General features: G+C 38.3%; 1 protein-coding gene across 1 annotated transcript; it reads left to right on the top strand.

The window, feature by feature from the left end:
- The first annotated feature begins 28,989 nt into the window (after positions 1-28,989).
- Positions 28,990-133,435, top strand: LOC129361437 (immunoglobulin superfamily member 3-like). Its single transcript, XM_055032279.1, is given in 10 exon segments — positions 28,990-29,994; positions 55,561-55,941; positions 91,236-91,655; positions 97,205-97,591; positions 102,942-103,349; positions 107,116-107,535; positions 124,562-124,972; positions 128,910-129,356; positions 131,035-131,241; positions 131,244-133,435. Coding segments are annotated over 10 exon segments (3,162 nt in total). The 5' UTR covers positions 28,990-29,954; the 3' UTR covers positions 131,285-133,435.
- The last annotated feature ends 6,326 nt before the right edge of the window (positions 133,436-139,761 follow it).

Raw genomic sequence — 139,761 nt, 5'->3', positions numbered from 1 at the left:
AGAATCTGATGGGAAGGTGAAGAAACAGAAACTATCCTGTGCAGATGAATGTGGTGAAGCTGGGGAAGAAACACATCTGAGAATCTGAAGGAAGGTGACTATTAAAAATAGAAAAAACAGAGTGAACCGAACCAGAGCAAATTAATCTGCCAATCAAAGAAAAAAATAAAAATAAAACTAATAAGATCCAAAACCAAATACAGATCAGAACACAAGAAAGAACAAAAAACTCCACACAAGGAGATTTGGAAAGACCTAAATGGCACCAGGAGCAAACCAAATATCTCAGCACAGATACTCTAAAAATAGGTGAAAGTTCCTTCAAATGAGAAAATGACCTTGAATAGGCAGTCAATGCTACTGTTGATTTAAAAAAATATATATTTTATTTGATTTAACTAGTCATTGACTAATGGAACTAGACAACCATGCTTTCAATAATAAAAAAAATATTTTTTTTAAAATGACCCAGGTATAGTCAAGACTTAACTATCATTCACAATGTGAGGTAAGACATTGAGATTCCAAATTGTAGATTCTCTCTGTCAAATCTGAATGCATTCGAGTTATTTACATGGAAAACTGGGCACAAATCTGAGTGTCTTGAGGCTTACAGAGACATAAAGTCAAAATACTCGTAGCTTTAATTTCAGTGAAAGGAGATTGTGCAAATCACAGACACAATATGGCTAAATGCAAAGGAAGACCACAAATTTTAGATTTTTTTTTTGTGAAAATGCCAACATAATTCAAGTATTTTGAACTTAAACATATTCTCTCTCTTTTTTTTTGTTTACTTTTTGTGTACAACTAAGAACCAAAGCACATCATATTCACCTTCATGTACTTCTGTTATTCTAAGTTGAGCATGAGGCCACTACCATGCTGTAGACTCAGAAACGTTTCAAGAAAATCTGGATACGTCCTTTTTATAGGAACCTTTTTGATGTTTTATGCTTACTTTTCAAAATTGCATACATTTGGACACATGGGATCAAATATACACGTTATAACAAAAGCCTTATAATCTAGCATCTTCCTGTTCTAAGAGAAAATGCCATTTCAAACATTGGCATTTGGGAGAGAGAACTAAGCATGACTGACGGGTTTGTTCAAGCAAACACTCAAGAGTATTACTTCATTTGTCGAACTCCACCACAACACACAAGTTCATGAATTCACAGACTGCTCCATAAACTGTTCAGAGCCATCTGCTTTTCCTTGTCAAGGCCTGATTGTTATCCCCCAGGACTTCTGCTGCTGCTGCTGCTATGTGGCAAGAATGAGCTTGAGAGTCCAAAATAAAAACAGCCTTAAATGGTGCAATATGAAGTAATAGCCTGTTCTCCTCGCTGTCACAAGAGCTCTCAATAAAGTAAAATTTTTTGGTCTTCACAGACGCAACTACATGCATGGAAACTGAATGAATCTGCTTTGTCTGTGCTCCTCCTGTTACGATGACCCAATTGTGAGCACATTTTTTTACATTTATCTGTGCACATGCACATGCTGCCACTCAAATTTTTCATTAATTTGGCAATTATTGTCACACTTTCTCAGACAGAAAAACAAGAGTTCAAATATCAGTATCATGCTGTATGCACAGATTCATGTCATTGCATCTGTTTTCTTGCTGCCATCCTTTTTTCCGATTTTTTATTTTGTTGTTTTTGTCTTTGTTGTGTCGGTGGGTGGATGGAAAAAAAAAAAAAAAGCAACGATGCTAAACTGAGTCTTGATTGAGCATATTTCTCCTTCCATCTTGCCTGGTCTCCAGAGGCCACATAGCTTAACAAGACAGGAAAGACATTTCCATCCAGCTGACAAACACGAAACAGATTAGTCAGTTGGGGATTTCATGCAAGTCTCCAGAGTTGATAAAATGATAACAACCTGTCTGTGCTTCTTTTATAGAACTGCTGACGGTCTTAGTATGAAATCGACGCCTTCCTGTGTTGCTTGTTCTGATCGTTAACAGTTTTAATTCACAATAGCATCATGCAGGAATAATAACATACTAGAAGAGAAGGCATGACAGTGATGGTCACATGTGAAAAGTGTGAATGCCAACTGACTCATGATGGGAGTTACTTCCCATACATAAATACAGCACTACTATGGATAAAATAAAATCTGAATAAAGTTTGTTGTTTTGACAATATATGAAGAACTTCAACAGGCTCTGAAAGGATGTGCAGCTGCAGCAGAACTTTTTCAAAAATGAACCGTGACTTCTGACTGAAGCCGCTCATGTGAACTCTCCTGTGTGGGGAAATGAGAAAACACTAGTTAAGCCGACCCAACACTGTTTGTGCACAGTTTCATGTTATCTTGTTTTGATTCTGGCAGAGCTGCCACAAACGGGAGGCCTCTTAGCGAAAGGATCAAGAGCAGAGGAAAATGTCAGCGGCCTGCGAACCATTCAGTCTTTCTCTTGTATCAGAGCAGGACAACAAATGTTGGCCTTCAGGGGAAATCCATCTGCAGTGCAAGTGGCTGGTTGGCCAGTTCCTGGAGGTATTCTGACTTTCATCATGTTTTTTAATAAATGAGTAATGTTGCAGAGTAGTTAGTTTTGATTGCATGTGATAACAGAGGGACAGGACACAGAAAGAAAGAAAAATGTAAGAATATAAAAAAATAAAAATAAAATAAAGCTTTTCTTTGTGCTGATTTTCCAAAAGTACTGGTGCCCCTTCAGTCCATAAAGGCCCAGGCTAAATCCATTCAAGAATCTGTGGCAAAACCTCAAAATTGCTGTCTGGCAGAGCAAAAAAAAATCTTGCTGAGACAAATGGCCAGAAAATGGGTTGAGATGCACATCAGAAAACTTGTAGCAAAACGAGAGTTTACAGAGTTTTGACACAAATGTGAGGAACACAAATCTACACCTTACTCTTCAGATTTGTCAAACCATGTGAACTTTTCTACTTCACAATTCTGCCCTACTTTTTTGAGGTTGTAAGGGGCTTTTTCTCTTGTATGGCAGCATTTAATTATTTTAATAGATATTGTAGAGGAATATCTCAGGCTTTGCTATCCCAGCTTCTTTTTTTGGTCCTGCATCTGTCATTTTGCCCTAATAAAAAAGAAAGTCCAATGAAAGAATACTGAAAAATAAAAAGGAATACAAACTCTAGCCTGCCTTTGCTGCTTTAAGCCACAATTTTTTTTCCAGCTACTGTGGATTACTGTATTTACCGTCACAGCCAAAATATGCAGGGAAAGACTAAGATGACACAAATCAGCTCAAAGCTGAAATCACACAGATCCATCAAACAAACAGATCCAATCTGTGTTTGTGTTTGCTGCTTTCTTTAGTTCCGATCTGGACATTTGAATAGCGGTGCGATGCCATAAAGTCTTCTATGCCCCAAATAGGAGTGAGATAATTGTGTATTTATGTTTTTAATTTTTAATTTTTTTTTTTATTCCTCAGTGTTCTGGCTGAATCTCTCAGTTTCTCTGTTGTCTGAGCAATTTATTCACACCATAAAGCCGGTTTTGACAGGCAGCGAGCCTCTGAATGAGATAGCTGATGTCTTCATTAGCACTGGTTTAGATTATGCATCTCTCTTTCTCTCTCCCAAGCCACTAGCAGTGCCGACGCTCCGCTGCGCCCATCAGCCTCACTCTGTGTGTGAGGCGCCGTCCCAACTGCTGAAGCACTAACTCATGTTGCTAATTAGCTGACAAATACTCCACAGCTCCACTGAGAAGCTGGCAATTTAACCACAATAATATTTGTATACTTGGGCTGCCACTAACAAATATGCAAATATGCATTTGGATGCATGCATTCAGATTTAAGACATCGTATTTTTGTGCATTCATACGGCAATAGGAGGTGGTGTCCCTTAAACACTACATGAGATTTGCTTTTACATCAAGTTGATTCAATGAGAAGATCGAAAGGACATCAACAAAATTTGCTCCAGGGCCAAAATATTTTAACCAGACAGTGCTGGGGTCAACATCTGATTAGCCATGACCATGGCAATAATGCATCTCAATGTGTTTTTTTATGCAAGTTTTGCAGGAGCAAATAAACAGCAAGGACTATGCTAATTTAAATATATATTTACCATATATTATCTCCTTCTGATAATATAGTGACATAAATTCAATGAAAACAACAAAGATAATGCTTTCTGAGTAAATATTGATGCTCAGAACATAAAAGCATCACAGCTCACTGCTGACAAAGTTTGTTTTGACACAAACCCAAAATAATTAGATTTAGAATAGTCGACACAATTAAAGTGTACGCATACTCAATTTGGAAGACAACTTCACAGAAAACCTTACACAAGCTTGAAAGTGATTCTAACAGGACAGTTTTTTGCAGCTCAAACTTTGGTTTCTGGCATTTAAGGACTTTCTGTTGAGTCAACTGGGGTTAAGTGATCAGCAGTAGATGCATCTATTTCCTGCTGTGCATGTTCTCTGCTGGGATTTCTAAAATCTAAGTCTAAAACAATTGCTTAAATTGCTCCTCAGAATCCAAAAATTAAATTTGGAAAGTTAACAATCGCTCACAAACAAATTGTAAGATCAAAAATGACTGTCTTGTTCATAAATGTGCATCATTACTTTAGTATCTGCACTTTGATCGGCATTTATCTTTTTTACTTTTATTTTATCGGCTTTTACTTTATCAATAGTGCACATAGTGATGTGAAATCCTTAATAGTGACACCAGCAGTGATCACTATAGCAACATCACTTTTTAAGAGTGAAGTTCTGTGAAGTTATCACCTTTAACATTTAACTTTCCTGATGTAGAAGAATGTAATATTGAAAAATCAGAAGGTCTCAGAGTAGATTAAGGAATTTCAGTGATTTTAGCAATTTAACAATTTCTTCCAATAACAATTTTTTGTGTTTCTTGTTATTGTACTGAAAGTCTAGCTGGTCAACATCTACTAGCATTACACTGATTTCCAGGTTCATAAACATCCAATTTGTGTTATTTTGAATACCTACAACTAACTAAACAATTGTAACAATGATGATGACAGTGGTAGGAGTTTCTCCAGCAATCGTTGGGTTGCCTGTTTGATCCCCACCCTGTCCGCTTCTGTCAGTGTCTCCTTGGGCGAGACACTTCACTTGTCTCGCTTTGCTGGTGACGGTCAGAGGACCAGTTCAGACTGCCCCAGAGAGGCTGTGGCCGGCTATCCACTAACTGGTCATGGGTGAATGACTGAATGTTTCCATGTAGTGTGAAGCACTTTGGGGTGCTCTGGACTTGATAAAGTGCTACACAAGTATAGATCATTTGACTATTGGTTCTAGAACTATGAGTATTTCTTCACTCTCCTACAAGCTGTCAGTGATATGACAACTGTCGACAATGAGGAAGGAAACTATATCCATCATTATTGGAAGGTTTTGGGACAGTTGTAATTAAAAATAAAAATACAAGTGGGTGCAATAGATTGAGCCTCCTGCCCTGATTGTGCGACCTCCCAGGTTGCCATGGTAACCGGCTCCATGGGAAAGTTAAAAAGAAAATCTGTGAGAAAATACATTTTCAGAATGTAAATTCATCAGAACACTGACATTCACGGTACCGATCAAGACAGGTGAAAACAGCACATGTTGAAATGTCAGCGTTTCTGTCTCTTTCGTTCTCACTCAGGCAACCGTCCTGCTCTTTGTGAGCAGCTGGTTTGTGGGATGCCGTGGCAGGCAGGGCTGTCACATCACAAAGGCTTGGACACCGTAAGGGCCTTCAGGGCAGACCCAGAGTGCGGTCCAAGTCCGCATGTAGGTGGGTTTTTTTTTTTTCGTTTTACGTCTATAGGAGAGCAAAGTAGGAGTTATAATGAAGGCGAAAATAATCTGCGCAATACTGGATTTTTTTCCCCTCTGTTCATCATTCTGTTTCTGGTTGATTGCATTCACAACAGATGTAGGCATTGAAGAGACAGCTGTTTTAGCTACAAGTAAAATTAGCATTCCTCCATTTGGATCTAAAATTAAGCTATTTAGTGTTTAGTGTTTCTTTGTTCAATAAATTGAATGCAAGCTACATGGGAAGACTATAAACTGTAATTATTTGCCATAGCGAACACAATAAATCAATTTTGCTCTATTTGTCATAGTTTCTACTCAAAGGAAAATCCACTCCGATTTCAGCTGGGCAGAAAATTGCTGGTATGGTGAAAATTTGAATCATCTCAAGCCTCCAGTCACACTACACTCTGAGTTGTAAATGCATGTGTTTTTTTTTTTTTTGTTCTTTTTTGCAGCTAATTGAAATTAAAGCTGACTGGGTTATCACCAAGAGTGCAGATGTTTGACATTTTCACCCATCTTTCAACATCTCTAGATGTCCAGCCACAGACCTATGATTGAGAGTGTGACTCAACAACAGATGCCTTTGCTCCTTTCCTGCTTCCTCTCTGTTGATCCTGTTCATTTCCTTTTTTCCGCTCCACTGTCAGGGACTCAAGTCTGTCTTGTGTCTCTAAAGGAATTAGAGAATGAGACACTGAGAGTATTATTTAAAAGTACTGCAACAAGCAAGCCTTTGCGAAATTACTCAGAACAATTCAACTTTATCACATTTTCTCATGTTACAGCCACAAAATTAGTTAAGTAGTAGTATAATATCTGATGAAATGAGAAGACTCCCTTGCAGTTTGTCACAAAAAATGTAGGGGATGCAGACAGCATGTGGAGGAAGTTTCTCTGAACAAATGAGACCAAATTTGTAAGGAAACCAAAACGCTATGTTTGATGGAAAACTAATGCTACACACTATCCCAACAGTGAAACATGGTAGTGGCAGTATAATGTAATGGGAATGTTACTCCTCAGCAGAGACAGAGAAGCTGATCAAAATTGATGGGGAGACAGGCGGAGATAGATACTGGACAATCCCTGAAAGAAAATCTGCAAACCACTTGAAACTAGGACACTGGTTTTCCTTTCCAGCTACCCTAAATATGGGATAGAGGTGAACTGTTATGGCTTAGATTGAAATAAATTCACATAAGTTCCCTTCTCAGTACAATCTGAGTGAGTTTGACGTACTCTGAAGAAAATAATAGGCAGAAAATGTCAGTCCCTGGGTGTACAAAGCTCAGAGGAATGTACCCCAAAGAATCCATCTTTAGCTTTAAGAGAAGATGGTACAGACTTTGGCAAGTTGAATAACAATGCTTGATGCACATTTCAGATATGGATTTATATTAAAAACAAAATGAAACCATGCTATTAACGATCTATCACATCAAATCCTAATGAAATTTGTTGAAGTCAAGTCAATATTTATCCAAAAAGCACTTTTAAAAACAGCCAAAGCTGACAAAGTCAACAATGGTTGATGAATACCCAAATATACAACAAAATACAGAACAAAAAAGAGACAAAAGCACTGATATTTCTGGTCACAAAAGGTGTCTCTTTAGTCTTATGTTTTCTCTTTTTGCTGTAGATATAATAAGAAACAAGATTTTAATGTAAGTTTTTATTGATTAGCATTTTTAGAGAAGAAAACCTTAAAATATAAACAGAATGCTACTTGAAAATATGCTAAAATGAGGAAGAAAACCTTATTATTTGCCATTCACTTCTTCTGTCATGCCACACATTCTTCCATCTCTGCTTCATCTCTCCTACCTGTAAATGGCTGCTGCTCAGGATGTCCCTGCATCTTTAAAATGTCACACAGTCTCTGCTAGGGGCAACTCTGCATGCTTCCAAGCTGCAGCAGCTGATTGTGAATCCAGATCCTCTTCCCTGTCACATTGGTGGTAATTGGTTATTCAAGAAAGCATTAAAAAAATACATTTAAACAGATTTTTTTGAGTTTATTTTGTCCAGAAGCTGCAAAGATGATAGCAGTTCCATGACTTCCAATTGATTTGTTTTATTCATCAAGCTTCTAGCTTTTGATTATCATGGTCACAATTCAGGGGTGTTTTAGAATTTTCATTTGTGTTTTGATTCTTTCCTTGTTTTAATTATATTGCATGAGTCTTTCCAAATTCATCTAATTTTTCTCTGTTAGAAATGTGTTTCCATACTCACCCATCCGTGTGTGTTAATTTCTTTGTTTATTCTTGCATTTTGTTCCTAATAAATTTGAATTTATAATAGTTTCTTTGAGTCTTAGTTCATTTTCTTTAGTTAATTAGTTCCTCCTCCCCAGTTTCCCTGTTTCCCTCCTGTCACAGCTGTTCCTTATTGCCTCTGATGACTTAATCTGGTTCCTTTGTCGTTTTCCATCCTTCCATCAGTATTTAAGGTCCTCGTTTGATTTTTCCAGCAAAGTTTTGCAGTGTCCTTTCTAACCATAAACCTGACAGAAAAGTATCTACCAACATTAAATAGTTAATGTCCAGGAAGTCTTCAAGCCAACCTGCAGCTGTCAGTCAGTCAGGGGGGAGGGCTAATAACTGGTTGCATTTATCCACTTCACTAAATGATGAATATTCTTGTTTTAACCAAAAATTGTCACACTCTGGAAGTATTGTTTATTATTCAAGCATGCATATATTACCTCCTTTAAAGATTTGCTTCAAAGATTTTTTTAAAAATTGAGGATTTGAGTGTTTTTTATTTTAAGATATGGTTTATTTTTACACAATTTGTTAACAGCACCAGAATCTGCACATACTGTTATATTTTGTCTATTTGATTTTCAATTTACTATTTTTTTTATTCCACTTCTATAAAAAAATATATTGAAGTAGTGTTACTCTTAATTGAGTAAAATCTTTGGCTTTAGCTCTGCTCCCAGCTATTGTACTCTGGGAGAAAGCTCACCAGCAATATAGGACGTTAATTTAATTCCTTGTTTACGATCACTTAACGGCAGATGTTGGCTCATAGGGCAGTATTTCAGCTGAAAAAAGATCATGACATAATAAAAACCATTTTAAAGGCTGAATCACCATTAGATCCTGTAAAACCGCACTGTCTAAACAAGCCGTAGAAGAAGCTCTGATACAGGTTTCACAGTGAGCGAAATCGCAACAAGCCTTTCATCCCGTGCATCTCTCTCTCTGCCACAGCAGGCCCATTAGACGTCATGATGCAGTGTGCAGTAATTGGTATTTCTGTTGGTAAGCAGCTTCCTGCCAGAGCTGAGCTCCATGCTGTGCTGGAGACTGATATCAGAACTGCAAAGAACTCCTGACTGAGCCTTTACAGCAAGAGACTTATCACTCAGACAAACACCCCACCGATGAAAAAAAGAGAACAGAATTCAATTGTACATTCTGTTAGCTTGGATTTGGTTCAGTCTGTGTCTCACGTCCTGCAGTGGAAGCATCTCTGTGTGACGACGAAGCAACAATACCTCCCCTAAAAGGATAATAGTTGTTGCATACTTAATGTCATTAACCGAACGGGAGGTAATAAATTAACATTGTATTAAATGCTGTGTGTTATCAAAAGTGGCTCCTCAGTTTACATAGATGGCAGCAGGGCGCTTGCCCCTTTGATGTGGTAACAGGATGTTTTGGTGTCTGTGTGACTGGTGTGTTTCAACAGTGACAGGCATTCCCAACAGTTACTACTTCAAAATCAATTAAAACCCTTTTGCAAACAGCCACCGCCTGGTTTAAAAGAAGCCAAAGTAATTTCCTCTCCCTGAGACCTACGCTCAAGTCATTTGAAGAATATGGACCAGGAGGAGTGGAGATATGAAGTCCTGAGAGAAAAGTCCTGAATTCAGAAACTTTTGCTGCAAAATGAGCTTCGCTTCATGTGTGCCTCATTCGCTGTCGTAAAAGCATGTGCATATGTGAAGCACAGTCCAGCTGGGTCGATGTGAAAGCTTAGCTTTTGAAATTTGTTGCATTTTTTGTAGCACAATTTCAGTGACAATTACAAGCTTGTGGACTCTTGGATGTCTTCCTAATTACTCCAGAATTACTCCAGACATACCAGCCCAAAAAGCAGATAAAAAATATAGTTTGCTATTAATTTTTGATTGACAAAAATGCCATGCGATAGATATTTGGGGAACAAAAGTATGCAAATTATAAAAGTAAGCATTAGAGAAAGCAGGAAAATAAAGGCTGGTTACTCTAAAAGTCACCAGCTGAAAGACTTTTCAGTTGTAATTGCAGCTGTTTTAATTTTCAGACAAGTCTGACGTAAGTTGTTAGTATTAGCAAAAGTTAACAGTCAAAACAAAGATGTTGCAATAACAAAGAAACAGTATTTGCACAACAAGATTAAACTGGTATTTTAGCTAAGCGCCACCAGAATTATTAGTGGTTTTATGCGTACAGCAGAGACAGCCAAGACTTGTGAAGTATTGTATGTCAGAATCCACCGAACGAAGGCTCCTTTTTCACATGAGCTTACAGAAACATTGAAAATTGAGCTGTGTTTGCTCAGGCAAGCTGAACTTTGCAGCGCAGTCAACACACACTAGTACCTGCCTTCATGCGTTGCTGTCTGTATGTCTGCAGGGTGTTTGTTACATCTCCCCCTTCAGCCTATGTACACGCAACAAAGGTCTTACAGCCTCCAGGAACAAAGCTATAACCCCATGTACCTGTTTCTTGCCCCAGAGGAACACAAAAAGCAGAGGAGGCCGAAAGGTATGACAGAGAAAGTGTTTTGCCTGGGCGTGATACCATGAGACAGAGTTTGCGTCACACGCTTCTGTTGCTGATTGTAGACACACATGGTGTGCATTCAAACATGTGTGTGCGTATGTGTCTCTTTGTGTCTCCGCACCGATGAATATGTAAGCGTGTTTGTGTAAGAGAGTGGAGTGTGTGACTCAGCTAGAGGTAGGCAGGCAGCTCACGTTTCTTCTGGCAGGAAGCAAAGAAAAGATCGAACTGACCGGAGCATTTAGGAAGCCACGGACTCTGCCTCTGCCAGCAAACATGCAACCAACTCAGAACTTCAGTCTCACTGTACACATATGACTCATCAGATAGATAGATAGATAGATAGATAGATAGATAGATAGATAGATAGATAGATAGATAGATAGATAGATAGATAGATAGATAGATAGATAGATAGATAGATAGATAGATAGATAGATAGATAGATAGATAGATAGATAGATAGATAGATAGATAGATAGATAGATAGATAGATAGATAGATAGATAGATAGATAGATAGATAGATAGATAGGTAGATAGATAGATAGATAGATAGATTATCAAAGTAAAGGTGGGTAAATGTACAATTATGCTCTACATGAAATACTTCGAAGTTTGTTGATGTAATTCAAAAGAATGTGGGAAAAGTCAATGAGTAGAAATACTTCAAGACACAGTGGGTTGATTGATCTTCTATTTTGTTTCTGTGCTGATGCAGACACACAGCCAAAAGAATTAATCTCCAACCTATTAGTTCCTCCGGATGAAAGACTCTCGTAGCAGATTAGAAAATCCATTTCTCTTCTAACCGGGTCACAGGTTGACATCCAGGTGGAATGTGCTTTCTTTAATGACTGGATTCTGATTATGGCTAGAGCTTCATGTACAGTAGGGCAGCTTGTCATTTGACCCAACTAAATAAAGTAAGGGTGGCAGAGCAGGTCACAATGGGGTTGATTCAACCTCTTCAGGGCTAAAAGCTTCTTGCTCAGTGAATAAGTAGATTAGTGACTCAAAATTGCCGCTGGTTTGAGTGGTTGCCTGTGTTTATGTGTCAGCACTTTGATTGATGTGTTGTCTGTCCGGAGTGGACCCTGGCTCTCGCCCTATGTCATCTGGGATCAGCTTGATGGGTGGATGAATGAATGAAAGGACAAGAATATCAGCGACAAGCAGCACTACCTTTCAGGTGACAACAGACTGACAACTTTGAGGTGTATCCTCTTTGCTGTGAGGGGAAGATCAGAAAATAGATTGTTTTGTTGACATATAAGACCAAGAACAGGAAGGCAATTTGCATAACTTACTAGTCAATACAGAAGCATGCAGTAAGAGTAACTACTATTTTGTCCTGTTTGTTTAACAGAATTGAATCTACTGATTTTTTCTGCTGTATAATTACTAATTACTGGTTTTCAGACAGTTCCAGATATTTTCTTTTTAACCACAGTAGTCATACTTAAAAAAACTACCTGCTTGCTTTAAAGCATGTCTCTTCAAAATAAGTCAAAATTTAAAACATTTTGACATTGATACATTTTCAGACTTGCTTATAGAAATAATGTCAAAAGGCTAATTGTTTCACTCTGACTGAAGCTCTAGGTTACAAACTTATTTTAGCTAGCAGTGTTGTTTGCTCCTCAGCTATTGGCTGCTCCTGTTGTGTGAAAACATTAGGGCGGTCCACTAACCAGTTCTATATCAAGAAATGTTCACATGTCAGAGACTGAGCTGATGTTTTATCTATGGAAAAGTGAGTAATTTAATTTCAGGTAGTAAAAAAAATATTATCAGAAAAACACAATAGGACAACCTACTCCCTAACATCCACTCTTACCCCTTTAGCTGAAAATCGTCAGTATGTTGCTATTGCAGCGTCCAGCCCTCATATGAGTTTAGTCTTTATTTACCTTTATTTTCCAGGAAATAAATCCATTGATCTTTCTTTATAAGGATGATCAGGCCAAGATAAAACCAGACTTGTACAAGATTCCAACAAGTTCTTACATTTACAAAGGAGCACTAACAGAAACTCTATCAATATTAATAAATTATGTTATTTGTAATAGCTGCAAGGTGTTAACAATAAAGTATAAGACAAAACAACCCAGTGTGTATGATGCTGGAAATTTCACCCAGTCCAGGGTGCTCCTTTAATCTCCCTGGTATATAACTTTGTACATAGAAATGTTTTGATAAATATCTGTCTTGTGGTATTGCCAAGTATTAAGCAAATTTCTAGGTCAAATGGTATGTTTCTACTTACACCTCTGGGCAACTTCAACACATCCTGACATAGCATGCATGTTTTTGGGCTGTGGGAGGAATCCAGAGCACCCAGAGAAAACCTACGCAGGCGGCACAGGAAAAACATCCAAACCCAATACAGAAAGACACAAACCTAACTATTCTGCAATTCTAAAAAACCAATCCCCACATCACAGTAACCAGTTATAACCCAATTTGGTTTGAAATAATTACTACTTGATGTCCCCGCTATCAAATTAAAATCATATTTCGAGCCTGTAAACAACTTTCACATTCAGACTCCTTATTTGATAGCATATTATGGAACAACTTTGACCCATTTACCAAATAGAATCCAGTTAGTGGTTAACAGCATTACTTTCATGCCCACGATTGTTCCCTACAGATAACTATTAAATAACACAGTTATTCTAGACCTTGGCTTTTGCAAAACATATTCTCAGATTTACTGTAAGTTAATGAACGTTTTGGTTTTCTAGTTTTTATAACCGATTATTAAAACCAAAAAGAAAATCTTGGATTAATATTTTTTCTTCATTTTCTGAATTCATGTCAATTGAAAAGTAAAAGAAAAGAGAGTCAACATTTTGAAATCACCATGCAATTACGGCTGACATTCTTTGGAGGTATGTTTCTACTAGGATTCCCAATCTCTGAACATTTCAACTATTGACAGATTTCTTCAGTGGATTCAGGGTTAGGATTTCAGAGATAATGTGCTTTGTTTTTGTAGCTCTGGTTGTATGTTTAGGACTGAAAACCGAAAAAAACTGAACCCTGAAAATCGAAACCTTTAGAAAGCATGACCATAGTGTAAAATGAATGTATTTAAACCTTCAGTTGATAGATAGCATCTGCTTTTCTGATGTTGGGTAACAGCGGAAAGGAGCCCTCTACCTGTGAGGGATGATGATGACACGTGTTGTGTAACGTTGTTGTTGTTTGGGACACAAAGATGAACGATCCACGTAGCAAGTCATGAAAAACTCCCTGAGAATATTGTGCCAGTGTGTCAGAGAGAGAGAGCTGCGAATGAATAATGCATGATGCTCATCTGTGTTTGTATGTTGGGCAACACCCACTTAATCAAGAGAAGAAAGATTGACAAAGACAGAGTCAGCTAGAAGTGGAGAGATGATTGCAGTTCAAAAGCATGACACTTACTAAAATTAAGACATGACTAAACCAAAAATATACTATTCTCCTGCTCTGAAAAAAAAAGCTATGTAGTGGTCATTTATAAAAAGTTTCATTTTTATATTGAAGTGTGCAAACTAATTGTTTTATGGACTGTCAGGAAGTCAATATGAACACTTATACTATAATCATCAGTGAAGTGTTTTCATGTTTAATTGACAAACAAACAAGATCAAAACACTGATTTTGAATCTGACAAAAATGCATAGTTTTTGTAATTTAAAATTTTTGATTTAGATTTTAAGAAATAAAATGGAAAAAAAAGACGTTCTCGACAAGATTTAATTTTAACATTTGATTTTAGTTTCATCTGACTCAGAACATGTTTAGCATGTAGACAAAATATCTTCTAAGGAAGCTCAACATTTCATTAAATTGTTACCTTTGCAGTAATTCCTTATCTTAAAAATATATGTGGGATCAGGGGAGGAATAACAATTAAATTTAAACAAGATTAAATCACTTCCACAAGCACGATTAGCATGGATGACCATCTACCACTTAGATGACATGAAGGATTTACAGAAAAAAAACAAAAAAAACAAAAAACAAAGCCTACGACCCAAGAGTGTTTTTTATTGGGGAGAAAAACTGGCAGTAAAAAAGATCAATGGATCCTTTGATGGTTCCATATAGGAAAAAGATGGAGGTGAACACAGTAGGACTAAGCCCGGAGAACGTTCTAAAGGAAAGCAAAACTGAAAGTACTAACAGCAAATGTTAGCAGAAACTTCAAGAGAATCTTTCTAAGCAAAAGTACAGTAGATGTTTCTGGTGAACTGCCAAGAAGCCACTCCCCTCTTGTTGCTTCTTTGTGCTCTGCCTGCTACAGATGAGAACCAGGTGGAGTCAATCTCCTGGCAATTGGAAAAGTATTTTAGGTGTGGCTGACCTCTCACTCTTGTTTGAGAGAGTGCACAGTATGTGTGACAAAACAGTGCTGATCACATGCAAGAAACAAACTGTGCAAATCTTTAAAAAACTGTGAAGGACAGCCGGTAAGCTCCTAATACTGTTTTACATGGACTTTAACTTTTGATTGTTTTCATGAGAAAAAAAGGAAATGTATATATATTTATATGCACTTGGTGTTTATTAGTTAAAGCAGAACATATTGATAGAAAATGTTAATTTATTATACTGTAGAATTAAATGATTTAAATCAGTGGAAATTTATTTTGAGTTTTCACAGTGTATTTGTCCTGTTGAGTTCACGATGTAATTTAGATGTTTCTGTTTCTTTTGAGGGCTTTCACCTGTATGATTGGAGCATCAATAAAATAAATATAACTAAAATGAAGACTCCTTGAGTGAACCCCAGTTATATTTCACAAAAAGATCATCCTTTTCAAGTTGGGAATGCACAGTGAAATCAAACCAGGAGAAACTTGACAGTGAAAACCCGCAGTCTAAAGACTGGAGGGAAACTAAGAGTTGTTGGCTGGACCAAACGTGTCCTCAAAGAGACAAGTCAAGATTGTTGTTTGCCCTGCTGCTAAAATCAAAATGGCTGACTCAGTAGTGTTAGAGCAGTTGAATAGTGCTAGAACAACAGTGAAGCGTCAATTCTCCCGTTTAGCCAATAATGTGCTACGAAATGCATACAATGATGTCTGAGGGAAGAGCTCAGGGACAACTTTACAAAGCTCACAGTAGAAGCCAGTAAAGTTCTTGAAGCCAACGATGATGTTGCAGAACAATATGCTGCTGAAAGACCAGATCCAGAGGTGTTAAGTGAACAACAAAAGATTGATTTGGATAAAACAACCACAGAATGTGAGAAAAAAATGCAAGAGCTAAAAAATCTAATACAAAAGACATTATGGGAAAATTTTGGGGAATATGAACTGACACAAGCTATAACAACTGCAGAGTCACACGCAGATTATGTGAGCACTGTGAATCCAAGTAAAAGCACAGATGCATATGGGTTCATGATAGAGCATCTGCAAGAACTTGTAAAGACAGCAAAGGCAGCGCATAAACATTGGAAGTGCTGGGCTCCTCATGCAGAGCAACATCAGTTTCAGAGTCGTATCAGAGCTCTTGAGACCATATTACCAAAACTAACTTTAAGAAAAGCAGAATTTATTGAAAAACAAACCAAAGAAGGGACCAAAAGGTTAAGCACTTCTATGAGTTTTCCTGTGGCCCCAGCCATTAAACTAAAGCCTGCTGCTCTACCAAAATTCACTGGGGTGTGTAGAGGGTTTTATCAGTGGAAGAAAGATTGGGAAGCGCTCCAGATGCAGGGAGAACCTACTGGATCAAAAGAGGTTAAAAAGTATCATCTTCTCGATAGTGTGGATGAGAAAATAGTACGAGACCATCGTCTCACATCTTACACAACAGCTGATGAAATATTCCGGATTCTAGAGAATCGCTTTGGAAATAAAACAACTATTGCCCTGGAAATAGTGGAGGAGCTTCAAAAAGTTCCACCAGTTAAAGGCAACCAGCCCAGGAAGATTGTTGAGCTAATTCAAACTGTTGAAAAGGCTCTGACAGATCTTGAAGAGCTTGGTGCAACTGGTGCTATAAAGAACCCCCTTATAACAAAAGCAATAGAGAGTAAACTTCCAGACAGCCTGAAAAAGGAATGGCTTCTCCATATAGCCAGTAAAGGGACTGAGGCTGAACATGACAAAAGATTTGACTACCTCCTGAAATTTCTTCAAGGTCAAGAAGCAATTTATGAAAAGCTGGATCAATTGAAGGATGAGGAGTCAAAACCAAGGTCTGAATCATGGCAAGCCCGAACCAGAACTTCTATTCAGTCAACAAACATGTCTCAAGGATGTGTGGTTTGTGGAGACGGGAAACATAGAAAAAGACTGTATTTCTGTAAAAAGTTTCGTATGCTCAAGCTGCCAGAAAAGAAGGAAGCTGTCAAGAAACTGGGGGCCTGCAAAAAATGTCTGGAGATTCACAATGAGTATGAGAACTGTAAAACTGAATTTCTGTGCAGAAGATTAGACTGCAAAGAGCAACACACTGCAGAGCACCATTATTATCTCTGTCCAGGGCAGATGTGGCCCGAGAGCATTCTATCCAGAGGCGCAAAGACATTACAGTGGGAGGTGATGCAGCAGGCCGCTACACCCAAGCTCAAGAAGATTTCATTAAAGGCCTCCCACCTGAACAGGCAGAAAAGTGTCGTCATGTCTTTTGTAATGCAGTGGCTAAACATCTGTGTCCAATCAGCCCAACCTTCTAGCAAAGAATGGTTTGGTGGAGTGGCCTGTCATAATGCTATTGAGGTCACAGCTAATGCAGGACAAAAAATTGGGACTCTAATTGATCTAGCATCAGACACCAACTATATAACACATGATGCAGCCGATCAATTAAACCTGAGAAGTGAAGCCATAACCCTGGTTGTCCACGGTGTAGGAGGAATGAAAGTTCAAGTTACCACAAGACGGTACCTCCTAAAGATCCGGGTCAGAACAGAAAGGGGAAACTTCAAGTCCCACCAACTCCTCTGCTATGGTTTGGACAGCATTGCAGACATCCATCAACATGTAACTGAGAAGCACTTCAAAGTTCTTCCCAGACATCCCTCTTAGTGAACTCGTGAGACCAAGACAGATACAGCTGTTAATAAGTCACAAAGAGGTCGGCTGGTTCCACAGAAGATACGTGCTGTAGGAGATCTTGTATTATGGGATGGACCACTGGGAAAGACAGTCGCAGGGACACACCCTGAGCTGTTTTGAAGAGGCTACATTCACAGCACACCAATCCAGAACCCACTTTGCCCGGTCAATGAGAACCGCTGCAGTGATGTACAAAGAGCATGTGTGCTCCTCATCTACCATCAAACATTTTAGCTCTGCAGCTACCACTCGTGATTTCCTTGAATGGTGGAAGTGGGACAGCATTGGTGCTGCTTGCACCCCAAAATGTGGAGGGTGCCGCTGTGGCAACTGCCAGCCCGGTGGCAAAGAAATGACCTTGGCTGAAGAGAGAGAATTAGAAGTGGTAAAGAGTGGACTGACATATGCTGGTGCTGATGACCACAGCGATAATCCCCATTGGCATGCAAGCTATCCATGGCTTGAGGACCCCTCCACATTACCAAACAACAAAAAAGCAGTGGAGGCAACTTTTCTCAGAACGGAGAAACAACTAGCCAAGGAACCACTGTGGAAAAAGGCTTACAGTGCTCAAGTTCATGAAATGGTTGACCGACAGGCTGCAAAAAAGCTGACTGAAGAGGTTTTAAACACCTGGAAAGGACCTGTCTGGTATATAAGCCATCTCATCGCTCCCAATCCACATTCTGTTACAACCCCTGTGAGACTCGTATGGAACAGCAGTCAAAAGTATAAAGGCCAAAGTCTAAATGATCTGTTGTTTGAAAGGTCCTGATGTCCTCAATTCCATCCGAGCAGTCCTCCTCAAGTTCCGCCAGGGGTCTTATGCTGCTCTGGGAGACATCAGAAAAATGTACAATTCTGTCTGGCTTGAGGAGCGGGAAGTCCATCTGCATCGCTTCTTGTGGCGTGATTCAGAGGATGAAGAGTTGGAGGAGTATGCAATTACACGGGTAAACATTGGGGACAAACCAGCAGGTTGTATAGCACAACTCGCCATGAGAGAGACAGCTAACCTTCCTCAATTCAGCAGCATGAAAGATGAACATCAAGTATTGCATGAACACAGCTACGTTGATGACATATTAACATCCCACAACTGCCGCAAAAGACTTAAGGTCATCACAAAGAATGTAGAGTTGATTCTAAAAGCAGGAGGATTTGAGCTAAAACCATGGGTCTTCTCTGGCAAATAAGGAAGAGAAACTGGGGACATCACCACAGATGATTGTCCTGCCAAATCAACTGAAGGAGGAGAACAATAAGGCACTTGGCCTTGGTTACATCGCAAATGAAGACAAGTTGCACGTCATGGTGAGAATCAATTTCTCCAAGCGAAAGAAAAAAATGAGACTTGGCCAAGATTTGCTGCTAGAGGAAGTACGGATAAAGACACCACACCCATTGACACGGCGTGAACTGTTGAGTCAAGTAGCTGGGTTATATGACCCAATCGGCCTGACAACACCAGCAAAGCAAAAAGGGGCCATTTTGGTCCGAAGAGCATTCCAAGAGGCAAAACCAAATTGTAACATTGTCAGAGAGACATGGGACCTTCCCTTATCTGATGATCTCCAGAGAGATGCGGTTGATCTATTTGAGGAGTATGTACAGCTAAGTAAAATTGCATTTCCAAGAGCCCTTACTCCTCCAGATGTCACTACTCAACCCATTGCAATTACCTTTTCAGATGGCAGTGAAAACTCATATGGTGCTGTTCTCTACTTACGGTGGAACTGCTGCAAACAGATAACAGTTCGACTAGTGGAGTCAAAAGCAAAGTTGACACCTCTAGACCAGAAAGGGGCAGTCAAAGCAGAGCTTTGTGGTGCGGTCTTTGCAAGTCGTCTTAAAAAATATTTTGAGCAACATGCCCATATGAAGATCAGCCAGTGGTACCATTTATTGGACAGTCAAACAATTCTTGGAGCCATTCAACGTGAGAGCTATGGATTTCGAACCTTCTTCGCTAATAGAATTGGAGAAATTCAAAGCAGTACACAGTTACAAGACTGGTGGTGGATCCCTGGACAACTCAACATAGCCGACATTATCACTCGAGGAGCTGGACCAAGAGAACTCGATGTTAATTCAGAGTGGCAAGAAGGACCAAAATTCCTACACCTCCCTGAGTGTGAGTGGCCCATTATGTCTGCAAAAGAGGTCTCTACTGCAGCTCGAGAAAGCATTAATAATATGCAAAAGAAGACATTTGCAGCAGCAGTCACCAGAGCCCAAGCAAAGAGAGATCAAAGTTCTGGGCAAAGTTCTAAGCGGAGACCTCCTGCTGGAGCAGCTGTACAAAACTTGGTGGATGAAAGGCGGTTCAGTAGCCTAATGTCTCTGGTCAAGACTGTTTCTTTCATGTGGAGAGCTGCCAGAAAATTTATGTCTGGAAACAAGTCCATAAAGACACCAAAGTGGGAGGCTGTGCCAACAAGTGGGGTCATTACTGCTTCAGAGCGACAGGATGCCTTCAGAGACATCTGTCTTGCTGCTCAAGAGGGGTAACCTTTCCAGCTACCACTACAGACCGCCTGGTGGGTACCGAGAGGCAGAAACTGGATTATTAGTCTGTGGTGGAGAATCCATTGTTTCGGAGACGACGGCATGGCAGTCCCCCTTCTACCATCTGATGCATGGGTCTCTAATTTGTTGGCTCGAGAGGCACACAATGAGGGTCATGAAGGAGTGGCTGCAACCCTGCTGAAAATGAGAAGAAAAGGCTGGGTCATTCAAGGGAGGAGAATTGCAAAAAAAAAGTAGTGGAAAACTGTCTTATCTGCAAAAAGTATAAAGCAAGAAGATGCCAACAAATAATGGGGGATTTACCTCCTGAAAGAACCAAACCTGCAGCCCCGTTTGAGTACACAGCAGTTGACCTCTTTGGACCATACCTTGTCAAGGATGTTGTCAAGAAAAGAGTCTCCATAAAAGTGTGGGGTGTTGTTTTCAGCTGCATGGCCAGCAGGGCTGTCCATGTAGACCTGGTAGACACGATGTCAACAGAGAGCTTTTGATGACTTACCAACGATTCACTGCAATTAGAGGACATCCAAAGAAGATCTGGTCTGATCCAGGGACAAATTTCATTGGTGCCAAGTCTGTATTAAAAGAGTTGTATCAGTTCCTGGATTCCCAAGACAAAGATGCAATAGAGGAGATGTCTGCTCAAAAAGGCACCCAATGGGAGTGGATAATTAATCCAGCTGACTCGCCTCATCGCAATGGAGCTGCTGAAGCTGCCGTCCGCATCATTAAGAAGGCACTCCAGAGTTTGGGCACCAACATTGGCCTCAGTTACAATGAGCTTCAGACTACATTCCAACTTGCTGCTAATCTCGCCAACGAACGTCCTATTGATGCCCAGGTACAGAGCCGTGAAGATTGCATCTTGTATGTATCACCCAACTCACTCCTCTTAGGACGGGCCTCTCCAAATGGTGACATCAGAACATTTGACTTTGCAAGCTATCCTTATAAAAGACTCAGGGAGATGCAGCATCATGTCAATAGATTCTGGAGATCATGGAGCCAGCTTTCTGGTCCAAACTTATTTGTGAGAAGCAAATGGCACACATCACATCGAAATGTCACAGCTGGCGATATTGTTTGGCTATGTGACCAAAATGCAGTGCGGGGCCAATTCAAGTTAGGACGGGTTGTGAGCGTCAACTTGGATGCAAAGGGCATTGTACGGGATGTGAACGTCAAAGTCGTCCAAAGCTCCTGCGTTCCTGTGACAAGACTCATACCAAGCCAGCCTTTGTCTGGAGTCCTGAAAGAACCTGCACAAACTACAGTCCTGCATAGAGATGTTCGGCGCCTGGTGGTTCTATTGCCAGTGGAGGAACAAATATAACTGAAAAGCAGTTCACAGGAATTTATTCTGCGATCTCTCCATCGATTCCTTGGAAAGATTGAGTGGGAGGTGTTCTGGTGAACTGCCAAGAAGCCACTCCCCTCTTGTTGCTTCTTTGTGCTCTGCCTGCTACAGATGAGAACCAGGTGGAGTCAATCTCCTGGCAATTGGAAAAGTATTTTAGGTGTGGCTGACCTCTCACTCTTGTTTGAGAGAGTGGCACAGTATGTGTGACAAACAGTGCTGATCACATGCAAGAAACAAACTGTGCAAATCTTTAAAAAACTGTGAAGGACAGCCGGTAAGCTCCTAATACTGTTTTACATGGACTTTAACTTTTGATTGTTTTCATGAGAAAAAAAAGGAAATGTATATATATTTATATGCACTTGGTGTTTATTAGTTAAAGCAGAACATATTGATAGAAAATGTTAATTTATTATACTGTAGAATTAAATGATTTAAATCAGTGGAAATTTATTTTGAGTTTTCACAGTGTATTTGTCCTGTTGAGTTCACGATGTAATTTAGATGTTTCTGTTTCTTTTGAGGGCTTTCACCTGTATGATTGGAGCATCATATAAAAATAAATATAACTAAAATGAAGACTCCTTGAGTGAACCCCAGTTATATTTCACAAAAAAGATCATCCTTTTCAAGTTGGGAATGCACAGTGAAATCAAACCAGGAGAAACTTGACAGTAGACCATGTGTACTTGCTTTAGGAAAGACAAGAAAGTACTCAGAATTACTGATAAAAAAGCTCAATTTATGGCTCTAACCAGCTAAATGTCATGGCAAAACAAGAGCACTGAGCAAGGATGGCTCTCTAAATGAAAAGAAACAAAGAAATAACATGAAAAATCAATGAAAGTCATCAAAGCCAATAATGAACATAGAAGCACCAAGCCAGGCATACTTCTGATGAACAGAAAAACAAGGACAGTACATTTTATGACAGTGAAAGCTCCATCGCCAACGCTTCCCAAGGTCAAAAAACAAAATAAATAGTAGCACTAGGCTAGGTGTACTTTCCATGGTAAAGAATAAGGAGAAAACGAAAGTAATGACAGCAAAAGGCTCTTTTGGTCAGTTTGTCCAGAAAAAAATACACACACACACAACTTAAATGAACCAAGCCAAGAGCAGCCTCTTCTAGAAAACAAAAAGCAAAGTAAGTACACATAGTTGATAGCAGCCACTGCTGTCAGTCTACAGGAATGACATGCAACTAAGCAGAGACGCATAGAACCAGATGTACTTCTGTGAAAACGACACAAAGAGTGAAGTCATATAACTGCAAAAATAAAGAATACATAGAAAATTGCAGAAGAAAATAGGGTGAAGTAAACAGGGGCAGGCAGGGTGAAAGACCCTTTTGTTACTTCACTTTTCAAGCATTCTTCTTTTTCATTCTACAGCCCTTAATTACCACATTGAGTTAGTGTTGCATTTTACAGTTTACCAATGCTTATTTTTCATAAACACCTGTCTGTTAACCATCATAAAAAAAAAATTAAACATTAATGTTTAGTACTTGATTCTGTGGCAGCTTAGCTATAATTTGACAACAAAAGAGAAATTTAAATAAACACATGGTTCTTGAATTATGTGATGTTTTAACCACCTGCAAAGCTCGAAAGTGTCCCTGTAAGCCTCAAACACACACCCACATATTTCAGCGCGCATAATTATCAAGCAATCATTCTAATCAGAGCTCTCAGGTGTAAAGTAGCACAATAACATAAAGTGGCACAATCAGCTTTCTGCACAGAAAAAAGAAAAGGGATCGACATGTCCAATCAGAAAGCAGAGGGGGATACAGACACAAAAAAAAAAGTGACCCCAAAAATGATCAGCTTGATACTCGTTTCCTATTAATATTCCACATCAGGAGTGCTTATGATGAATAATTAATCTACTGGCAAAATGTGGTGATCTGTGTGCGCCAGCTAGGCTACGGGACATATGGGAATCTGACCATGAACGTTCACAGACAAACTTTGAAGTGTGTTTTTAAGCTTACGAAACTGAGTTTGACTTTCATCTGTTTAAAAAATGTTTTGTGCTTGACAGAAATTACCGTCTTTAGCTGAGAAGGTGTATGCTTTGTTTATGATGGCAGCTTATCTGACAAAGCACTGCTTCATCTTTCAAGCAGCTATGAGTGGAGGTGTTAGAAGTTAAATAGTAAGTCTTTTTCTGTGTGACTCAACTCACATCAGAGCCTTAACAAAAGAGAGCCAGGCACATCCAAGTGATTGAAAAATGTAGATTTGTCACCAGACCTGCAAAATCTTTTAAATTGGTAGATTTGCATAAGTCATTGAAGACTGATATTGTAAAAGACAATTGAAATCAGACTCTTGCGTATATTTAAAACATTTTTTTCAATGCTTCAAATGGAATCATAATAAATGTTTATTGTTATGTCAGTTTCCAAAATGTATTCTATGTTAACTGCCAGAATAATGATAGAATTATTTCAGGACTTCTTTATATTAGTTTCTTCAATTTCAAAAACGTGTATGGACAAGAACAGTGTTATCAGGCTTTCAAACAACTTGGAAAACCCCAGATGGTGATGCCATGGCTTGATAAGCAAACCTGCGATTTTTAATGCAACATGTCGAACAAACTGATTCCTTGTGTGACATTGTGGGGAATAGTTTTGGACTTCTACATGCATGATTAACCCTCCGGTACAATTCTCAAATGACTTTGCAGCATTCACACTGCTTAGGAAGGAGATGGGTCTGTGTCCTGGAATTGAGCATCTTTTAGTAAAACATGTATGTAACGCATCATGCTGTGTGGATAAGTTTGGGAAGATACTGAGTGGATCTGGCAGAAGAGTGCCATTGCAGGGTATGTTGATAGTCATCCATTAGGTCTTTGTACATGTGAGTGTAAAGGTTCTTTGGGGACCCAGAGGTGTCAATTGGTGTGGGACTATTTATTTTAGACTTAACATTTAATGCTGGAAGCACAGTCATTTCTTTGGGATTTGTCTCTGTTGTATCCCCCGCATATTAAAATAACAGTCATGTGAAGATGAGAAAAAAATCCCATAAATCATTCAAGTACTTTTGGGATGTTTGGATGATGAAATAAATGAACAAATATATTTTTTTCCTTCTTATCCATTAAATGTTAGTAGCTCAACAGAGAGTGCTACAGGACATTAAATTATTATATTTGCAGTCTTATTTATATAAAATATTTTACCCCAGACTTTGATAAGGGTTCCGTATTTTTTTTATTTTATTTTTTTTATTGTCAGAAGTTGTTTTCTTACCTTCTGAAGACACGGGTCATCACAAACTGAAAAAAAAAAAAAAAAAAAAACACATTATTTATGCCTGCCATTCTGTCCTTGTGAATAACATCTGGCATCAGGAAGGACAACTCAGGTCCTGGTGAGAGGGGATCTGTTCTATTGTTTTGCTGAGTAAGTGGCGCTAACATAGCTGGAGGGTAGATTTAGAGAGCATGTTAACACCGACATGTATGCACGTAAAATATAATCCCAGGTGGAATATCTAAAACAGAATGTCATATAAACTTTAAAAAAACACCCACAAATATTTACAAGGTCAAACTGTGGTGCTTGCTGCGACTGAGTTGGGAAGACAGAGCATTTAAATGAATTTGAACATGGCAGGTGGACTGGTATTCTGGAAACTTTTCATCTAATTGGATTTTAACACAATACTTCTCAGACTTAAAAGAAAGCCCCAGAGAAGAAAAAAAAAATCTAGTGAGCATCCATTTTGTAGATGAAAATGCTTTGTAGATGTCTGAAGAGGATGGGCAAACTGGTTTGTCACAACCATGACATTCCGATTCACATACACATGTAGAATTTAAAAGTAGAATTTAAGACTGAAGGATGTGAAGTCATACTGACGAACTGGAAAGCACTTATTGTGTGCATAATCTTAAAGTTATGTTCTTACAGTGTTCCTCATAATGCAGCAAAAACTACTTAGATTTAGGAGCAATTGAATACAGATAAAGTATCTGCACTGCCAGGTAGACTTATTTTCTCTCTGGAGTTTTCTCTAAAATATTGCCTCATTTTCTCACTTCCCTGCCTCTCATCTTTCAAGCCAAAGAGCAACTTCTGCATATTATGGCTAATACAGAGATCGTCTTGTGCTGTAACGTAATGGCCTCATTACAGATTCCATCTGTAATTTGTTTTTGTCACATTTAAATGTTTCAGACCATCAGCAAAATCTTTGGTACCAAAAAAGTCCTGCGTAAATACAAGAAGCTGTTTCCCAATTGAGTTTTTAGTAATAGGAGCAAAATAATTGCCATCATTTGTTATATTTATGAAATATCTGTAATGAATCCCATTTTAGGCTCATGGCATGAATACTGACTGACATGTACAATTAAGAAATTATTCTACAAGGTGAAAAACAAAGTAATTGACATCTCTTAGTCTGATTACCAAATAGTTATAAAATCTAAGACTTTAGGCCCCCAAATAAACTAACATCAGAGCCAAGAACCAGATATGTGGAAAATATTTTACCGGGAAGAACTTTGCCAAAAACATGGCATTTTAGAAAAAGAACATCATACTGACAAAGATGATGATGACCATGATGTGGCTTTGCCTCTTCAGGTGGTATAGTGACTTTTTTAAACTGGGAACCATAAATTATGCTTTCTCCAGGAGTCTGACATTCAGATGTATCCATTAAAATACAAAAACATTTAAGCCTGACAAAACCAAAAATACTTTTTTTTTTAACCGTGTTCCAAAAAAAAAAAAAAAAAAAAATCATTTTATTGTTGTGATTCCATGTGTTGGGTAAGTCTTTGGGCAGGACGAAAAGTCTCAGCACACACAAATGTGAGGTCAAGAAAACAAAATTAACATCAATCTAATGCAAATGTGTTAAAATCCAAAACTAACACTGCAGCTAAAATATTTTGTTTGCATCCGTATGTGAAAGTTTTGATTTAGAGCTGTGTCTATGGCTACAGCTCTTCCATGTGAACATACCCTGCAGGATCAACGTCACGGCAAAATATACTCAGGCATTGCTTTACATTTGTCAAAGTGTAAATTTATCTCAAGCAGCTGTGTGACATCTCACAAATGTTTCATCTTGAGGATGCATCCCATTATGAAATGTTTAACGCAATACTCTGTTTCCATGGAAACCTGTTTGGTCCGCTGCACATATTACACCATATGTGTCTTCTATGGAGACCACCTATATGTATCATTTTAAGCAATATATTGAGTATATTTATATTGTATACAAATATCGCATGGTTAAAATAGATCTTACATTATCAGCTAATATCAAATAGCAATAAAAAAGAAAACAAAACAAAACAAAAAAAAAACCTGCATTGCCTTTTCAGCTGCCTCCATGTGAAAACTGTGCCACTAATAGGCCAAGTTGCAATATGAGGTCTGTAGAGAACTGAGCTAATTTTAGGTGCAGCAATATGTAGACCAGGTGGACAAGCATGGCCTACCTAGCAGCTTTGTTTGGCTGTTTTGTATTTTAGCAAGACTGGACGTAAATAGACTAAGAACAGGATGAACTCAAGATTCTTCTTTGCAAGGTCAAACCCTTTTCTGATTTACATTTTGTTCCTTGTTAAAGCCTTGGTTTTCTTTCTATAAACATGCTATAAGCTTCCCCTTTTATGTCAATTGAGTTATTTTTCTTTGACCCCATCAATTTATTAAGTTAAGTTTTATATGGATAATTGGCAGATTAAATATAGATTTTTACTAAGTTGTTCATAGTTAGTGAACATTTATACATTTTGCCATGAAACAACAAGCTTTTAAGTACGTTATTGAGATTTAGAAACAAAGTAGTGTGTAATTTTGAAGTGTAAGAAAACTGATTGCATGTGAGACTTTTCAGAATTTTATTTGGAATATTGTGTGCTGATCAATAACAAAAATCCCCTGAAAATGCATTGAGCCGAGTGCAGAATAGTTTTATAAAACACTCTGTGCTTCTGGACTTGTATGTATTTATTCATTCATTTTTTTTTACTTTTAGTTGAGCTCAAAAATCTATGAGCAAAGCAAAGGGTAAATAATCATTTTCATTGTCTCCCAAAACCCCCCAACATCCATGTCTTTCTAAATCAGTGGTCGGGACTTGCAATTCCCAGCTGGTAATGAGAAAACAGGATGGGTCTACTGAAATTACTTTTGGTAGGCACATGCAGAGGCCTGCTTGCTCATTTATTTATGCATCACACAGAGAGAAACTTTCTGTGTCTGAGAGCTACAGCCTTTTGCATTTTCTATGTCTGTTATTTCCTGACAGCATCTTTCCTTTTGCAGCCTCACACCAATGAAGTATCATTTTGCTTTTCACAGTTACCCTGCAAACCACCCTCCTTTCAGCAGGTCTATTTTGAGATCTTGCTAATAATGCAGCAGAGTCACAAAAAGTCTTAGCAGCTCTGCTGATCATAAGTTTCCATGCACTCATCATAGACATGAATGTTACGTTACATGGCTCTTTTTGGGGAGTCGAACTGATAATTGAATGATGAAAACAAAACTTCGGTGCAGTTGTTTGAATTCAATTTGACCTTTCTGTTATCCCCACAGAGTGAAAATACTTTCATCTGGCTCAAGTATATAAAATAGTATTCAATGCATTTTAATTTTGAAAAGTTCATGTTTTTCACTGACTAAATTCACTAAGTGAAAAACAGTTTTAGTTTAATTATGACTTCAAGAAACTATTGTGTTAATTTTTTCCAAATTCAAATGAAAAATGTGCACATTTGAGTGAAAACATGATTTTTTTTGCAACTGTACAATCTATACATTATATACTTTTCTGTGATTCGGTACTTTAACTCACGAAAGAAAAAAAAATTGTTGGATGACTGTTACAACTGGTTCAAAGTCAAAACAAATATGGGAGACCATGCAGTGGTTAAGACGCAGAAAATGTATATTTTATTCACAAAAACTACAACAGATTGTAAAAGTCAGTGTCAGTGAAGTATATCTTTTTGGGGCTATGTGATAATAAAATCTAATGAGGTCCTCACTAGTTATAAATCATAACCTTTTCAAAGTTTTTGAAAAACATTCATATTAGTGAAATCTTTATGATATTTGTATGATATATGCCTGTACATAATCTTATTGTAGAATTCCATAATAGTTTTATTCTGTTATACTGCTTTAAATCATTCCTTTCTGATGGTACACTTGGAGCACTTGCGACTCAATTAGATGGTACTCGAACCAGTGACTTATTCAACCCTTAAACAGCGTGCTCCAGAATTGTAAATGAGAAATGCCTCTCGGACTTCTTCCATGCAGTGGCAGACCCCCCGCTGCCGGGGCGTGGTTTCTGCCAGTGGGTGGGAGCAAACGCCACGCTCGTAAGTTTTCAAACTGGCCAAAGTAAAAACAAGGAAATAACCTTGGAAGAGGGAAAAAAAAAAAAAAAAAAAACAGGATCGGAAGGACGTCTTCTGGGACAACAGGATGCAGCGATTTATTAGACATAACTGAACGAGTTTATTTGAACTGACGAGCATATTTTCTTGGAATCGTTGCCAGGAATTAGATGGATACATTAGGAGTCTGTGTCAGCTCGACTAGTTGGAGTGTTTTGAGTCCGTGTTACAATTTTATAAATCTGAAAGGTTACGGCAGAGCACAAAGCCGTGCATCTGCTTCATCAACAGCGCCCGCCCCATTGAGGCTTTCTGCGGAGCGATGGTGAGAGATTGATTATAGTCTCCGGGATTTACCGCGGAAAAAAAGCCGGAGGAAAGAGCTGCTCTCCGACCTGCGAAGAGGACTTATCCCAGACTCCATCGCACTCCCTGCATCCCGCAAGACGCTCTTACAGTCTTTTTTTATGTTTTGGATCAGGAATCCAAAATACGCACAAGTCACGCCGGACTTCTTTTTTATTTATAGCCTATATATTATTATTCTAAGGAAGCTGCAAGTGCGTGTGTAGGTGTGTGTGTAGGTGTGTGTGTGTGTGTGTGAGTGTGCGTATGAGGGGATCGCCTCCGCAGTCTCGGATGCGTAGTAAGCGGGAGAGTGGGTTGGGTCGCCTCGGAGCCAGGCACACGCACACGTCGTCAGCGATGAAAAGCGTATAGGTGAGAGTGAGGGCGAGGAGGATACGCGTCATCAGAAGCTTGTGTGTGTGTGTGTGTGTGTTGTTGGGAGGGAGAAAGTCGCACACAGGACTCGCCGGCTCTGGATTATAGACTCTGCCGTCCAGACAAACCCTCCCCTCGGCAGGTCCTTGTGGGATCCGTACATCTTTTCTTCATCTCTCTGATCCAGGATCAGCGATAGTGGCTACGCTGCCTCGACCGTTGCACACTCATCTAAAGAAGAAAAAAAAAAAGGGGGCCGATTTGGTGGTGATTCCGCGGACCAACACATACAATGGCAACCGGTGCGCTCCTGCTTGCCTGTGCACTGCTTGGTAAGTCCGATCGCTAAAGAAAAAAATAAATAAATAAAAAAAAAAAAAGAAGAAGAAGAAATGAGAGAAAGCTTTGATATTGTTTTCATTTTGTGATTGTTTTTGTATCCTTTTTACGACACCTGTATGAGACACGATAAAGGGTGACGGCAGTCATGATGAATCAGGTACCAACAGAGATCACATCTATGATCACCGCATTAATAACAGATGTCTCAGAACAGCTGTGTCTGTGTGTGAAGTAGGTTAATGTCATGTGGACTTTGGTCACACATTTAGCCGGTATATTCTTTGATCGCTCATTTTAAAGACCTGTCATTTAGAGAAAATACTGCTTTTTTTCTTCTTCTTCTAAGGTAGACACACAATTACATCATTGATACACCTGGATAAACGTCATGATCTGTTTGGTGAAATCTCTCTGTGGGTCTGACAAAATGTTTACAGGTGTAGAGCCTTGTGAAGGAAACTATATTTTATTGGGATTTTGAAAAAAAAAAAAAAAAAAAAAAAAAACTATCCCCTGTAAGCACAATCTTTATGCTGGAACATCATAGTGGCAGCATCTAGTCTTTCTTTACCAAAGACTTGAAAGCTGGTCATAGTTAGTTTGAGGATGAATGGGGCGAAATGCACAATCCTAAAGAAACTTGTTAGAGGCTGCAAGAGATTTCAGACTGGGACTGAGGCGACATGGGCAAGCAGCCATTGAAACATGGTAGTGGGAGAATCATGATAAGGTTATTAGAGGATTATTTTCTTCAGGGGGATGGTAAGATGGGAGTTGGTAAATACAGGATAGCCCTGGCTGAAAACCTCTTAGTCTTCAAAAGACTTAAGACAGTCAGAACATACAGTCAGAACCTCAAAGGACTAGTGGAGATGAAAGCAGTCCAGTCAAAGTCAAGTCCTAAATCTAATTTGAGATACTACTCAAAAGTTAAAAGGTGAGTTTGGCAGATCAGGTGTTCCCCGTCCAGTCCGACTTTGATTTTGCTATTTTGCAGATAAAATTGTAATGTGGTCTTTAGACGTGCAAAGCTAGTTGAGACATGCCCCAAAAGAATGGCGGCTGTTTTTGATGCGAAATGTAGTTTTGCAAAGTTGAGAGGCTGAATACAAATACAATTTACACTTCCAATTATTTTTTATAAAAAAATAAAAAATATAAAAACAATCAATACTTTAATTTAACTAAAACATTATGATCTTCTCTGTGGTGATCTATTGCATGAAATCCCCCCAAAAATTATGTTGAAGTTTGGGATTGTGAAGTCCAATCAATATTTTGCAAGGCATTGTATCCAGTTCCCATGTGTTCTGTTTCTAATTACCATTTTTCTGTAATTTATTGAATTTCATGGACAAATACAGGGTTGAAGCATGAGCATTCCGGTGACACACACCCAGAAGCAGTGACAGTCACATAGGCGTGACTCCCGACACACTCACACACTCACGGATGCACACACACAGCCTCCCTTCTTGCCGTACATCCTGTGTGTGAGCTGTCCCAAACAAACACCAGATGGCTTTTCTGTTCCTGGATGGGGTGGCCTGTCAGCGCTGCTGGGGGGGTGGACAGAGATTGGGGATGGGAGTGGAAGCTGGCCCTCTGGAGGCCCCCACTCAGCCAAGAGGATTACCAGTCTGTGCCTCGCCTCAAGTCTCCCTTTTAGCCTGTCAAGTCACTTTCACTGGGGTGGAGTGGAGAAGGGGGAGCGAGAGAAACTTGTTTTCTTTTGTTTAAATGTAAATATCTGTAGGTCCTAATAAAGATGCATCTCTCGTTCACATTAAACACTAAAGGACTGTGTCAGATGTTTAAAGTGAGGGTGTGTTAAAAGGTTATATGCAGTTTATGTCTCACCTGCAGTGGATAACTCACTTAGTGTTCTCATTTAGTGTGAATCCAGATTTGTTGGTCCCAAAGGCAGTAGGCTAACGACTACTCAGAGAGTGGCCAGGACCACAGCAGACCTCTCTTGTCTTAAAACAACTCCAGTCTCAAAAACGTCAAAGGGGTTTATCTGAACACTACTTTATGAACCTTTAAGCTGTCATCAACGGATTGAATGGCAGGAACACCATTCTTGGTAAACCGACCTCTGGTCATTTTGCCAACTTTGTTGTAACCTGCCTGGTTTTGGGTGTTTCCTGTCCAGCTTTTGTACCAAATTGAGTCGTAGAATATTTTCTAATAGACAATGCTTCAATTAGTACCCACAAAGTCCACATCTGCTTTGACAACCATTGATGTAAGAAATGTTCTATAGTCTACTCACAGCCTCCTGCCAGCAGAAAGTCACTTTGGTTTACACAGGGATCATGATCATGAAAATCAACTAGCCCAATACCCCAAATAAATTTATTTATAGTACTAAGTTTTTAGAGAATTATATACTTGTACACTTAATCAGAGAATTTGATCATTTCCATAATTACTCCTCTCCTGTAGAAAAGAAGCATTAATGCTACTTGCCTTATAGATTGTTGCTGGGTTTGAGACTGACTTGTGGGTCATAAAACACCAACCATGGGGTATTTAAATGATCTCCAGAAGTCAAAATGATTTCACTAATGATTGCTTATGGTATATTAAAATAGATGGAAAGAACTGGGATAAATAGCTTTAAAGTAGTTCCTGGGTTTGACTTATTGGCAAGATATGCATGTTCCAGCTAGAGATGATCAGGGACATTGTCTTGCTGAAGTCTGGCTATAGCACCTCTGCTTTTCCTCCTCTAAATATATAAGCAACTTTTTGCAATAAATTGCTATGTCATTTTTTTTTATTTTCCAAACACTGCATGCACACGATTCTAAGAGATATGTACCGAAGTCTTTATGTGTGTGATCAGCTGCCTGTTCTTCTGCCACCCGTCAGGCAGCCCAAATGTTTGCGCTTCAATTTTGTTTGTTCAAAATGAATAAAATAAAGGCTCCTGACGGCTGTGTTTGTCGAAAACAGTATCCATCATAGTTAGACCTGGAGGTGTCGCCTGCAATTTTTTGTTATTTTTCGCAGGTAAATCTTATTTTGCATTATTTGTGCTGCTGAGCTTGCAACCAGGTGCGAGCAAATGAGAGCGTGTGCGTGCGTTTCTGTTTGTTTGTGGCAGAGGGGCTTGTGGTATAAGGCACATAAAAAAGAGTCGCCTAAAGGAACGAATGGTTATTAGCTTTACAAACAGGATGTCTTCCCTTTCCCCCCACAGAGAGTGAGAGCGATGTCACGCTTTCTCTGTGCTGTAACTGTGTTTTTGTGTGAGAGTGGGGCTTGAAATGGGAAGCCAAACCCAAAGTCCCAGTTTATTTAACTAAATTGAAAGTTTAAGATGTGTGTGGCTGACTGCTTTAACTGTTGAAGGCATCAATGCTTTCCATTTACTTGGCTGACTCTAGGTTCTGGTAGAGCGCTGTTGGTTCTGAATATCAGCTGGTCTGAGAACAGCTTCACCTTCTACAGATTAACGATTTCGCTGATTATGTCTGACAACATGCACTTTTTTTCTGACTGGCACTGTAGCGGTGTGCCAGCCCACATATGTCCAGCTTCTTGGACAACATTTACTTACTGGTTTGGATTGAGTAGGTTGGTTGTGGATATATATAAGAGAATAAAAAATTTTTTCACACAGCTGGTGAAGGTGGTAATGTGCAAGAGAATCATAAGCACAGTATTTCTGTGCAGCAAAAAATCTTGCAGACAGCATCATATTTACATCTCAATTTTCAGGCAGTCAGGGAGATGGATTGTTTATAAAACATGGATATGGGGTCTGAAATTATTCAAGCCAGGATACATTTGAAGTGAAGTGCCTCTCCTGAACTTAGAGGGGGATGGAATAGCCTGTGAGCTATAGGTCTGTTTTATTTTGATCTTATCTTCATTAAGTACAGCTATTTGTTGACATGAATAAGGAGTATCTTATTTATGTCAATAAATAATCCAATGCCATGGCGGAAACCCAATGTATCTAGGATTGTAGATGTTGTGAAGATGACTTGCAGAAGTTCAAAGCGAGTATCACGAAATTAAAATAAAACAATAATGTTGCATATAAGTGTCTTTGAATGTGGGATTGTTTTTGGTACTAGACGGCCTGGTCTGAATTTTTCAGAAACTGCTTATCTATGAAGATTTTCCATCTTTCTGGTTTACACAACATGGCCAGAAAAATTGTCTCAGATGATTGTCACTTGTGTGGATAAATGTTATAAATGTCACCAGTCATAGAAGGATAGTCACAATGATTTGAGATATAGAAAAGCAACAGTACCTCATGTAACCCATTACAACCAGTGTATGTGGAATACCACCTCTGAACAGACCAACACTTGACTCATGTTAGGTATAGTAGTGATCCCGTACCAAACATGGCACCTAAGAGCTTGAAACAGAAGCCACAATTAACAGAAGCTCAACAAATTTAAACAACAATGGACTGGAAAAAAAAAGGTTTTCTGCTCTGGAGAGTTTCAAATTCAGGCTCTCCACATTCAAATAATGGGGTCAGAATTTGACCCCATTATTTCTCTGACCTGCCCAGCAATAACTGCAGCTTGGTAGTGGGAGCATGAAGATGTGTAACATATTTTCTTGACGTATTTGGAACACCTCTGTACCAATTGTCCATCCTTCAAACTCCACTGCTTACTTTAGTTTTTTTGCTGACTATACCCATCTCTTTATGACCACAGTGTCAGCAGGATAACGCACCATGTCACAAACCTGAAAGCACTTATTACTGGTTTCTTGAACATGATAATGAATTCACTGAACTTTCCGTTGTCACCAGATCTCATTCCAACAGAGCATCATTGAGACAAGATTGGAATGGGAGAATCACATCATGCATGTGCAGCTGAGAAATCTGCTGCAACTGCATAATGTTATGGAATGAGTATGGATGAAAAGAGGCAAAATCTGGTCCAAAGTGGAACTAGAAATGTCAACTTAAAAAAATGGCTGTTAGGATTAAGGCATAGTTGACACCACATTATGTAACATTTTTTTGATCCTTTTGTCTTTGCTTGCGTTTTCAAGTTTCTGTTCTTCACAAAACATCATCTAAGAAAATGTCGTCTCTCATAAGCTGTATTAGCACAAAGTTTTGATAATGTTACAATTATAAATTGTTTGTGGGTGCATGGGCTGAAAGAAACATAAAATAATCAAGATTGCTACAATATTGTTCAGATTCACTATATAAGCTCATGCTATGCTAGCCTGGTAGAAACCAGATGCTTGTTCTATGCCATTTGCTTCGTACACAGGGTCTGGGCTCTCAGCTGTTGAGAAACGATTGCTTACTGGAGACGTAGCTTTTCACCAGTTGCTGACATCTGCCAGTGAAGTACGCAATGTGCTATTTTGCTTTTTTGATGCTATGAAGCTCACTGAAAATTGCCTGCTTGTTTAAAGTAAATTCTTTTGACTTGGAAACGTGGTCTGAATGACTTTGTTCACGTCGTCTCCTGCCATTGCTAAAACTGCAATTCTGAAAGAACACAGAAAATCAATGTCATCCTTCACAACTTCCCATTCTGTTTGCTGATTGGCCCTGCAAAAAATCCAAGTCAAGGTGAGAAAGCCAGACTGTGCTAGAAGCGAGAGGAAGGCAAAGGCCAGGCTGCACACATCCTGAACACAATATGGAGAAACTGTATGCACAAATACTCATTTATAACATTTCGTCAGCTTGTGTCTTGCTACCCAATGCAGCAAGAAAGACACACTTTTAAACAATAGTATTGCTCAGTCAGATGAACGTTTTACATTTTAAGATTCACCCAAAAGTTCTCAGAAACTTCAACAAGACTTCCTGCATACCAAGATCACATTTAATTGTTTCACTTCTTCCACAAAACTGTTTGTTTCATGGTATCTACTGTCATGATTTCTGGCACCTGAGTAAAAGACCTTACAATAACCTTGGTTCCTGGAAAAGTGTTTCTGCAGTCAAAACACACCTATAGTGCTGGATCGTGTGCTAGCCAAGACAGTTGGGCAGATTAAGGCAAAATGTTGGCACATTCAGCTGCGCTGTGGCAGTGACTTGGGCTGTTTGGTAGGTGTTGCATTTGGTTGCAATGCTTTAGAGCAGCAAGGTTATTACTGGAGGGTATTTGATTCGTTATGCTGTTTCACCAAAAGTATATGTCTGATCCAATATTGGCAGAACTGGGATCAAGCTGCATTGTGTATATATAAGTAAAGCAATGTATCTCATAGAGAAACTGTTCTTAAATTATATTTCTCCTTCTAATACAACACCTCTGGGCACTATTACGAGGATTCTTTCTAAGCTGGATATACTGTAGAACATTCAATGTGGATTCAGTTTTATCAAACAAATGACATTTTCAAATAATACACAAGGACATGACATTGGAATTATCTATGTTTTAGTAGCAGGGATGACTAACCAAGTGAATCCTCAGTAAAATGTGAGTATTTTCCTCCTAAGCCTTCCCTATGGTTAGACAAACAACTTTCCATCCACGATAGAAAAACAAACTTTTGCATTGGAGACTGTACAGGTACTACTCTGATTGCCAGATTTTAAATAGTTTTAACTTTTAAGATGTGAATCACTGTGAGCTTTTGGTTGGCACATTTAAACACATTTAGACAGTTAGCTAAATTTATCCACATTAATGCTAACATGTCCTTGTCAGCAAGAAATTTTCTTGTTTATATTCTCTATGTCACAAGAACTAAAATGTAGAACTTTCAGACTGTCTTCATAGGACTTTCTCACTGCAGCACACCCACCTCATATTTCTTGGAGACCATGAGAAAATTCTGCCTGGAATAACAAGCTGCAAGAACTCCCAAACCAGAGCTGCAGGAAAAGAAGAATGTCTGCTGCCCTGAGATAGAGAGAACAATTTCTCTATTCTTGTGGAGTGTGTATTGGCTTTCATATTAGATCAGAGAGACCCAGCAGTCTGGCATATCTTTTCCACATATTTAACAACAAAAAAAGAAAAATCTGAATTGTGTATTTTGAAACAAAATTTGCCTCATGACTTTGGGTACTGTTTGAAAGCAAATTAGATTCAGACAAACTCCAGAAAAGCAATAGGATTCTTTCTTTTATTCAAAAACATTATGCATCTTTTTAGACTGAATTGATCAGGATGTGTGAGGGGCTTCTTTTGCTGTATTTAGTAGATGGTTTCAAGTCAGAGAAGTTGCTAAAACAGGAGCTTTATTACAAGGCTAGTGAGTGACTGTTATGATGGAAAGTTATGAGCAGTTCTAATGCCATCAAACTTTGAGCAAATCAGCAAGGTATAAATTGGCGCAATTAAAAAAATGGAGGTAGTTAAAAGCTAATTTTCAACTTAGGCTTAACATGCTGTTGTCTATTGCTCTGTTTGTGGGTACTCTTCCTAAACATTTTACTGTGTGGTAAGTTATGACACTCAAAGCCACTCAAGCATACATTTTTTTTTATGTCTCTCTCTGGCAAATGTCACAGATGTTTAAGAGGGCTTTTGTTTGAACAATAACATGTCTTCTTGTCAGAAAAACTCATTAAATTAGTACATTTCCTAATGTGAAGCAGGTTTATAATTAAAACTGAAAGTGAATAAAAACCAGTCGCATTTGGTTTAATTATCTGCTGCACAGAACTGGTACTGTGAGCGTTAGTTTTTGACAGAGAAAGACTGGATGGCAGGAGTTCTACGTTAAAAGAGATGGCATAAAAACAAGTTCTGACACGAACAGTTCTTTAAAAAAAAGAATTCAAACCCTGTGAACATTTCGCGTTTTGTCATGTTACAACCAGAATGTAATTTATATATAATGAACCAACCTAAAGTGGTGCATAATTGTGCATATTTCTACAGAATGACAACTTAAAGGTCTGACGGGCATCAGCCCCACTAAATCAATACTTTGCAGAACCACTTTAAGTGCAATTACAGTTGCTGGCTTTTGATGGAAAATCTGTCAGCTTTATAATTCCAAAGACTGAACTATTTTTTCAAAATTGCTCAGCTATATTCTCAAGTAAATTAGATTAAGTTCTTGCTTATCATTCTCTGTTTGAACATTACCATCCCCTTAGCATGTATTCCAGGTTTCTATATGGGAATTAGCAATTTAAGTTTTTTTTGCCACAGATTATAAGTTGAATGTTGGCCTAAATGTTCAAATATGATCTCTTTTGAGCATCTTCTAAATATTTCCTGTTTCCGTTTCCACTGCTTGTGGAAACTGAAAACAAGGCTTTTTTGCCCCATGGCTTTCGTTCAACATTGGCTTTCTTCTCTAATTGACGCCCTCCTTCCTCAGCTTGTCAGTTTAGTTGGATGACTAGGCCTGGGTCTTTGCCATGTTCTTTCCATTTTCAAACGGAATATGTACAGTATTTGAAAGTGGAAACAGTATAGCAGGTCGGTGCTCCAAAATATTTGAAAGTTGAGTTTTTGTTTTATGAGATAACCCTTCTACTTTACAAAGATTTCTTAGCACTTTATCCATTTCCTGCTGCTTTGTTCCTCTGTTTGTATGATGCCTTTTCACCACTAATGTTCTCTAACAAACATTAGTGGTGAGGACTTCATAGACCAGCTGTGTTTACTCTGAGATTAAATTACACATAGGTAAACTCTACTCTTATTTAGTAATAAGGTGACCCTTACGAAAAAAAATCCCATGAAAATCACATGGTTTCACATGTGATTCTCATCATGCACATGTGGAAAGTTGTGTGAAGCATATGTGTGGTTTTCATGTGGTACATATAATTTTCATGTGAAAGTCACATGTAATTTCATATGTGATTTTCATGTGATTTTTTTGTAAGGGGACTCATAAGGTTGTTTGTCACTCTTTTCAGATTGAAGAAAACTGAAAACTGAGACTAAACATAACATATAGTTTAGTCTCAGATTTTGTTCAGCCTTCTACTGGCCATTTGTTGGTAGTTGTTGAATTATTTAAACCTGCTTTTAAGGTTCAACATCCGAGGTGCCACTCCCTGATGCCACCCCCTGACGTTACTCTGTCCCAAATGAGAGGGACAGCTGGAGGCGTCCCACCCAAAAATTACACACATTTTTGTGTGTAATTGGCTGGACACTCTGGTCAAGCCAGTGTGTCCTCTTATTGGGTTGTCTTTCAAAACTCTTCCAAAGTGTTCCTTGTTTATTTGTTGTTGTTTTTTTTCAATTTTACTATGACAAGACACTCTGAAAGTGTGTTGTGACTTTCAGAGCTACAAGAACAAAATATCTCATTTGCATGAGATATTGCAGTCTAGACAATATCAGAACATAATAAGTCAGCGTCTAGGTGTTTGCGTCTGTTCTATGTCCTGTGCATGGCTCGGGAAATCTTTGGCGCGTGTTCGCTGAGATTTGCTTGATGTTGTCATGAGAATTCAAGGCAGTCCTTCTGGCTGTCAGGAAAATCATGGCCTCCTGTAGCTTGCTCTCTGATTATTGCTGTGTGTGCTTTCCTTGTTATTTTTCTGTCTTCTATATGTCGTAGTTGCACACATGCTGGTTTGCAAAGTGAACACCAGCGCCACGTCTTTGTATACCCTCATGACAACATCCCCTTTGTGCTATTGTTTTTTTTATCGTATCATAACACTGTTGACTCAAGTGACAAAGGACGAAACAATAGGAAAGTAGAAACAAGGCTGTCAGCTCATAAAAAAAGTTTTTAATAAACAGCTGTTAGAGTTGGTACATATGAAAAGCACGACTCTCCTTGTCAATATCTATCCATGCCGATCATGTACACATCGGTAGGACTTTATAAGTTGGGTTTGATTGCAGTAATGGGGGTTTCTTTTTGCTTCAGGTGCACCTGAAGCACACACTAGTTAGTGTCAAATAGCCACAGGGCGAGTAACTGGCCTGTACTACAGGCTTCACAGTCTGTTACCGAAACTCACACCGAGTTACTAGTTTTACTGCTACAGTGAATTCTCCAATCCAGATCCAACGTCTCACTGCCTCCTTTTCAGGCTAAAAGCCCAATAACCTGTTGTTCCACTGTCGCTTCAGAAGAGATGAAGCCATTTGTTCTTCTTTAGTTGGAACTGATTGAATGAAGTTAGCTATGAGTAATCATGGCGTCTTCTCAAGCATACAGTGTCTGCTTTTTAAATGATGATCCTCCCCTGTGACCCAGATTTGAAATGTGGTCTCTCTCTCTCTCTCTCCCCTCAAATAGAGAAGATGATTGACTGACGAGAAACAAAAGGCTGGTTTTAACCATGAGGCCTCCACTGTTTTTCCTTTAGGAACATATATTCCCAGAACCTTGTATTTTACCTTGGTTGTTTCTTGTGTGTGGCTTTATTGAGTGTCCGTAATAAAGCCACAAACTTAAATTGCAAAGATTTGGACCTAATTGTTCTGACATTTTGTCGTGACTTTTACACTTTATAGCTGTCATGAAATGACTACAATCTTCAAGGAAACTTGCTACAAATACACTTTAAAGGGTTTTTGCTGTGGTAAACTTATTGTCTCACTTGAAATTAGACAACAAGAGAAGCTGGTACTACAGCCTCATGATTTACAGTCATAACTTGTACATGTTTGACACGTTTACACTGTGAAACAGAATTGAAATCACCTCTAAAGACCTGTATGTGCTTCACAGGGACAGATAAATGTGTTGTCACTTTCAGAGCTACAAGAACAAAATGACAGCATTGTATTCTGGAAGTTCTAAAGGTCTAAAGGTAGACCATTTTCCTGTGTAGTATAACACAACTATTGCGTGACTGGACATGTGGGTGTTACAAACAAAACTTTCCAATAGGAACTTACAAGGACTTTCCAAATGTTCCACATTTGAGTTCTTGTGAAGAGTGATATTTACTGCTCCATGAAGAACTTTATATTCTTGGGAAATCAAATGAAGGAACAAATTTCTCACTCTCTCACTTTTTTTTTTTTTTTTTTTATTTATTTATTTATTTGCTGTGTTTGTCTTGAGTTGGCATAATAAGGTTATTACACTTACATCACACCTGTGAAAAAAAGGTGGCTGCTTAATTTAGTATGTGTGGATAAACATATCAAGTCAACAGGGAATGATCCCCTCATTTGGTTCATGCGGATACTATGAACATTATTTCACAATTAATCATCATATTTGTGGGGTGAGGTAAAATATTCAAAAGTCCCTTCCTTCATGAACTCCTGCCCAAGAGCTGATTGTAAATAAAAAGAACCACCTTTGCTTGAGGGGTGTTTTATTCTGATGGATGAAGTAGAAATACAGGCTGGCCTAAGTTTTGGAGGCGACATCCTGCCTGCTGCAGTTTAGTAGGAAGCTACTGCTGGACACAGAACAGGGGCAACTTCTGCTTTGTATCTCATTTGAATCTACTCCCTGACGTCTGTTTAACCGTCTGGTCTTTACACTTCTCCACAGATTCACAGATCTCGTCGCTGAGCCGGCTCATCTCTTCAGATTATATCTCGCGTGTTTCTGATAACAAACCCCAAAACAGCCTTCTAGCTATTAGTGAACTGGTTTGTTCTTTTTGGGCTGATTTTCATGGTTCTCTGCCTTGTGCACGTTAAAGGCACTCCAGCTGCCTCCTCTGCAGTGAATAACCCCTGACCTCCCTCCCCCACTGTTTTTTGAAACAATGCAGGGCCCATCCCACCCATTCTTCAAAGAGCACTAATTAGAAACTGATAGTAAGTGGGATGCAAACTAGATGGTTTATCCACCTTAAACGGGAGCTTTTGTTTTTAATCGTCATGTTTGTCTCCAACCTTCTCAAGATTTAAAGACTAAAACAAAGCCCCTCTCTTCTCCCTTGAGAATTTGTCTGCTCCTCCTCCTCTTTTTTTTTCCTACCTTTATGTGGTGGGAGCCGTGATGGTGGCTGGCTGGAGAGAGGACTCCGCTTCACTCCTCCACACCAACACACAAACACAGAGCTCTGTGAGCTACCGTCCCTGCATGCAGCTACACTCTCTGCTCCCTGCTTGATCCTACACCCAAGCAGATCCCACGCTGGTGGGATGCACACCAAACGCCGTAACTATGGCTACGGCTCCCAGCACACACACTGCCGATCCAGGAGCGGTGACAAACGCTCAGCCTGGCGTTTCCCATTCAGACTGTGCACCTAACTTTCTGTCAATTACAAAAATCTCTTGGCTCTCTTTGTGTTTTCCAAAACTATCCCTTTTTCTGCTTCACTCCTCCAACCTATAAAGGTGGATGCATCTGTATGTGCATCCTTATTTTGCATTCATGAATGCGTGTTTTCACCCAGCTAATGCCTTTGACAGCCGGGGAGGCAATTGACAGACAAAGGCAGAAAAAGTCTGTTTGAAGTAGACTAATTAATACTTAATTACTTTTGTCTTCCAATATGAAGCTTTATGTACAAACGCCATGGCTGAAAGCGGGTTGCCAATCATGCAAAAACTAGCAACTGTACATTAAGTAGATACAGCTGTCTGACATAATTGCACACAAGTCTGAGATGGATAATGACTAAACATAGCAGCATCTCAGCTTGGTCTTGCTTGGCTTTATTAGAATAATTTATTCACATGGATTAATTTTGGTGTTGTGATGTGGTTAATTCTTTGGCTTAAAACTTTTGTTTAGCATAGATTTGGAACTGTGTGAGTATTCAAGCAGACCAAATAGGGGGAAGTGTTCGAGGTCAGGATGATTATTGGGGGAAGGGATGGTTGGAGGTTAGTAGGGTAGCAGGTGTCCACAAAGAGTTAATGCACTGAGTGCTGGGAGTATAACCAGAGGCTGTTAATGTACATGAAGAGTGTGTGTGCCTGTGTGTATCAGTGTGTGTGTGTGTGTGTGTAAAAGGGCTGATATGAATGGATCAGCCCTTCAGAAAACCAAAACTGGTGTTGCCAGCCTACCTATTAGTGAGTCATTACAACTGTTTTATCTTACCAGGTCTAACAGTAGATATAACTAATCTCTGGTTAGTATTTGACGCTAACAAATGATAACATTGAGAAAAAGCATTGTGATATTAAAGCATTTACATTTAAATTTTAAAAAGGATGGTAAGTGCTTCCACTTAAAAATATATATATATGTACAGCTTGATTTTATTTAATTGAGTTAAACAAAAGTAGAAAATAATTCCTTGCTAAAGTTAGTATTTTTAAGAAAACCTGTTTATTTAATTAAACTGATATTAGACAGGTAATTAAATGAAGTTTGTTCTGAAGTAGCCCGACAGTCCTGCTGGGTGTAGCTTACCAACTGTAAAATGTTGCCTTGACAGGCATATGTCACCATTTTACAACTTTTTCTTTTCAACCGTGTCCAGGTGCTCTCTGAATGCAGTAGCTTAGAGACGCAACAAAAGAGCACCCCACGGAGGGATTCAAAAGCGCTCTGCAGTGAGCCCAGTCTGTATGCAATTTACTACCATGGCCAATGACTGCTTGTGACAAAAGCTGTAGTTTAAAACGCAAAAATTCTGATAGTAATTAAATAACATTGTTTGTTCTATGTCTCTTTCTTCCACTGTTAAGCTATCGCTCATGGACGTCAACCCTACCATTTTTTCCATATGCCAGAATACATACTGGAATCAGTATGGGTTTTACTCGTGGGGGTTTAACAGCCCTACAGCAGTGTAGCTGTCAAAATGGCACTCATCCGACACAGTCAGTCAGACCTCTCCAACTTTTTAAGGCTGTCCACAGTTTCATCACAGCAAGATGTTGTTCAGCCATAAAAAGTCACTTCACGCTTATGCTGCACACACAGTGGTTCTGAGGAAACTCAGACGACCAAATCAGGATGGGTAGTCAAATGTTTCCCACAGGTGTCTCAGCCTAATTTGGCTCAGATAGAGAGAAACATTGCTACATTTTCGGACCTGATCAAATGTATGCTAATAACTAACACCCAGAGTTGCCTGGATGTTCATGCATCAATATCATAATCCTAAGGCAAGACGATTTTCCCATGAAGAATCAGCCGTCCAAATAGAAAAAAATGTTTTCTGTTTGACAAACAGTGGTAAGAAAGACTGCGATTCATTGATGTTTACTTTCAAATATATTTTCATTTTTCACAACTGAAAACATTTCCAAACACCCACATTTGCCTTGATACATAAATGCAATTTTTGAACCAGTTGAAGAATTTGCTTGACCTTACTACCAGAAGTTGACCCTTGGCTCCTGACATAACTGATATTAACAAATCCATGTTGCATCAAGAGTCCTTCGGTTCATCACATCCTGTATTAAATGTACAACTCTCTTATGTTCTTGAGTACCAAGCTCCCAGAAAGCCTGTCTATTTTATCTAAGATTCACATTCATTGAATAAATTTCTGTTAGCGTCAGAGAGGTGCTCTTCTTAACTAGCAAGCTGCTGCTTCTCATAACCACTCACTCTTTTTTTAAATTATTCATTGACAATATGGTTAGTAAGGAGCTGACTTGACACATACTTTTTAGACTTTAATGAAATTTATATGACGAGATGTTTCTCTCGCTGTGCCACATTTGACTGTGGTGCAGCAGACGAGTTTCAGCTCTGCCCAGACTCTCCCTGTTGACTTTTGCTGCAGTGCTCCAAAGCTAAATGGCCCAGCCGTGCACAGTATTTCCAACTGCGTTCCAGAGTAAGCTTGCATACTTTGTAATATTTCCATGTTGAAGGGCAGATTAATAAAGCAACATGTGGCATTTGATAAATGGTTGCTTTGCAGGATGAGCAAGAGGAAAACTAATGAATGTTGATAGAGATTGTGCTCAGGATGTTATTTGAATGGATCAGAGGAATCATTGCGTGCTTATTAAATCTGATTCCAAAGGCTGCTGTTTTTCTGTGGTCAAACAGGAAGGCAAAACAGCTGAGGGTGTGGGAGGGAGGATAAAGAGACAACTGTTGAACAGAGGAGGATAGATGTGATCTGGCCTAAGCAATTAACACAATAGAAAAATGATAAAAAGCATAAGAATAAAAGTGGAGTGAATATGAATTGTCCCAAACTGGAAATAAAAAGGCATTATGGTAAGTGGCCTTTTATGGCAATAACTACTAATGGATAGTGTTTAGTAAAACCAAAACACATTCATATAACTTAGCACTGAAAACTCCCCCTTGCTTCCGTCCTGGGTGCACCAGCTGTTATGAGCAACAGTACAGGTGGGGTCATGACTGCTGTGACCCAGGGGAGCCATAAATCAGAACTTGTTAGCATAGTGAGAACAGAAGAGAGTATGACAGAGGTAGAAGTCACAGCGGGAGTTCAATTTCAGGCTAACTTTTGAGGCCTGGATTTGACTGACAGAATGTAAGCAATTGGCATAGACTGTTTGCAGTGATACTCTGCTTAGCAGAGAAATGTGCCTCCTGGTTTTTAATAATTTAAGGTCTTTAGATATCTCTCTGTCCATGGGCTTGAGCTGCATGGACATCACCAAGAGGTATGCCTCACAGTCACACTGATTTTCAGATATACAGTACTAAACTTCAGTCTAACAGAGAACTTTAATGGAATAGAAAAAAGGGATTTTTCACTAGGATATAACTGCAGCTTTGAATACTTATGATTCCATCGGAATAACATCTTAAAGTGGAGAAAAAAGTTAATCTGTCCACTTGATATTTTCTAAAAGTTGGACATCATCGGTTTTTCTCTACTCATGATTTCACTAGTAATGTATTCTTGGAGTCTTCCTTTGAGTTGAACTTATAATTTTACTCTCAATGCGCATAATTGGCACAGTCTCAAAAATCTAAGATGCACACAGACATTTGTAGAAAACTGCAGTGACACTAGGAAGTGGGTAAAAATAAATTATAGTGAATTTTATGTCTTTTAGCCTTTACAATAAGTCGACTGGAAGCCATGAAGTGGGCTTTCAAAAAACAGCTCTAGTTCATCTGTGTATTACATAAAGCTTTTAACCCTCTCAGGCTCAAATTACTTGCAAAGACTAGCAAAGTAGCATTTAGTTTTTGCAAATCTGCAACATCTGCCTTGAGATGGTTAAGAGACATATCTGTTAAACATGGGAGCAGCAAAGGTGGAGCTAGTTTTTGTAATGAGAAGGTCTGTAGCACCAGCTAATACCGAAGAAAGTCTGCTTTTAACAGTGAAAAAACACAGGTGACAGTGGTTAAGGGTCACCACAAATGTAAGAAAAAAACATTTAGATATTGGAAAAAACCTGCGATTGGTTCCTACACTGATTCAACTTTTTGGACCCTTCATTATTATTATTTATTATTTTTAGATACAAAAATTGAGCTAGTTGTCCTGGCATGTCAACCATGCATCAATTATTTCCCACCAGGGACATGTTTTGTGTCTGCTTTGACAAGTGATCTAAAGAAAATGAGATTCTCACACTGTTTTGTGAGAAATGTTGTACACTAGCTGGGGGTCACTCAGAGTTATTTTGATTAGGGATCCTAATCAGTCACATTTTATAAACCAACTGGTTGAAGAGGAAATGAGAACCTAGTCAATTTGAATAAATGTTATACAAAGTTTTTCAAAGCACTATACAACTAAGTGAAATTATGGTTTTATTTGATCCTTTGTATGAGGATTAATGTCCATAACTAAAAGGGGGGCAAAAAAAATTGAAAAACTGCTTTATGTGAACACAATGGAAGTAGGAAGTGGTAAAATGAGGGCACCAATTAAGGATGGAAGGCGTTTATCCACATCCTCTTGTGATTCATATAAATGAAATGTTGCAATTCTTGCTCCCTTCTCTGTGCTCTTAATGCACATCTTAGGGGAGGTCCTCAGTGTGAAAGCTTACAGTTATCTGAGGCGAGGGAACAAGGTCAGATAAGGTAAACAATGTCTGAAATAAAAGTTAGTTTGGCAAAATATTCTCCAGCAGTGAGCAACACAGGAAAAGAAAAGATAAACTGAACTTAACATGGAGGTTATGTTTGACATGTGGAGGAGTTTAAAAATCTAACATTGCTCCACTAACGCATCTTAGGCTTGGACCTTTAGTTGGACATTCTGCAGACTACTGTGAGCTTTCGAGGCCTTGTCGAAGGTTTTCTAATACCTTTACAGATGACAGCAAATGCAGAATAATGGGAAACCAGGCAGAAGTTTGCACAGCGTCACAACTCATACATTAGAACTAAAGAGCAGCTTCTCTTCTGATACTGCACCGCTCCTGAACTTGTCTCCACAAACAGCACACCAGACTTTGTCTTTATTCTTACATGGTATTGATGTATTCTTATATTTATTTCTGAGTGAAAAGGACTGGAGTATGCAGAAATTCAAATTGAGGACAGATTTTGGGTATTCAAATTGATCTCGTGTAGGATCTGTCTGACCGATATAGGATCACGTATGACAATTATTGCAGAGACAATTTTGTAGCATTTTTAATAGTTTGAGAAACAGGGATTTTTGTGTGCCAGACCTGTTGATTATGTGTGAGTGCAATATGTGAAGTTAAAGTGAAGACCCTTTTGAAGTGCAAAGTATAAGGAGAGGTAAAATCAAGCATATCTGTCTGAAATACATTCAAGGAGTATTAACTTTTCTCATGAAGTACTAAATCAATATTTTCTCCCTGAAGTCACTGGCTAGAAAAGATAAAGCTATTAGGCCCCAAAGATGGATATTTGTGTCCATATAAGGAGTCCTTCTGCACCAGATCTTTGTGTCAAATCAGAGATAAAGATGAGAGGTAGAAAGTATGCATGGCAGGCGCATTTAGAGTTTGCTTTCAGGTTTCTATTTTTTTTATATTCCAGCAGCTAGTCAGACTGGTATTTAATAATCAGAGTCCATGCTGTTTAAAATAGTTAATTATACTTGAGAATGAATTCTGAAGTCTTGCAGAGCAGAATGTTTCACACACACAAAAATGAATCAAAAACTCAGACAGAGAAGATATGCATTGCATTGAATTTTCTTTTCTTGTAATATTCTGTGTTGGTAACATTTTGATGACATTTTTTACTCTCTTGTTGAATTCTAGCACAGTTTTCTAACTACTAAGAACAGTGCACTTTAGGTATTCCTTTGTAAAAGGAATTATTAATGCACATAACTAAAAAAATAAGCCATATTCTTAAGAAAGACAAAAAATGGACATGATGGGTGGCAGGTTGGAGCACTGTTGTGTTGAGGTGATGAAGAGCGAGTGTCAAAAAAGATGATAAGTCAAATTTATTTTAGACTGTTTAGAGCATTTTTTATAATACCTGAAGGTGACATAGTTATTTGATTATAGAAATGTTAATAATACCCACTCCCAAAAGTTGTTTTTGGCTCAAATAACTATTGGAAAGATATTTTCTTATAAAATGGCCTAAATGATGATGCTCCAGGCAGGTAATACATAATTAGCCAGTATACATGACCATTTGCTGCAAAACTGCAGAAAGATAAAGAAAACAAAGGTCTGATTTTTGAAAAGAATGCTTCTGGTATTTACAACAAAAAACCTGTTAATTTCCCTCTATCTTGATATAAACAGAAAGTACATTAAAGCAGTCAAACATGTAGTGATTCATCTCATGCCTTCTGATGTTTTTGGCTTTCGAAAGCTTTGAAAAGTACAACGATGAATCATTCTGCTGGCAAAAAAACCCCAACAACAACAACAAAAAAACAAAAAATTGAAAATCCTCTTCATTGTTGCCGAAACATCCAATATTTATATGACAGACACGTGACCAGCCTTAGCTGTGTATGCTGCATTGATATGAAGACACAGTATTCTGACATACACATACTGTTGTACTTGCTGCCTGTACTTCTTGTGCTCAGTTGTTTTTGCTCCGATTAGTGCTGTGTGGGTGTAATGGGCAGTTGTTCTAAGTGTTTGTCAGCTGTTGAAGTGACCAGACGGCCTGTCTTACCGGCCGCTAATGGAAGTCAACTCTTAAGTCTCCCTTTGTACCAACTCTTCTTCAAGTTGCACTCACTGTCACACCTGTTTTTCAACTGACAGAGCTTTCAGTGACAAGTGTTTTCTGTTGGCTGCTAATATTTCAGTTTTTTTTCTCTCTCTCTCCTAAGAAAGATATTTGTCTGCAAAACGTGGATTTAAAAGATTCTATTTAATAAATTAGTCAGGCAGTAAGGGATTTGTTGAGGAGTCTGACGCCGGGAGCAGGGTCAGGGGTTGTTAATAACATGCCTGTTACAATGATTTTTACATTCTGACGCAGATGGTGATTATCACTGCAGGAAGGACAAGGGCTGGAAAAGGAGAGAGGGAGCGAGAGAGAGAAGGAGGATGCTGCCTGAATTGTAATGTTTGACGCTGTCCAGAGCCACTAAAGAGCCAAAACACTGTGAAAGAGAAATGCTGGGGATTCTCATCAAACCATTAGGATGACATGATTTCTCAGAGTTATCTACTGACTCATTTCTTCCTCAAAGACAATATGGGCATTCTCAGCCTCCAAGATCTCATTTCCTGTCACTTATATGTTGGCACAAGTACAAAATCACTTGTCATGTCGATAAGAAAGTACTTGAAAATGTGTCTCATATGACCTTAGTCAATCATTGAATGTTAACGTTCCCATTTTTTATGTCTCATCTTTTTTGGACGTTTTTTCCTTCTCTTTCTGGTAATGATGGTAATGGGGTCAAATGCTTTTGGTGGCCTGAGGGCAGAAAGATCAAGGGGTGGTACAAGAGAATTTTGAACCAGTCCTGGAGGAGTGGGGGTGGGTATACTCTGATGTGCCGTTTATTTCTCTCTGATACACATATGTGCAGAGTGTAAGTGAGTGTCACACTCATATATTCACTTAACTCAGTGCTTTTTAGGAGTGGTTGGGACCCTGGAGGTAACTATCGGCCTCCTGCTGTTTTCGCTTTTTTTCCCCCAACCAAGCAATTTCTTTCTCTGCTCTTTTCGTTGTTTCCTTGAGTTTTAGGAATCTTCACAGGAGCCATTGCATAAGTTTGAACTTCTCTTGAGGCAGATAGGGCATAGATTTTGTTCCTTTCATGTTTTAATAACAGATGTTATTTCGGTGATGTTTTTTTGACATGTAAGTAGTTGGTTGATAGATTATTGAGTATGCCTTCTGCTAAAGAAGACTGCTGTAGGTTGTAAAGCTAGATTAGTGTGTGTACTAGGATTGAACCTCATCAAAACTAAAAAAAATATACAACTCAGCTGAGCTTGCATATTAATATGAAGTAACATGATCAAATATTCATGGCTAAATTTAAAAAAAAAAGTTAATCACTCGGAAAACACATTTGTTACCGGTATTTTCCTAAAAAACTGAAGTAAGAGCTAAGACGTCGTATTCTATCAGAGTTAATTGCACTCATCAATGATATGATTAGTGAAAAAGACTTAGTGCTTGAAAAATTGACTGTTTACTTAATGTAACATGAGTTCATTATAATTAAGCCACTCTGGTTCATTTCCTCAGTCTGTTTCTGAGCGTAGCATAAGAATAAAATTGACATTTTAGAGTTTTCTCTTAATTGTTTTGAACAATACAAGCAAATCTGATTCAGGTTGTCATGTAATGTAAACAGATAACTTTGAAGCAAAAGGTAAATGTTGCTTTAAGTACATTCATCTTAGTGCTACTGCATGTTTTTGTCCAAGGGCAGTATCATCTGTTTAGGTAATGAGCACCTTCCAGGCACCTAGATGTATCTGTTCAATTGCTTTTAAGTACCAATATGTGGTCATTTTTACTTATGTAGGAATATGTCGTCTAATTGATATTTCAGGTGGTGACATTAGTGACAAGAGTGTCTAGTGTTCCTAAGAATGGTTGTAAACACCATCATGGAGGAGCATTGTTGTGATAACAGTGTTGAAAAGAGTCAGGAAGACTAGATCAATTTCAATTACAAAGTCAAATTTCTTACATATCAGTTAATGAACTGCATTTTTTTACAACTGAAGGTAATACATTTCAGATTGCCTTATATTTGGGATATTATATATGTGAGTGCCGTCAGTTTTGTGACTTCGAGTACAAAAAGTGAGTTCTTTCATTGAGGTCATTGTTTGTTTTTAGGTCTTGGATTTTAGCTGCCATTTGCATTTGTCAAACTTATCATGAAGGACTACATAATGCATTAAGTTAATAGAAATCTGCACAAAGCTATCTGAAAACCAGCAGTGTGTGTATGTGTGTGAGTGAATGAGCGAGCTTAGTTGATGAATACTTTGAATCTCCACGTTAGCACGTTTCGCTGCTGCTGTGAGTATCTTCCATGTTACTTTCACCCCTGCTGCGTTTTTATTATACACCTTTCGAGGTGTATAATTATCACGTGTCACAGCATAGAGATGATGTCTGTGGAGCAGGCATGTTTCGCTGTTTTTTCCACTGAGAATAAGACACTGGCCACAAATGATTGGATTAGTGTTTAACCCCCACTTCCACTTAGCTTAATCCGCTTTGCAGCTTTGTGTGTGCGTGTGTGTGTCTTTGTGTTTGTGAGTTTGAAATCATTTGCTCCCATTTCTGTTTGTTCCAACTGATGAACATCAAGGACAGCTTGTTTGTGGTCACTCACCATCATCTTCCATTGCATCCAGTGAAGGTGTGTGGGAAGAAACTGGCAGCTAAAAGAGAGAGATGAGACATGGGACAAGGGGAAACTGGAAAAAAGTGAGGTGGGGTGCAAGAGAAAGGTACAAACATACAACATCAGCAGTTTGCAGAAATGGAGATGAGCATTAATAATAGAAAAAAAAACAACAACAAAAAACTTAGCCCTTGTTGAGCAAACCCAGGCACCTGGAGATCAAGCCGGCACAGGCAGAGGTGAGGAAGCTGTGGGGGGCTTGTGGGCGCAGGATTATTGTGGAAGAGTGGCGGAATAGAGAGATCAGTTGAAGGTCTGCGGGGTTCGGTCTGTCATTGTCATCTTTTCTAAACAGCCTGCAGAACCATGGGCACTTTGAAGTTCCACAGAGCTGCCTAAATCCCGCCTGAAAAGATGCAGAGAACCGCGAGGCAGGGAAAGGAGACAGGAATGTGGAGAGAAAGAAACTGCCGGGGCAGGACAAGGGAAAGGATTGATGATGGGTGAAACACAGAGGAAGGAAAGTGAGAATAATCAGAAGTAAGGAGGCTCGTTTTAAGAGGGATGACAGGAGACAGGCAAGCGAAGGGAAAGCTCTTAATGTGAGAGATGAGTAATATTAGTTTTTTATTTTTTTTTTGTTTGGGAGGTGTATGAGTAATATGCTTCCAGCAGGTCTTGAAGATGGACTGAAACATGAGAAGCGGTGATGTAGCAGTACAGTTATAAGCTCATCTGAGCTGGAAATTGGTAGCTGTGGTGCTGCCAGATCAGCAAAGGGAAAGAGGCGATAGAGTCAGGATCCTTTTTAACTTCATCCCAGAACATTTACAGCCAGATTCCTTTCAGGCATGTTTAGTACCAATAAATACTGTTCGAGATTTGCTCCTTTTGGAAGAGTTTTTAATTCCAAATGAATTTCTTATTGTTGATGTATTTAGCAGATAATCTCTCCTTTGAAAATACAGTGTAAAAAAGAGATAAGTGTAATGTCCTTTGGAAAACAGGATTTTTTTGTGTTGATTTCATTTATCGTCTAAACAAGAATTATCCTGTGGAAGGAAGCCAGAGGATCCAGAGAACTCTCGACACGGGAGACATTCATGGCTGAAATAAAAAAAAAAGTCTTCCTTAGAGTGAATACATGTTAAAAGAAAGTAGAATAAATATTCTATGAATAATTGTAATTAATTTTGTTTCCCCAGTTTGATATATTCTTCTTTTACATGTCCCACAGGGGAATCTGTTTTTAGCTTATTTTCTATGGAACAACAAAAAATGGAAATAAAATTGCTTTGTGCCTTTGCATGAAACAGCATTTTCCTCATGGAAGATGGAAGTAATGTGCATGTGGGCAGAAATATCATCAAATGCATTTACAACTCAAGTCAACCGAGTTTAATAATATTTCAAGTAAAGCTGTATGATGTTAGGAAAACCTGCAGTAATATTGGTGAATCTGGTGATAGTGATATGACTTATGAAAAGGGGTTGATATCTTTCTAAATTTGGTTCTTAGTAAACAAAGACCTCAGCTAGGGAGCAACTTGAAACAAAAGCAAACAAAGTCAATCAGTGGTTATTTATGATATGGTGACATGGGCAGCCCCCATTTGATCATACTGAATTATGGCTACTGAAAATAGTTTTCATCTATTTATTTTGTCACTTTTCCACTCATGTTTTAGTGAAAGATCTTGCTTAAAAAGTGTGATGCAAAATGTATACACACATGCCTGATAGCCCACCACTGTGTCGCATGAATCTCAAAAGCAAAGAATAAAGTGTTAGAGCAACATATGGAGACTCACCGATACATTATTTGCTCATAAATATATGCAGAAGTACAAAATAATTATGCATCTTCTTCACCAATTCCAGATTTTTGTTGACACTGGGGAAATAAAGTGTGTGCGCATTTGTAATCTGAAAACAACATAAGTATTTCTCAGTGCAAATGGAGACATCTCTCACATGGACACACATTACATGGACGGAAAAAGACTCAAGTTAAAAAAAACGCTGAATGAAACAAAGCAGGTTTAGGCGGAAGTGTGAGAGAGACAAGGATGTTAACGTTAAAAAGCTGTTGTGGTGAATTATTAATACTGAGCATTGTGCCCACAGACTTAGGCTTAGATTGAAACAGACCGTCTTTCTCTAAAACACACACACATGTCTGCACACGCAGTTAAACAGCTGCAGTCCCCAGTTGCTTGTCCAGAAAGGAAACGGCAGGCTTGTCCCTCTGTCTAGATTCGGGGTATGTGTAAGTGTTCTGTTGTCTCCGGCCTCAGTCAGAGGGTTGTTTGTAGTCGTTCCCTAAAGGGGGATTTTTTGTGTGTAGGGGTGTCTGTGCGCGAGTGTGTGTGTGTTTGAAAAAGATTGAGTCAACATTCACATATGCTGTATCCCTAAATATAGGTTACAAAGATGGGTAATGATCACTGTACAAAGGGGCTTTTACACAGCAGTCTGTATCTGTTTGTTTAAAGATCCAGGTGAACGCTGCTCAGGTGTAAAAGTGTTTTCAGTGGTCATTATTTCTAGAAAAGTATTAAATAAGTTCCATCCATTTACTGTTTACATTGTCAAAATATTTCAAGAATAAAATAAACGACTTTTTTTTTCTTCTTCTTTTTTTTTTTTTAGAAAGAAAGGCTGTTTTTGTGTCAGAAAAGAAATTTTGAAATTACCGGATTAAAACAAAACATTTTAATTTGACTCCGTAGGTTTATTCTTCTGCAATTGAGGATTTAGACTACAAATATCATACTGACAATGTTGGGTTTATTTTGTTCCCCAACCTGCAAGAATCAACCAAAGACACAAATTACTTTTCCGCAGAAAAGGGAAGAAGAGCTGGACGCGGAGAGAACCGCTGCCAAACGCAGTCTGAGGTCAACTCTGTCGGTTCTCAGTCCCCAACTGCCTTTTATTATCATGTGAATACACAAAGAGGTTGGCTTTCTCACTCAGACATGCAAACAATTGACCAATACGCTATGCTACTGCATGTAGGATAGTGAAACTTTGGAAGTCTTCGTTGATGTCCCATCAATGGGACACAAGGATGACCACTCTCAGGATACAGACAAAGATCATTGTGGCTCGTTAACACAGAAATGTGTGAGGCATTTCCAACCTTCAAGAGAACACTCTAAAAGACAGTTGAGAATATACAATAAAAGAAAGGGAAAGAAAACAACACACGGAATAATATGAAAACATAATCATCCAATATAAAAGTAAATGAACTAAGATAATAATTTTCCTAACAGACATGTAGAAACAGTTTTCATAACATGTTTTAAGAAGCAGTACTGTCTGCCTGGTAAAATACATTTCAAAATGACCGTAAAAGTGAACTGTATGAGGGAATTTCACTGTTATGTTTATTCCTTACATGTTTGTGCCAAGTGTGTTGCCAGTAAACAAATGCTTGCTTGTGTCAGCCTGGCTGATGTTTCAGTTTGAATCAAATCCACGGTTTGTTCTCATCTATGCTCCGGAATCATGGCATGACAAAAAGATTAGGGATGCATCAGGGTAAACACTGTTTATTATCCACTTCAATAGCACCTGTTCTCTTTGCAGCTTGACAGCCTTAATGCGTCTCACGGGCTTGTGTTTTACCTACTCACACTGAGCTCTTACTCCCAGATGGCTTCCTCTAACCTCGGTGTAGTGTAGCCTTATTGCTGTGCGTGAGGTGAAGAGCTAACGTCTGAGTGCATGTAATAGCAGTGAGTGACAACAGTTATGGCGATCTTTTCGAGTGCTGTTTTAAAAGCCAAGTTTGTGTGATTGTCTGTGGGCATTTCTACCTCAGCAAGAACTGCTCCCAGAAGGCTGAGCTGCACACGTGTCAGTCCTTTTCTGTATTTCCTAAGCGATGTTCAGTGTCTAAATTGTGTCAGTGTTAAATATTTAAATTGCAGCTTTTTCACTTGTGTTTTCCTTTCTTTTCTCCCCACCTTCACTTCTTTCTTTCTTCTTTTTTGCTTCCTTCTCTTCCTATTGTTTCATGCAGCAGGCATTGCAGTTGCTCAGAGGGTTGTGACAGTCCAGAGTGGACCCCTGGTCCGGACAGAAGGCTCCCATGTGACCATCTGGTGCAACGTGACAGGCTACAAAGATGGTGTGAAACAGGACTTTGACTGGTCCATGTACCTACCCTCAGTACCAGAACGGGAGATCCGGATTGTAAGCACAGCCCAGTCAGACTATGCTTATGCTGTGTATGCCCAGAGGGTGAACAGTAAAGAGATTTTTGTGGAGAGGCTGAGTGATGACTCAGCAGTTCTTCACATCACCAAAGTGCAGGCCAGGGACCAAGGCGTGTTTGAGTGTTACACCCCCAACACGGACGGGCGGTACCTGGGATCCTACAGCGCGCGCACCAACCTCACAGGTGAGTCTCTGAACACACACATTGTCATTTGTCATCAGAGTGACCAACAACACTTTGATGACAAAGTGTTGTCATCAAGTGGATGTGTGTAATCTTACACAAATCCATACCCAAGCAAACCTACTATTAGAAATGGCTTTTTTTCATATGCATCTTGTGGAAGTTTGGGCTTCTGGTGACACCATGCAACTGTTTTAATTTTAGCATTTCATTGATATATTACACACTGAATTTGAAATTATAAATTAGATTCTTTTTGCAAAGACTTTTTGCAAAGTCTTTACTCTGAGTAGAGTTTACTAGTATAAAAAAAGAAGATTGCAGTAGTTGAATACATTCTTGAGAATAAAGTCACAATTTAAACAAATAATTTTGGACTCTTAAAAATCTTCAGATTTTTAAAAGTCTTTCTTAAAGCCTTTCTGAAAACTTGTTGCTTTTTACGTAATTTTCCCCCAGTTGTTGTTTTGGAGCATTTTCAGGGGGATAGTTGTAGTTAATACACATTAGCACTTCTTTTAGCAAAGAAAGTGTTTTTCAAACCTTTAGTTAAACTGAGAGCATTTGAAATATAAAAGAAAACTTGGCAAAGTATCTATTACAAAGTTTTTGTTTATTTTATTTGTACACAGTAAGTTCTTATTTTGTCAGCAAATATTGTTGGAGATTTGAAAAAAAACTGTATTTTATCATCTTCTTCAGTTAGCAAAGAAAAATAAGGCGTCATATTAAAAAAGCCAGGTGCACTGGAATGGAGTGAAAATGTGTTATGAGGTATTTGATGTCCAAACAACTGTTGAAAGCCCATCAGACTTTAGTTTTTAAGACCCTCAAAAAAACAATCTACTATGCTTGATGGCATTCTGGATAGTCATACTCAAAAGACATAAAAAAACTGCATCAAGTCATTGGATTCTTGTAATTTTGCATAATTTTGGTCATAATTTGTTATATTTTATAGACAGGCAAATGTCTATTATCGGTTATCAGAATGAAAATGGTGTGCAATATTATGTTTTCAGATGACAAATGGAAGGAGAATCTGATGTGAGACTGAGACATGTTTATGCTAATATGTCTCTATAATTTAGACAAGGATGTTAAATGGTTTGTTTACAGGTATGAAATGGACCTAAGAAGGGGTGAAATAACAATCCCCGTAAAATGGGAGAAGGGAAGTGGTGAACTGACCTGGTGCCCATCTATTTTCCAACTAAATACCAAGTTAATAAACCATGGAGTGATGAAAATGTTTAAGCTAATGAGAACAAATTATCCAACAGGAGTAGGGCAGGCATGTTCTGATTTCAGCAAAAGAAGTAAAGAGGAGAATATTTTGGACTCTCTGGAAACTGAGGTGAACGATTGGGAACAGGCTTGAGAGTCAGGCTATCAGAGAACCTGCTTGCAATAAAAATTTGGATTTAGTTGTTGTGAGACAAAGGACAAGTCAAACACCCAGCACATAAGATGAAACGACACAAACCCGGATTCACATAAGCTTGAAATCTCTGTTTGGTGTACAATTATTCAGCTTAGGTTTCAGACACAATTATTTAAGATTCTGAAACGATCAAATGCATTCCAAATTTATTAATAAAAATGTTAATTATTTTTAACTCGGTTAAATCTGTTTCTGATTCTCACCTTAGTATTGTCAACGGCTGAGAATATTTCCAAGTTTTTATCAGTTTTATTATATATATGTCATTTTTTTAAACCTTGAAGATGTTAAGTTTTTCTTTTGTTTTATTTTCAATCATAATAAAAGTGCTGTGAGGACTTAGGATTCTCTGAGGTGTTCTTTAGTATTTTCAAGCTTAAGAACAAATGTTGGACAAAACTGAATAATGGGGGCGTTTTCAAAACTTTATCCTGGAACTGTTTGGTCCTTGATTCTTAATTCTGTGGAAATACACAAAGAAGAAAGTCTCTCTGAAGTATCTGTAATTATTACTCTAGTTTCACCCAGTCCCGCCTGCCTGCCTGGAGAAAGCTGATCTCATAATCTTACACACATCCATACCCAGGCAAACACGGACTTTCTTCCCACCTATTCGTTTCTTGCCTTGGGCTGTTTCTGTAGCGTACCCACTGTGTTGGCAGGATGAGTGACTGCTTAAAACATCCAGCACAAGTTTTCCCTTCAACTCCTTCATTTTCAGATGCATACTTAGATCTAATCCCCCTCCACAAAAGGCAGCTCTGAAATCACAGCTGCCACAGTGGTGGATTCCATTCCCTTCGTAACTTCATGGCTTTATCCGTCACATATTTGACCCTGTTCTTGAGGCCAAGGCTCAGACCAAATGCCTCATTCTGAAAATGGGAATTACAAAAATCTGTGGAGTAGTATGAAACATGAGTATTTGCTTTGCTTTTCTTTTTAGGCAACCGTCACATCCAGCTGTCCTTGCTGGTGATTAAATGATATGGTTTACATTTTATTTTATTTTTTTTATTTTTTTATATCTCCTTGAATGAGTGATCCTGGACTTCAGCTGTTATAATTTCTAGTATGTTCAGTGGGATCTGAATGTAGGGCAGGGCTCAGTTGCAGGACGCTGTGAAACAGTGCTGCTGATAACACACAGTATTTATAGATATGTGTGTGTGCGCGGGTGTGTGTGTGTGAGACAGAGGGAGCTAGACAGAATGTGTGAACAGAGGTATTGAGGGACTATTATCCAAGCTTCTTTCTGTGTCTCTAACCTCTTAACCCAGTTCTGAGGGTCAGGGGTCCACTGCAGGGTCTCTCCCATATTTTTCTCCCTACCATGACACAAACCCCCTGTGAGTCCCCAAATGGCTGCATGAATCCGTGGCTCATGGTGTGAGCAAACAATAGCTTTTGTGAAGTCTCTTACTTATTTCGTCCCAGTCGACCCTTTTTGAAAAAAGAAACAGTCCTTCAAGGATTATGTCGGAGGACTGTTCTGCAGCTATCTTCATAACCATCAAAAACTTAATTTATTTCAATACTTTAACACGTTTTATTACATACACACAGATTTACATCAAGCAATCTCTTGTTTTAATTTCCAGTTTATCTCATATTTAAAATGTTACGTAGGAGCAATAAAACAATATCATGACAGAAACGTTGTTTCATGACTATACTGTGGCCACAAAAGTCATACGTCTTGACAGTTTTCCTGCAGTTTTCAATAACAGGTGTCAGAATTAGGTTACATACCCTACAAAAAGGTTGACCCCTTACAGAATGCTGTATCTCTGTATACTATTAATAATTTAGTGAATTGGTATGACTTAAAGAATGTGACTGGAAAGTCAGCATCTAGCTCCTCCTCTGTTGCATTTTCTCTGCAGTGTAATTATGATGTTCTTCTCATGGAATCTAGTACCTGATGCCCGAGGAGAAAAACAGTTTTAGCAGCACACCTGGACACCTTTCTGTCTGCCATGTATTGTAATGCCAATTACATGAAGTTACACACACAAATGCCTGACGCCTGTTTTTGTATCTCAGTGATACTTTTCAAAGAAAGTCAGCAGTCAGAATCCACCGTATATCTTACCCTCTATGAAGTTGAAAGTTGAAACTAGTTGAAGTTTGGTTCAGCCTACTTAGTGCCTTTGGGAAAAAAACAGAAAAATTTCAAATATGAGAACAATTAGCAGGTGCAAAAAATTCGATTCAGTGCTGTAAATTATGAATGTGTAAAAAACATCTTTGGAATTTTTTTTAGTCTTTCAAAGGTTTCACTAGTACGTATGTTCTATCTGCATATCCAGGCCAAATTAAGAAGAAAATATGGAGACTGCTTCAGGCTGTGTAGTTCTTCAAATGAAAACATTTAGAACCTTAATTAGATGTTAAAGTTGCATGTATGAAATACTAGAATACGTTTATGTAGCGTCTCTTGGACCTGTTACTTTAGCAACCCATTGAGACAGTGGATGGATGAGCAAATCTTTTATTTCTCGCAAACAACAATAAAACAATGTTTAGAGTTTTTAAATCCCCAGACTCAGACCAATAACGACTACATCCCTATGAAGGATGCATGTCTGCCAGACATCTCTTGCCATAAGTTGCATTGTCCTTGCGCTGCAGTATTTATTAGTTTTCCAGTGTAAGTGGTTAGGTCCTATACAAGGTCTGCATTTAACATTGGAGTGTTGCAGCTTTTTAAGCCTTATTGTAGTTACAGTGTCCATACATCAATTTTCTTAACCCTCTGATGAGTAAGTGGGTCCTTTTTGACCCGGTGAGGTCATCTTTTTGCAATATCTGATGAAAACTTTGTTAAGAAAAGTTTTCATCACTTCATATTCCAGGCATTCCTCAGAAAATATGTTACTGATATCCATCCACAATTTACCTTTTATACATTTTAAGAAATAGCATGTTTTATATTACTACCCCATTTTTCCATTAGTGGGTCAAAAATTCATTTCCTATGGAATTTAATTGGAATCTTTGTTTCTTACCAGCTGTGACTGTCACGGAAACTATTTTTTGTGAACCATACACACTGAGTCCTAAATGTCACCCCTGAGTAATAATATTTTATATAGCAAGAACTCTTACATATAAGTATTATCTTTATTTTTTATCTCATTTGTGTGCGTGTGTGTGTGTGTCAATCATGAGTACTGTGACGGAGTTAATGTAACGAATCAACATATTATTTTTCTTCAGAGTTAGCCAACACTAGTTATCTAAACAACTAGCTAACACTACAGTCTGTACTGTATATATAATATGTGCTTTATTTGTGTGCCTCTCTGTGTTTGTGACACCCTGGATAAGAAAACCAAGAGAGAGTGTGTTGAATGATATGCAAAACCTGTTGATCAATGTGTTCAAGGTTCCTTCTTTTATCATCTCAATAAATAAAATAAATTTATAAATAAATGACCTGGAAAAGAATAGAGTGCCTTTTCCCTACAGGTTGGGGAGGATGTCCTTCCCCAAGTGGAGGAGTTCAAGTATCTTGGGATCTTGGTCACGAATGAGGGAAAAATGGAGCAAGAGATTGAAAAGCAGATTGATGCAGTGTCTGCTGTACCGGTCTGTCGTGGTGAAGAGAGAGCTGAGTGAAAGAGCAAAGAGTAATGCTCGTGATTTACCGGTCGATCTACGTTCCTACCATCATCTATGGTCATGGGCTTTGGGTCATGTCCAAAAGAACGAGGTCACAGATACAAGCAGCCAAAATGAACTACTTAGGCTTAGGTCGCTGCTGATCCCGTGACCCGACCATGGATGGATTGATGGATAAATAAATGCACACACATACATACACTCACATGTGTGATACACATAGCATAATAGAATACAGACAGTGATGTTAGCTAACTTAGTCAGCTAGCTGGTTTCAAGAAACATGCTCTTTCACACCCCATGCCCATACACACACTCACACACACATTATGGATGTTGACATTGTCCATTATTGACATTTTATCATTGCTGTTGTTGTCATGTTAAAAATATTCTACAAATTGTTCTAAAAACATTTTAAAAAGTGAAAATGAAAATATTTCAAACATGAAATAATTCTTGTGTGAAATAAAACACAGTAGAAAGCGTTATGCAAAACATTATTTTGAATAAAAATGACAAAAATAGCATAAAAACACATTGATTGCAACCCGAGTCAAAGACTATATAGTCAGTCACTCATGCATCGGAGGGTTACACTAAAATATGACTGAGCTCCCATCTGCTTCATCTCAGTGTATGTTTCTCTAAGTAATGTTTGCACGTTTGTGTGCATGGTTGAGTGTTTGACTTCCTCCTACACATCAGATTGCAAGAAAAAAAGGACAACAGCATGACATGGCCATCATGGTTGTTCTTATCCTACGCACCAGCCTGTGTTTGAGCTTATCCAACAGCTAGCAGAACAACAAGCCCTGGCCTACAGACACCATGACGTTTTTGTGAACCCCCACTCAAGAAGAATGCATCATGAAAATGACTCCAGTGGAAAATAAAAGAATTTTAAGGTTATCTGTATCCTGTACAATAATGATTTTTTTAAAAGATGTAATCCTTAAAGGACTGACAACAATGGTGAAATTCCAATAATGACATTCTTGGTCCTTGTCCTTATTCACTGCTGACGAGTGAGAGAAACCCTATTTCCAGGTGTCAGACATGAGGGGGGAAAAGAACTTTGGTTTAAAGTGATGTGGAAGAAAGAAAGTGAGATGGATGGTATTAGGAGGCAGAGATGAGAAAATTGGAAAGGAGAAAAATGGGGACAAAAGTGACAGCGCTGGAGATGAGCAGGGCGAATGATGTGAAATAGAGTCTGTGACCAATAAATGACAAGATGGGGTCTCACTCCACTGTGGTTGGTTACACCTCCCCCAGGTACATTGCCCACATGACAGCTACCACCATTGGTGTGCATTTTAAAAAGCTCTCTCCCTGATGTGGCTACCGGGGTTAATGTAGCTGCACGCCGCCTTGCATGTTTTAAAATGCAATTAGTGGCCATAAACTGAGGGAAGGGTGAAAGAAACAGAGTAAAAAGGCTTGAGATGAGACAGAGGAGTTTCAATTAACACTGAAAAAATGTTACTTAAATCTTCTTTTAGAAAAAGCCACAGGAAATTACCACATCTCTCAGTTTTCATCGTCTCCCCATTTAAGACCAATATATTTCTTTTGTCTGCTAAAAGAATAGAAAAAGGGTTTTAATTTACTGGTGAAATGTCCTCACTCTGAACAGGTACTTTAGCTTAAGTATCTAAATATGTTAAAATATGAACAAATAGTATTTCAAACTCAAGACTAAAAAGAATTTTTAATACATATATGCCACCTTACTGAATAGTGTATTGATGTACTCTGCAGTATACACATTTAGTACTTGGCTTGGGCTACTTTTGCATGATTTAATGCAGCAATGTGTTGTGCAAGGAAGTGATCAGCCTGTGACTCTGCTGAGGGATTAAAGAGGAAGTGGCCTTCGGCTCTTCTGCATTGTTCGTATGGTAAATGGCTTGTACATGTATAGCAATTCATCAAGTCCAAAGACTTGATAAAATCTCTGGACTTCATCAAGTCCAAAGACTCTTACTTAAAACGCTACCGAATGTAGCGATTCATACTACATTCAGTCATTCACTCATTCATACGCATGCTGCTGATGATAAGCTACTCATTGGTTTAGTTTGATGTCTTTTATTTTTCTCTTTACCTAAATCTTATAATGCTGGCCAATCAAGAACACTGATTCCCTTCTCGTTAAATCAGGTGTTGATACTGTTGGCAGTGTGGGAAAGCACAAAGTGCTGGTGGAAAATTAAATAAGCATCTCTGTTGAGCTTGTCAACAGAGAGAAGCTTAAAACTTCCTGCTTGATGACTATGCTGACTTTGGACTTGATAAAGAAAACTGTGTGACCAACACCAGCAGATAAGAAGGTTTTTGAAATCATTTCGATAGTGAAAACCTCACACTGAAACTCACACAACTTCGGTTTTGTGTCTCCAATCTTTTCTGAACTCTGATTTCCAGATGAAATACAAAAACTACTTTCTGATGTTGTTTCATCACAACAACAGAAAGTGATATTTTGAATCACTGCATAGCAGCCCTGTTGTATTTGTTCTTTACCCAGGGAAGACAGTTCTTGAAGTGGCTCAACGTAAGGAATGAGAGAGTCTTATGTCTCTTCTGGACATGCGTGTCCATTCCGGTTGGTCATTTTGGTCAAATTCTGAAATTACTCAACTTGCCATTATTGTTCTTGTATGCAGTTCTTGTATCTGCCAACTTCTTTAGCACTGAGCTTTGGTAATTTGCTCACTGTCTGCTTAACCGCCTCAATGTTAACAAAAATGTTATGTTATGGCCATAACATTTTTGTCTTAAAAATAGTCTTAAGTTTTGCATTTTAAGTGCATTTTAATGCACTTAAAATGGTTATGGCTTTTTAGTTCTAAGCCATAACCATCGACATGACCAGAAGAAATCACGTCATGTCTGGAATAACTTGGTACAAGTTGTATGGTTGGAACTAAATAACTGAAGTGAATTAAAGTTTCAATATTTTCTTGTTTATTGAATGTTGCAGAACACAGGCTAACATCCCTGTGAGTTTGTCTGAACATGATAATCAACGGGAGTGATTTCTTTGGTTTTTCTTTAGTGAGCATGGACACTTTGCTCTACTCAACATGCAGCAGGAGAGGCTGAACCAATCTTCTGCTGAGCTCAGCATCGTGTGCGTGTTCGTGTCTGATTTGTGTGTCGCCCCTGCTTTTTTTTCTCCCATGAGAGTTAAAGTTGCCTTCCTCTACTCTTAATGAGATGGGCCGAACGAAGAGATGTCATCTTGCATTCTGTCTGTTACACCAAGTGACACATGGAGCCCACCTCCCGTTTTCCTCTTCATTTCTGCATTTCCATCTGAATCCCACTGCCTTCCTAAGCCTATTGCTCAGGATTTGATTCCTTGGTCCTTACATCAGCTCCAAGTCGGCATTACTCATGCTGGTTTATGGCTTTGTCAATGAAATAGAAAGACGTGAGTGTGATTGAACTCCAAGCAGTGATTAAATAAGACAAAGAAATAGAGAAATCTTCAATGATGCCTTGTGTTTGCAAGAAAGATGTACCGGATGTTTTTACTGGAGGAGAACGTGCGAGAGACAATGGAAAAACGAGGAGACAAGACATTTTTGCATCTCTTATTGATCGACAGCACAGGTCTATGTGTGACTGAAGCATCTTTATCTTTTTCATCTTTCCTTCCAGTGACACTTATAGTTTCCTCTCCCACCTTTCACTCTGGCCTTACAATCGCCTCTCAGTTTCTTTTATAATTACATTTTCTTTTCCTCGATTTGTGTGTACGTGTGATTGCTCGAACTGGCTGTAAGCTGCAGACCAGGCAGCTCTCCAAATGGGAAGAGATTTTTATCGCCATGTCTAGCTTGCCGTTCCCTTGGACATCTCATCTACTTTAGCAGAAAAGGGCTTCCTGCCAATAGCATTACTGCAACTCAACCTACTGGACACAGATGCACACATATATATGAATTGTCCTCGATGGAAAACACAAACGCAGTCACACACAGTAGTGAGCTGTCAGTCAGGAACTATGTCGCACCCGTAATTGAGTCTAAGAGGGATGGTGCTGAAGTGTTCCCATTGGAGGACATGCTTTCAAAGGAGCAGCGCTGACGAGAGGTTTAACAACCCGTGGATCACTGTAGTTGACAATGTAACGCCTGGGTAGAGCATGTAGCGCTGTGAAGAAAGGAGTGCTGAACAATGAAAACTAGACACCTTAATGTCTTCACTGCCACGGAACAAGCTGCCCTAAATGCTGTGTGCAAGTTCTGCCCTTCACCGGTGGCCCAAATTCAATGGGAGATGTTTAAAAATAACCCAAAAGGTGGCAGGAGGTAAAAATAGTCCATAAATTGACATATTTTTCTTGTTATGTTATGGCAAATTTGTAACTGGCAGCTACAGTTGAACTCTCTGAGACGTGGTTTCCCTTTTCAGAGATTTAAAGACTAATGTGCTTCTCTTAGAATAGATTATCTCGCTGATACATCAAGGTTCCTGTGGTCTTTATTCATGTCATCTGCAGCGACTTGAACTAATGTCCAGGTCACAGACTACACCTTTTGCCCCCATACTGAAAAGTTAATTTGAAAAAGTACTCTAAACCATTGTATGTCAGTTTAAATATCAGTTTATTTACCTTGGTAGTTCAGTACTTTTGTTAAATTATCCAAATGGAAACACTTTCAGGGTTAGTCACCAAGCCACAGTAATGACCAGTAAAGGTAACTTGAATTTTTATGCTGCTCCTTAGGGTACAGTACACAGATTCAGTGTTGATCACATGCATTTAAATGGCTAGATAAATACGCACTCCTTTATTCCAGTAAAACAACTTCCTGTGGTTCATCTTTGGGACTTGGAAACACGAAACAACATTGGAATAGGAAGCTTAGTTACTGAACAAATGATGTTCATATACCGCAAAGGTCATGGGGGACCAAAGTGATGAGGCTCAAAACGTTTATAATTTAATATAGAAATACAAAAATGTGACCCTCTGATAACCCTTAAGAGCCTGGCATCAGTAAATGCTTTTTTTAAAAAGAGATTTTAAAAATCACACAATTGTAACAGGCTTAGAGATAATTAAATCTAATCCATCACGCCGGGTTTTAAGCAGACAGGACATTAACACTGCCAACAGTAAAACAAGCAAAGAAACAACCTTATCAAAAAGAATGCCTTCATGAATACTCTTTTCTTTCTTTTGCAATCATCTCAAAACAAAGTGGTTGTCCTTTTATTTTAACGGAAGTGGACCAGAATGGACCAAACATGATTTGGTACATTTTGAGGCTCAGATGATGTCTTACTTAATTAGTTGGACCTCTGGTGATTTTTGTAATTGTTTCTTCTCCTAAGCTAAGATCTTATTTGCAAATCTAGTTTAGCTTTAGCATAATTCTTGGAAAACAAGAACTAGCTTTATTGTTATAAACAAATACAAGTCTGTTCAATAGAGTACAGTTTTTGTATTTAAACTTTCATTATGAAAATGTTTACTTCTATGTATTTACAAGCCCATCTAGGGACTAGTTTGACTGAGTTAAATATGCAGAAATAATCAGAAGCTTTTCAAAAGCAATATAAATCATTTTTGCTAAGGAATATTGACTGCAACTATTATTATTAGGAGTGACGGCTTCCAATGCCAGATTTTTGCTGCTTTAACTTGGATTGTCTTTAGTGGAAATATTTATTTGTTTTCCAGTGTTGGTGGTAAAGCCCTACACAAGGTTAACCTCTAACCTTGGGCAGCCTGAGTCTGAGCTAGTTAAGCTCAGCAACACTAAATACAAAGCTTAATAATTTGGGTCCTCAGGCAAAAGAACTTCTGTGAAGTGGATGGGCCAGTTATTAAACATAAATCAAATTCTCTTGTTGGCTTCAGGCTACAGAAAAATCTACTTTACTATGAAGTAAGGGTGTAACAATATATCTGGTCATGAGACAAGATGATACACAATATGAGTCTATGGAGGTGGGCTGTTTGTTTTCACAAATAGAGTATATATAACACCGATCTAATCAGCGAACAATATTGTATTCTGGCTTTTACTAGTCCTCATATAGTTGTGGAGAATCATTGCAGGTCCTTCTGCTCAGCAGATGTGAGACTCTATCACCATCAATGCTCTCAACAATATATTATTCACATAACATTTTTTTTTAAATAAATAGTTTTATTTTTGTATGCTGTTTTTCATACATTTTTCATTCATACTTTGTGTGTCCGTCTGCTTTCACTTTGCTGCTGATATTCCAGAGTTTACTCAGTGATGGACATTAAACAATTCTTCTATTTTCCTTATGGAGACCGGACACCATCATTAATATTTTTAATAGCCGACTCTGTCAATATGACAGGCCAAAAACTCAAAAATGGCTTTGTTTCTTAGTTTCAAATAAGAGTCCGAGACAAAGATACCAAGCTTAAAGCCCCCACCATCTCCTCTGGGATTCAAAAGTCACATGATCACATCATCTGGATTCTGGTTTGGTGGATAGGCATAACTTTGAAAAAAACTACTGTACCATTTTGATCTGAGATTTAATATCGAATAATCAACTAAATTATTTTCTACTTTAATTCATTTCAAAATATCATATGGCAGAGGTTGTTTTGCTGCAGTGCTTATATGGACTTAAGATACGTGCGCCTATTGTTGTCTAGTGTAGCAAAGGGACCTGCTGCCTGTTTGGGATTAGCAGAGTCACAATAAGAATTCAATATGAATATGGATGTGAATGGGCATAGTAATGAGTGATTGTGTTAATGGTCTTGGTAAAGACTTGAAATTGCCTGATAATGGCCTTTACTAGCCATATGGTGAGTGATCAGAGAGTCTGGATATCCTGCTACGTTGTGTGATTTTAGTTATCTGAAGCTTCATTTTGGCAAAAGGCGACAGATGATTTTTATTTTCTTTCTTAATTGGATATTTTATAAACCCATAAAAAATCCATGTGCTTGTATTTGTTTGTAAAAAAATGCAAAGATATTGGCACTCATGCCTGTTAGTGTTGGATAATGCACTTCTAGCACATCAAAGAGGAGGAGATTGGGTATTCTGGAGATGTCTTCAAGCCCCAGAGATGCATTGATAGCTTCTGCTACAATTATTTCACCTTTTTTCACAAGGTTTCTAGGTAAAAATTACTGGCTTATGTGTAACCGTGATCTTTAGTGTGGGAAGAGCTTTCAATGAAGCACTTTCTATTTAATGGATATCTGTAGTTAAGTCCAGCACCATTTTTATTATTTCATCGAGGGTCTGGAGTTTCTCTTACTTTGTGTTTGACTTTGCATTTGCCAGCATGCCAGAGTCAGCAAGTATGTGCATGACATAAATGTCACTAGAGTGTTTTTGTAAAGCTCTGTGTGGACATCTGCACACTCACCAGTTTTCTGCAACTGCACCCTGTTGTCTTCATCATGTACACATTCTGTCTTCAGTGGGAGCTTTGTGGACTGGAAAAGCACAAATAGGAGAGCGTTCCACTGATTGAGCTTCAGAGATTAGAATCAAACGTAAAATATTTGCATAGTAAATAGTAAGTACACGCAGCCTCACTGTTTACTGAGATTAAGTTAACATGTCTGATGTATAGGATTTAAGTGTGGGCTGTAGAGCTTAACTGAAAGCTGTTTTTAAAGTGCCGTGCAGAAGGTAAAAAAAACCCAACATAATACCTGGGAAGGTAAGTTGTTCTGGTAAAGCAAGTCATATTTCCATATATCTAAATTCTGGGTCAGTAATTCTGGTCCTGCTGCAAATAAATAACAAAATCCAAAGTAAGAATTTGGATTTGTCTCTGCTGACTAGGTGATCTTTTAGGACATTATTGCTCATGGGTTTGACATTCAGTGATCTAAAGTAATGTTTTATATCATGCTTGGTATTTTCTGTACTTAAAAACAATATCTGCAATTTAGCGGCTGCTCACAGTTTATAAGGTTTGAGCAGGGGTGCATAGTTTCTCACATGTTGGCCAAGAATCACTATATGTGGAATGTGGCATGCCACAAAGTTTGCAGAAATTAAAATCAAACACTATTAAAATATATGTGACTTTCATATGATGTACAAGGGTTTACGGGTCTGTTATTCACTGATTTCATGAAACACTTAGCTACATAAATAATACATTTACAAAAAATATTTTAGCTACACTGAAAATAGTTTGTTTTATGGGAATGAAATCGAAGAAAGACAGGTTGAAATGGGGGTAAGAATTGAGGAAGGAACATATTTACTCGGATATTTCTCACCTTAAAGTGATATTCAATAGATATCAGCTTTGATTTATTTAACAGGTCAAATAAATCAAAGCTGTTATTTAGAGCATCAGAGATGGAGTGCTTTAAGCTTGACACCTTGTTTCATTCATGATAAGTAAAACATGTTTTTAGTTTGCTCTGTTTTTTTTTTTTTTTAAATTTAGTACAATCGTCTGAATACATCTGGCTAAAGATGGGTGGTTATGGGATAGTGGGAATAACAGTCATCTACCCAATTGAAGATTGTGAATAAGCTTTCAGCCTCCACAACCATATCAATGTGTCCTTGGGAAAGACACCAAGATCTGTATGTTGATCTGTATATTGTAAATGAATGTGAGTGTTGTGACTTCATTTAGGTTAATGTTAATATACTGCAGTGTAAAAGTTGTTTCAGGGGTCAGAATGGTTAGAAAAGGACCTGTTAAAATACAACTTCAGTCTATTTGCCATTCATATACAGGTTTTAACAAGCTCCCATATGTTATAAATAATTTAGCAGTGTTTTGGGTGTTTGCTAAGAAAATATAGTGACAGACAAGATATAAATACCATGAAAACACTATAAAAATACTGCAATTTATTCTGTGATGACCCCCAGTAATGCCAAAGTTAAAATCTGTTTTGCACCTTCCCACTGGTTCTCAATTTGAAAGCTATGCCTTTTCTCATCTTTAGTTCAAAACCTAAAACACTTAACTGTTTGAACTTGAACTGGACAGGTCAACTAGACAGAGAATCTCAAGAACACACATTTATAAAACTATCATTATGTCATAAAACCTTTACATTTTAATTTTGCTTCTGTGACCTGGATCCATAGTTACATCACTTGTGCTCATTCACACAGACAGATGCAAAACCAGTTCTGACCTCTTGGCAACCGACCACGGGGGGGAGAGCAGACATATGCTGGCACCTGTGCTCTCATGCCAGAGTGGTAACAAGGGGCTATGTGGTCAAAGCGAGGTGTTTGCGTGTGAGAGGGGAGGAGCTGGAATGGCATATGCCTAATTCCCCACAGTGCTGGCAATTCAGACAGATAGTTGCTCCCTCATCTGCTGGATACTGCTGGATGGATGCCTAGTGACAGAGCACTGCCACCCTCGCTTAGCCGCGGTCCCTGAGTGACACCGTTTCTCACAGTGATACAACACATGTGCTGCCGCTTAGCTTCCCCACCTCTGGCTGGCATCACACTCGACCTCTGCTTTACACAAAATGATAGCCTAGATCCTCTTGGCTTTGGGTTTATAATCATTATTGCGATTGCCCTGGGATCTACATGGCAATGTGCCGCTTTTTAGGGAGGCAGGTGTGTGGAACTTGCCTAAAACCAAGGGCTTTGTACTCTGATTAAAATGCAGTGATTTTCTATGAAAGGTTTTACACACACACACACACCCCCAAACACACACGTACACACACACTCACTAGTAGATAAAAATGGTCAGATGGCTGGGGCTATAACTGGTCCTGTCCTCAGGGAGGTCTTAATTGGTCACAGTGCTTTACCATCTGGGGCTGTAGCAACAATGGAGGAGAGATGAAGGTAACCAGTGAGAGCTCCTGGAAGGGGTGTAGAAGGGAAAAAATTAGAGGAAAAACCAGCATGCACAGCTTGGCAGTGATAACCTAAGAATTATTTGGACCATTGTATACCTGATAAAATCAGTTTATATAATACAAGTGGGAGGCTGCATGAACGATCGTTGGGCTGTGGTGTCCGTGCCTGTAGGTAGACAAAGTATTGCGTGGCCTCATCTGTGTGCTTCTTTGCGAGCATACACGCTGTTATCGGCTGCCTGAGCTGAATTCACCACATGTAATAAGAACCTCCAGGACCGCAGCTATGGAGAAAACACATAAACCGTGTCTTGGAAGCTCTCTGTTTGTTTCTCTGTCTTTATGAGTAAACAGTGTTTGTTGAAGTTTGTGTTTGTTAAAGACACGGGCAGATTGGATATCCAGAGATCGTGAATTCTGTGAATGTCTGCAACTGCATTTGTTTATTCAAGAACTGAGCACTATGGAAATAGAAACTCTAAAAATCTTTGTATTTTGCAGACTATAGTCTGTGTTTTAATGTCTAAAAGGTTATTCCATGCAGGCAGCTGTTTACGCATATTTAAAGCATAAATAACTGAAATACAAACATAAAAATTCACTGTGATCTTTTTCAGTAAAAATGGTCAAAATACAAACTCAAAAAAGTATTGCCTAGAAAACTTAGTAGTTTGGATGTGAAAAATCCAAACTTCAATGATGGAAATCAAAAATGATGGAAAAGTTGAAAAGACGATGAAGAGAAATGAAGGAGGGGAAAAGGAGGAGTGCAATTCTGAATTGAGGGGCAGGAATAATATTTGATGTGTTTAGGTATGATGAGTACATCTTTGATAGTCAAAAGGATTTCTGTCAACGATAGCTTGGCACACAGCACTCCTCAACCGCTCTTAGGAAGATTTGTCTTTCATACTCCCACCTCTCTTCAGACTACCCCTCCTCTCACACTTTGCCTTTTTAATCTCCATCTTCGCAGCACACTCAGTCAAGCTCTTTTTCCTGGCCGGGCCTCAATGAGAAGCAGTGTGTACATACCGTACAGATATGAATGTGAGCTCCTAAGTGTTTGTGTGTTACTTAGAGCTAATTCCTCCTCTTCTGCCTTTGTGAAAACAGCGTCTCATATTAGAAAGACGCTCCTCACCACGGATTCCTCTCTTATCACAACATTCAGCCTTTTAACTGCACGTCACCGTCCTCCAGTAACAAAGCTCAAAGCCTTCACTCACTGCCTACCTTTCTTTTCTTTTGCTCTCCCACCTTTTTTTCTTTTGTTGAATCAATTGTTGAATTGTTGTCTACAATGAGAAAGAATGGACATATGCAAAATAAAGATCTCTAAAATACACTGTGAAAACTGTGGAAGTTTTTACTTGTTTCGCCATTGTTACTGTTTAGTTGGTGATGAAAATTGACAGTTTACCTTGATCCCAGTATTTGGTAGGTTGAATACTTAAATGTTTAAATTTGTTTCATTTCACTGTAGACATCAGAGCTGAAAATCCACATGGACAGCCGACATCATTCTCTTTGATGTACTTTGTTTGAGATTAATGAAAACAGATAAAGGTTTAGGGCATGTGCTTTGGTTCATAATCTTGTAATTCCTTTACTTTCAGGTTCAAAATATCTGTTATCAGGGAACCAGCAGCAATGTTTCCTAATAATGTGGTCTATATTTGTTACATTTATTTGTTGGATCTAAACACATTTTATGCAAAATGAGTTTGTTGATGATGCCAGTCTTTACAGAGAGGATTAGCAGACTATATGGTATTGGATAAAAGGCAGAGTGCACCCTGGACAGGTCACCAGCTCGTCACACTGACCTTAAGCTCTACCAGTTTATGAAATTATTTAGACTAGAATCCACTATTATTATTAACTAGATCAAGAGGAAGGTTAAATAAAAATATGTCTGAAACATTACGTAAAATCCCAAAAACTCTTAGAAAGAAGACATTTTACTTTCTACATTTCTGTGCATTTGTATATTTCTGCATTAGTGAGAATATGGTGAAACCCATTACAGCACTTTGCTCAATAAGCACAGTCAGCCAAGATATTGTACTCATTTAAATTATTCTGCCTCTGGAGATAATCTTCTGAAAATACTTTTTTATTGTTATTTTTTTCATTTCTATATACATATATATAAAGTCTCATTTTGATGCTGCGTAGTTGCAACCTTTTTTTTGGACAGTTAGAGGTTTTAGTATAAAATAAATGCTTGCTGCTGCAGGAAACAATACAAAATTTACAAGGTTACCTGTATAATATTAAAGGCATTTATGAGTTACAGTCTTCATCTCTCAACCCTAGCATTTTAGCTTATAAATAATTTGGCCTTTTTCAGGTTCTAAATCTAAGCCTCAAGCACATAGAGAGTCGGAATCCACAGATTCCTTTATTTCATTATTTGAGTAAAGATAAAGGCTAAAAAAAAATTAAAGAAAAAAAAATAAATTAAAAAATTAAAGCATCCAAAGTCATGAAAGCAGAAAATTTCATAAAAGATGTACTTGCTGTTTGCATTTAGCTCTACCGGATGTTGGTCAGAATAAGGTAGAAAATATCAGGATGCCAGGGTATCTTGCATCCCTTGTAGTTTATGCCGATAGTAAATAACTTAACAGTAGAAGAAAATGTGCAGGATTGTCCAACTAGGGCTGGATAACCAAATGTAGAGCTGTTTCCAGAGGAAGAAAAACACATCATGTTACTTGACTTTTCTTTTAATAAAACCGAGGACAATCAATGCTTCACAAGCACAAAGTAATTATCTGCATTTGACTATTATTTTGTACATACATAAGGAGTAAGAACAAAGATACAAGCTTAACATGTCAAGGATATCCATTCAAGTTACCATAATTAACTTACCCTTGCCATTAAGTATACTAAACACTGTCTGGTCGTTGGGAATCATCCTCACAGAAGATTTTTCCGCTTTGAATTGCTTTATTTTCATGATTAATCTCTTTCGTTTTGCTTAATAGATAATACCGCTAGAATATTAAATGCAGTGCTTTTGTTATGACTAAAGTGTATTTACTTTTATGTTTTAGATTATGCTACATTGGCTCCATAAATGCTATTTGCAGTGAGAGCAAAAACAAACCTTTACAGTCACTGTGTTTATTGTGAATATCTGTCTTCATTTTAATACAATATGTTCTTTAAAGGCTAAATTAAAAATGGTTTACTTTCCCAGCAATTTCACTTTTAAAACTGTTTTACAAGAAGGATTGGGACATGGAGAACAGTTAATGCAATTTGGGAAGTGTTATACTCTACACGGTTAGTGGCTCGTGTGCGCTGGATGAAAAAACACAATAAAATATTTTATTGTTCAGTGAAGAGCTCAATAAAGAACAAGGCTCAAGATTACTTTAAAATTATTTAAATTTATCAGTGGAGTTTCATGGAAACAAGCTCCATTCGCAGTGTAAGAAAGGAAGGAATTTGCTTCTGTATATGAGTCAATTGGAACCGTTTATTTTTGAGGAAAGCTGAGAACATGCCTCTCAAGTATATGAATAAAAGGCAAACATGGAAATTATGTTCTATCTCATCTCAAAGAACTTTTTCAGTACTACATTAGTGGTTTAGAAAGTCAGGAGTTCAAAGCAGTGTTAAGGACATTTGCCTCTGAGTCATTGAAGTAACCCGTGCGTCACCGTCTCACCTGTCAAAAACGTGAGTCGTTTCTGTTGTCATTACCGAGTTGTTTACCGAACAACATGTGGGTTGTTTTTGTCACAACTGAATAGCTGTGAAACTGCCTGGGGAGCAAAGTCAGTTCTGCCGATGCTGGAGAGGTGAGACATGATGGCAACTCTTGATCTTGACTTTCCAAGAAGAGACTTTCACTGAAGCCCCAAGTTCTTTAGTGGTTGTTCTGGGTGGGGCATTTTCACATATTTGGATCATTTCTAATTTCTATTTAGTTTAGAATTTATAAATCTTGGGATTTCTTAAGTCTACGGCTCGATGGGAAAAATTTACAATAAAAAACTTATACAAGAAAGACTATGACATCACCTTTTTTTTTTTCTTTTTACATATGGGTCATATGGGCAGCTGCCCAGGGCAGAAGCAGCTTGCATTTTTATTGTTGCAACTGAAGGAGAGGCTTATAAAAAGCACTGTGGATAGTTTGCTCCTTTCACATCTATGTATGATTGTTTCACCAAAACAATCAAGGACATACTATAAACAGCAACTGGGTGGCCTTTTCATAGGCACATCGTCTCCGAGAAAAAACATGAACTGGAGAACTATTTTGCTTATTTGCTAGTCCATTTTAAGTTGACAGTTTTTAATAAGGTTCTGTAGTAAAAAATGTGTTCTTGTAAAGAAATAAAGAGCTTCTCGGAGGCTAACAGCTACCCTACCGGACCCTCCGTCTTAGCGTATTTTTGTAATTTCAAACATCTGGAGCTGAAAATGTTATATCTATAGAAGACAACACAATATCACATGCACTCCCTCTATTAGTTTCATGCCATTTTGTAAGCCAAACAGCATTCCTATTATCATGTAAATTAAGCTGGTTGATCCAGCCAGCTGTATAAAGCTGCCTGAGACGCATCACCAAAGTGAAGTAAACTTTTGGATGTTTACTATATGTGTATGTATTTATTTTTTGTTGCTTTTTCTGGTCTGCCAGTTGTTTGGAAACTGTTTTGTAGCAGAGACACATCTAAAAGCTGCAGGACATCAGCCCTCAAAGTCTGGAATTGAAGATCCCTTCTGTATATTTCAAGTTTTTCTAACTCTTATAATGCCATGTTAATATAAACCAACAACCTGCCAGCAAAATCTGTAATCCATGGCTGGAAAGAAAGTAGTTCCTCTGGAGGTTTCCTGCAGCACTCAAAGGATCATTTGGCACTGGTATAGGTCAAGCTTGTTCTGGGACTTCACATATTTTCACGATCAGATGGAACTCTGTGGAGTTTAAAGACCGGGTCAATACCTCAAGGTCTCCCCCCCCCAGCACCTCTCAAGCTCAGTGTGTGTGTGCGTGTGTGTGTGATTTAATCTGTGCTCTTAGACAGCTTTTTACTTTTAGATGCTGCATCATTGTATCATTTTTCTCTAAAGACAACTTTATATCATTTGCATCTACGTCAGAGAGGCGTATAGGAGGTTGTGTCGATGCTAAGATTGCACTCAGAAAATATAGGTTTGTTAAGATTAAACACTGTGCAACATGTGTGATGCTGAGCTCATGCATAGCCTACTGACTGTTTTATAGTGGAATACATGGCAGTAGATCCTGTTTAGTTCCAGTTTGTTCTGTTATTAACCTCCTATGTGTTCCTCCAAATTTCTGTGCTAATGAGCAGCACATCCTTTGAAACTGTGGGGCACAGTGTAGCTGACTCAGTGAGAGTTTGTGTGTGTGCGCAAAAGGGGGAATACCTCTGCACCACAGGGGAAATGCCTACTCGTCTAATCTGAGTGGGTCAGAGAGCTGTCATTCCTTCAAGCTAAACTACCTGTGTGTTTGGCTGGATTTACAAGCCACCCAGGTTGGCTGTTTATCTCTATTGTGCCACTGCTTTGCAAAAATATATTTGAGATTTTCTTTTAGTGCTAAAGTCACAAACATTAAGACTTTTAATGAGGTTTTGTGTGACAGGCAAAGTGAAGAAAGGAGACATGATTTATCAAATTTCTAATAAGTAAAACTCTAAAGTGTCGCCGATGCTCACATATCAAGTCAAGTACCTTGAGAAATTTCTTCACATTTAAAGGGTCGACCATATTGTGAATATCTGCAAAAATACAACATATCTGTTTCCTCTTTCCATGTTAGGGATCAAATCAAATGCTCTGGTCAGATGAAATTAAATATTTTACCCTCCATGTAAAAGGTGGAAAACTAAAAAATACCAATACCAATTTATCACAGAAGTAGGCTCATGACCTGAGATTTCTTCGGGGACCAATAATCACACAGTGTGAACCTGGCTTTAGATGCTGCAAAACAAACAACAGTAACTGAAAATTATATAATTTTTATTTGACTTCACACTTGTGTTCTGCAATGTTCTGGTCTTCTTCTATTTCTCTTTTGACTATTCCCTTCAGGGGTTGCCACAGTGAATCGCCTGCTTCCACTTGGTCCCATCCGCTGCTTCCTCTTCCACAAAACAATTCCATCTCCTCTTTCCACACACTCAAAAATCTCCTTTTTGGTTGCCCTCTCAGTCTCCTGCATGGTGGTTCAGGTTGACTTTTGAATGATTTTATTGATGTAACCATTGTCTGCCCTATGAGCATATCCAAGCTATTTCACTGTGGCCTTGCTGACTTTACTTCTAAAATGTCAAACTTGATAAACTTGTCCCTCATCAGGGGCCGCTTGTGAGCTGTGAGCTCCTAAAGATAACCTTAAAATCTTGAACTCAGCAACCTTCAGTTGTGTTTCCTGTCTTTTCCTCAGTGGGACTGTCTCTAAACTTTACCACATCGCTGGTCTCACTACTGTCTTGCACACCAGGATGTATTTGTGATGTACATGTTTGATTTGACTTAGGTTTTACATCAGATGACACAACCCTCTGCATTTATCTGCACTTGAAGTTGGCATAAGGAATTGTGACTCTTATGGTGGCATTCTACATTGTGCTGGTCTACCACGTAAAATCCAATGTACAAGTTTGTGTCAATCAGACAATTGGTACATAGATTTGTTATAAAATGAATGGACTGATTTTATAACAGACTATCTTCGCAGAGCAAGATTGTATCCCATATTTTCCCTTAACACGCATTGTGTTTATGGAATCGTGTGTTGCAAAGCCATCGGGAGGAGAATGATGAACTGGAGGAGGAAAGTGATGAAAACAAAAGAAGTGATAATTAGGAGCTGATAAGTCAGAGTAAAAAAAAAAAAAAAACACTAACCAAGAACTGCATTAAGTGGTGGCGGTCTGATGGAAGGACTTCTTGACGAGAGGAGAAAAGCAGGCCAGGCACGAATGACGGTGTAACAAGAGATGAAAGAATACTTGGAGATCCCTTTATTAAATGTGGGGGCCAGTTTCCCTTTCAGCTGGTATGACCTTTCATGTTGGAGTACAGGACACACATACACACTCACTCTCACACCCACTGGCAATGTTGTTTCGTTGGCAGAAGACTTCACATCTCCACGCTAAAATCTCATAACAGCAACTTTGAGACCTCTCATATCCTCTCACCCTTTCAGCTATAACCTCCTCTCTTCACCTACTTCTTCTATTTCATTTATTTTTCAGTTTTTGATTTGATTGGGAGTCATGTGGCATTACAGTGTTGAGTTCTGCTTGATCATTTGAACGTAGTGTCAGACATTCACTTTATAGTTTCACATTTGAAGCACTAGTGTTTGAGCAATTTGTTTTTAGCTGTGCCGTTAAAATGCATTCTTAATCCATTTACAAACAGTGTTTTGAAAACAATCATTTACAGAGACTGGATTTCTGCAATTTTCCACTGAGAAAAACAATTGTTTTGGATGCATTATATGTACTCAGTCATGCAGGATATGACAGTCCTAAGTTTTTAAATAGAAGGGAACCAGAAGGATAGTTTCCAAGTCGAATATTCTGGTACAGTTTCAACATAACACCATTCTCTGACAGAAACGCATTCACTCCAGGGATAAAACAACAAAATAGAAGTTCAACAGTGTGGTGTTTGCAGTCCAGTACTGAGAGGAATGTTCAGAGCTGTATTCTAGATTACTTTAACAACCACAGAAAGAATGGCCCAACCAAAACCGGCAGATTCTGGGGTCACAAATAGAACTGTCGTGAGCTCAATTTGGGTTTAACACTGGAGTGAAGCCCAATGATAAACTGAGGCGGTGGCATCCTCGGGTTTCATCTTTCTAACACAGAAAGGGCAGCTCTGATCCTGATTTGTCTTGTTAGGTGTGTTTTACAGCTATTTACACCTTGAGACATTTGACCAAAGCAGCTTGATTGTTGCTGTTGTAAGAAGACATGTTTGGATATTCAAATGACAAAGACCTAAACTCTGAACCAAACTGTGGATAGCACCAGTGAATCGAGGGACCCTGTTGACCGCAATATTGACCTGAACAGCCCTACTGGTGTGGTTGTTTTGACTACAATTTATAAGCCCAATAAATCCAACTCGTGTTTAGAGCAGAAAATGACTTTTGGTTGAGACATGAAGTGTATTCAAGAAATAAAGAACTCGTCTAGCTGCGTTTTACTGGAGGCTTCAAAATGTTGCAGGCACATTTTTCTTGGAAAGTGTGGACAAAGAAAATTGTGAACAGAGAAATAAAAAGTATTTTTGATATTTTTCCATCTATCCATCCATCCATCGGCTTTTGCTGATAATGGTTTGCTTTCAGACAGTAGAATTTTTTGCCGTTGGACCAGTGGTCTTACCTTCATTTGACAGTTGCATACGGAAAATGCAATGCTTAATTTGCAACGAAAGAGACATAATTAATACCTCCAGTTTCCAGCTCAGGCCTCTGCTTGGATGATTTTATAAGCAAACGGAATATATTAGATAAGAAGACTGACATATTTTGGAACCTTACATTAGTCAAATTAATTTTGTAGATGCCAAAGAGCTAAGATTTTATGCAAATGCAGGGCTCTTATGTTTTAATTACATTTTAAAGCTTATATTGAGCAATGTGAAAATTACTCTTGACTCTGACAAACCCTTCAGCTGTGTCTGTGTCAAACTTTAGAAGAGGCAACGGTTAGCTTGTTATCTATAATTACGTTTTAATTCAACAAAATATACAATGGCTATTGTTTTTTCAGATTGATGATGTTTTGATTGCTATGGTTTATATTCACTTAAAGATGATTTCTGCACTCTTTTTGATTGCATATTCTACATTTTATTTTACTGCAGTTTATCACAAGATAATTGTGAAATGAAAATTAGCATCATTCACTGAGAAAAATTTCTCAGCATGTCAGTCTACTGACAACAATGCAGGACATCCCTCAGTCATATATTGCTATAAATTTTAACAGCACAATTTAGGAAGCGTAGTCTTTGTGTTGTACTCCTGAATAGACTCTGATTATGACCTTTGCTGTTTCTCAGTCAAACCTGATTACAAATGCCACTCTGATGGTGACAATTACAACTTTGAAAATGCTACGACTTTTTTTGTATTTTTATTATTTCAAACAACCAACCTCTTTTAATCAAGAGAAACGTTTAGTGGAAATACCGTTTGATTTTATATACACACCTGATTGACTGTTAGGGTTGCCATCTTTTAGAATTGAAAATAAGGGACTCCCACCATGGCTTTTTGAGGTTATCATGGCCCAAATTGTCTGAGTCTACAGGACGGGGTGCCCAAAGCAGTTTAAAGCAGTTGATCAATTTTTATGTTTACTTTATAAACATGAAAAATAAGTTTAAAGGCTTATTTTTTATGTTGGTGTTTTTTTTTTGTAAGGGAGTGATTAAGAAAGAAATTATTCATAAACAGAGGGGAGTCCGAGTTCCCAAACATTTTATGGGAAGAGCAGCACTACTAAGAGGTAAAATGCAGTGGTCTCAGAACAACTTAAGCTTTAATTAAGTAAACGTGAAAAAGTAAAGTAACAATGCTTCTCAAGCATAAGTCATGACTTAATATTCTAAAATTATTAATCAGACAGCCAAAATTATGACATTATATGCAAATCCTGGTATTTCAAATGCTCTTACCAAGAAAAGTAACAGCATTGTTTACAATACAGGTCTGTGTCTGCTGCATTTTCAGTTAAACATGTTTGTTCTCCATCCAGTGAAGTTAATCAGAGTAACGAGACATTTTACTTAAATAAAAGTAGCAATATGTCACAATCGTGCTAATTAAAAGTTAACACAAATATGTTCTAATAGAATTACTCCCAAAGGCATTCTTTTCTAAAAAGTGCCGACCCATATTTGTACATTTATTGAGCTTAAACAAATAGTTAATTAAATTAAATGGCATATATTTGCAGGATGCTTTATGAATTGAAAAGACGTTAGGTTATTCAAACAGATAAACCACACTGATTAAATAAATTAATTCCACCTGTACACATTGTTCCAGTTGTCTGTCTGAGTATTAGTTTAAGTTGATCAATATGCAGCTCCAGATGTGATTCTCGCCCCTACAGATGGTTCTTCTGACTCAGTGCTTTTGTTTTTTGGGTTGTTTTATATGTCTTCCTCGTAATAGCTTTTCAAATCTCCCTTCAGTCAATAATTGTCAAGTAAAATTTCTCCTTGAATACGTTTAGAAAAGAGGATGTTCCCTTCCATGTAATCAGTTGTGCCAAGCTGATGAAAGAATCCGTTAATACTTGCTTCAGCACAGGCTCTAGTTAAACCCCAGAACCGAAAGTGGGTGATATTCTTGTGATATTCCATAAAACTGAAAACCAACACATGACAATCAGTTGTTTTTTAATCACGTAGAAGAAGATGTGATTCGAAAAATGCCCATAAGCACATTTAGTGGCGAGCCAAACTTGGAGAGAGTAGACATTAGTGTTTGAAAAGGAAGCTTTTGTTTTACCCAATAATAAATGGTCAGTGGCATTGTTTTTCTGGGCTCTACTGCTTTAATAGAGCCTCCTTAGCTGTTACTTGCCTGCAACTGATAAGACCTGCTGACATTAGTCCTCATTTTAGCCAACAAGCTGGCACTTAGCATCTTAAAACAAGAAACATTTTGTCACTTCTTTCAGCTTAAGTGGTTTTTCTAGGCCCACATACATCAACATTTGTGCACATATTTTGCATATTAATACACAGACTCATACAACTGGATGGGTAATACTTGAAAAGAACTGTTTTGTATTTTAACTTAAATTAGGGGAAAGACTGCATTTGATCACATGCATATGTTCTATTATGGATGTACCCCATGCTGTGGACAACCATCCCAAGTGAAACTGTTCAAGTCTTGTCCTTTTTTTTTCTCCCACTCTTTCCTTTGTTCTCTTTTACAGAAGGCTACCACATGTCTCTTATTTGTGGCTCCAAGTCGTTATCCAGATATTGCCTCCTTTTTTTTCTTGTGTCACTCCTTATCCTTGCTTTAAGCTGGCACCCTTGGGAACATAGAGCGTATAGACCTCAGTTCACAAGAGTTTGCTCTCAGATGTTTGAAACAGTTTTTCTTGTGATTTGAGCAAAAAAAAAAAGTTATTGAACTGATTTGTAGCGTCCTCTTTTATACAGGAAGCTGAAAACAATGTGAGGGACATTGTCTGTATGTCGGTGACAAAAAATTATGTAATTTTTTATTATTTTTTTCCATTTACCTGGACTGAAATCAGAGTTGTGTCTACCGGATGCATCAACTAAACGAACATTGGCCTTTTGTTCATCTTAGTTATTTTCTTCCTCTTTGTCTCCCTCCTCTTTCTTTTTTCATCCTCCCTCTCTCTTCCAATATCCCAGTTGAACCTCTTCAACTTCACTCTGACTCATCAGCAGCTCTTGCAGAAAACAACAAAGCCACGGAGGATATGAATGGCTATGATGTTGGATTACAAAAGTCAGGTGTAGGCAGAGCTTCCGCACCTAGTTTTGTATGTTTTACCTCCCGACCTAGCACATCTGCATTGGCTGCAGGCATTCTGGGTCACTGAGTGACGTCTGCTGTGTCTTGGGGCTGGACTCATATGAAGTAGAAGCTGAGGATCTCACCCACTCACTCTGTTTTCCTTTCAGTAGTGCTCTTACTTTCACAGAGTAATTAACGATAATTACGCTGCTGGCTCTGCCAAGTGGCTATTTGCTTTGTAGCAACACAGATGCACACACACAGACACTCACTTAACCCGGTCTGACCATCGCTGAACAGTTGGAGTGGTTGTCTGTAAAACTGGTTAAGAGAAAATAGATATGAATATTTGTCACTTTGGAATTTTAGAAATACTCAAATGTGAATGTCAAAAGAATTTGCTAATTTTTTGGTTATAATTTATGTTAAATATGTTGTTTTATTCTGATATAACTATCCAACCAAAACCTGCAAGAAGTTGAAATTCAAGAATTGGTTGCACCTGTTTAAATTTATGAGGTGTAACTGATCTCAGCAAATGAAGAATGAACGTTTGGAGGCAGTACTTCTTCTTTCTCGGCACCATTTACTTTTGCTACTCACTAGTATCACTGATAGTAAAACAAAACCTCGGCAAAGTTTCAGCACAATCATGCATGACAGCTGGCACCATATTCTTAGACATGAAAGTCTCACCTTAATTCATCCACACATTATTATTGCTTTATTGAGACCAAGGAGCTTTATCATTGTTTTTTCTGACAATAGATGTTTGCCTGAAACCTTATGACCAGACCGATGTGTCGTTGCAATAGTAATCCTGCTTATTATCTGAACAAGGCCTGCATATGCTGATATTTTGCGCAGTAATCTCTTACCAAGTTTTGAAAAGTAATTTTATGATGAATAATTGTGACAATGCTCCCACTCATAACATTAGTCTATACTATGGGAGGATTGTGCAAATTTATTACTTAATAAATACAAACAGGTAGGTTTTTTCAGCCAACACAACTAAAGCTGACATAAATCACAGCATTTTCTCTACTAATCAACCTCTCTTATGAAAAGACAGAAGGGATTAATCTTGACTCTCAGATGCTCAACCCTTAAAGATAACACATTAAAGATAACACATTTCCGCAAGCATTAATACTTAAAATCACAACACAACCATGTGATTTTCCATTGACTTTACTTCATCTTTTCTGCTTTTGTAACGCCACGGTGTGAAAAGATGCTAAGAGCTGCATGCATGCCGAGCGCACGGATGAGACTTCATGAATAATCATCTTTTCCTCTTCGTGTCATCTTTTGCAAAATCCCCCCTCTCGTCTTGCCGTCCTCTAGCCCCCTCACACTTCTCACCTCGCGTGTTTAGACTTAAAAGGCCAGCTGGAGGGTTGACAAGCGTCAGTCACTTCAAAAAGCTAAAAAATGTAAGGGAAGATCAGGAATATAGGGAGATGAAAACTAATGCTGAAGACGGGGTAGAGCAGAGAGAGAGGTTAAAAGACTTACAGCGAACTCATGGTGTCAGTGCCAATCAAAATAACTGATAAATATGGAGAGTTTTTAGTGCAAGTTTCAGATTTCATCTGATTTATTGGTGAACTAACTCAGTGAACAAAAAAGTGCAATTCCCAATTTTTAATTTTCGTCGTTTGTGTTTTAGTTATCGCATTGAAATACATTTTACAGACAATGATTTAAGTACATTTCTTTATGTGCATTAAAATCATAAGTAAACGATATTTAAAAGATGACTTTTGGGACCTTCAAAAACTTGGATATTGTCAGCAGATTTTAAATATTCAGAGAGCTGGAGTCTTTTGAGAGGCAGAAGCATAGTTTTCGCATAACAATCAGCATCTTTTTGTTGGAGCAACTTTTAAATTTCAGAGGAAAGACTTAAAAAATCAAGATTTCATGTGAATCTGACATAATTTAAGACAATATCATGAGTTTTATAAAAAATTTTTTTGTAAAAAAAAAAAAAAAACAGAAATGGCTTTTAACTAAATAGGAGTTTGAGTTAATTTCTTTTGTTGTTTTTTGTTTTTTTTCTCCTGGTTCTGCTTTGTTGATCTGTTTGGTTGAAGCCAGCCTGTACAGACTTATTCAATCATTCACCTTTTTTAAATTATCCAGTTTTTTTTTCTCTCCAAAATTCTGTTGTTTTTCCATATGTTCAATAGACTCTACAATCTGTCACACAAAGTTAACAAATCCCCTGACATGTCAGTGTCAATCTGTTCTTTACAGGCTTTTCTGTTCATCGTTCCAAATGAAACTGTTTCTCCAGTTAAGACACTAAAATACATCACAAACTTCTTTAATTTTCTCATCACCTTAATGTCATGCATTATGTATTTGTAAATGTGCAAATCCGAACAGTTTTCATTATTATTTGATAAGACTTCTTCAGTGGAGTATTTCAAGGTTTTTTGTTTTCCAAAGTTAAGCTGACTTTAAATAAACATAAAAAGGAGCTTTTAACCTGTTTGAAATGATGTCAAGTTCTTTAAACTTAATGAGGATGCAGATTCCAGTATGCCAGGTAAACTCAAATCACATTTAAGTAGCGTAAACAAAGACTTCAGACGAGATTGAATTTACTCATGCACTTTCTTTGAAATGGCAAAATGTTCACAACATTAAGCTTTTAGCATCTCAAAGCCAAAGATAAAATGTATCCAAAGTAATATTTTAAGGCTGTTCTGATGGTAACAGTTTAGCACCCAGCAGGTAAAATAAGTCACAACATTGTCCTCGCAAGTGGTAAACATGAGTGTTAGTGCCCAAGATTGTCATCTCTTGCTGTTCCTAATCCCTTTACAGATTGAGGTCAGCAGGGCTGCTGGAGGATCTTGGTTTGTTTACCATCTTAGCCTGTCAGAAAAAGGCAGAGACCGACTGATTTGGTCTAACTCTTGCAGTGCTCTGTCGCAAAGATGCAGAGATGCAAAGCAAAAGTGTTAAATATCCTTTGAAGAAGTGCAGCAAATGATCGTGATGTCGCTTCTTTAGTTTTCTTTTTAGCTTTGCACAGGTGTGTCTGAGAGAGGCATGTGAGTCAGTTTGGTTATTAGGTTGGTGTTGGTGGGAATAGTTGTTATAGTAACTCTGGACTATTCTCAGCGGCCACAAAGCATCATGTGGGAGGGTTGCTATGGCAAAGGCAGGTTGTAATGTAGGTGCGTCATTGTGGTTATTGTAGGTCTATTTGAGGCCGCCGTTCACTCATTGTTGACTTGAGTGAGAGAAGTTAGTAACCTTACCAAGATCACCATCTTACGTTGACAAAGCTAAATGCAATACATATAATGTTTTTGGACTCTTGAATTGTCATCAGTTTAGCTGACTTAACACTAATCTTTCTATGAAAAATTGTTCACTTAAAGCAGCTTAAGACACATAAGCTATACATAGCTAAGAGATGATTAATCCAAATGGATTATATTTACCAGATGATTAAACGATCTGATAATGGTGAATTATCTTGACACTTTGACAGTTATAAGTGTTTCTGGAGCTAAATGAAGTAACTACTATAATTTATTTTGCAAATAACACAACTAAAATCCATATAATTCTGTTTGAGCTGCTCTATTTGTTATTATGCAGTGCACTGCATAATAACAGTCTAGTCTGAAGCTAAATGAAGTGCTGTGTCAATAAATGTATGTAGAACTACTGACAACATCACTGAACCATAGTACCACATATGTCACTGCTTTCAAATGTCGATATTTCATACAATGTGTGCTGACACTGAGCTTTATTTAGTCCCATCTTACAACATTGTTGTAAGATGTCAAAGTTTGACAGCCCAAGTAATTTGACAAAAATCCAACTGAAATGAATGGTATCTATAAGAAAAAAGTGAGCAGACAAACAACTTTTTGTAATCCTTCCAGTAACAAAAACAAGTCCTTTAATGGTGTCCTGCAAGTATACTAGTATACTAGTTAAGTTAAGTATACTTAACTTGCAGTTGACAACTAAGAAAAATGTGAGTAAGCCAAGTAACCGGGATAAATATGAATGATGTACGAAGACTTAAGGGAACCAGATTTCTAACATGATAGTCAGTTTTTGATAGTCAGCGAAGTTTTATTGATTACAGAAATAAAAATCAATCAGAAGCCCCAGAATATAATCTGACTGCAAATGTTTCACACTAATCCCAACTTTTAAATCCATGGCTGCCTCATGCATAAATCTATCACCAGTTGTAAGAACTGGTGATAGAGATGCTCATAAATCTGATAGAGATTCTTCTGCATCTCTATCAAATTGCACAAAACTTGACAAATCACACTGGCTGTTTTTACACTTTATCTGGTAGAATTTGACACTATTTCCAGAATTGGAAGATTATTGTTCTAAAGTTGTGGAGAAATATAACAACAGACACCATTATGTGTCAGTAGTTGGAAATTACAGTTGACAACATAATCAAGCCCTGAAAAATTCATCCCACAACACATTGTGGCAGCTAGTCTGAAGCTAAATGAAGTGCTGTGACAGTCAGGCTTCAAATAGCACAACTTCATTTTGGAGCTGACTGTGCTTTACCACTCCTGAAAGGCCTTTAAAAGGCGTTCGAAAAGAAATACTCCCAAGTATTAAAGATTACTCACCCATTGCAGACAACGTGTTAGAGGTGCAGATTGATTGCCACTGGATGTAAGATGCAGAGAGCTTGAGGCCACATAATTCAACTTTGCCTTCACCATACTGGGCATTGAAGGATGGCTTTGAAAGAGAGACCATCAGCAAACCACCAGTGCAGCAGAGAACACCCAAAGTCGGCTGTGGTTCAGAAGAGCTGAACAATGGGCTAGGGAGTATCTCAATTTCAGCTCTGACACCACCAAAAACTTGAACTGTCTTTTTAAAAAATCAATCCGTTGGAGGAAACAAGTTAAAGAGCAGATTGCATTGAGCCGTTATCACCCAGATGTCACAGCCATTACTAACAAATACTCAGCCCAAATCGGTAGAAAATGTAAAGCTTTTCAAACGGCACAAACACAATCTCCGTGTGATTCACGTTAGTCATTTTTATCTCATAGCCCACAAATAAATGAACCAGCAGGACAGTTTTATGAGTTTTTTATTGCTGCCTACAACTTTCATTTGTATCCCTTGCAGCTAGATGGCTTCTGAAACACTAAATTTGAGCAATTTAAGGATTGTGTTCAGTCAGAGCATATCTGTGTTTTCAAGAATGTGGTAAACTATTGCAGAAAGCAGTGTGCTCTTGTCTTGACTCAGTTTATATATCTCTCGAGTGCATCACCTTATTAGAGTGCAACTATATCTGACCTACTTGATTCGTTTTTACGCTCATTTCCTGCGGCTTTTTCTTTATGTTGTTTGTCTCAGAGTGGCTTGTTAAGCTCGAGCAACCAAATGTCAAGCCTCTTCACTCGAGATGCTGCAGACTTTTCTTTCATCCTGTCTTTGTTCCTCCAATTGTTTAATTAGCAGTGACCGATCCCTGATCTGTCTGTCATTAAACCTCGCTGTGTTTTAAGAATCAGACACACTTAAGAAAATGCAGGGTTTTCTCATCTAAATTAGTGTAATATGTACATTTAGAACTGAGTATGGTAAGTTGTAAGGGCTACATTTTCACAATTGATTATTTGAGTTTTACTTTAATATTGCAAACTACAATGCAATGTACTAGGTCATGCTAACAATAATACTAATTACATTATATTAGTATGTTGTTACATTTCAATTAACTAAATATTTCCACATTATTACCATCTTATTACTGAGGTAATATAATATAATAATTCATCATTCTCCACCACTTATTTTAAACAAATAAGGACTATACTTTAAAGGACTTTTTTTTTTTCAAAAGGAACTCTGTTTAGTAATAACCTGCCATCAATAAATATTGTTTTTTTTTTCATATACGTATGCATACATATTAGCCATTCAGAGGTGGACTAGAGCAAAATGACTTTCACCATAAAACAAATATCCTCTAAAATTTCTTGAATATTTATGCTAGCACTATTTAATGAAAATATAAGCCGGGGATGCAACTAAAAGTATTTTGCCTTTTTGTGTATTTCTGATAGTCATTTGACCAGCTGTGCATCAGCACATTTCGAACCAAGAAATGTGCTGATGCACATCACATTAAATTATCCATTAGCATTGTCAGCAAAGTTAACATGACAAAACCAATAATTTCTATGCACAGTATATATATCATAGAACATAAATTCTCTTCAGTAATTTGCAAAAGGCAGACAATATTTCTAAATCCAGTTTCTTTAATGATGAGCAAACATTTAAAGTTCAACACGGAATAAAACAAAACCAGATAACTTTTGTTGTACTCTCTTCATCTTTCTTATTTCCTGCAGGAAGTCATTTTACAACTTGCTATGGTGATTAATCTTTTTCTGATCTTTTTTGTTCATCAGAAAAAGATCTGAATTTTTTTTATTTCTTCCAACTGGGTTACGGATCAGAGTCTGATCAGCCTGAAAATCTGCCAATTCTGATTAATATTGGATTTCTGTCTGCACATTTACTGTAATCCATTGTCATATTTGCATTGTGTCTTTAAATTAGCAAATTTTTAAGCCTGTATGTGATATTTAAAGACCTCTGGGGGCATCAGGTCAACGGATGCCCCAAGCAGTTGCTTATTTCTTTAACTGGCTTCGGTCAAGCATTAAAAATGTGGAAAAAAAAACAAAACAGAATTCAGAACATGCTGACTTTTCACACTGTCATTGTGCCAGTAGCCATATAGCTCTCAAAAAGAAAACTCAACTTGTTGAAAAAAAATTACTTTAGTTTTCAGGTTTTAAAAATTCACTCAAAATTGTCAAATCAGTGTCATGTTGAGTTCCACCTTCTTATATTTTCCAAATTTAGTCAATTCCAGACCTTGAACATCTTATTCTTGATATTTATACAGGGCCTTGTGACCTGCTGACCTCCTGGCCTTGCTAGCATTTAGCTCTCAATAATACATTAAGCCCTGGAGTGCAAGAAGTTAAATCCTGTCTGAAATCCTCCCTTTCCATCTTCCACACACACATTAATATACGATACTGTGGCTCCCTGATACCGGTCCAAAAATACTCGCTCAGCTAAACGTGTTTCTTTAAAAAGCTTTACATGTTTATTTCTGTCGCTCTGCTGAGCGTTTCCAGCCTTCTGAAATTCTCACATCTTGATGTCTCTCTTCCTTCCTCGCACCTGAGTGTCCCACTCTCTCATCTCCTCTCTTCAAGCCATCTGGCTTGTTTTCTGTACTATTTTTTCACCCCTTACTTTTACTGTAGATAGAACTAAGCGGAATGTATTGCAGTCATTTTTAACTTCATGTTTGCATATTTAGTTCATGCAATATGAATAAAATATCTGAGATGTTTTGAGGTGTAATCATGTGTTGTGTTCACTTTAACAATCAATATGGTATGTAATCAGTCTGAAAGCAATGCTAAGAGCATCCCCAGACGTATCTGGCTGTGAGAGATAGAGAATAAGCTATCAACACGCAGTGTCATTTGAAAGTCATATATGGATGAGAAAATAGAGGGCGGTCTCCTCTGAACAAAGACTATTTGCATTAACGCCTTTTCCTCACACCTTCTTCTAAGAGTGAATCGGATTATTTGGCACTTTGAGTTGCATGGGTGTTTATTTTTACACCCCTATAATGGTATGATAAATCAAAAATGCTATTTAAGCATTCAGCGTTTGAAAAATGACACATGCTAAGTACAGTGTCTTCCAGAAGAATCCATGCACTTTTAATAATCTGCATTTTACAACTAATGATGTTCTATTGAATTTAAATCCGTATTTTGACAGGCTCATTCTAACACATAAACAGGCTTTTTACTGAGCCGTGATTTCTGCTCTATCCCTGTTTCGATCAACTCTGCCCATCTTCCCTGTTACTGATGAGAAAAAGAAAGCCTACCCACAGCATGACGCTGCCCACATGCTTCATAATGGTGGATTGTGTGCTATAATAATGCTGTGTTATAACATGCAGCATAAATTAAGTTCAACACATAATATTTTCCTTGCAAGATAAAATGTTTAATTTTGGTCCAAATAACCAAAGCATTGTCTTCCATTTGCTGTGTCCACCACGTTGCTTGAGGAAAACAAGACTTTATCTTCTTGAATCAGTTCTTCTTGAGATTTGCACTTTCCACTCTAAAACCATATTTGTGGAGTTCATGACTATTTGTTACCATATGTAAAGTTTCTCTTACCTAAGTTATGTATCTCTGTAGCTCTTCTTACCCAGGCTTTCCTTCTCCAATAAGGATCTCCTTGTCAGTTCAGATGGAAGGTTTTGCCTTGTTAGGTTTGCCGTTGTGCCATGCTCTGCATTTATGAATCACATAATGCTTGTGCGTCATTAAAGGTTTTGCATGTTTCATTATCAAGCCTGATTATAAACAAAAAAAATGTAAAGAACATATCATTTTCCTCACACTTTGAGGAATTTTAAATGTCTTTTAGGTGCTGCTATCATGTCAGGTCCCTCTTTAAAGAAGAAATTAGAGCTCAACAATGTTTTTGTCTAGTTGAATAAAGATTAACATTTGATTCAGGTTCTTTTTGATGAAGCTCAAATCATTTTCCTCACACTTTGAGGAAAATTATATGAGCTTTGGTTTTTGTTGGTTTGTCCCATAAGATCACACATGCATCAATGTGAACATTTTTATGAATACTTCTGCAAGTTACTACTACATCTTATGCCTTATAATGATGATGATAATAACTTTCTCTCCCTTCTTTTCCATTTGTTTCAGTGATCCCTGACTCGTTGACAGTGACAGCTCCTCCCCAGACTCTGTCCAAAGTGGAGGGTGACACATTACAGCTCAACTGTGAGGTGTCTCGAACCACAATGCAGCATACACATCTGTCGGTGGGTTGGTACCTCAGATCCCCTGAGGATGCAACTGCCCCACCTCAGGAGCTGGTCACTCTGTCCAGGGACTTTGTTCTACGCTCTGGAGGACCTTATCGGCAGAGGATGTCAACGGGAGATCTCAGGTTGGATAAAACCAGTGCCACATCCTATAGATTGACCATTCACAAGCTCCAGCCAGTAGACCAGGGGCTGCTGTACTGTCAGGCAGTCGAGTGGATTCAGGATCCAGATGGAAGTTGGTTTGCAATGACACGCAAGCAGAGTGAAAAAACACAGCTCCGCATACAACCGACTGGTGAGTGAACCCTCCGGCTTCATGTGAGATTCAAGGCTTCTTGAAGACCAAATCCATTGCAGCTATTTCAAAGTCACACAGGAGAGCTTTAATACCTTTTTGAAAATGTTTTCATCAGTGGCTCAGTATGTAAAGGTATGTCTTGTGATTAATAGGTTGTAAGTTCAAACAGCTGATATGACAGTCTAAGCCACTTTAGCGATTTGCCTTTGGTGAAGACTTTTGACCCCTTTGCCTTCTAGTAGGGGTCAGAGGTCCTGGTGGCACTGATTAAATGGAAGCCTAACTTCTGTCAGTCTGCCCCAGTGGATGTGTGAATGTGTACAAATGGAAGAATGACTGATTACAGTGTAAAGAGCTTTGTAATCCTCAGACTTGATTTAGTGCTATACAAGTGCAGACCAATTTACCATTAACCATGACTCAGGCTGTGTGAACTGAAAATCATTAAAGCAGAGTGCAGCAATTTATTGGACAAAACAATAGACAGATTTATTATTTTTCTTATTGAAGTTTTTCATTCATCAAAAAGAACCTGAATCAAATGATAATCTTTATTAAACTAGACAAAAACATTGTTGAGCTCTAATTTCTTTTTTAAAGAGGGACCTGACATGATAGCAGCATCTAAAAGGCATTTAAAATTGTAGTGGGAATAGGTTTTGTTGGTCTCTTTCTAAAAACGAAAGCCTTCATTCTTAAAGAGCAGTAATAAAAGATCCCCTCCAGTTTTAAAAGAAGGCAGACACTTAAAACATGCACATTCAGTAAAGGAAGGCTTCAAGATCCCAAGGTCTTCACACTGCTTCCTTTGCAAATACCTTACGTTTAAATCAAATTAACTTTAAATATTTTGGTGAGAACAATGTAGGTATAAATTTGGGCCAACACTGTTTATCATCACAGATCTAGGTTTGTTAGGGTTTGTGTAGTTTATGTAGTCACTGTCTTTAAACTTCAGTGACTAGTGATTATTTTGTTGTGTTTTTATTGTCAAGAGAAAAAAGTCTGGCCCACTTCCCCCTCATATTTTTAAATTTTATAACAACATTTAGCAGAACAGTTTCTACTAAATCTTTATCAATTAATTATGATTACAAAAAGTTCCCACAAATAACATTTTCCTCTGGACATGAGTATAGTTAAAATTTAATGATACGGGTTATGTTCCTGGAAGTTTTGAGACTGATATTTGCTGCAGACAAGTAACTGCAACGACCCATTCTAAATGACATGATGTACTTCAAATAATGTACACTATTCATCCTTTGAACCAACAGTTGAATTGACAATGCCACATGTCTAAGAAGGTTATCTAGAGAGTTAAACATACAGTTTAATTCCAGTGCACTTTTGCTGTACTGTCTGGCCTTTGTATTTTCTACTTGCTGCACTTCAAGTGATGCTCAGTGAGTTTAGAGGCATGCTTGGGAAGAAAGGGTAGCCATATTTAAAGAAAAAAACACTTAAACCTCTGTGAATTTTGGTTCAGATGTAGCCTCAATAGGTAAGTGCTTCATACTTTGGCCTTTTGCTTGCTGTTTTAGGAGAACGTGACCTATAGGAGAATAATGTGAACTGCCTTGCAGCTCCTGCTTACTGAAGCTACTAGTGGTTCATAGTTTTAACCAAACAAACCGACACATGGACACAAGAATCTGGGCGTTGAACCACCAACTCCAATCAGTAAACAGTTCTGCCCCCTCTACTTTCTGATTCACAACCAAACAAGTGTTTCTGTGGGAACCAAAGAAAAAAATGGGTAATCACATTGGTCTAGATCCCCTCTGTCCTTTTGATAGGCACACACGCCTGCACGTGGGCCGGGTTCCTCTGATTGCTGATCAGTATCTCACGTTAAGCTCATTAGCTTACTAAAAAGGGCTTAGCTAAACCTCCACAGATTCCCCACTTTTGTATTTGTGTCTGTTTGATGGGCAACATTACAACCAATTCCAAGAATAAATTTAAATGTCTCAAACAGTGTGGGTGTTTGACATGGGAGACTTATGGCTTACACATAAACAACATCCCCAAGCAGCACATGGCCCAGGGTTCAGAAGCCAAAATGGATATTTTTTGTTCAGTTGTGCAGTCATATAGTAGCATATTAATGTGAAATATCACAGAAATCATAAAATCTGTTGAAAGCAAATACATACAGAGAATACGCTTCTAAGTAATGAGAAGAAAAATAAGATAAAAGCAGAGTGGGAATGTGAATGGTGGCACTGGAATGGGAATGATTTAACTATATAGAAACAATAGTTAATGCACTGACCATCAGTCCATCTATTGTCTGTACTTGCTTAATCTTGCATGGTCATGAGGCAATAATTGATCTCCAGAAGTCAGGGGATGATACATAAGTTGTCAGCCCAATACAGGTCAACACAGAGAGAATCACACCTAAGACCAATTTAACTCCAGGCGTACCCTGAGATAACTCACATATGCAAAATTCAAATAGAAAAGAACATTAGTTAAACAAAAGACCTGCTTTATGCAAAGCAATTTCACTAACAATTGCCCCACCATGCAGTCCGCTGACATCTCAATTAAATAAATAGGCACAAGTATCACACCTTCTTGTGACAAAGTTCTGACCATTGCTCTTTAAGACTCTATGATTACTGCACCATAGAGTCTCAATATGGTGGAAGCACAATGAGCTGAGATGACATAAAGAGGGATTTGTCTTTGGGGTGTTCTGGAAAACTGAAAAAGCCCAAAGAATGTGTTTGGGTGGCTGGCATTGTAGCATGTCTCATTAGATAATCTTCAAATAAGGCCATCAGTCTCCTCACACACCAGAAGGACATGTAACAAAAGCTGCTTTATGGTTTTGCACATGCACATAGATCTTATCAAGCACTTTAGACCCACTGTAGTGTATTCCATGCACATAAAGAGACTCTATGTGCTTCTAAGAAAAGGCCAAAGATTTGTGTGATAAACTGCTTTGCCTTTTGCTTTTGTGACTGTCTGATGCCAGCAAATCACTTCAAAGTGAAGATCGTTTTGCCTTTGTCCATTAAATGCTGATCCGCTGTGGCCTGATGCAACTCACTGATGCCCTAGCTAGTGCAACATGTATAAGGACAAGGGGTTGAGTGGAGATCTTCCATAACGCAAGTTTCAGATCAGCTCATGCTACTTCAGAGAAGAGACACCGAAAAGCTCAACCCTCAACACTTCTTCGCTTCATCTTTCCTGTAATCTATAATTGATGCAGTTATTGTTGCACGACAAAGAGAATAAGCAGCTGCTCTGCAGTATACAGCTGTACATCTGAGTGCTTAAACTTCGTTATGTGCATTTTTTTTCCAGCTTGTTTTTGTGTGCCTATTCCATTATGAGGGTGCAGCTTGCATGCCTTCAGGGTAAAGTTGCCTGTTTTATGTTTCACCTGTTTAAGGGGATATTTGACAGTGTGTGTGATAACATAGACAAGGGAGGCAGCAGCTCCTCCATTAGGCTTCTATTATAAAAGATGGAGTGGATCTCAAGACAGCCTCATCACTAGCTAATCACCCACAGCCGCCGTCAGGGAGAGAAGTAACAGACAGAATCCTAATGCAGCTTTCACTTTATCTCTTCTTCTCCCGTCTCTCACCATCCTTCACTGCTCTTTGGCCACCTCAAATGAACACTTCTCATATTAGTTTTTGTTTTTTTATAAATTTGTATATTTGTTCCTTTTGCTTCACAAAGTCCAATACCTCACCCCAAATGCACCCTATCCTCTGCACCATTACTGTAAACTCCTCCTAATATTGAAGCACTCTTCAGAGTTATGACCGGATTTGGGTCACCCACCAATCAATGACATTGATCTGTTTCAAATATCCCAACAAAATATTTCACTGACCTCATAGAAGTTCACTTTTGAGTCCATTGGTTGTTCTTCTCTGTCCTGTTTCATGGTGTGTGTGCATATTTGATGCTACTGCTATCCACCTCATCTCGCAGAAGGTCACAGAGTCAACACACAGAGAGCCAAGTATGTGTTTCGACAGTTAGTTTACCCTATTTTTTCAAGACTTTAGGTAAGAAGAAAACAACAGTGAAAAAAGGACAAATTGAACTGTTACAATAAATAATGTCTAAACTCACATTAATAGAGGTGAAAGCTTTACATCACCTTATTGGAATCTATTTTAGTTAGGTAAAGTTAGCAAAAAGCTATCAATCAATGAGTGAAATGTTCATTTTATTGTGTGATTCTCATACATTTGCATATCTTGCTTGCTACTATTTGTTGCTTCAATGTTTTTTGTTCCAATTATTTGGTTTTAATTTTGGAACTTGAGTGAAGAACTGAACATTTTATTCCGTTATGCAATTCTAAGTAGGCCATTAAAGCTATTAATTCAGACATCTATCCACTGTCCCCTTAATGGTGACCTACATTGGGAGCAAACTCGACTCAGGGGACATGAGGTTCCATCACATTGTGGGTGTGGTCACCACATAATGTGTATTATTGATTTAATATAAAGCAATGATGTATGAAATAGTAAAGCACCAACTAAAGGTATGTTTCCATTATTCTATCCTGAACATTTGTCTCCGGGAACTTATTCACCCACTGAACCCTTGGCGTTGATTAAGCTCACTGAGAATCCTGAACCTGCATTGGAAATAATTTGACCTTGGACTTTAGTTTGTAAAAGGCCATTGAAAGCAGCCATGCTGACATCAGCATATTAGTATTAACAGGAAACATTAGCTATAAATATAAGATATCAATTGCTTTCCATCCATTGCTATTGTACACATTAATTACTATTGGTCAGCTGGCCGATACTTTCCGTTCAGATGCTACTTGTTTGGTCAGTCACTCATCTGTTGTGTTTTTATGCATTAGTTATTAGTGAAAAATATATATTTATCATTGATCTCGTATTACATTATTCATTGCTCTTGTACCAGGGGAGTTTTTGAAATTGTCTATTTAATTGTGTTCTTTTGAAACCCTGTTTATACTCATTATAGTTAAAAAAACAAAGCTGCCACATCAGTTGGATGCAAGCATCTCAACTGTAAAATATTATAGCAAATTAAATAGAACAGATGGACATATGCACACAAAGAAAAACAAAACTACGATCAAGCTTAATTTAGCCATGTGGAAGTGTTGGAACTATCAGTGTTAACTCTAATTGTTCATTTGGTGTGTGTAGGAGGTTGGAGCAAAACAGCAAGTTAAAGGGCTAAGTTATATTTTAATTAGATTTTTTTATTATTAGTTCTGGTTGTGAAATATGGAAAATGGTTCCAAAGATTTGTCTTCAGAGCAGGAAACCGAATGCTTCATTTTTCATCCCATCTCTCCTCCCCTCTTGTGTTTCTTTTCTTTAAAAGTTTATTCAGCTGTTGTTCAGTTATAAAATGTTTAATTGGTCTAAGACATCAGGAGGAAATTGCTTGGGATGTTGGAAAATAAACCTCACCTCACCCTCATCTTTTGCTTCTTTATAAGAATTGAGTATATATTTGGCTGTTTCTGACTATTGTTTTTCTCTATGTCTCTTTCTTCTACTTAGATCGAGACTTCAGCATCCAGGTGAGCACGGAGCGGCGGTCCTTCATGGCCGGTGAGTCGCTGGAGCTTCGCTGCACCATAGAGGCGCAAAACGTCCCCGAGCGTTTCTTCTCGGTGTCGTGGGTTTTCAGCAGCTCACCGGTGGCCGTGGTGGGCCCCAGTGCCGTGCCTGTCCTGGGCCCTGGTTACGTTGCCCGTGAGGCAGCCGGACTCGTGACTGTGCGCAAAGAGTCTCCCAATATTCACCTGCTGAAGCTGCATCGCTTGAGCATAGATGACTCCGGAAAGTACATCTGCCGCGTTACGGAGCGGGAAAAGACACCAACAGGAGACTTCATTGACCGCAGCAAAAGGTCGCGCAATGTCCAGATCACAGTTCAATCACTCAGTAAGTATTGAGTCCTCTACATAAGATTTTTTTCTCTTCTCAAAATTGATCTATACCAGACTGCTTCACTGCCTCTACCGTCAGCTTTGACTAAGAGGGACAAGATAATGCTGCTTTTATTTCTGATGTGTTTTCTTGAGTGGATTGTTTAGGGTTGGTTATGCTGCTCTGTGGTCCTTCCCCATTTGCTTGGCTTTATGGGTGGGGAGTAACACTATAGGCGGGTAATGGAGAGCAATAGAGTCTGGACTAAAAAGAGCTAACAGCCATGAAATGAAAGTATGGAGAAAGAAAAGAAGCAGAGAAAGGCGTGAGGCTCTCGAGGGCCATGTAAGTGGTTCCCCTGGCTAAATTAATGTGTTCTGCTGGAGCAGACCTCTTCAGCTGGCTCAAGCAGGGCTGCCCATCGGGGTTGTGTAAGGGCTGCAGCTGACTGATTCAAAGTTACAGTAAAACCTTTAAAACTGGAGTCACAATTCTGTTAACTGCCCTGAGACTATTCCTTCTCTTAATCTTGGTGGAGGAATATGCTGCCTTCTTCTTTTTTTTACTCTACTTTTATGTCCCTGAGGACAGGAACAGTGAGTATGAAGCCAGCTGCTACAAGTATAATAAAAACTGAGTGGGATCTCCTACAAAACAACCAGAGTTACCTTACTTTTGCTGCTGCACCTCCTGCTAAATTAGAGAAAAAAAATTACGGTAGCTTGCAGTTGCTCCTGAGGGAATATATGTACAAGAGAGGTTTAGCTTATCCAACAAAAGACCCTAATGACCTATAAGGGATGTTTATTGTGCTTACTCAAGATAATGACCATAGCTGTTGGGGAGGGGGGGTCTTCTTTCATACATACAAAAATATTTTTTTAATGCTTGATTTATCTAACCCATGTACAATCTTGCTTGTGCCTGCTTGTTCTAATTGGTGTAATAGGTGTAAAGTTAGTCTTAGGTTGCAGCAGGAGCTACTGCTGACGAGTGGGATGTAGACAGAGGTGACAGCACAGAAAAAAAAGCAGCTGTAAACACCTCTGATAAATCAGAGCTGATGGATGAGTTTACATTTGCAATAGGAACACAAGAGCATGTTCACCTGCCAAACTGAATCTGTTTTACACTAATAGAACAGCAAGGTTTTGAGAAAATTAGAAGAGATGCACTGTTGTGGTAGAACACAGGTTATTTGAGAGAATAGGAACATATAAAACATAAAGGGTTTAAAGGGGATTTGAATATGTAAATGAAGAAAAACATAAGGATCCTTGGCTTGCACCCATTACACAGGTTTCGAGCATTCTTTATCTTTAAAAAAAAAAAGCGAATTAAGAAACAAAAAACATTAAAAGACGACTCATTTCATCTTTCGTTTTTGCTTGAGATTCAAAAAATACCAATGTGTACCTGTATATTGTTGATGAGATCGTAAGTGTTGTACACAAAACCTGACATGTTTGTGGTTTTGTTGTGCCCAATCACTTTTTAAAAAAACCCACAAACTCATTTGAGTTTAATCTTTTGCTAGTTTCCAGTTGCAATTAGCAACATGGATCATTGTCTTTCTTTCCATCACACTAGCCATGTTAACATTGAGCAAGGATTTTCCATTTGATGAATTAAATACTAAAGAATCAGCTTCACTAATTAGCAGTGATGTTTATAGATGACTTGATTAAATAAAAACTTCAAAAAGAACATATTAGAAGTATATCACTGCAGTTTTCTCTAAGTTTTTAAAGATGGAGCAACCAATTGGATTTTGAGGTGAAAGTTGCTGCAACTTTTCCATGTTGCATTTGGACTTTGGGAGACTTGCCTTATATATTCGACTTGGAATTTGTATGTTTTTTATGGTAACAGGAAACTGAAATAGTGCTGATTTAGTACTTTTTAGAAATATGACAGTATAGTTGTCCTTAATGTTTATTGAAGAAGTACTTGCTCTAAAACTTTTAACAAACACTAGAGTGCACACTTGATCATCTGATGCAAATTATACATCTATATTTCACTTTCTGCTTTACTTTATAAATCAGTGAGGAAAAGTGATACAATAAAGCTGTGGAAAATAGCAATGAAGTTATTAAAATTAAAGACAGAGGGAAAGAGAGAGATAAAAGGGTTTCCCTTCATCCATTAGAGTGTTATAGAAACAAGAAGCAATTTTATTCCATTTTCAGTGAAGGCTCATGCTTATTAGGGGCAATGAGGATGGCAGAAGCATGAGGCAGAGCTTGGCCTAAGGGGAGGCAAAAACTGAGAAACGCTCACAAGACTGAAGTGATTCCTCACAGGGGGATGAGATGTCATGCGCCAACCAGAGGTACGGGATGTTTGATGGACGTAGAAGTGACGTGAGCTTCGGCAAAGCAGAAAAGGGATTTTTTTAAAAACAGAGCTGAAGAGAAGACTTTTATCCTTTCACTCTGAAGTGCCACTGAGCCCTGTGATCTGAGTCTTCTTTCCTGTGTGTATGTGGACTCGATGAACAAGCTTCATGGGGTTCAGAAAGAGAATCTCAACCTTCACGTACAAATGTTCAAAGCTGCCAGTGTAAGAAGCCTGGGGCCAGTTAGTACTACATGCATGCTCCCATATTCACTTACAAGGATTATAATGGACATGAGCCACACTTTTACGTGCATTTGTTGTCCATTTAAGAAAAAATCTGGTTCTTTTTATTGAGGATGGCCTCGGGTACTCTTCTGGGGGGTTTTCTGTTTGTTTTTATGACTGAAAAATGTTATTAATGTTGTTGTTTGTGTTCACCTTGACTTGTCTTTGTGGTTAACAATATGGTTCCAACCTGTAGCAGGATGGCAAAGTATATATCCAGTCCATTTTCCTACCACCTCAAAAATAGCACATTATCAAAAGCAAATGCGGAGTGTGGATCACCAAAGAAAATTCAAAATACCTAAAGCTAAAGACACCAGGCCACTACTCTGACAGGTGGACTAGTGAAAATATTCTGTTCCCATCGGAGCGTCCAAGGCACATTTTTGCTTTTAAACATATGAAAAAAACAAAACAAAAACATTCACTTCAACTCACAATGTTTACCTTGAGAACAGTTTAAGATGACAGACTTATGGTAGCATGTTTATTGACTGCTTTGATATGACTTATTGATATTGATAATTCATTGTGGTTCCATAAATGTGCTGACAAAACCTACAAGTTGCTCTCTTGCATCTAGATCTTAAAACGTTGTTTTATATGTCAAAATATTTGATATACAGCATTTTAACTGCTTTCTGTGCAGGTCTCGCTTTCATAGACAGCTGCAAAAGGAGTTCGAAGACTTCTTATAACACAAATTCTTTATTTGCATTAGATAATATGCAAGTGTGCTTTCAAGTCTGAAATTGGTTGTACAAATTGCGGTACATTGGTTATTTTGAGGACAGCTGACAAAGAAAGATATAAACAATACGTCCATCATCTGTATTGGGACCTGATACTTGGGAAATGAATCATGAACAACACTTGTTTATACCTGGTTCAAAAACAGATCTAGTTCAAGGAATGTTTTTTTTCAGTTTTTATGGAAAATAATGTCCAGGTAACAGAAAATTGACTACAATTCCATTGATAAAGCCTTTGGGGCCAGCAGAAGTATCATAAAATCTACAGCATTGTTACTGCTAACTGTGCTTTCTGAAGTGTAACAGGTGAAAATGTATTCTGTGAAAAATGTGGAGGAGAAAAGCCTTGCAGCTCACAGGCCACTCTAAGGATTCATTCAAAATAATTGTAGGCACTTTAAAAGATTTAAGGCGCTGTCACGCCCATTGGTCGGCAAAAAAATTGAAGAAAAGTACAACCATCAACTCATATTTGTCCGCTGGCCCGAAGCAGACTAACGTTACTGTTCAGTAAAGGGCATCTGCTTCTGTCAGCTTAACCCAAAGCTGTACCTCAATGAAGCATGACTGCAGCAACGTCATAATAGGGATGGATGAACGACTCAACTTTCATTAGTACCGTGTTTTAACTACTACTTAAATTGCTACTAATTCATTTTATATTAATCCGTCATAAATTCTGTATATATATTTATTAATAAAAGAAAATAAAATGTGATATTTCCTAGAAGAGACTGAAATAAAGCTGCCAGTTTTATTTTAGGCAGTGTAGCATTTCCCTCTGAATAATGCATTTTGGAAGTCAGACACAATAAAATTACCAGCGACAAAATGATTTTCCGCTTTTGGCAGTTTCTCATTTTCACCTCACACCTGCCTCTCTGCCACCCTGAGACACTTTGAAGTAGACATAAACACAAGTTTGCCATCACTTCCTCTGCTGCACACAAACCCTCTTTTTCTAAAGCTTAATGCACTCTGTTAACAAATCTACATTAAAGATTGTTGTTGTTATTTCCTCTAAAAAGCAAATAGTTTGTTCTCATTGTAATGTGAAGCTCAGACCTTGAAGTCTAAACACTCAGGAATGTTTTTAAAAGCACATTATACATTCAGAAATCTATGGACAATTCACACATAAATAGCAATCACCGCTGAGAGTCAAATGTTGTATGTTATAAATAGATTGTACAGAATGTAACTCCATGTAATTGATTGACTTATACTGACTGAATGACAGACACGAATAAATTTGTTGTGATTTAAGCCAAAAATTCATATAGGAGTTTAATTCTCAAACTGCAAAGAAAGACTTGCATAGACAAGATTGCATTGCATTTGAGTAAGGTACAATGGATACATTTATAATAAAAATATCCATATTTATTTAGTTATGTGAAAGTTATCAGTCAGTGAAAATAGCATTGCATTCAAAAAGACCAGAGCGGCTTGTGACACTCAGGCTCCATGACAACAATACTCTCGGCTGTGAGGGTTTAACCAAAAAAGAGGGCACGGTGTCGTAGAAAGCAGAAATAATGACTGATATTTTTGAAAAAAATACATTTATTATGCATTCTGTCTTTTTGTCTCTTAAGTTATTCCATCATCTTTTACTAACTTCAACTGAAAACATCTAATTCCTCATTCATTCAGAAAACCTCATTATGTTCTAGTTCTCCCCGATACAATCAGGTGTTGCTAAAGCTTAAAGATTTTTCTTGATTTTGTCATAACTTGGAGCTTACAGTAAATTTTCATTATCTCTGTAATAAACTTGAGCTGACAAGCAAAACCCAAAATGTAAGCCTGATGGAGCATGAGACTATGGGTGCACATGTAAACAAAGAGACTTCTGCAAATGTGTTGTACTTATTATAATTTTTAGTAAATTTGCAACATTTCAATATATGCATATGCTGAAATGCACACACTCTCATCTTCAACCTTTTGTCTGTGTGTTTTCTTTATTTCTTCTCATACAGAGAACAACACCACAGTGTCGCTATCTGCTAACTCCTCTGAGGTCCTAGAAGGAGACCCGATCCAGTTGATGTGCTCAGTCAGCTCTGCTATTGCTCCGCTGACTGTTGTATGGGAGTGGACAGACAGGCAATCAGCCGGACCGATCCAGGAAGTAGCCTCTGTGGATCGGGACGGAACTGTTACTCATGGACCCAGCTACAGAGAGCGCTCCGGTTATGGGGAAATTCGTGTTGAGAGGGTGCGTGCTGACATTTTCTCCCTATCCCTCTACAATGCTTTACCTGGAGATGAGGGTCAGTACCGCTGCTCAGCTACCCAGTGGATTAACATCGGCACCGAAACAGAGCCAAACTGGGAGAAACTTGGCGAGCAATCGGGCACCAAAACAGTCACAGTAAAGACTGTTGGTAAGTTACACAACATAAGCCTGGATTCTCAGCCCCAAAGTGTGCTTGTGCACTTAAAAACTTGAATATTATTGGAAAAGTTAAATTTATTTCTGTAATTCAATTCAAAAAGTGAAACTCCAAGCCATGCTGCTCCCGTTGATGGAGTTATTAATAAGAAAGATCAATAATCAGTGTTTGGTGCTTTTTATTAGGCTGCCAGTTTTCAATGTGTTAGTCTTATTCAATAAATGCACTTATATAGGGTAGCAATTTTGAATTCTTATTTGGTATCAGCATTAGTAACCTTGAATAACATGAATTAAAACTTGAAATATGTTTATCCAATGAATCTATACAATGCATGAGTTTTACCTATTAAAAGTGAGACACATTGCAGTAGTAAATGTGGAATCAAAATTTTACATGGGGAAAATATTGCCTTTGATATGTTATATACTTTTTTTCCCTTCCGATTGATTCTAAGTGCAGCTGCAGGATTGGGGGTAAAGGGGTTAACTGGGATTCATTGTTTATGTAGTTCAAATATAGTCTGCTTTTTTAAAATGTCTTGAAGTCAGGAAGGCATGTAAACAGTCTGACTAGCACAACAATTGCTATTTCAACACCAAATCACACTGAGCCATGTAGTTTGTAATATGGTGAATGGCTCAGAAAACACATGCAGTCCTCAGATTTGAACATCCCATGGTTTATTCATGCTCCGTTTAGGGGAAGGAGCAATTATGAGAGACACGCACTCCAACACTACCTGCTGCCTCGTGTCAAGAGCAGTGCTCTTCCCATGATGCCAGGGATAAACCTATACATGCCAACACACACGCACACCCATACACGTATGGATTAGTTAGAATAATTAGAATGGAAATGCGGAAGCAATATGTTTCACAGTCTGCGAGTTTCCTCTGTCACCGCTGAGTTAAGCTTAACATTCACAGTTCAGGCAGAGGAAGCCACTGGAGCGGAGCAGTTTGGAGCTGGCAGCCCACAGCACCAGGCGCTCCCACACTCGCACGATCGAGGGATTAGCTCCCTGCAGCAGCACAGAGCAGCGCTGCAGAGAGTAGATGTCAGTTTTTAAGTGGCCATTTGTCAAGTTGGAGCAACAAGAACAACATTAGTCTGAGGAACAAGAGACACATTATGCAAATGAGAGAGAAGTCCAAAGCTGCTCATCGTTCTTGAGTTAGACTCCTCAACGTCGCCACCTCTTCTTCTCCACCACGCTTGTTGATCAAAGGATTTTCTGAATACGCACCGTTGCGTGACGGTCAATGTGTTTTTTTTTTTACTTTGGCCCTCATTTTTCTCACTTTACCCCTCCAGCTGCAGCTTTATTGAACCTAATCCTCACATGCAAATAGAAGTCTGATTTTTCTTCCAGCTTTCTGCTCTTGTACAACTGTTGGCATGTTTTTTTTAAGTCCCTGTTCTTTTTTTAACTAAAAGGAGGGGAAAAAAACTTCTGCTCCAAGTTTTCTGTCTAATCACAGATTGGGCTCAATGTTAGCCATGTCCTCACAGTGAACCAGTCTTAAAGGCTATATATCTTCATATTTTATATAGGGCTGCTGCACCTTCGTTAATGGACTCCATCTGATTGCTCGTGGTGAATAGAGGGATGTCCTCTAGAGACTTTGTATAAAGTTTTCTTCTTTACCTCAGCTGACTTCCTTAAAGGGGATTTGTCTGGTTGCCTGTTTAATTCCCAAATCTGCAATAAGCAATAGACCAATGCACTAAATAACTGGAAAGAGAGAAAAAGAAGTAAAATATTGTTTTCTGCATATTTTTTAGGAATTTAAATCTGAAAAGTATACAGTGTGTTTGCATTTTCTTTCAATTTGGTTCCCCAAATCAAAATCCAATTAAACTGACTACCAGGAGCAGTCAAATATATAGTGAGGTGCAACTGCAAAAACTTTCAAGGCCATCAGAACTGACAGCCAAGAGAACATTAATCAAAGAAACAGCCCAGAGGCCCTTTTGTGACCTTGGAAGAGCTGGAGAGCTATTTCCCCAGAGGACAATTAGTAGTTGTGTACATTGTTGAAGATATGTCATGTTTGCAGTCTACCACAAGAACATAGATAAAAGAAGTTGCTTTGGTCAGATATGGCCATCCCAATACTGAAAAAAGTTAGCGTCAGCATCATTGCATGGAGTACATTTTTATAATGAGGCATGGGATGCTGGTTAGAGCTGATGGAACGGTGGACTGAGCTACATACAGGGGAAACATTGAAGGAAATCTTTAAGAAGCTGGAGAAAAACTGGTAAGAAGGTTCCCCTTCCAGCACGACAAAAAGTACACAGTCCCAGCTACAACAGAATAGCTTATCTAAATGAATCACTCAAAATCCAGACTGAGATCCAAAAGGAACTGCAGCACAGCTTGAAAATCCACTTTCCATTCAGCTTGACTGAGCTTGAACTATTCTGTTAACAGGAATATGAAAAAATGTTCGAGATATACTACCATAGGCTTGCAGTGAAAAATTTGGCTTCACAAAGTTACGACTCAGTAGGTTAAATGCCAGCTTGTTAGCATGTTGTGTTGCTTTGTGTTGGTCCACCACATTGGACCGATGTGGAATATCAACCACAGTGCTTGGTTACCACCAATGGCAGATTTTATTAGGATTTTTATTTGAAATCCTCATCAAATATATGAAAATTTGCGCTTGCAATATGACAAAATTCAGGTGCCCAGAATAGAAGAAAAACACTGTAAAACCTATGTGAACAGGCAGCCTAGTGGTATGTCCTGTTGTATTATATGTGCTCATAGACACAATATTTCACACAACGGTGATTTATAGAAGAAGTGGATAGATGGACAGATGGATGGGAGCAGTTTGACGGGAGATGAGAGATAGAGCGAGAGCAGACACTTATTGTCTGTTAGGGAATTATAGCTTCAGGCGGTCGTCCCAGCAGCAGCAACCAAGTTTAGACAGAGAGCCATTGATTAGACGCCCTGAAGGCCAACGAGGAGGATGGCTGTCAGAGGACGACACAGGGTGAGGACACACTAAAGGAAACAACAGGGCTGTTGACTAGAACATAATGGAGGAATCTGCAAAGCTTCAAGGAAGTACATTGACAGGACCAAAGTTGGCTCCGCTCCCATTCTTTTTCTCATCCATATATCTACTTCGTCCTAATGAGCAACCATCAACATACTCAAAACTGGTGAGAGAAGAGCAGTGTTATCTTTATTGTACCTTATCTTTTGATTTATTTTCTCTCTACATTGGCCTCCAACAAAGGTATGTTTTGGCTTCATCAAGTCGGGCAAATGTTTTTGTCTAATGAGGACAGTTTAGACTTGGCAGGAGCTGCGTGTACATCGAACATTGGTGCTTAGAGGAAATCTCTCCCTCGGGTTTCTTCTGTTTCATTACCAATCATTTTCAAGCGCACTAAGAACAAAAACCACTTATACTGTACATAGGCCTCTAGAATCTTTGGCTATGGAAATATAGGGAAGTACTTGTGAAGATTTAAAGCTTCTTTAAGTATAAGTCAATGTCCTTTCCGTCAATACTTGCTGAGTTCCTCTAGTATGGGACTTATGCCTTTTAGCATCCTTGCTTCCTGCAGGAGATTGTACCCCCTGCATCAGTAGAGACTAGACTTAATTACATGCACAAGCCAGCGTGGCTCTATTAGAGCCACTCAGCAGAACCAATAAATCTAATAGAGAAGCAATTTGACTATGTGTGATCTTAACCTCCTGTGCCCTTCTTCTCCCATCACCCAGAGTCTTCCTTTATGGTGTCGGCGTCATCGCGAACGCCATCGATCTCCTTCGGAGATTCCTTTGACCTCCTCTGTCTGGTCAAGCCTCGCCACAACCCCAGAGTCCCCACATCGGTCACCTGGCGTTTCATGCCAACTGGTGCTCAAGATGACGATCAGGGAGAGTTCAAGGACCTGGTGACGTTCACTCGCGAAGGCACCCTGCAGTGGGGAGAACAACTGCTTGGTTTGGGCACTCGCACCACTGTGGACCGCTCACACTCCAACACCAACTTCCGATTGTCTGTGACCCGCGCGGGGCGCCGAGAGGCTGGCAAGTATCAGTGTACTGCCATCCTGTGGAGGAAGAATTATGACAACAGCTGGAGTAGAGTGGCTAATCGCACCTCCAACCTTCTGGGCATCAATGTCCTTCAGCCAGGTAAGGCTTTATTTCCCTTTGTCTAGCAGAATAAACAGAACTACTTCTCAAACAGTAATAAAGACAAGGCACGTTTATGTGCCGCACCAAATTTCCACATGGTAGTTTCTTTACAGTAAAGTGTTACATAAACAAGTTGTTACATTATTTATGTAACAACTAAACAATGTTTAGTTGTTACATTAGGAACAAATGTAACAACTAAACATAAAAGTAAAGAAAATGAAAAACAGAAAAAAAAATAAGCATCACATAAAAGTAAAGAAACACAAATTTAAAACAAATATCTGAAAGAATATAAATTTGAACACATCTCATGTATTCAGGGAGTTTTTACAGAAGTAAGATGCATAGGACTTTCACTTGTTTAGTTCTGGTCCTCTGAACACAAAACACATCTCTGATTATCTAACTGATCGGGTATTTTATGGTTTGTACTCGACAAGCAACACTTAAATGTGTTTTGGTGAAACACAGATTTGTTGATGTTTTGAGAGACTGATGTTTACAAGCCTTTATTTCTGTTCATTGTGATGAGTTTTTTTTTTCTTTTGTAATGAGAACACATTTCTAGGAGATTAGAATATTACATCTTAATATTACAATAATGAAAAAAAATACTGCAAAACAAAGATGCGAGGTTAATAAAAGGTATGTTCAAATCTACTTACAAAATGTATTTTTAATCAAGACAAACTAGCCTTTTCACAACACATATTCCAATTCATTGAGCTGTGTCTGTATCCTTTTTCTCACAGGGGACCAGTTTATTGAGTCTGCTGTGATGTGATTGATTTCTGTGATGTTAATTAGGTCTCTTTAGTTGTATTTTGGATAAATTGTGGATGCTCTGTGTTTTTTTAAACTAATTGATTCTAGCAAGATCCTGCTCTTTGAAAATGAGTTATTTTAGCAAAATAACTCATTTTATTGCATTATGTTGCAAGCTTTTATGGACACAAACACAGTGGCTGAATTAACTGTGACCTTTGTGTGATACAGTAGCATACATAAAGTATGCTGTCACTAAGAGACTGCATAGTGTAATAGTAGTCCATAATCTGACTTGAGGACTGGGGACATAGTAATCCAAGAGTGGAACCTTGAGGAACCTCACAGAATAATTGTTTGTTTAGATTAAGAATTGCTCTAAATTGTCCAAATCCACCAAGTGCATTTACCAGAGGACCAGAATGTCCTACCCACTTTCTCAGTCAGCCTGTCAATATTTTATGATCAACTGTAAGAAATGCAGACCTGACATCCATTACAGAAGTCTTAGATGCTTCACTGTCAATGTTATTTAAAGCATCACTGAGACCAATGCAGTTTTGGTGCTTTCAGTTGAACATTTTACTTGTTTTCTAATATAAAAGAATACCACCAGCAGCAACAGCAGATCTCTGGTGGTCTTCTTTTATTGTTGGTTATCAACATATTTTTGGTAAACTGCTTTTTTTAGTGATCTTCACCAATCAATGTTAGGGTGGGTTACACAGGAAGCACAGACTGTCATGCACAGACTTTCACATGCGCACACAAGATGAATCTACCAGAGCTCAGAGGATTTCTGCTGGCTCTAATTGCGCTTAGTCTCTGGTTTAGCTACTAATTGTAATGTCTCTGGATGTCTGCCTGTGTGTATAGAGCAGGGTGGAGTCTTCTAATGGAGTGCAGCGAATAGATTACTAAATATCCCACAGGAAGAGAAAACTGAGCGAAAGTAGTGGGCAAGACAGAAGCAAACGACAGAGACAGAGAGAATTAGGAAGAGTGATGAAGAGAGAGGGAGCGATCTGTCCTTGAACCTTTTCCCTCCATGGAGACATTAAACCATCTAAGCCACCCTCATTGGCCCTTTGTGTTTTACACGCACACACTCACGCACTCACGCAGACAGAGCCTAATTAGAGTAGGAACACAACACAAAACCATGCTGCAGAACTCACTTTTGCCCAATTTGGCAGAGCCTGTTGTGCTTCAGCAGTGTGATATTTCACTTATTCAGGTGAATGTGCCTCAGGCAAAAAGTCATTCTATTAATAAAATATATATCCACAAATCTTACGCTTTTAAATCAGATCAGCATATAATAGTCTCCCCTGCAGTTCTGGTAGGGGTTAAATGTGATTTACTGTGAAGTATGTCAGTAATTTATGTGGAAGGCATGAGATGTAGGTTTTCATCCCCCAATAATGTATCAGTTTTCCCACTGTGTTCTATTTGTAGCCAAGAATGATGCACACAGGGAGACATCCTATGTTTAGGAGATGATGTATAAGATGCTTTCAGAAGCAGGCCTCAATGATCAATTCCACTTTTGAAGTGAACGACAATCCATCCGATCACATGTAACACAAAGGTAGGACTCCCATCTATGTTGCTATTGATTTGGCTGCACACACAAATTCAAGCAATATAAAGGCATAGCTAAAGAAACTGCTGTTTCTTCACTTGTAATCTTTGTCATTCGCCCAGAACAGTCTTACCCAGATCTTTCCAGCATGTGGACCAACGAACAAACAAGTCAGGCTTGAATGGTTTAGAGGTGTTTTAATGTAAAGTTGGGTAATATATAAATTTCCCATGATTTGAACACATTCACAGTGCTCTCTTAAGTTAATTTGACTTTTAATATTAAAACACTTTATAACTGCAAAACCTAAGGTTGCCAAGCTAAACTGACAGGTCAGGCAAGGAGATAATTAATCAGAAAAGCAACCAAGGAGGCCAAAGGTGACTGTGGAGGAACTATTGGAGACTCTCTCACCAGAAAAGTGTTTGTTGTACACGCTACTGATATGGCTCTTATGGAAGAGAGAAAAGCCAGAAAAAAAGTCACGTGCGATGTAGGGGACACAGCAAACATGTGCTGGTCAAATGAAACCTTTTTGGCCTGATTAGAAAAATCTATGGCACAAAACCAACAATGCATACCACACTGAAAACAGCATGGTTGCACTATCTTGGAGTGGGGTTTCATCATTTAAGTGAGTATGTATAAGATTATGTTTAGCATTCTGAGGCAGACCATGGTGATCAATTAGCCTTGATCACTGGGGAAGGGATCAACCAGATAGTTGTTCTTGTTTTAGCATTTTTCCCAGAAAACTTAATTGAAGCTTCACTGGTTTATCTAATTAATTGTCTGTCATAACAAAGGGGAGAATATTTTTTGCAGATAGCCTGAATATGATGAACTCTACTTATTTCTAACATTTAAAGTAAACAATGCCTGACATAAAAACCTGCAGACAAGTAACTTCACACTTTTTCCATCAATGTACGTTCTTACACACAAATACAAACAGATGCAAATAGACTCCCGCAGAGCCACAGCTACAGTACAACTCATGAACAGCTGACCTAAGCCATTGACCCAAAGTAGACTTCCTCCTCTGAGCTCTTCAGGACCAATCATCCTTAATGTTCATTTACATTGCTTGACTCAACACAGCTTATTTTGTTTAATCTTAAGCAGAAAAATCTAAAGAAAACACACGTTTCCTCACACAGGCAGACTTTCGTCCTTCCTCTTTACCAGCAGTCTGTCTCCTTGACAAAGTGATCTGTTACCTTGGTAATGCCATCGGTTTCTGTGGTGATGTGATCAGTTACCAGGAGAAATCCAATCATTTACCGTAACAGCGCAATCATTCTGTGTGTAAGGCCACTTTTTCACCAAGCAGGGAGTGAGTGAGTAATTCTTTTATCTTGACACTTACCAAGGCCGTGTTCAGTTCTGGCCGTGCCGTCCTCCTCTGTTGTTCAGCCTTCGATTATATCAATGATTCATTTCTCAAAATGTAGGAAGTACAAGTGCCAAAATGCAATTATTTATTATCTGGGGTAAAGATGTTCAAGAAACTTTAAAACAAATCCTTCTTTGGTCACTGCAGCAAAATTTCAAGAAAAATTCAACCTTATTTTGGATGTAATTATTCACATACAAATTAATCATTGGCACCAATAATGATCTCTGTAAAATAACTGTATCCAAGTCCTTTCTGAAGTTATCTACTTTGTGATGTTTGTCTGCGTGTTTGGCATTTCCCTGGGGAATAAACATGGCATGACATATAGTGCTAGTCTTTTTAACAATAGACCACTATGAGACTTGTCACCACTGATAGCGATTTTGATGTTAAAAGCTACATCTACAAAGCTTATTGTTAGAAAACTACAGCAAAGTGTGGCATCCTGAGGTAACAAAGGCAAGCATTAGACTCTTTCAAAATGCTTGATGTTTTGAAAGGATTGTAGAAAAAAAAAAGCCCTTTCTGTCCTTCCATCAAGAATTTAAACATGCAGAGCTTTCTGAACTTTACTTGGACAAACTGGAGTCATTTGCATTGCTTAGATAAGAGTTAGATTGAGTATTTCAGCACCAAACATTCCAGTCGATTTGTCATACTGTTGCTCTGTTTCCATTTCTAAAGCCATTGGAAACCTTGTGTGAGTACTTGGGGTCCTTATATGTTTAGAAATACCAGAAGACTTTAAAAAAATAGGGTGAACTTTACAGGCAAATTTTAAATTGGAAAAATCCATTCAGAATTTTTTCACTGGATTTAAAACTCTTCCATTTCCATTACAGTCCAAAGATTTAAATCTTATCAGAAACCTGTGAGATGAAGTGAAGTTACAAGTTGAATAAGAAAGAACTACGACTTTGGATGGCTTAGAGAAAATGTGCGATGTAAAATGAATAAAATCAATTTCAAAAGTTATTTCTTGTTAGCAAAAATATTGGCTGCACAGATGATAATATAAAACTTTTTTTTTCCTAGTGTGGAAAGTATTCTCCACTGAAGCTTTCTTAAATAAAAGGAAATATTTACTTAATTTTTTTAGTACTGGATCACAATTCTAGTACAACCATATTTACATCAATATGGTTGGCGCTCTATCAATCACTTTGCCTCATGCGTATCCCATTTTATCTGCACTTTTTTGTGAAAGGTAACTCAGTATTGGCTCAACGAAGCCATTAAATTATTGTCTTGTTCTCAGAATTGTGGAATAAAAGAACGAGAACATAATTAGGGGAAAGCAACCAGATACTAATAAAGGGAGTTTAAAAATGGTAATGCAATTTGTTAATCCAAATACATATTACTGTGCATGTTCAGTTTATTGTACAAAGGCAAGTGGCTCTGTGGATGTGCCTCAGAGAGCAATGTGCTTGCTGTACATATACATCTTTGACCCCTGACACCCAGAATCAAACTGCTTCTCTCAGCTTTATGCTGGTTCTACACATACTGTAGACCACCACCCAACATTCAAGAGAAAGTTGCATACACCTAATATTATACAGACTCAAATCGCATAATGACCATCCTCATTAAATTATTATGGAACTTCAAAAGAAAAGGGAGAAAACAAGCATTAAAAACCGAAACCCTGATCCAAAGATCTGCACTTCTTAAATTAGCAGGAGAGACGTGCTGGATGTAGATAAAAGCCGGACCAAACTCACACAGAAGAAGTCAGCTGGTCAGCGTAATATTTTCTTCAAACTGTGCCTCCCAGAGCTTCCTCCTGTTCCAGATTGGATTAGCAGCACGCTGCCTGTGTCCAAGTCCCGAGGGTCATAAAAAAAGAGCTCACCGCTGTGTCTGCATTTGCAATACTTTCCAAAAGTTTTCATACCCCTTGAACTTTTTTGAACATTTTCTCACCAAACAACCACAAATATCAGTATACTTTACTGGGATTTCTGTGATTGACTAAGACTGTATGAGGTATGGTTATAAAGTTTGTGGAAGGAACATGTACATGTGTTCATTTATATATGCATGTTAAAAATGTCTATACATGTGGCAAATCTGGCTTGTAAATTTGATTATATTCTCGTGTCCTTTAACATTTCTGGTGGGTGGAGACTGGTGAAGCCATAATAATGTCGAGGGCACCAAACTGGCTAAAGCTGCCACCTAAATAAAAACCAGTGCCAACAATTGCCTTCAGAAATCACCAGTATGTGAGCTGTGAAGCTTACCAGAGATTGTCTGCTATCTATACAACCATATTCTCATAAAGATTGCTGGTAATGTTAACTCAATATTTGTCTGATCCACTTCATTCACTTCCTCTGTTGCCATTTCTAAGTGGCAGCAGAGACTAAAACGGTGCAGAAAATCAATGTCGTTGTTCACAACTTCTCCTTCTGATCACTAATTGGTCAGGTGGACGTTCCTACTGGAGGGAACCCAAGTAAATGGGAGAAAGTCCAGACTTTGCTGTAAGTGAGATTTGAATCGAGCAAAATGTCACAGACAGGCAATGGCCAGCCACCCTACACCCTGAACTTACTGAACTTGTGTTATGTTGCAAAAATGTATTCACTTAGAATTGCTGCATACAAATGTGAGCCAAATCATGTATCTTTGTACTTTCACTTTAAAATGATGCACCACTTTTTGTCTGTTGCATAAATTCCCAGTTTCAATTGAAACATATAGCAAAACGTTGAAAGGATATAAATACATTTGCTAGGCACTGAATAATAATTTTGCAGTTATTGTAAAGTTAACCTACTGCAGCAATTGAACATTTGAATTATCCACCAAAGGCTAGCTGTAGAAAACTATTACACACCGGAGTACAAGCCTCATCTTCCTGCAAGAATGTGTAAACGCACGGTGGGATCACCTCCTAAAGCAGAAGTGTAATTATCCAGCATGATGGAAGATGATTAAATATTAGCCAGCACTCCAAAGGATACCCAGAAATGCACAGAAACGCAATATGCAGCTTCACATACAGTGCAGGAATGATTAGATTTCAGCTGATTGAGTTTTCTCTTTGTCTTTTTCTGAAATGCAATAATGGCAAACACATGTTCAGCATGGCAGATCACCAGGGAAGTCCCCTTCTCTGGTACACAATCTAATATAATCTACTCATAACCCCATACTACACAGGCACACACACACGCACACACACACACGCAAACACACAGCAAGATGCACATGAACACCAAGAGACAAAAAATAAAAAATAATAAATGCCCAAAACTAATTATGCAGAATCTTCTCTAATAGAAGCACCTTTTGGATTAATGATGATTTGGGGAGATCAATGAGGGTTTTTTTTTCTTTCATCTTCATTTGAGTGTGTGCAAATGCGTGTCAGTGCATGTGAGTCTGGCAGGGGGAGCGAGATATTAAGACAGTCTGGTTATTGGCTGAGTTAGAAAGATGATGGTTATAACTGGGGGGGAGGTGTCCCACTTTGAGTTTTTTTTTTTTTTTTTTTTTTTGTTATCTCTTCTCTTGCACCTCCATTCTGCCGACGACCTTACCTCATGCAGTCAAACATCACGATGCCTTCTTTTTACTTCTCCTTTGAGTGACTCCTGCTTTGAGTTAGTCACATAATCCTCCCACCATCTTTTCCCAGATTCTCATATGCTTTTTCCCTGTTAATAAAATGTATCTTCCTATAATATCGTCTGGATGTGCTCTACTTTCATGCCGCTGATGTAGCTACCACTTAGCATTTATTGATGGTGTTTACATCAAAGCAATAATTGGAGATTCCCGCTCATCAGAGCATGAATTGGAGCTGTCGATCTTCATTACGGCCTCATCTATTCCATCTTTGCTCGCTACCACTCCGTGCTTTTTCCATATTTTGTCCTCACTTCCTCTGTAGGCTCCCTAATGTCTTTCTTCCCCTTCACTCCCACTCAGCTGCATGTTCCCCTCCTCACGCCCCCAGCCTCTTTCTCACTCCTGTGATTTTTCAATATTTTATAATTCCCTACTTTCCTCCACCTCCTCCCCTGCAACATTCTCTCTATTATATTTACATTTTCCTCAAATAGCTTTCATTATTGCGTGAATAATAAGTGTATTGCAGTCAGACAGCTTTTTTTTTCCCCGGTGTTATTGTTCGTGGCAGAGTGGAAAATCTTTTCTCTTTTTTGGTTGCAGACGGATGTTGCTTGTTTTTCTTTATCATTCCTCTAAGTTCACCCGAGTGCACACACCACTTGACTGTTCTGCCTACAGTTTATACTTTGCATATTCAAATAATCAGAATGTACTCAGAGACCTGTCAGTCTTTTGCATGCACACAGGAGCACAGAAGGTCATGGCGTGTGATAAATAGAGGCTTGGAGGGGAGGTGCACTGAAACAGAAAATAATTTCATAAAAGGCTTTTGATTAATTACGTCTGTTTCAGGCATTCAAGGTCAGGTTCCTTCCTGGTCGTGTCTTCCCTGTCTCCAAACCCCACCCCCCCCCTCACATTTCTCTGTTATGACCCTCACACAGGCACATTTTTCTGTCAAAGTTAATCCAATCTGGGCTTCATTTCCTTGTTCAGCCCAATCTGCCAACACAATGAGATTCCCTGTGCCCCTCTATCTCTCCTAAGCACCTAAGTGTGCGCGTGTGCACGTTTTTGAGTCCTGCTGCTGCTGTAATTGAAGTCGTAACTCAGAGCCAGATACAGTACAGTTGCTCCCCATGTAAATCAGTGGCTAATGGTTGGAGCAAGCAAAGCGTCTTCCTGAGCACACATATACTCACACACAGTGCTTGTCATTCTGCAGCCTGTAGTGACAGAAGAACCACTGTTCTATGTGATTGATGAGTATTTTATGTTTTATGCTTATTGGCAGACCTTCCAAAACACACAAAGTCATGCAGACAAGCTCAGTCTAATGTGTCTCTAATATGCTCCCCCTTCATGCTCATACTTTAGGTCATGAGTCTCCCAGAGTTTCCCTACAAAATTCCCTCTTGCCCACTCCTTCTCCATCTGCTGTCCAGCTTTATCCTAACAGTTAGACAAGCAGAAAAAAAAATTAAAGTGCATTTGTGCTCCACCCCATTTGGCAGTAATGTAATTCATCTCTTTTAGGGTATCCTTTTTTTTAACACCAACCCTGACCAGCTTCTCTAATCCTGCTGAAGAACAGCATCCCCTCATCTGCCACCACATCTGTATCATGGTAGGAAGGATTTGTTGTTCATCTCAGTGTTGGATTCCCACCACAAAAAGAGTCACATTTTGGTAATATCTGACCAGAGTATCATCTCCTGTATGCTTGTTGTAACCTTGACGTAGCTTTTGGTAAACTGGAAACATGACTTCTTGTTGCTTTTTAGCTATGTCTCTTATCTTGCCACTCTTGCATAAAGGTCAGATTTGTTGAATGCACCACTAATTGTCTGACAGATGTTCCCACCTGATCAGAGCACCTCCATAGTTATTCCCATGACACTATTAGCCTCTTGGTCGCTTCCTGAGTCTGGACTTTCAGTGTGTGTGGGATATCTTACTCCTATTTGTTCAGATTTGAGACTACACACAAGAAAAAAGCATTTTTCATTCAATTTGATTACATTTAACAGCGTTTTACTTTGACTCAGACATCAGTCTTCATAAGGATTACTTCTTACATTTTATTTCTCAAGTGGATTTATAACTTGCAAAGACAGATGACAGTTTCTTTTACATGTATTTTCAACAAAGCTTTGTACAGGATTAAGATCCAATTACATAAAGTCTTATAAATTAAAATTATACTACAATAGCATCAAATTCAGAGATCATGTTATACCCATGAGTAAAAAGGCTGATTGGAAGTCATTTCAGCAATGACTCATCCTTATCAACAGTGCAGCAGGTGGCCCTGGAGATGAACCACCTCATTTTAACACAAAGAAACTTTATACACAACCAGGTTCAGTGTGAGCAACCAGGCGTTATGGCAGATGAAGAAGATCAGGTGAATTATTTCACAAATGGTAAAAAGATGTGCTTGAAGTATTAAATATAGTCAGTCACTTAAAGATTGCAGCACGGAATCGATCCAGAATTACTTCTTTAAAAACAGAATGACATGAAGAAGATCTTTGACAATACTTTTCATGGAATGCATCTCCTTTGATTCTTTGTCTAAACGAGCATCGAAACGGGACATGAGCAGCTTGATTGGTGGTCTGTGAATGACCAGAGGTGCCTCAAAAAGGGGCCTTTTAGTGAACAGGCCTATTGATATCCATATTTAACTCAGCCAACGATGAGTCTTGGTAATATCCTTCTGACACAATGGGATCATAGATACATCACAGTCATTAGCATAGAAATTACACTTCAAGCTCTCGAAAGGAAGCCACTTTTCATTCAGAGGAAACTCTGTCTTTCGTTACTTCCGACGTTCATTCGGCCTGCCCTGCTCTTTACTCCTCCTGCTTCAGAAGTTCAGTAAGGTCATTGTGTCTTTTTTATGTATTGTGTGAAGTTGCAGCGGGTAGTGCCAAGACTATGTAAGCTCTCCTCTTGGAGGATCAGGGTACAACTTAAACCTTCGGTCTTGTCCCATTGCTGGATAAACGAGGGCAGTGCTAAATTCTTCTACCCAGACTATAAGTCCCTAAAGGTGCAGCAGACAAGACGTCGTTCTGACTTTGTCTTTTACATCTCATTTCTGTTTTTCAGACACTTTTTTTCCATTTCTTTTGCACACATCTCTCTATGTCAATATCAGTTCTTCTTAACAATGTACACCGATACCTTTTTGTTTAATTTTGCCTCTTTAGAAAAACTTGTCTTTTTTTTCTTTAATTCACGTCTTTGTTGTTCATGTCATTTTATCTTTTAAATTGGAAACATGAAAATAGATTTGTTGCCCGGTGGATGAATTTCAGCTCCGTGGTGTTTCAGTACATATTAAACTAGAAGTCCTGAACCACATGTCTGATGTTCGTGCTTCATTTAGGCCTCGTTAATAGTCATGAACCCACAGGTTAGTCTGCTGAATATTTATGCAGGGCTGATTAGACAAGAATGACAGACTATGATGGGGGCAAAAGATGATAGGCTTAAGTGAGACCCACAGCCTGTCTTGTATTAAAAGACTTCAACGAGAGCAGCATCACAGAACAGAAACATAAAATGAATCACGTTTTTTTCTCTTCCCTGGGAAACAGTAAAGGATAGCACAGCCTTTGATTTACCATTTCGGGCCACATCCTTCTCTGAACACTCAGCCAGGAAGTTTTACTGCTCCTTTGAAGTTAACCTAAAATTTTTTTACAAGTGTGAGTGAGAGAGTAAAAGATGTGACTGGTGTGCTCTGAAGTGGCACAGTAGAACACCTCTTCATCCCCAGGACTCCGACTTGTTTTCATCAACTGGGCTTCATAAACAATAAGCCTGAGGTTTGGGTACAGTCGGACAGGATTGTTATTTATAGACTTTGTGCATGTCCTCTGATAAAAAAATTAAAAAAAAGCTTTTACAGAGGCATTCAGGGAACACCGTGTCTCTCAGTTTCAAAGAAACTATCTGGTTTTGTGCTGCAGTTGATGCCCCACCTTCCAGAGCAGTTGTGTGGAATTTCACCAGCTACTTTTGAAGCAATCTTTCACACAGACAAACAAATGCAGATGATTGCTTACATCTGCGTTGGCTCTTTCCTCTGCAAGAGGAATACGGACAGCTTTGTTTCCAACCATGCTGTTTTCTGCGGCCATTACACTAGACCAATTAGGCGCACATAAAAACAGGGTGAGAACGAGTTTCAGAGAGCAATTAGAGGCTTTACTGATTGGGTTTGGGAAGTTTGTGGACCAAGTTTAAAAAAGCAACTGGAATGTTGCTGGATAATAGCATGCTCTGCATCTTAAATCATCTCTTAATCCATCAAAGGAAGCTAATGTATTTTAAGTTTATGAATTAGGTAAAGGTGTAATGACACATCCAGCTCACAGGATGGAAGTACAAAATCATTTGCTAAAATTGGATTCTTGTAAAAAAAAATAAATAAAAAAGAGAGAGAGATTCAAAAATCACAGTTTGTTTTAAAGAATCTATAATCAGTGTTGGGTAACTTAGTCCAGGTTTGACTAATCCATATATTGTTGTTTTTATGCTTGTCTAATTCAAAGGTTACAAAGGTTTCATAAATATTTGGGATTTAAATCATCTCTGTTCAGTATCTTTATCTGGTTCAGGTCTGACCAGTCTAGTGTTATTATTTTAAATTTTTAATGAAACATGATCAAAGGCACATCAGGCTCATTAAAAACTGTGAAATAGCCCTTTAGCTTAGCACAGATGGAAAATTCCCAGAGGCTAACTTTAGCTTCATTAGAGGGTAACAGATAACCAGCATCTTCATAATACATATAAACTGTTAAGATCACTATTGATTAAATGCATCAAAACTACAAACTTCTGTAAATGCATCATGGTCTTTGACAAAAACTCTTTTATTTTAATACAAACATAATGAGATGGATGTTAAACACATGCACTTTAAAGCATAAATGGTGATAATCTTGTAGAGCCTTAATTTTCTGCTGAAACCTGCAGAAGATTTGTTTCTTGCTTGTGTTGTGCTACAATCTTTGGTAGAAAAAAAGGAATTGGGTGGAATTGCAAGCTTTACACAAACAAACTAATATCTGCCAGGAAACGAATATTTAAGTCTGTTTACATGCAAAACAGCTTCTTTACATGTTGAAAAAATATCTGAAAACAAAGATAATTGTTAAATATTCATGTGATATGTACAAAACACTATGATTTAAAATTTAACCCACTGGAATGCAATGTTATTATTTAGCCCATTTTTATCCTCGGTTGTGAATCTGATTTCATTCATTAGAGACTTGAGACTTGTTCAAAACATACTTGTGAACAGCTTTGTGTAATATAAAAAGATATATATATATATATATATATATATATATATATATTTATATTTATATATATATATATATATATATATATATATATATATATATATATATATATATATATAAGTCACATGAATCATAACCTTGGGTAATTGTGCCTTCCCTCTCTATTGCTGGAGGAAGAAATCTGTGAGTTCGTCCAACTTACTTCACAATGCTGATCTAAGACTCACAGTTGCTCTGTGAGTAGGTGGAAACAGTAGGTGAAGAATACTGGAGGCTCTGAACCATTATTCTCGAAGATAAAGTTGAAACAAAAATGGTTTCTTGAATGGCAGTCAAAGCTTGTACATTTCAAACAACTTATATGTCTAATTAAGCTTGACTTACACAGGAACTGCCTTTTAGGTGTGAAAGCAAGCAGTGTTGATGTTGGATTCATGTAACTTTGTGGATGGGGACTTCATGCTACAGAAGCACAGCTATGAACCAGAGAAAAGATATCAATTGTCGAGATGACCTTCAAAAACAGAGGTAATTTTGCTCTTTATTGAACATACATGAGGAGCATCTGAATTATAATGAACTAGTTTTTACTTGGATTTATACTCGCTTCAGATTGAGTTATTGCTGATGCTGTCAACAATTGCATTTTTGGAAGGGGCTTTACTGTAGTTGATAGGGAAAACTTCATTCTCTGTGGAGAAGGACACATGTCACCCGATTTGACAGGCTGTTCTGTGAAGCTGCTTTCACAGCAGTGGGATTCAGCAGGGACCCGAGACTCTGAAGTCTTTTTGGAGCATAAAACGGAAAGCATTCCTTCTCCTTTTATGTCTCCTCCGGCTCATTGGCTCATTGTTTCTCCATTCTATTTGTCCCATCAGTCTGTGCTTGAGTGAGTCCTTGGTAATAATAACTTTTAATAGCTCATGATGCCACCTAATAGGGCTTAAGTAATTTGCTTATTTTAGATTAGAAAGGGAATTTCTTTTAAACACTCGTGCACGGCAACAGGCATTCAGCCCCCAGTTTTTCTCCTGGCTGTGGATTCAAACTTCAAATGGGAACGGCAGAGCGTTGCTTTGTCTCGTGCCAATCCCATTCTGCATGCTTTCACTTCAGGAGGTTCAGAGGTAAATCTCCTGAAAAAAAAAAAACAGGAAAATGGTTGCCAGGATTCCATTGGGTGCTTCATTTTCCAGATGGAGATGTTTTCAGCTTCTTGAATCTGGTGGGTAGAGAAGCAATGGTGATGATGAGTAATTTGAGATGCTAGCTTGAAATACTGCTGCACAACAGGGTGGTCTGGCAATGCCTCGTAACCATGTGTCTTTTAAATGCACCCAAAATCATCCAATATTTATCACTGTGCATATATGTATATATGAAGCACTACAAACAGGAGTCAGTCGACCACGCTCACCAATCTGTGGATAAAGATGAAGCTTTCTCAGCAGATGGCTGTGACCGCAGGCAGTCGATCAGCCGGCCTGTTATGGCTGAAACCCTGCATGGACTACAGCAGAAGGAGCTGAGAAACTATTAGGTAGCGAACAAGCAATACATTTGTAGTGACTTTCAAAAGTATTCAGACCTTTTGAACTTTTTCACATTTGTCACTGGGACTTTAAATAGACCAATAGACTTTAAATAGACCTTCATGACTGTGAAGTGAAGGAACGTTGATACAGAGCTTTCAGAGTAGTTTCCTATTTAGCTCCCTTAAACTTGATCCCCATTGCAGACCTTCATCACAAGTTGATCAGAAGTTACATAATTATATACAACATAGCAGTGTAAAATTTAATTATACTATAAATACAGCTGTTTTGTGAAGGCCTCAAAGGTTTGTTGGGTGAACATTAAGAAACAAGCAACTGCATAAAGACCATAAAACACAACTGAAAGTTGAGTTTTATGGTCGTAGAAAAGTTTAACGTGAACATCATTTTAGTTTTTTAAACATTGCCTATAGATCTGATCATCTTTGAGCACTTTGTTCAGTCCATCATCTGAAATTGAAAGAGATTGTATTATCTCCAGTGGTATCATGAGACTCTTGGCTGCCTCTCCAGAGACATTTATCACATATATCCTCTTCCATAAATTCAGCCTTTATGGAAGAGGATCAAGGTAAAACCATTACTGAAAGAGGACTGTAGGCCACAGTTAGTCATTGAACAAGTGGAAAACATCTGAAACACCGCACATAGTCTGGAATCTGTTCCTGCAAAATGTTGTTTGGTGGAATGCTAACAGTGAACATAGCCTTCAACACTATATTTGAACAAGATTAGCAGTGTCACACTGTGGGAGCTTTTGTTCAGCAGGGACAGAGAAGCTGCTCAGAGTTCAGGAAAATAATAGACAGAGAGAACCAGGGCAGTACCGGAAGAAAATATGTTAGCTGTGGCAAAAGAGTTTAGGCTGGGATGGAGGTTTACCTTCCATCAGGACAACCAAAAACATACAGCCAGAGCTACAATTTAGATTAAAGTATACTGATGTGTTGGTATGATCTTATAAAGGTCCCGACAGAAACTCTGAATTGTTGTCAAGACCTGGAGATTGTTATTCACCAGTGCTGTCTGCCTATTTTCATGGAGTTGAATTGTTTTTGGGGTTTTTTGTTTTTTTGAAGAGAAAGAGCAGAAACTCAGTTTTTAGATCTGAACAGCTGGTATGGATATACCATAAAAACCTGCAGGACAAGGTGGTTCTATAAAGTGTTGATTTGGTGGAAAAGAACACAAACACATGCCACACTTCTTCTTTCATTTGTAGAAAAGAAAATTTAATTTATTATTAAATTTATTATCTTCCTTCCATTTGATATTTATCCACTGCTTACATTAGTCCTAATAAATAATGTCAATTAATTTATTTGACCTTTAAACCTCGAATCCATGCGTTAACAATTTATGTACGCATTGAAACGCACAATTTCAAAGAAAAATATCGAGCAGTATTACATTCTGAAGAATGTAAGATATTTACCCATTCCCACTTATGCAAATAATGTTCTATTTCAGGGCTGTTTCAGTGGCTGTAGCAGAAATAATATTTCAGATCTAAAGATAGGTGTCCTTTTCTCTGCGTCTGTTTTGTGTCTGTGTGAAATCTAGAAGTTTTTTTTCTGACAGCAGATAACTTTTTCCTCAGCTGTCTGTTTGGACAAAAGTACTAAATTACAAAGCTTTCTGATAGCAGTATTGAAGTTATTCTCTATCAGTTCAAGGTGATCATATTAGCATTTTTTTATTATTATTTCTATTCGCTTCACACAAAGTAAAGAGTAAAAAAAAATGTTAATCTTTAACCATTTAATTAAATTCTCATGGTAGTTTACATTTGTGTTACAATTATTCAATTTACTACTGAAAATAAGTTTCATGTTTTAATTTTATATGTGGCTTCATTACCATCATCAGATTTTCAGGGTTCAATGTAAATATTTAACTAAAATAAATGTTTTGGGTTATTTTCCAATGTCTCCTCAAGAACCTTTTTAATTTCTGTCACAAAATGAACAAAGCTGGAGAAAATAATGTTTGCCTTAGAATCATAAGCTGGACATTGTTTCAAATTTCTCTTAATTTTCTTTTACTTCTTTTGCTATGTCTTGTGTCAAGTGTGTGTGTAGATGTATGTGTGAATGCGTGTACCTCTGCGAATGTAAGTGTTTGTGCACTTCTGTGTGTTCTGCATGCTTTCAACTAATCCTCTCCCCCCCTGAGCGTTTGACAGTGGGACTCTCATGGCGGTCACACCTGATGTACCTGCAGCTAATCCTATCCCGCAACCGATGTCAGTGTAACCAATCCTGTCACAGCACTCAGAAAAAATGCAGCTTCCTCCTGGCATTTTGGTCACACCTCTCTGTCGTCTCCCTCTCCTCTTGTACTGCTCTCTCTCTCCTGCTTGACTTTATAGATGCATTACTTCTTCATTTTCTTTCAGGCAGACTGACAGGACCTCCTGCCCTGCTTTTGTCTTGTTTCCTTCCTAATAATATCCTTCCTTACAATCTACCGCCCTTGTCTCTTTCTCTGGTCTGCATTTTCGACATTCTTCCCATCCCCCTGACTTTGACTTGTTTGGCATTTCCCTCTTTTTTCACTTCACCTCTTCTTCCTGTCTGTCTTTATCTTTGTCAACTTTTGAACTCACCCACGCATCGCCAGTCATTTTCTGCCCTCCTGCCACCAGGAATAAACCACATTTTAAGTAATTTGTCACAAAACAGAAATTTCGATATGTACCTGTCACCACTGATCATATTCTTTATAACCAGAGAGTTGACTGTTGGATTTTGCTTCTCCACCCCCCAACCCTGCTTTTTCTGTTTCCTTGCAGAAAGTAGGCTAAAGGTGCAAAAGAACAATCAGTCTCTGGTGTACCAGGAGGACAGCAGGGTCAGGATCAACTGCTCGATCACCTCCCAGACCAGCCAGGACTCCCAACATGCTGTGTTGTGGTACATAAGACGGGCAGCGGGGTCAGAAACCGATGAACTCCTGCTGAGGATCGAACGTACAGGGGCCTTTGAATACGGCGCCTACGCAGACGAGGAGAGACTGAGGCGGCGGGTCCAGGCAGAGAGGCTCTCACCTCGCCTCTATGCACTGACTCTGAACAGGGCAGAGAGCAGTGATTCTGGGACATATTACTGCTTGGTGGAGGAGTGGCTGAGTGACCCAGATGGAGCTTGGTATCGACTCTCCCGGGATACCTCAGGCTACACCAGGGTTCTTGTCAAACAACCAGGTGAGGCTAAACGTGCTCCCCTTGTTCAAGGTCATTTCAATGAATGAATGAAGCAGCAGCTGACACTTTAATCCAGAGAGCTGGATCAGTGTTGCCATGATAATATTTCTGAGGATCAGAAGATTCAAGGTTTGACGCCTTGCTGGCTCGCCATCATGTTTGTTCCAGGCCAACAAATAGCAGACATAGAATTAACAAAGACACAGGTTACATATGACAGGATACAGGGATTTAATATAGTAAAGTATCAAAAATGTTGTGTCATGATACCCTTTTTTAAGAATTTTGGTTAAGACCAATAAAATCAAATGATTCATGTTCACAATTTATTCCTAATTGTCGCTAAACCTAAGCGCTCTAAATTGAGTTCACAGTCAGATGATGAATTAGTTGTCATTCATCTATTAATCAATAAATTTTTTAGTATTATAAATCTAGAACATCTATCAGTTTACATATTCACATATAACATATTTGTCATCTCCTATCATTTGCATTCTGGACTTTGGTAGCTTATTTCCTTCAATTTCATTTGCTCTTGTTCTGAAAAGTTGATTTCATTCATATTTTTTGATGTTTTGGTTTTGAGTATGCAGCTAGGTCTTTGTCAAATTTTGATTGCAGCAACCCTGAAAAAATAATGAGGTGTATGTTTCTTTTCAATAAATAAATACATAAAATTTTTAAATTGCATCTTGAGTAATTTAAAAACATATGTCTCTGCAGTCTTAAGAGATGTGCATTCAGCTGTGACTTCATTCTTCTGATTTTCTGTTCTTTTCCTGGGAAAACTTGTTTTCTGCCTGCATCAGGTGAAAGGTGCAACAGTGATGCAAAAGGAACACTTACTTGCTCCCCAACTTCTTTGAAAGTTGGAATGCAAACCCATGTTTCTGCTCCTCTATAGTTTTACCCAATGAAATCTGATCATTCTCTCTGGTCTCTTGAATGAAGCTCATGTTTTTATTAACTACAAAGCATAACATTTATGCTAGAAATAACGGCACATTTTAGCCTGACACTCCTTCAGTGCGGTGTTGGCTTGATTCATCTCACCATATACAAATGGCTTTGTCTCAACATGATTACGTCGCTTGTACAGTAAACAGCCTTGGACAGAAACGTTGAAATGAACTGAATCTCAATCATCTCCTTAAGTGTTAGAACAGAGCTGAATTTGTCACTTGCCAGGCATCAGAAAGAAAAAAAAAAAAAAAACCGAGAGAACTTTTCACAGCTTTGCAGTTGGCGGCTTCCTACAGCAGAAAGATGAAGGGTCTTTTGCTCATCACCACTCGTGGAAACAGCATCTCAGGAACTGTTGTCAAATCAAATCTATATGTAACCTGTGTAAATTTCCTCACTAATCAGGATAAACTGACATGTGCACACAGAGGCCAAGCTGACAGTGTTAGTGGTAAATGCTGGAACTTGTTTTCTGTATAAAGAAAAAGTGTCCAAGTTTGACTTGAAAACATTTTAGCTTACAGATTTTGTTCGCTACCAATAAGAGTATTGTGTAATGACAGAGAGATCTTATTTCCTGATAAACGTTTCTAGCACATTTAGTGGGAAAACTCCCAGTCACTGATGGACAAGCTAATCCACTTGTCCAGTACTGAAAAATAGTGATTTATGTATCTACTTCCACCCACACCGTGACATCCCACCTCATCAGCTTGTATCTCTTAATCTCTGAGAGAAGTTATATCTCTTTTTGGCCCATTGTTCCTGAATTTATCATAGAGTAGCTGTCTTCTAGACAGCTACCTGTAATGTGGATGCCCTTTGGTGGTGGGCAAAGAATTTCAAATATCTTCTGAAATAGGATGTACTATAAATTAGCTTTCTGTAGTTAAGTGGAATTGTGAATCATTTGATAAACTCAAATGTGTTTTATTTTAGTGTTAATTTTAAAAAACAACCAATTAATGACTGGTACTTTAGAAGAAGCATACTCCTTGTGTTATACTAAATATTACCTTTTACTTGTTACTCCTATATCAAGTAAAAAGTAATGGGTCATGAATGCACTGTTCCTGAAGAAACTACAGCCATTTAATAGAATTTGTACTTGGTTTAATTGGATTACAATGAATTTGAACAGAAGACTGATGTTGTCAAAAACAATCCCTAAACCTTTCGTTCTATCACATTTTCTATTTAGAAGTCAAAATGAGAAACCGCTGATAAGGAAATAACTAAAATAGGAGGATCAAAACAGCAGCTCAGTAGCCTGCAAAGAAAATGCTTATTTGATAAAATGCTCTGTAAGCAGACACTAGTCTTAGAAGATTTTTTTTTTTTTTTTTTTTTTTTTTTTTGCAGCAGTACTCATATAAATGAAATCTGGAGGTATGGGAAGCAGTCTATACAATTCTGCATATGGACTCATTCATTCACGTTGCTCAAGCTAAGCATATTATTTTGAGAAGAAAAAGTAAAAACAGGATGGCAGCCATGCAGTAACACAAGACTACTTTTGAAGGCAGAGGTGGGTTTTAATTTATTGTTACAACATCCTCTGAAGCTGCAGGAATTAGCAGTTTTTCCACCCCTGCTGTCTTTCTGCACCTCATTTTGGTTTAACAAGAAGTCAGTTCCAAACATTGTGTGAGAAAAAGCCATTATAAGCCAAGTTTTTATTGCCCCATTTTTTTCTAAATTGCTGGGGAAGTGGGTCATAGAACCACGCCTGAAGGGCTGTAGCACATCCATGCAGACAGACAAACTAGCCTTGAGGTTGGATCCAAACCTGCTGGGAAGCGGAAAGACTGGTGCTGGCTGCAGGCGGGATAGTGAGTCTGATTTAATTTTGTCTTTTGTTTCTCCATTTCCTGTAACACATGCAGAAATTACTATTTTATGATGTTAACATGTTTAAATCGGTTCATTTTAGGGCTGCAATTATTGTATCATTTTGTAAGTAAATATTAAAAATTTTTAGTTTTTCTATTTATATACATCCACATCAGTAAATCAGAAAACAATTGAAAAGTTAATTTATTTGAGTAATTCAGTTCAAAAGATTAAATTTCTTTATTAGATAGATTAATTACACAATTGAGTTCATGAAGTTTGATTCTGTTCATTTTGATGATTACAGTTTACAGCTAGTAAAATCCCAAAATGTAGTTTTGCAGAAAATTAGAACTTTACTTATAAATAAAAGTCCTTTATAATATGATTACGACAACCGCAATAATGATGGAGAATACTGACTTGACAGGTGTCTAGCAGACAGTTATCGACCCCCTTCACAAAATGTTATGCCACAAAAGGTCAGTGCTGAAGAAGTTGTCTCTTCACAGACTGCTGTGCCAAAGGTAATTAATAGAAAGCTGAGGAAAAGGAAAATGTGTTGTAAAAAAAAAAAAAAAGGTGCACAGGTTTTGGGGGGATTACCAAGGTGTGGCGTTAGTGTTTCAAGAGCCTCTACACAAACATATCCAGGATATGAGCTACAGCTGTTGCTCCATGTATCAATGCTCACCTGAACCGGATGATGACATCAGAAGCCTCTTTCCTGGGCTAAGTCGAAAACAGGCTGTACTGTTGCTCAGTGGTCAAAAATTCACTTTTCTGATGAAAGTAAATGTTAAATTTAATATGAAATTCAAGTTCCCAGAGCGTAGAGAAAGAGTGGAAATTAATACTTTTGGTTTTGATTAGCTCAAATATCTGCTCATCAATAACTTTGTAACTGCACTAAATAATATGAAGTTTTCCCTTTTGGGTTTCATAACTGTAATAACTTAGCTTAATTTAATGGGGTCCACTTTTAACAACACTTTTGAAAATGCCAAATTGACAACATTGCATAATTATCCCAATAGTTGTGAATTAGTACACGTAAATCACCTTCTCTGAACTATCTGTGCATTTATTAACATAAATTGTCTTCCTTTATTCCTTTTCTCTTGGGGAATTTCTGCAGAGCCTCAACTACGTGTTGATGAGCTTGAGAATAACATGACAGTGGAGGAGTCCAGCTCAATTCGACTGGGCTGCAATATTTTCAGCCAGTCGTCTCCCGACTCGCGCTTTTCTGTGTTCTGGTACGTGGATCGCTCTGATGACGAGGACATCGAGGACCAGCCAGGGGAAGATGACGATAAGCGGGACTGTGTGTTTTCCATCGGCCATGACGCCATCTTTGGGAATGGAAACTGCAGCCCCCCTGACGACAATGGGCCCAATTCCCGCTTTCAGTTTGAGAGGACTACTTCTGACCAGTATAGCCTGACCATTCACGGAGCCCGGCCAGGTGACGCTGGTCGTTACTATTGCCATGTGGAGGAGTGGCTTCTCAACCCTCGCAATGAATGGTATCGCCTCGCCACCAATAACTCTGGTGTCACCATTGTCAATGTACTGCAGCAAGGTGAGTCCTTTGTAACAAAATCCTCAGAGCCTCAGCGTGTGTCTGTGACACCAATCAAAGGAAAAAATGTAGGTAATTAATTCAGGGATAGGGGTGAGGGAACATTTATAAACAAGTAGTTCAAACAATGTAGTTAATTAGACAATCTGTGTTATTCCTCTGAACAGCGAATCAAAAGCAGAGTTAACATTGAGGGCAAATCTCCTAATTACCTCAGATTTGATTTAAAAACAATCTAGGAACAAATACCAGTCAGAGAGAAAACAAATTAGCTCTATCCAAATACCATAAAGCACATAAATATTCATTTTATCCACCAGTTGAATCTTTTACATAGCTGATACTTTCATGGGTTGAAAGTCTATTTTTTTTCCAACTTGATCAACTGGACCAATGTTTGGATGATTGGAAGCTCAAAAATCTTGTTATTTTCCATTCAGGCAATGCACCATACCCATCAGGTTATAGTAACAACACTCAGACAGGGAAGCTGATACTGAAGAAGACCCATAGATATTACCCATGAATGGGATATGCTTAAATATGAATCAAGAAAGACGATGTTATGTTAAGTACAGGGATGTAAAAGCTACTCACAGGACATAATAGAAACATCTTGCTGGCTCATTCAGGCTGCGAGAGAGTAAGACTTTCAGCTGTTCATTGAAAAAAGAAAGACAAAGGTTTTATTAGCGCTGGTTCATAGTTACTTGGGCAATGAGAATGAGGGGAAAACATGTGGCAAAAGTCACCAGGCCGGGAATCAAACCTCTGACAGCCACGTCATGAACTAAGGCCTCTATATGTGCTCAACCCCTGCGCCACCACACCACACCCAACTGTTCATTTTACTCTTTTGAGTTTCGGCTGTTGTCATTGTTGTCAACCCTGTAGAAAAGACTTGTGGTGAGAGTCTCTGTTCTCCTGAACATATACAGGCAGATTCTGAGAGGCCAAAAATTATTCTCACCAATTTATTGGCTTCTAACCAACAAAAAGGTGAAACACATGTGATCCACAAGCAGGTCTGAGTCAATCAAACCTCTGTAACATTTAGGACATTGATATGATTTTTCTAAAATGTTTTATTTTAATCATTATTTCAACCCACAGTGATGCCAACTTTTCAAACCTCTCATTCAGAGTGTGCACTAGCTCTCTCACTCCTCCATTTTGTACCTATGAAGTAGATTTGCTCTGTCATACTTGACTTTTCTAGATATAATATGGAAATCTGACACACGACATTTTGCTCCTTCGAAATGTCAATTGGATGCCTCATATTGTCTTCAGAAACAGAGGATTTACTGTAAGGACATGCTGTTAATTCAAATTAGACAAAAAAAATATTAACGGTAGGATGTCGCTTAGGGTTGATTTGGTTTAATCTGTCATTTTATAGTCAGTTGGCTAAGATCAGGTACTAATACCAAAATAAATGCACACGTAAGAACAAAGACAAACAAGCTGCATGGATTTCAGGTAAAAAGTTATTTTTTGGGTACAAAAAGGAAGTATGAACACACAAAATGACATGGGGGCATGAAAAGGAGAGCAGGACGACAAAAGACAAACTGAAGAAAATTAAGTTTTCAACTTTACTGCAAGTTTAGAAAATGCTTCATTGTGACACTTTTTATATGCTAACCATTTTGAATTGTTTGTTCTTTCCCCCCAGTTTCCACCATAAAGTCAGTGGTGTGCTCCAACGAGTCTCTCTTCTATTTCCTCTTCTTCTACCCTTTTCCCATCTTTGGCATCCTTCTCATTGCGTTGCTGGTCGTGCGCTACAAAGGTCGTAACAACAACAAGAGCCAGGAGGGCAAGAATGGCGCCCCCCTGCTGTGGATTAAGGAGCCTCACCTCAGCTACTCTCCCACTTGTCTGGACCCCCGGCACTCAGCTTGCATCCCGGCTCGGTTGACTAAGCAAGGGAGTGTCCGACTCCCGCCCTTTTTTCTGCCTCACGCACATTGCGGACTCAGCTGACACAATGCCAGGGAGCCTTTGTGGACTCCACCTTCAGACCTTACCGTTGATCCATGCCGTGTTGAATTATAGTCAATGAGTTTTAAGATTTCTACTCCGGCGGCTGTTTGTTTTTATGTTGACGACTGTGTGTGTGTGCGTGTGCGTGCGTGTGTGTGTGGATGTGCTGACACGGATGGATGTACCATTTCAGCACAATTGCGCGAGGGCAAACTGAAGGGCGAGAGAGCACCACGAACCTCTCCCAGTTTCTGTAAAGCCTAATCCCATAATTGCGTTTTGATTTTTATTACAATAAATATGTATCTATTTTTCAATAGAGAGTGGAAGAAAAACTGCAGATAAGATCGTTGGCCAGTGTTGGGGAGAATATTTAAGAGAGTGAACTCTGCAGGCGACTCCAGCATTTAACGGTATGCAGAAAAGTCTCCAAACTGATCCAAGTGCAGCCACAGCCTAGCCCACTATGCTGGTTCCCATAGCAATGCTCTGCACCCACTGACTTCATAGCCGCTGGCTCCGTTGCCAGGCTGCAAGGAGACAAAGGCTAGGACACACAAGTCTGTGTCCTGAGCGAGGATGTGTGTTGGCCCACCTGCCTCCACAATGGATTCGCCTTGGCAGACTGAAACAAGTCCTGGTGTGCCACTTAAACACTGCCAGACACTCTGGCCTGAGTGAAAGACTGCCCCACTCATCTTCTCCACCCTTCTCTCCGAAAAGAGACGGCAAGGGAAAGTAGAGGAGGCTGAAATTTATGGGGAATAAATGAAAAGGTCTCTTTTGCTGAAGACGTGTGAACTTAAACATAAGTGATTTTCTTTTTTGTTTATTTCTTTCAGTGCCAAGTGCTACTTTTCAGTGCTGTTGTCTGCAGCTAATGTTTGAAGTTTTAAAGACAGTGGGGAAGCTGATGGGTTCAGATTAATATGTCTGCATACATCCCGCTGTGGATTTATGGGCCTTGCTGGCTGTTAAATCTTAAATAAGTTCAACTTTTTTTTGATTTAATTAACTGAGTTACTGAATAAAATTTAATTTTTGCACCTTTTCCTTAGTTGCCCTGTATCACCACTCCTTTTATTTATTTTATTTTCAATACAAAGGCCACAATGAAGATTATTAATGTGTAGTGTGGTAGGTGTAATATAACACAAAAAGGCTACCTGCACATGATATGACAAGGATAAATGTTTAGTTTACAATATTTTGTATTTATTGTTTTATACTTTTTTGCATTGCTTTGTAAGACTTTCTCATTTTTGCCTCTTTATTTCATAAAAATGTGTGCATTGAGCACATTATATCAATAGCCTGTGTGTTGAAAATGTGGTAGAAGTAGAAATGCTAGACCCGTCCTGCGCGTTGCAGTTTGTAGCATTTCATTACCAGGCTGTCAGGTTTGTTCAGTGTCAGAACACTGTATATCTATACATATAATATGCTGTGGCTTTATGTGTACAATAGTTGAACAAATAAGTCACAAGAATTGATTCACTTATATGCTTTCTTTGCTTGTTTATTTAGTGAAATGTGATGTAACACCTATGTAGGCTGTTTCAACTGAAACTTGAGATGTTTTTGGGTTTTTTTTTTATTAGTCACAGAAGCTGGTTCCCACATGGCCGTGATGTAAGGCAGGAGGGCTAGAAAAGCTGTGCCACCTTGTCAGCCCAGAGGTGAATCCCTCTGTGTGACCCGAACACTGCCAGACTGGACATGAGAACTCTTGAAAAAAAACTGTCTCAGTTGTGTCAACATGTATATTGCATGACAATATTACAGGAGGAAATTTGATGTTTTGTAAAGTTTTGAACATTTTAAGACTTGTGTTTTTGTGACAGAGCTGACAACCTTCCCCTCTCTCTCCTTCCTCCCGAACTTCCTGAGCCAAGAGTTGACACAGTGTCTGGTGCCCCTGGTCGTCTCCAATATTTGACTACTGGTCCAAGATGCCATTTGAATCTGTTTAAATAGCTGATTTTAAGGATGGGTGTTGTAGAGACTGTGTTTGATATTATTGCTCATAACTGTCTTTTTAATGCTTTGCTTTTATGCAGCACTTCATTAAACAGATTTATGTCAAAAAGGCCAAGTTGTGTTCCCAGCTCTGATGCCATGGACATAATTTTAGTTCATTTACAGTTTCAAAGTGTCTAAGTTTGAATGAAGCTACAGGATGTGATTCATTTCTGTAGATAAGTATTAGAGCTGGTCAGACATCGCAAACAGAACGGCTTCAATTATTCAGTTCAGTTTATCTACATTGCTTCAGTACATAACAAAAAATCTTAAGGCAATTTAGAAGATATTCTTTCAAAGCACTACAAGAATGCTGACACAATCTGACGTATTTGCATCCATTTTAATTCAATCTTTGTAATACAATAATGCAGTGACGTTTGATTTATTACCATTATGCCAATTGGTGAAAGATTTTCTGTCTAAGGAACCCCAGAAACTGCATTGGATCATTTTGCATAAGACAACTGGGACAGTGGACAGTTGAGTGAAATCTTGCGCAAGTGAAAGAAGGGTGTCTTGGAAACCTGCTTCTAAGTCACACATCCTGTGAGGACACTCAGGTTCGTTTCATTGTTTCTGAAAGAGTCAGTTACTGACCAACCAGTTTGCTTTGCAGATTTTCTAGTTGGAAGATAGAAAAGCGCCTGACTTCTCTGAATTCAAATGAGAAACTTATATCAAAGATCTGGCCCAAACATTGAATTCTGTGGTGCTTCATAACTTTCAGGCCTTATAAAAATCTATCATATTAACAAACTAGAATCTGTCAAATATCATCTGTACTAGTGCTGTTATTTTGATCCCTGGAACATGTTCCAGCTGTTTGCAAAATAATGTGAATATTTTGTAGAGGTCGGCTATAAATTCTCTGCAGTTTCTGTCTGCAAGCACATTGTATTTTGTATGACCTCCCTTGTTCACCTCAGTTTAGATAAATACCTTCTCTGCAGGTATCCTCTATATTAAACAATGTGTTATCTTACATACGTAATTTGAAGTTTTCCTTGTCTACAAGACAAAACTGAATAAAAATTGCATTGTAGTTCTTCAAGTGAGAAATAAACACTTTCCTAGACCAAGAGAAATTTTGGCAACTTGCCTGCCACCCATTATTATAGTTTATAGTTTATTAAAAGATGATTCTTCCTTGATGGATAACCTTATAAAATTCAGAATATTATTGGCTAATTTTGAGTTTTCTTTGATATAACAAGACGGTAATGCATATAATTAGGGTGACATTTATAACACAATGGACGATAAATACTTGTGACAGACAGTACCGCCCTTTAGCTGTGCATGGGGTCCTAAGATTCATAGTCTAATAAAGTGTTCATTTGTAATTATAGGTCAAGCCAATATGGGGACAACTTAAATTACATATCAGACGCTTCTAAATCAGGTAGTTAAGAGCCTTTGGCCATTTTCATAATGTGTTGCTGCACACAAAATTTATCAAATACAAAAGAAATAAATTAATATTTTCAAAAAGGTTTTGCAGAATTTAAACAAAATTTGCTAAATTTGTAACTTTACATATCAATGTAAAGTTACAAACAAGAAAAGATGCAGATTATTTTTGAAACTGTGTTAATCTGTCTTATTTTATGGAATTATTTTTATTTTATGAACCCTGCAGAAATCCCAGGCCTTCTGGACATGAGCTATTGGCTTTTGCTGCTGTGTGACCTAAAACATGAGGATTCTTGTATTTCATTATGTTGCTCTCCTTGAGAATGAACACCCCTAAGACTTGAAAATGAATGAACACCACAATTAAAAGAATATTTTTCTTTTTCTTTAATTATGTTTTAAAGAAAATGAACCACAATTAAACCCTTTTTAAATAAAGATTAAAAACTTTATTTAGAATTTTTCTTTAGCAAAATGATTCTATTGCACTATCTGGGTTTTAGTTTTGCTTTAATTTGAGTCAGAGTAAATGATCACACTTCTCCTTAATCTTATTTTATTTTAAATTTTGGTCATACATGCAGTACATACATACATCATTTCTACACATCTTTTTGATTTTTATTTTAGTTAAGGACTAAGAGTAAACTATGTTTTTTATCTTTTGCATTAAATTACCTAATTTACTGAGAATTTGAATGTATCCATAACTGTAATAGATTTAGTTCTTTGCTTTAACTATTAAGATGCTTTTATTGTTTGTCATTTTAATAGTTTATTGTATAAACAGAGAACTATATTTTGTCCATTTTTCATGTTTGCTTTAATCTTTATAGTTTTTCCTTAAATGAAAAAGACAGAGTTTTTCCTCCTCACCAGATTTGCCCATCATATTTGAAAATAGGCCTGTGTAAGAGGAAATGAAGGCATGCCGGGTGCCTGCGGCCCACAAGGCCCTCCTGCAGGGTTCCTTATGATGAAAAGCCAATATGTTCATCCTTTGATATATGTGAAAGAATAATGGATCTTTAATGCTGTACATCTTGAGTAATACACATTTTGACAAATGCACAATGACAGAAACGTTCTTACATCTGTGATGTATGCATTGACAAAATATGCACATGTCTAATTTCAGTACCGTGTTATTCTATTTGCCATAAATATTAGTATTCACAGATCAAATAACTCAGAATGTCACTAAATATAACTGCAATACAGGGGGTATAAATATCTGAAACCAGCAGAAAACAGTCAGTGCATTTTGAAGTCTCAGAGTCTCTGGGAACATTTGCTCAATTTGTTCTTACTGTTGTTTGACAGCTTTACAGAAGCGTTATTGACTTGCACTGGCAAGGAATGCTGAGTGAAAGCTGATGTGAAAAATAATTACATAAAACGTATTTGTTGGTTGACTAGTTGCCTTTCATAAATTTTAAACATTCCCAGAGATGCAGTTTGGTTAAACTGTGCCACAGTCAGAACAGCTGCCTCAGCTGCGGCTCTGAAATCCCTCAGAGTTCATGTAAAATTCATTTCATCTCCTCAGATTTGTGCCAGGAAGGAGAGAATGTGGCTGAGGTGTGATGTCACGATGCTACCACTGTCACTGGGTCTGTACAGACAGAGCTTATTATTTTTTTTTCTTTTGTGGTAATGATATGAATACCATCCACAGCTGCCTCCTGAGATCCCTCCAGGTGGTGTTGTAGCCTTATTTTCATGGCTGAATAGCTTTAATATTTTGGTGTAAAATAGCATGACTTCATATGATCTGTTGGGTGTATCCAACAAAGATACATTCGGTTAACTAATTCAATGCATCTTTGTGCTTTATTTGGCTTTATTTTGAAAAAGATAATTAAAACAGTTGGTGGATGAAGTTTTCTCACAAATGTTAATGTACCACTAGCACTATTTTCAATCCCCTATCTCTGCTCAAACTATACATTCAATGGTTAATGGGGTGAAAATTGTACTCTACTGCTTTGCTTTTGTGGGATTTTCACCTCAAACAACATTATCTACGTGTGACATTCACAGTAACTTTGAATTTATATTTACTTATACTAATTTGTGTTTATAGTGGCTGTCGCTTTACAGGCACAGTTAAAAGTGTGAGAAGCATCAAAATAAATTCCTCTTTTATTGCACTGGCTGTCACTAAAAATGCTAGAAACATGCAATGTTTACAGAATAATGTAAGTATTAAGTGGGGGAGAAATATTCAGGTCATGCACTCTAACAAGGTTCAAGTAAAAAAGCAGATGATCACACATCTTCCACCACGCCTAAAAGGGGGCATGAGGTGTTTTTTCACATAGTTGATTGTTGTTTTATGCCACACACACTTGGAGAGTTTGTGGTGAAAAGCTATGTGTAATATGTCCATTATACGGTGCTGTGTGCTTCAGTGGAGTAGGGCGATATGCACCTTGGGTCTCAAGGCTGTTGAAACTTTTTCTGCTACACTTTGTGCTCCCTTTCAACTTCCAGCCAGTTAGCTTTTAAAATGACTCTCAGTGAATGACCTGCCATTGTATACCGCCATCATGCTGTTCCTTACCTGCCTTAAATTTCAGCTGATAGACACAACTACACTGCCTGTGGTTACATCGTCTCTAGCTCCCTCTTGCTATGAATTGAACGACACCTCATACAACATTGTATTTCCATCTAAGCCATGTCAGATGGAGATACAAAGGTTATGTAAGTCATAGATCAATGTTGCAACATTTACTCAATATTAACTTGATCTGAGGCTAAGGTTGTGCACACCAAGAGTTTGCACTGATAAGGAGATGTTAAAATGTCCAGCAGACTGATCTGTTTCCAAAGCAGCAGACCCTAAGCAAATTATGTACTTTTCTTTTCTTTTTCACAAAACACAAGAATTCCTGCAGGTAGGTCAATCTGGTAGGTTAATTCTCCAAGATTTGATGTCAGTAAATGGTATAATTGTCTGTATCTTATTCTGATTTTCTGTTCAACTCTGAAGGGTTTTATTTTGTCAGGATAAAATCTATCATGCCTGATCTGTGAATATTTTTTAATAACAAATTCCAACACTTTCTGGTTAATTCTATTAATAATCATTTGGTGCATTAAACTTGAAGTCTCAGATGGTAAGTTGTTCCCAAATATAGCATGAAAAACTTCTGACATCGCAGTTCAAGTGTTGCATCCTGTCCTGAAGAAATAAATCACTAAATTAAGCCCCTCCTCCCCATCACATGTATTGTGAAAAATATTGTTACAATAAAAGTGGCCAGGATGTTAACAGTTATTTGATACTCCAGCATACATGAGAAGTTAGGAAACAGTCTAACAGCAGCTTTTATAACCTGGTAATAATGAGTTTTCATCCTTATGTTGAGATTTCACCACTGCTTTTACCTCACTAAGTATGTTGGCAGTAAAAACTGGTCTTCTTCCAGCCTTGTTGCCAGTGACTCAGAAGAATGTGCCTCCGTCTCCTACCCTGTTCATACTTCCAAGAAACTGATTAATTTACTCTAAAAGGGATACATAAGAAAATTTCTCTAGTGAAATAAATTTCTCCAGAAATGTATAAACAAGATTTTCCCTACTGAAAAATATGTAAATTGAAGGTTAGATTTTCTAAGTGTTTCTGTAAGATTAATCTACTGCAGTAAAAATATAATTTAAGGTATTTTACATCTCTTTGCCTGGGGTGCCGCTAAACATAGCCAGCACTGTACTTAGCATTGGTAAGACAATGAATCACAGTGGGAAACCTCATTCACCGCAACTACCACTCATCTTATGGCTCTTTTTCAGGTTCTTTCATCCATTTAAGTTGAATTATATGTGCTACAGCTTGGACTTATGCTCACCATTCTCAAAGAAGTTTATACTCAGAAATAGCATCTGCTAATACGCTACAGATGGGGTTTTGAGACTAAGATGTCACATCCTTACAAAATGCAAGAGCTCTCTCTCTTTCACATTCTGGCTAATTTTTTTTTTTTTTTTTTTTGCTCTTCCTCCATTTTTTTCAAGCCCACCCCCTCTGAGGAAACAAGATTTGCATAAAAGTAAGCAATGCTCACAAATCCACAGTTCTTCTCGCTGAGGACACAGTCACCAGAGGGCACACTCGCATAGGCAGTGCTCAGCAATCCGAAACGGCAGTATGGCAGAGAGGCAATGGGATCCTAATTTACTGAAAACGAGAGCGAATGTGGTGAAGGCATTTCAACGGGTGACTCCTCCTGCTTACTCTGTGGAGTGGACTGCCAGTGATCAATGTGAAATTAATATCTTTTTGGGTTCCGAAACGCGTTGACCCCCCTCACACTGCACGTCAGCGAGACAGATGGGCTGCTTTGTTCTTACAGATCCATGAGGCAGAGCTGCAAAACTATCAGCAAGTGAAGTGTGACTGCTGGTTGAGGCCTGTGTGCACAGCTTGTTGCACTACCCACAGTATGATACCACACCGCTTTGTGCGGTAGTGACTCACTGAGTGATGTAAGGGTGAGTCAAAACACAGAGAAACACTCCTGATAAATAAACCGTAATGTACATGTTTCAAGCAATACCCAACGTTCTCTGGTGATGATTAAAGACAAACTGTTCTGTGAGAAATGGCCCTACATTTTGGCGAGGGCGTAACAGCGGAAGGCGGTAATCTCTTTTGCCTTGCCATCCTTGTAGATTATGTTAGAAAATACAATCAACATAGATGTAGTGAAGGGTTTATTAGTTAAAGCTACTATCCTGTTGTATATTTTTTGAGAGAAAATAAAGAATTGAGAATTTTCACAGCAAAATTTCAAAAGATAAAAGGGTTTTAAACAGAGCACTGAAGGAAAAGGAAAACTGTTGATGCTTTTCTGTGTGGATTTTTATACTAAGCTAAAGAATTAGAGTTCAACTTTATGTTTTTGAGCAAAGGTTGACTCTGGTGTTTCCCAATGGCTTGCGCAATGCATGATGAATCTGAAGCAAAATT

The sequence above is a fragment of the Poeciliopsis prolifica genome, unplaced genomic scaffold (genome assembly GCF_027474105.1).
Source record: "Poeciliopsis prolifica strain line A6 unplaced genomic scaffold, Auburn_PproV2 SCAFFOLD007, whole genome shotgun sequence".
NCBI lineage: Eukaryota > Metazoa > Chordata > Actinopteri > Cyprinodontiformes > Poeciliidae > Poeciliopsis > Poeciliopsis prolifica.
Note: the sequence above shows the minus strand (reverse complement) of the source record. Positions and strands in the feature narration are given on the sequence as shown.